Raw genomic sequence first — 144,179 nt, forward strand, 5'->3', positions numbered from 1 at the left:
CTCAGGCCTCCACCACCTGTCAGGGCACGAGGTCTGCATTTTCTTCATTCAATTTGGACAATCCTAATCTGATTGCCCTAATCCTAATCCTTCTTTTGCTCAGTGGTCTTTCCAGACAGCCACGCACTGGGTCCTTTATTGCCTCTGACGTGGATGGTGGCCATGTGGAAAGTGGAAAGGACTTGGCAAATGGGAACCAGTGGTTGGACCAGAAGGAGGAAATCACCCATTTGTACATTAAAAGGCTCCTTTGTATCTTATGCTGGGGTGGCAAAGAGCAGTTTTCTGGTCTGAAGTTGGGCTGGATTGAGATGTTTGTTATTGGTTCATGGAAGACTCTATAAAATGACATGAGGCAACACTCCTGCACCAGAACCCATCCTATGGAATGGATGTAGGGAGTCCTGGCCAGGCTTCAAACCTCTGTGGATGGGAAAAGGCCTGGAAAACTCCTGGTTTTGCAAGCAGGAATTATAATATGCTTGTGTGCAGGTGAACATAACTTGGAAGCTTTTATCTTGTCAGATGCTATCTCTTTTGTTCAGCATGACTTTTCCACACTTGATACCTTGATGGAGCATGAAGGAGAAGGAATCCAGGGCACTGAGAGCTAGCCCTGGTCATGGTGTATTCCTGCAGCTGCTAGTCACAGGCCACAGCAGGTTCGCATCAACACTGCTGCTGATTTTGTGAGCAGTGCCAGCACATAGGGGAAATACTTTGATACGCTAGAAATCCACCTTCTTCCCCAGATGTGCATGTGAACAAAGGCCATTTTCCTTAAACATCCTGCGATTTCCAGCACATTTAAAGTTCCATTTTTTCCATGTTTGAAAACTGAGTGTAAATAATATTCCAATTCTTGGCAACTCACTCTGCACTTAATTGCTAACTTCCATTAAATTGACTGAAACATGTCCCAGGGAACTTTTGCTGGCTAAGATTCATACATGAAAAGCAGAAACTCCTTGTGCAAACTCCCAGTTTAACAGAAAATAGTGGATTTCATACAAATAAGTAGTTTCCCACTGAAAACTTTGAAGAGCACTAAATGCTGTCAATCCTTTCCCCAGATTGGAAGCCTGAGATGAAGGCTGAGAATGTAATCCAGTTCAATAGCATACGTGAGGAATTTAGCCTCTTCTTCTGTTTCTAATTTGTCCCAATGGGATGAAGGTTTCCTTGATTCAACACATTATGGAATACTATTTTTCATCTAGTTGTAGTAAATATTTCCTACTTGGTGACAGTTTCATGTCTGGTTGGCTTTCTGTAGGGTACACAGATCAAACAGTGATGGTTTTGATCTTTGATGAGATTAATGACGCTTCGGATGAGGGCTGTGCAATGAAAATGAGCCCTCCTGGAAGAGTTTTGGGCCTACCTTTGATGTGTGTTCTTTACACCAGTTTTCCTGCCAGCAAAGGCATCTCTTGGCATACTCCCTGTAAACTCAGCAAGAGGGTGGGCACATGAGAAGCAGATTGATTTTTCCCTTTGCACAAATATTTGCAAGATCAGGGTGTGGGGTTTTAGTTCTGCACCTCTTTGCCCATCTCTTTGGCATTGGCACCCTCAATTTAACTAAGTCAGCCCACATTTTTGAGTCAGACAGCTTGGGAAAAACACAGAAATGAAAGCAACCCATATATTGCTGGAAAAATCACGTTCTTAAATGCCAAGAGGTTCTGACTGAAAGGACTGAGAAAGAGGCAAATGCCAGTAATTGGCCCAGATGCAAGCTTATTTATAGCAAGCCTAAGTAGAGTGAAGTCTAGTCCGCTGGGTTCACCTCTCAGGATCAGGCCCTGGTTCTCCTGGGATTTCATTTCTCAGAGAACCACAGGGATGGCAGATGGGAAAGACTTGTTTAGGTCATCCTGTCCTGCCCCGGTAGGAGCAGAGCGGGATTGTCTCTTTGCTTCGTCCTCAAGTGCCTCATCGAGATTTAAACAACTCCAGCAACAAGGCAAGAAAATCCCACTGCCGAAGCGGACGTCTGGTTTCTGAAAGCTCTTGACGTCCATTTGTTAATTTTGCCTGAATTGCATCACAAAAGAGAAAAGTGAAAATACTGAATGTGAGCTCGGGCCACTCAGTCGGTCTGATGGCTTAAAAATAGAGTTACAGCACTTACTATAACGCAGGGATTTCGTGTGGATCAGCTACAGAACAGAGCTGGTTGCGAGTGCTCCATCCCTGGCGGTGTTCAAGGCCAGGTTGGATGAAGCCTTGTGCGGGATGGTTTAGTGTGAGGTGTCCCTGCCCATGGCAGGGGGGTTGGAACTGGATGATCTTGAGGTCCTTTCCAACCCTAACTATTCTATGATTCTATTCTATGATTCTACGATTCTATGAAATGCTTGGGCTTCTTTAAATTTAAACTTAAAGTGAATTTCCAGTGTTTGTAATGCTTTTTTTTGGCACCTACACCCTTGAACTTGCTTACCTGGAAATTGCTGACATGCTTTCAACCTTGACTCCTTCTGGGTTTAAGTTCTGTTTAATCTGCGGTTTCATCTTCAGTTTTCAGGCTGCCTCTGCCATGACCTGCTTTTATTAGCTATGTGGTTATATTATGCACACTTGGCCCTTGCTTGGGTAGGAGAGGTTGCACAGATGCCCATGTAAAATCAAGGATAGGCGTAGGAAAGCCCTACCATAGCAACAGGAATTATTCATTTTCCTTTCTTTGCTAAAGAGTCATGGGAAAACACTAATTCAGCAAGCACAGAATCCTTTGTTTGGAAAAACTTGGGTTTAAAGTGGTTTTACTGAGTGCAAGGTTAGGCTTGGTGGAACACGGCCAGGATTATGGGCCAGGAACCATTGAACCTGTCAGTTTTGAGCCCAGATTCCCCTCAGGAACAGGGGAACAGGGATGCTTCCTGCAGCAAGGTGCCGCAGTTGGTATTGATTTCTGTTTCACTGCTACTGCTGTGGAACTGATAAAATGCCAGTTCTCTTGGGTGTGCACCGTGTCTGGAAAGCTTCCAGTTTGTAGGAAGCTAAAAATTATACATCTACTGACTCAGATGTGATTTGGACAGGAAATTTTTCTTTCCTGTCAACTTGGAAACGGTTTTCCTGCCAATCAGAGTCACAATTGTGCCATTTCATCTGTGATGCTTTCAGTCTAATTCATGCAAATGGAAAAACCTCTGTGGCTTTGGTATCTTTGCTTAGTTTGCAATGTCAATGAAAGTCATAGCCCTGGAGATGAGCTGCTGCATTATCCAGGTGTATTAATAGAATCATAGACTCATAGAATGGTTTGGGTTGGAAAGGACCTTAAGATCATCCAGTTCCAACCCCCCTGCCATGGGCAGGGACACCTCACACTAAACCATCCCACACAAGGCTCTGTTCAACCTGGCCTTGAACACCGCCAGGGATGGAGCATTCACAACTTCCCTGGGCAACCCATTCCAGTGCCTCAGCACCCTTACGGTAAAGACCTTCCTCCTTATATCCAATCTAAATATTTCGTTGTGTTGATGAGCTGTTGGAGCACATTCCCTTCCATGCTGGTGAAAAAGCACTGAGAGGGGAGGTTTAGATTAGATACTAGGAAAAACTTCATAGAATCCCAGACTGGTTTGGGTTGGAAGGGACCTCAAAGATCATCTGTTCCAACCCACTGCCATGGGCAGGGACACCAGCTACTTTTTCAGCATCATTTTCAACAGAATCATAGAATCATAGAATAGTTAGGGTTGGAAAGGACCTTAGGATCATCCAGTTCCAACCCCTTGCCATGGGCAGGGACACCTCACACTAAACCATCCCACCCAAGGCTTCATCCAACCCGGCCTTGAACACCGCCAGGGATGGAGCATTCACAACCTCTCTGGGCAACCCATTCCAGTGCCTCACCACCCTAACAGGAAAGAATTTCCTCCTTATAACAATCTCCTTATAGGAGATAGTTAGCCACTAAACTAAGTCTTTCTTTCCCTGGAAGAAACTGAAGTCTATGGCAGATCGAGCCCTCACTTACTGTAAAGTGTATTATATGGCAGATATGCATAACTCCTTTAAATCTATGCATATAAATCTGTGCGGATAGTCTATGCAAAAATACCTTCCGTCTCTATAGGAAGGTATTTTTAACATCTGAAATCAGCTGCATTATGCATGGGATGTTCCATTCACATACTGACAAGAAGAAAGCTTGAATAATGGGCTGAGATTTAATGCCCAACTGCTGGATGCCTGCAGGAAAGTGAAATGAATTCTGTGCTCTCTATTCTTGGAGCAGCAGTGCCTGGGTTTTATTCTACCAGAAAATGGCAATCTACTGAAAGAGAGAACTTTTGCAGAAACCATAGAACCACAGAATGGTTTGGGTTGGAAAGGACCTTAAGATCATCCAGTTCCAACCCCCTGCCATGGGCAGGGACTCCTCACACTAGACCATGTCGCCCAAACCTATGTCCCTGTGACCAGGGCAGGCACTGGGATCTCAGCATGGTTAAAAGGATGCTGCTGTCCCCTTTCCATGGAGGCCAGGCTGGCTTTGGGACTGCCGTGGTCTGGTGGGATGTTGCCTCCTGAGCATGTCTCCTTCGGTGGAGTATGCTGAGCAAGCATGGTGTAATGGGAATGAAACCTTGCGGAGCATTGCTCAGGTGAATCCCCACTAACCCTTGTGAGCTGCTGTGTAAAACACAGCCAAACCTGCCATGGAAAGGAAAGAGCTAAATCGGTAACGTATGACTTTGTTCTGTGGAGAAGTGTCTGATTTTGCCCTCTTTTTGCAGTCTGAGAACCAACCAAGGAAGGTCTATTGTGGAAAGGTTTAAAGGAGCATCTTTTGGGGAATGCAAACAACAAGAGCACTAGAAGGTGGAAGCACAGGAAAGCAGAGGCTGGGAGGAGTCTTGGAGCTCCTAACACCAGTGCCATGGTGTTAGCCTGGGTTTTGGGCAGGAAGCTGGAAGAACATCTTTAAACAAGGAGGACAAGAAGAGAAACAGAGACCATCAGAGAGCAGGTTTGCTGGTTCACTGCTGTGAGGGATGAGTTACGGTCACTTGTTTGTGAGTAAACCTGAACACCAGTGAAGTCCCTGTCTGTAACACTGCCTTCTGGTCCTGTTAGTGATAGTGCTACAAAACTCTACAGTCTGAGTAATGCTCAGGCCAGAAGGGCAGCAAATGCAACACCAAAGCTTCTGCCCTTGCTGCCTATGTCTGCAACGCTAAATTTGCCAGTGTCACTACCTTGAGCTCAGTGGGAATGACCAAAGCACACCGGTACTGCTGAACACTCCTTACATCCAGAGTGAGGTGGCTGTGTGCAAGTTGCCTGGTGGGAAAAGCCAGCGCTAACTCCTGATTTATCATTTAGGAGAGTGTTCGCTGCCCCTTGTCATTCCAAGGCCAGTGCCTGCAGTTTACCTGCCTAAGAGATGACATTCCAGTGTGATCCCAGGAGTGCTTCCCTGCACAAGTAAGGTTGCTGATGTAGGAATAGTGACTGTTGAGCAAAGAGAGATGTGGAGACCTCAGAGCAGCATTCCAGTATCTGAAGGGGGCCTATAAAGATGCAGGGAGGGACTCTTCATTAGGCACTGTAGAGATAGGACAAGGGGTAACTGGTTCAAACTTAAGCAGGGGAAGTTTAAACTGGATATAAGGAGGAAGTTCTTTACTGTGAGGGTGCTGAGGCACTGGAATGGGTTGCCCAGGGAAGTTGTGAGTGCTCCATCCCTGGCAGTGTTCAAGGCCAGGGTGAACAGAGCCTTGGGTGAGATGGTTTAGTGTGAGGTGTCCCTGCCCATGGCAGGGGGTTGGAACTGGATGATCTCAAGGTCCTTTCCAACCCAAACCATTCTATGATTCTAAAGCAGGATCAGCTCTATTTGGCTGAGCCCTTGTGAGTTTTATGGACATCTGCAGAAGAAAATCCCTTTCTAGTTATTCACTGGTGGTAGAAAACCAGCCATTATTTGCTCCAAGTTTGTAATTAGGGATTATTCTGATTTCTCTGCTGCAAAGCTCACAGGGTGCAGCCAGGACTGAGCCACGGAGAACCAGCTGCCTTTCTTGGCTCGAATTCCCCTCCTAATGAAACCCTGTTGGTGCAGGGCTGGAAGGCAAGACCTTAGGTCTGTGAACTTCTCCAGGGAATGGATGAGTTTTCCTCTGGATTTAACCTCATGGCACGATGCCTTTTGCATCAGTGACTATGGATTGCCTGGGAGAAGGGCTGGTGGGTCCCATGGTGGGGTGGGAGCAGGAACACAGCCCTGATGGGAATAGGGTTGAGGAATTACAGCAGCATCTGCTTCCAGCTCAGGCTGTGAGAGGCTCTCTAATGAGCCTGGTTGCTCTTTGATTGGAAGAGGACCTCAAAGAAGAAGAGAACAGCGTTTCAAACAGTAAGTTACAATGCACCCTGCTCTTCACCCAGCATAGTATAGAAGCAACTGTTTCTACCGAGGGTAGCCTGGTGATGCAGTGTAATTTTCCTCTTGTTCTCCACAGGTTCCTATGGGACCAGCTCATAAAACCTGCCTCTCCTTGTTATTTTTATCCAGGAGCAGCGGACAGCAAAAGTGACAAAAGAATTGATGGGGGAAATGGTCCAGAGCATGAAAAATCCGGTCATAAAAGCCAGAGTGTTTGCAATAAAATATCTATACATAGAGGGAGAGGAGGGAGGGGGAGCAGGGCTGGACACAAAGCAGAGCAATGAGCTGTGAAATGTGACATCTGGACCAGACAATGGAAGTGTAAATCCAGCTCTGCAATAACAGCCCTTGGTCTTATTTCCCTTGAGGGAGGTCATGCCCATACTTGTGGCTAACACGGGACAGCGGTTGGACCCAGAGGGATGACAGGATGCTGTAGAGTGAAGAGATGCGCTTAGAGCCTCCCGGGGTCATGGGCAGTGCTGGTAAACCCCTCTACTGCTGGCTATGAGTGCTACAAAGGGGCTTTTCTCTTTGATGATAAAGAACAGGGGCTGCTGCAGGATTTGGATTTGGGAAGACGGTCTGGGCTGCAGTGTGACCCACGGGATACCAATGCACTGCATCGCAGGGTCATCATCAGTGTTTTAATCCAGTTCTGTTTGGGGACAGGGAAAGGATCAAGAGCCAGGAGCAGAAAGAGACAGAAGAGACACCAACCCAAAGGGAGGTGAAGTGCTTTCCTATATGCATTAAGGAACAAACTGGATGGATTAGAGAACAGTGAGCAACCTCCTGGTGGAGTTTCCTTTGATGCAGGGAAAGAAATGGATGTTGAAAACAAAACTGAGTGAGTGCCAGGACACCTGAGATCTCTTTCTAGACTTGACCCAGTGCCCTCCTTTTCTATCGCAGAGATGGATGAGGGCTCCAATGCATGCCTAGGAAAGCACGTGCTCTCAGGGGGCACAGTGATGCTGTCTTGAGGTATCAAATTAGGAGTGAAAGCTGCCATAACCACACAGCAGTGGACATCAGAGCTGGCACTGGGGAACAAAGGAGGGTGATTCCTGGTATCAGGCACTGGCTCCCTGTCCTGTGCTAGATCAGAGATGCATCCATCCAGTGGGAAGAAGGGAGAGAAGACTAATGAACACCAGCAAGATCCTGAGGTGTATCCAGCTGTAAAAAGCCTGGAGAATGTAAAGCAAGGAAGGAAATTGATGTTTTTCCTTTGGCAGCCCCTTCTGAACTGCAGGATGTTTAACTCCAGCATATGTCTCTGTTACACTTGAGCTCATGGAGTATCCTTGTCTGGCTGATGGGTGATGAGAGCATATGGGGGACAGGAGTAATCTGTGTCATTGCTGTTTGCATTGGGTTCTGCAGGCTGGTGCATGTGGACAAATGGGGTATGGAGTCTGGAGGCAGAAATGCAGCTGAGCATGGACCATGCTACTATGCCTTATGCGGGTGCTTTAGGGCATCCTCTAGCAGGTATTACCCTATAGTATGGATGGGCCATCTCTGACTTAGCTATCTCCTTGTACCCACAGTGATGTCAAGCATCATCTCCAGGCATACAAGACACCCAGAAGGCCTTCCTAGACATCAGCCTCCAGGCCAAAATGAGTGTTATGAGTGATGAGAATGCAATACATATTTGTCTACCACAGAGCCTTGCCACCCCTGTGCAGCAGGGGCACGGTTCTGCTCCCTGCATCTGCTTCAGGGTGAGGTGGTCCATGCCTTGAGCCGCTCTGACTCACACTGGGAAAGCCGCTGACTTAGAGGTGGACATTGATATTTTAGCATTCACATTTATTCAAATCAAATAAAGAAGTGGGAATGTGATATTTTAACCCACCATTTCCCATCTTCCAGTATGCTTCCAGTACGCTGTCTTAATGTTCATTCTCCTCACCTTTGCCCTAGCATCCCCATCTTACCCAGGCCACAGCATCCATGAAGGATGCTGGCAAAAACCTTTGGGAACGCAGAGGATATCAGATTCAATCTTTGTGTTTTCCTCAGGTGATCTGTTCTTCTAATGACTAAACACATAAGCAGCTTCAACAAGTGAAGAGGTGTTTTTGGAGTAACTGTTCAAGTGGCTTCAAGTTGAACTCTTCCCTTTTAGCTTTCCTACCACTTTGGACTGAGCAGCATATAACAAAGTAGTTGATGTTCCACCATAAACCCATGTCCAAAAGACCTTCATGTCTGTTTAAAGAATGAGTTCCATGTTGTGGCCTCGGTAAAGGACTGGGACAACCCTGAAGGCAGTATGGGTTGTCAGCTTTGGTCCAGTCCTGATCATCAAGCCTTTTCCAATGAGGGAGGTTTCTTTTGCATGGGAATTGTCAGGGAAAGCAGTGAGTGACAACCGTTCAAGGCACAGGGTTGAGACAGATGTTTGACACAGGAACGGACATGGACAACATATGCAACTATTGCGATATGACAGTGTCGTGGTTTAACCCCAGCCGGCAACCCAGAAACACACAGCCGCTCGCTCACTCCCCTCCCACTTTCCTCCCCCTGCTCCGGGAGGGATGGGGAGGAGAATCGAAAGAATATACCTCCCACGGGTTGAGATAGGAGCAGTGCAGTAACTAAGGTATAACACAAACCACTGCTGCTACCACCAATAATGATAATGATGAGGGAAATAACAAGGGGAGAGAATACAACTGCTCACCACCCCCCGACCGATACCCAGCCTGACCGAGCAGTGATCTCGCCCTTCTGGGTAACTGCCCCCGGTTCTACATCCTGGTCATGACGTGCTGTGGTTTGGAATACCTCTTTGGCCAGTTTGGGTCAGGTGTCCTGTATCTTCTTCCTCCTGGCTTCCCCTCCTCCCTGGCAGAGCATGAGGCGCACAAAGTCCTTGGTCAGAGTAAACATCACTGAGCAGCAACTGAAAACATCGGTGTTATCAGCGCTGTTCCCAGGCCGAAAGTCAAAACCACAGCACTGCACCAGCTACTAAGGAGAAAAATGACTGCTACTGCTGAACCCAGGACAGACAGGAGGTCAGGCAGAAGAAAACCTTGTCTGACCAAGGCTCTGATAAGCTGCAGATCTACAGGCTGGAGAGATCAGAGGAATCATCCATGCATTTCACAATGTTTTATTACCTAAAACCCTGCAACCGTCATTCACGATAGAGCCTGGCTTGGTCTGTATCTGAGATCATTTAGGAGAAACTGAGAAATAGAATCAAGGAATTCGTGTGGAGCATTGACAGGAGAATGATGTTTTAATCACTGGAGTTTCTAAGTCTCTACCAGTAATTTATGTTTATTTTAGCCTATCTTTATCCAATGAATAAATACCACTGGGAGGAAGGAAGTCTTTAGTAAGGGTTCAATCTCCTTTCCCTGTTGAGCTGAAGAATTCAGAGATGCAATAAATAGGCTTTTGACTCCAGAAAAGGTTTTTCAACAGCACTAAGGCGGGCCAACACTAACATTCTGAACCAAGTAAAGACAGACCTATTAAAATCATCAGTCCAAAACCTTTCGTGCCATGTTTCTGCATCAGAAAGAAGATTTCTAGGTGTCACCTGAAAGCCCAGAGCCTTCCCTAAACATCTTGTTAGTGATACAAAAGTCTGCTCTGAGGGTCTCTTTTGGGGTAGATATTAGTAATTTGTCTACAACTGTCTGGAATGCTTTCTCATTACTTTTTCCCATCAAAAAAAGAGGCTGATTTAATTGAAACTGAAACTTCCCATGGGAACATACCAATTCCAATGAAACCTTAGCTGAGAAAAGTTTCTCAGGTCCCAACTTGAATTTGTGGTCAAAACCAGAGAGGAAGAGAGTTTGTGTGCCATTTTATCTGAGCTTGAGGATATGGAAAGGTGTCCCATAGCACAGAGGTGACACTTGCTCTGGATTTTACAGAGTGGAGCAACTTAACACAATGTGGCAGAAACGTGTTCTTGCAGTGATGGAGAATGATCATATACTGGGCTCTATTAGTTTGACTGGGCAAGGCTCTGAGCAGCCTGCTGTGGCTCAGCCCAGCTCTGGGCAGGGTTGGTGGCCTTCCAGCCCACATAGTATTGCAGTAACATGGGTACATATGGCCTTGATTTTGGTGATTGGAAGTTGGGTACCTGATTTGGATGATGGTGAAGTAGACAGGTCAAATAGGGTTATATTATCCACCCCATTGAACAGAGGGAAAGAGATGACCCTGGACTGGTTCCTACCTTCAAGCTGCCTGCATCCTGCCCTCCATAGTCCTTCCCTTAACTCTTCTCCTGGTCAGATGGTGATGGGTGCCACCTGCAAACACATCTGCCTCACTCATGGTCATTAGCTACATCACACCTGAATTCATTGAGGGTTTCCAGGAAAGAAAGGTGGATGAATTCCCAGTGAACTCTGTCACCTATTTATGTAGCTTGGATCCCTAACTGCTAAATGATGAGTGATCAGGGGTTGTTTGACAGCCTGATCTAAACCTTTGCACATGTTAATGTTAAAACATATTTTTGTTCTGATGCAGAATTCCCCTGGGATCAGGCTGTATTTGCAGGGGGAAAAAGGGAATGGAATTTCTACACTCTGTGAACATGGCTTTCAAACCACTACGGTGTAAAGCAGGTATTTATTACTGCAGTAGGCAATAACAAATGCAATGTCCCAGTGAGGCCAGTCTGGTTTCCCCATCCCTGCCTCCTTCACCCCTGGGTAGGAGGGATGCCAGGCTCCTATCTGACCAGGTAAAGCACATTCCCAGTCTTGTTCTCATAGAGATAATCAACCTAAAGCTCTGGATGGACAAGAATCAGGCTGGGAAGCTGTGTATTTCAACCAACATGGTTCATTCTTTGTGTCCCCCTCTTGCTGGCTGCTGCTTTTCAGGCTAGAATGTGAGAGGCTTGTGCAGAAAAAGCTCAGTTTTCTCATCTAATGCCTTGAAAGGTCTGTTTTGCATCAGGCTTCACTCCTCAAACTGCCTGTTTCCACACAGGAGGTGTTTCCATACACAGCTCACAACACAACCCATGCTTCATCACAGTCCAAGACAGTGCATAGGCAGCACATGAGTTACAGAGCTGATGGCATGCACTCTACCTCCCACCCATCAGTGATTCCACGTAAGCAGAGGTAAGTCGCTATACGCAGGATCTGTCATGTCAACCTGCCAGCACTTCCCATCCAGGAATAAGCTTTGTAAATCCCATTGCTGTTACTGAGCAGCCCTCTGACAGGTTCTGGGAGCCCTGGGAACATACATCAGGGTGATGAAAGTGCTCATGGCTGTGATGTCCCAGAGCTGGGCCCCCAGGAGCTGCCGGAGGGAAGCATCCAAAGAGACAACACATCTTGTTTAGCATCGCTGCAAGGTCAGTGCTGCAGCACATGGGGCAGAGATCAGTTACCAGGGACATGCACCTTTATCAGGGCCCTGTACAAGCTGCTTTTAACTCACTGAGGTGGGGAATATCTGCTAGGGCAACGGACAGGGCAGTTTCTTGGTGGCCTGTGCTGCTCGGCCCTGACCTTGCCCTTGGCATCTTCTATCCTCACTCTGTTCTGACCCCTTATATCCAGCCATATAAATGGTTCCTTGTCCTGAATGTAGTGATGGGTGTTTGCTCTCCTATCTACTTCTCCCATGGCAGGGGGGTTGGAACTGGATGATCTTAAGGTCCTTTCCAACCCAAACCATTCTGGGACTCTATGAGATTAGCAAGATAGACAATAAAGGGTGCTTAAGGATGCACACTTTACCATGGGCCATTGTGCTGGGACACCTGCATGGCTCAAGCACTCCAGCAGGTATTAGCCATTCATTTGGCCAAAAAAAAAAGCCATAAAAGACCACCCAAATCAGCCAAAAGAGACCCCAAAACAATTCAGGGATGCTTCAGAGCTTGACTGCTCAGTTAGTTAAGAGATGAAGCTGGAGATGGGCTGGCACCGCCATCTGGTGCAAGTTTCCAGGAATTAACCGGCTCTGAGCAGCTCCAGCATTGAAAATACTGGGCTGGGATTTATAGGCGGCCAGAGCGATGCAGGTATCGCTGTTCCAAGGAACATGAAAGGCTTAAGGAAAGATCACCTTGATCCACAGCATTTTCCAGCCTGATTCTCCCCTCAGAAATACGTGGAACATCAAACAGCAAGTTGGTGAGTGCAGGGATGGAGAAGAGAAAGAAAAGCATTGAAGGTGGAGCTGGACCCTGTTTTTCATAGGGAGCATCCAAGCCTATGGGGTTCTTAAAATTTAGCAGATGATCTTTTAACTTTTGTATTTAAGATGGAAAGATGAGTTTCACCATGGAAAAAACCAGTTTTGCTTCCTGTTAACAGGGGCAAAAGGCGACAGAAATCCCTATATAAGACCCAATAGCCAAATCTCTGTTTTCTTCAATCTCAGTGCTTTCAATTCCTTCTTGTCTGGCTTAAGGGGAAGGGGGAGGCATCCCCAGCACAGCTCAGCTGGAGCAAGGAGTTTGCTGTGTGTCATGGTACAGAGTTAAAAGCAAATGTCTGGCACGGAACTAACCCAAATGAAGATATTTGATTTGAGTTTTCCGGGAAGAAAAACAAACAAACGCGCACAAAATGGAATTACTGGAGCAAAACCACAGCTTTTTCTCACAGTGAAGCTCAAGTTTGCAAAACCGGCTTGTCCCGCTGAGCAATTGTTCCTGCAGACAATTCCCACAGCCTTTCCCGAGAGGCAGGGGGTCACCAGCTGGCATCTTCTGGGCTGTATGTAGTCAGTCAGTTCAAACCAAGCAGGCACTTATTGGGTGTTACTGAATCGGAGCTAATTTCAATAAATGGAAACCAGCTGAGGCAGTGGGCATCAAAAAGCAAATCCAAAGGATTCCCCAAATCAGGTACTTCCCTTTCTGCCCTCCCTTTCTGAAACCTTACCTATGACCTTGGCCTTGTGATGAGGAAGGAACATCCTCACCTTTCCAGGCAGTGGCACACAGAGGCATCTGACCTCATTATAAAATGAAGACAAAAAGCCTGTCCTGAATCCTCTCTGGGAGAGCAAATCCACTTGTCCAGATTGCTCCAGCAGGGATGCACAAACAGCCAAGTCCCTTGGCGGGTGATCTGGGACCCCAAGGATGGGCACCCATCTGAACATGGAACATTTCCTACCCTCCCCTCAGTTGGCATCCTTTCCAAACAAGAGCTGGAGCAATAGAAACCAGAAATCAGACTTAGGAATGGGACTATCCCTAGCTTGAAGGGCACTAAATAGGACAAGTGTACCCCAAGTTTCTGGGGACATACAGCAAGCGATGCAGTTACCTAAACATCTGGTACTGTTTGAGATGCCTCAGAATACCTGAACGATATGTAGGAAAAGCCATATAGACCCATAGGGGACACACATCCTGCTGCTGTGGCAGTTAGAGGTCGGTGGGAATACCCCATATAGTATTATGGGGTATTAAACTATTATGCATTAAACTTCAACATGTTGACACCACTATAGCCAATGTCCAGCTGCAGTCCTCTTCCGCTCTGTGCCATCTTGGATATGCCACATCCTACTGGACTTGGGCTGAGCCCTGGCTCTGGGAAGGCACAGAGTTGTGCTGGTGGGACTGGAGAAGAAAGCACTGGAGGAGCTCTTCTGTGCCCATGTCACTATAAGGAATGATCTGAAATGCAGAGGTTGAGCTGGCAGCACCAGACTGAGCTAGGTGATCATAAGGTCCTTTCCAACCCAAACCATTCTATGATTCTATGAACTTGTGGCTATTTCCTAGCACTGGCTTTGCCCAGGGTCTGAACATAGAATCATAGAATCACAGAATGGTTTGGGTTGGAAGGGACCTTAAGATCATCCAGTTCCAACCTCCTGCCATGGACAGGGACACCTCACACTAGACCATGTCACCCGGTCACACTAGACCTTTGTCTAACCCGGTCTTGAACACTGCCAGAGATGGAGCATTCGCAACTTCCTTGGGCAACCCATTCCAGTGCTTCACCACCCTCACAGTAAAGAACTTCTTCCTTGTATCCAGTCTAAACTTCCCCTGTTTCAGTTTGAACCCGTTACTCCTTGTCCTGTCACTACAGTCCCTGATGAAGAGGCCATCCCCATCATCCTTATAGGCCCCAAGAACTGGTTGCCAGTAAATAAGGTGTTTCTGTGTCTTAGGTGTACTAGACCCTTAATTTTCTTCCAGCTTCTCTATGTACTTTAGGCCAGCTCTTAAAGAGAAGGAGACAGCTTTTACCCTGAGCCTTCCTCTCATCTCCGTTGTTTGCCTCGATTCCCAGAGTCTACATCCCAAAGGCCAGAGGCAACAGAGCCAACCCCTGCTGTCCCTTTCACAAATCACTCGTGTTTTATTCAGTTGGACTGCAGGGTCTTCAGCTGGCCGTGTGAACAAGTCCCACGAGATCCCAAACATCCTCATCTTCCTTCTGACCAGCTCAGAAACAATCCCTCAGATTTACTTGAAGTTCACAATGGTAGAAGTTGGTGACCTTCTGCATTAAATTGTCTCAGAATAAAACCCTGTTGGCTTGAGCAAACCTGGTCTTGAAGAGGTTCGTGTTGGGCAGCAAAATACCTGTTGAATGCAAGAGGATTTAAACACTTTAAACACTTCCGAAGGCTCTGAGCTGGTCAATATGTGCCTGGAGACAGGACCCTGTGTCTGGTCTCAGTGTATTCATTTTCAAAGGGCAGTCACTAGGGAAAAAGCAGGGAAGGCCTGGAAGATAGCAGGGCACTAAATATATTCCAGCACAAAGCTGACAACAGCTAGAGCCACATGTGATATGCCTCTGGAATCCTGGCAGGGTTGATTTATCTTGGTGTTAGGCCTAATATACTTGAAAGCCCTTTATAAATAACCCAGGACCTTTTGCACTTGCTGTTCTACAGACTTGCTTTGTTTATTTGACTGGTTGAGCTGGGCCTGCCATTTTTAATGAAAATAAACTCCTTGTCAGAGACCTTTTCCTTTGGGGACCTTCAAAAGGACACATGGAGCAATTCTCTACTTCTCCCCTGCTTCCCAGCAGCCCCATTAGTTCTTATCTCTTAAGCTTATGAGAGGCAAAGCGGTTTGGGGAAAGGTTGACTGAGGCCCAGTGGGTTATGTTTCTTCTGGCGTACAGAGCTTGCCTCCAAAGCTGAACAATGCAATGAGGCTTCTTATTTGGGGTTTGTTGTTTTGAGAGGTAGGTACCCAGTGAAGAGCCAAAGTTCACCCCAAAGGACTGAGATGCATCCACAGAAGAGGGTGAGTGACAGACGTGTTGGAACTGAATGATCTTAAGGTCCTTTCCAACCTTATATATATAATATATATATATATATATAATATATATATATAATATATATAATATTCTATGATTATATATATTGTCTTGGTTTAGAGAGGGTGTAGGAAGGCGAGTCCCTTGCTACCTCATCTTCTCCCAGGTATTTCAGGCTGCAAAGAGCCACCATTACCTGAGCTGGGGAGAAAAAGGGAGCAGTGGACAGCTTTGTTCTGTGAAGAGATGGAGAAGTGGATAGCTGACTCCTGTCCACATCTCACCCTGTTGGACAGAGCCTTGGGTGACATAGTCTACTGTGAGGCATCCCTGCCCATGGCAGGGGGTTGGAACTGGATGATCTTGAGGCCCTTTCCAACCCAAACCATTCTGTAACTCTATGATTCTGTGATACCATGCAAAGGGTCCCTCAAGCTTCAAGCTGCAAGGGAAAGCTGCTGATGCTGATATGAGTCTTTACCTCCTTTCTCTGCTTATGGCGCATGTATCGGTGGTGGGTAATGGCTCTTATGGGCCTGATTTGCTAAGGTGAGACAGTACCAGCCATGGCCAAAACGTCTTTTAAAACTGCTGGAGGTCTGGTTTTCCAGTTCTGGACACCACTGGTTTGGTTTGTGAGTGCACCAGGGAAAGACGGTTGGCAGCTTTGCTTTATAAACCTGGGCACCTGCTTGTTTCCAAAGGTTCAGCTGAGCTGCTCTTCTGCACCTAGGACTTAGTTTTAGTGGTGACAAAAGCTGATGTGAAGAAATGTCCACATGATACAGCCTTGGCTGTGCCAGCTCAAGACTTTGGTGCTGTCTCGGAGAGGGGCTGGGTTGTGAAGATGTCAAACACTGGGATGGGTTTTGTGGTCCTCATTGTTGGAGGTTTCCAGGACCAGACTGAGGAAAGCTCTGAACAACCAGGGCTGATTGTTGAAGCTGGCTCTGCTTTGAGTGAAGTTTGGACTAGAAATGTTCTGAGGTCCCTCCTAGCCTGAATCATCCCATCAGTCCGATGACCTCCACACTGGCCACTTCTGGAGTGAAGAGGGAGCTCAGGTCTACCTCAGACAACACTCGGGCTCTTGGCCCGTTGAAGAAGCTGGTGCCACTTTTGAGCTTGTCCTGAGATGGGAGCTTTGAAGGGGAGGGATTTGGGGTTTGAAGAAGGTAACGCTCAGGCTGGGACTGCCTTTCAGACGTTATATGCCACATCTCCACTTTTCACTATGTTTTTGGGCCTTCTACCCTCTGAACTTTGGGTAATTTCCATCTGGGATGAGCGGGTGCATTTTTTTGCTATACAACTTTTTTTTGCTTAGCCCTGGCAGCAGCACTACTCTGTTCCAATAGATCATTTGGATCAGCAGAGGGAGTGCAAGAGCAAGGAAAAAAGAAATGCACGCACAATGTAAAGGGGCGTTTGATCTCCTGAGGTGCTTTATGAGAGATGAACCAGTCCTGGGGAGAAGTGACTCCCGACCACCTTCTGAGTGAGTCCCTCTGCATTTTCACTCACAAAAGGGACATTCTCACCAATCTTTCTTCACCTGGTGGATGTGAGAAAATCTCCTGATTGCTGCAATAACAAATCACAAAGTGTGAACTCTGCAAACTCGGAATCCAGGCTGAAAGATTTTCATGCAAAATCAACAATACTGGCGCACAAAACCAGCAAACACATGTGAAAAACACCTGATCAGCTACTATATGGGTTCAAACTGAAACAGGGGAAGCTCAGGTTAGATATAAGGAAGAAGTTCTTTACTGTGAGGGTGGTGAGGCACTGGCACAGGGTGCCCAAGGAAGCCGTGAATGCTCCATCCCTGGCAGTGTTCAAGGCTACGTTGGACAGAGCCTGGGGTGACATGGTTTAGTGTGAGGTGTCCCTGGCCATGGCAGGGGGGTGGAAATGGATGATGTTAAGATCCTTTCCAACCTTAACGTTCCATGATTCTATGATTCTATTTCACCATTTAAGAGAGAAAAAAGGGACAAAGAGCTCCATGCCAGCCAGCAGCGTGACTCAATGACCCTTAATTTGGCAATGACACACGTTGTCTTTGTTATCCAACAAAATCCAAGGTCCTCAAATTTAGCGAGTTGCACAAGGTTGCATTTAAGTGCTGCTGAGGCCAAGGAGATTTAAGCACAGAATCAGAGCCTCAGCCTGTAAATATTTGTTAACTTAGTCCAAGAACACAGGGAACGCAAATCCTATGGATCCAACGAGTGGCTGGTGCACAAGTCAAGGCACTCGACCCTTTCTGCTTTTAACCAGAAATAGGACTTCAAACAACCATTCAAATATCTGCCCTTTGTTAATCTTTTCATGGTAATTATTAGCCCAGTAAGCCAGCACCTCATATGGCTGCCTATGAACACATTATTATCCATCCCATTTACAATGGAAGAAAGCAGAGAAAAACTCCCAAGAGCATTCAAATTGTGTACTTAAGATAAAGACACCCAAAATCAAAGGTCTTTACTCACATCTATCTGGGACCATATTTTCAATGTCAGCTCCTCAAATAGTGACACATAGAAATGAGTCCAAATGACTTACAGAAGAAAAAGACCTGAGTCAAAGCTCATGAGGTAGCTCATGGGTTTCAGCTCCCATTACCCAGTTTGGTTTAGGTAGCACCTAAACATCCATTGCAAACTGAAAAGGTAGTTGGACATTTTGCTCAGCTCTTGTTCATTTGGAGTGCACGTTGCCTATGGTGTTTGATCCAAGTCTAGGAAAACCACGTTCGGTACGTTACTACTAATAAATACCCATCAGAAGACAGTTCCTAACTCCCTGACCTTTTCACTCCATGAGGAATACTCTACCTAAGATGGTGAGATGTGTGGCTTCAGTAAAAATAATGTGTTCCCAAGGTGGTGTGGGGTTCCTCTTGGAGGATCTTTGGAAGAGCAGTCTCACTTGTGCATCCTTCTAGGCCCCCTGATCTGGAGACAGACTTCTTAACAGCCAGCATCCAGTATCTAGGAGTAAGTGCTTGGGGTGGTCCTGACCAATTTCATCCAGGAAGGGCTTGGTCCAGCAGCTCTGAAGGCAGCATCAAGGAAGTTATTTCAGGAAGAAGCTCCTGTAACTACTTGCTCCTGGCACTCAGCATGGGGCTGAGGGACAGGGATGTAGTGAGTCTGTAGTGAGTCTTTGCCAGTGCTGGGCAATGTTCCCTCTGGTCCTGGGGCACTCCCAGATGAGATGGGACATCTCCCAGCTTGCTGAACTTGTCTTCTTTACCTCCAAGGTAACAATGCCTCCAACACCATATGGTGAGACCTTATGGAGATAAGTTATGCGCTGCCTTGGTTCTCTCACAGCGGAGACACAACAATAATACTTGGTACGCACAGGGTCCTTCCACCATCCCTAGCAAATCTGCTCTCCTCCAGGTTCCAAGAGACCCTTCTACAGACCAGAGCGCAGACATGAGGGAGCATCTACGCCTGCAGACATGAGGGAGTGAGTCAGGCTGCTCCAACAGGGGAGAACTGATTTATTTACCGGTAGAGCAGTGGATGAGTCAAGGATGTACAACACCCCAAGCCTCCAGACCTCACCAACTCTGCATCCATACCCTCACCTACTGCCTCTTCCTACAACTAGCAGTGATGTTTGTGTCCCCAGGTTGCTAGTAGGATCTGAAATGCCTCCACAAGCCTCCAGCTCTGAGTTAGGTGCTCCTGCACACAACCAGGCACCATTATGAAACCGCATCTTGCAGCTCTTCCTTTCCTCCTCTCTCCAGCATGCATCCCGCCTCACCTAAGCCCAAACTGAAGCTTGCATCTTCCTACATCCTCTCTCAGTTTTTAGTTCCCTTGCAAGGAAGTCTGATGCAATGGGAAATGCAGCACAAACCAAAGCACGCCTGTAGAAGGCTGTGAAGAAACTCCCCAGTGAGGTCCACGCTTCCCTTTCAGGGGTGCAGAGCTGACAAACAGTCATGAGAGTCCGTTCAGTTCCTCAGAAGGGGATGAATTCACAACTCATCCACCCCAGCCAGCAGCAGGGCTGGGTTCAGAGCAGCCTGTGTAGGTCTGCAGAGCAGACACTGTTCTCCATCACCCCTGGGGCTGGCGGTCCCCCAAACCAGTGATGGTTTATGGTCTCCCAATAGTGCCAATCGCCAAGCAGGGTTGCAAGACACCAGGGAAAGCTTTGCAAGCACAGCAGGGATGCTCTTGGCAGAGCTTTTACACCACACCCCAGCTTCTTCCCCTTGTTTTCTTTAAAGAAGCAAGATTTACGTGAATCACCCCAGGCAGCTTCAACCCCAGGGATGCTGAGTAGAAGAGCCCTCAAGGACATTATGTTCCCTCCAGATTTGCAGGGGAAAAGCAGCCACTGCCCTTGGGCAGTAGCACTGAGGGGGCCCTCCCTGTGCTTGGCAGGATGCAGGGCAGAGCCTTGCTGAGATCATGGGTGAAAAATGGGCTGAGCTGTGTCTCTCCATCTATGGGAGCCCCTTCACACTGGTGCCTGCCTCTGCCCATCCAACCCTGCCATAAAAGGTCCCAAACCAGCAGCTCTCCCAGGTGGAAATGCTCGGAGGTGGCATTTTGGGTCATCAGGGCCTTACCCTGGGTGGGGACACTGGGGCAGGGGCATGGATGTACAGTGAGCAGGAGACATTGGGATGGGTTGGGATGGGTGGCAAAGTGGACCACAGCTTTGGGCATGATGTGCCACCCAGCTGATGCATCAGTCTGCAGGCGTGGTCTGTCCCCTTGTACTGTGGAGGAAAAGGATGGCAGAAAGACCAGATAACTCTGCATTCTGCTATTGTCCTGCTCCAAGTCTACTTGGCTTCATCCCACTCTTCTTGATGTTCCTGCTCCCTTTCCACTAACGTGTCACACTAGCACTAGGGCTTGCACTGACATCCCCCAGGTCTTGCTTCTTGGGTCTCCATGCAGCCTCATGCATGGCACACTAGCATTAAAAGCCCTTCCCAGTCTCCGTGCTGGGCTGGACTATAGAGGGATGGAAGCCAGGAATCACCTCTCCTGGCTGTCCACAGCAGGACACACATTTCCACAAATCCCAGCTGCAACAGCCTATTTCGTAGGAGACACTGAACAAACCATGAGAGGGATGGTTCTTCACCCAAGCTGTCTGCTCCAAGCAGTGCTTGGTGTAGGGTCCCAGGCCAGTTAGCACTGCATGTCCGTGCTGGCCAATGTGGCTGAACCCCTCCATGGCCAAACAGGGGAGACCTCATGGCATCTCCTTCCACCATCAGCAGTGCAGGAAGGCCAGGACATCCTCTGCTTCCCAACGGGAGTGCACAGAGCAAATGCCCCATTCACTTAGTCCATCAGATGGGGCTGCACACACAGGCATCGTGCTCATTCCCCATCCTGGAGGGATGGCTTTTTGCCACAGGAGATGATAGGACTGGCAAGCCTGGCTGTGTGTGATGGGAGGAAGAGAATTGAAAGGGCAGGATGCTTGGATTCATCCCGCCGGTTTGTCATCTCCCCTCTGGATTTATCACCCACTGCTAATTAGAGGCAGCCAGCTCTGTCTGATGTGGACAGGCCCTGGCTGTGTGCTCGCAGGCAGGGAGGACACAGCTCTCCACATCCAGGGGAAGGGCTCTTGGATGCTGGAGCTCAGCTCGTGTCCTCAGGAGCTCTCAGGCTTAGTGGGGGGAAATGTGGAGGGCAGCAAAAGAAAGGCAAGCACAGACTGAGCCAAGCTTTTCTTCTGGCAGCTGGCACCAGGCATTCACAGGGGGATTATTTCCTTTTCTTTTCCTCCTGAAGTGGCACAAATGGATCCTGGAGGACAGAAGATGATTTAAACCCTCTGGTCCTTCCAATGTGCTCAACCCTGAGGGGCTGTGGATGCTTTCCAACCTTCCTTCTCTGCCTTATATGCCAGGATCCCATCCCTATATACCGGACACTACAGATCCCACCCTGCACCGCAGCTCACGCCGGTGTCATTCCCACCCAGGGCCCCTTTCCCTGGATGAAGGCACAGGAAGCCAGCCACACTGCCCCAGGATCCCCCCCGTTATCATCCTGGGGACACTCAATGACACAGCCGGGGTTGCGGCCGCGTGAGCCGCAGTCTCGGATGCGATACAGGGAGTGGGAAGGACCCGCGGCGCAGTTTGGTTTGGCAGCCCCTGACAGGCAATGAAAGGTCAGGCTGCAGAGGAGCTTGCTTTGTGCTGTTTTATTTCCCTGGCTTTTGTTCAAGGCTGCGTCCTTAAGGACGGGGATTCTCTATGCTGGTGGCTGAGAGCATGGGTGGGCAGCTGGCTCTTTGTGCTGGCGGGGTTTGTAGCATGCAAATGCTTTATGGTAGCACAGGCTGCGAGAGGAAAAAACTGGGGTGGGTGTGAGCTCAGAGCAAGAAGGTGATGGAGCTGAGCACCGGGATATGGCTTTGTACCAGGTCCTTTTCTCTTTTACAGTGGAGTTTAAGGGGTTTCCAGGGGACCCAGTGGGTCAGGGATTCAAACGTGTGTTGTGGATTAAGCTGCACACATGGGATAAAATAAGGGTAGCTCCTTTCCAAATGGAGCCTAAGATAGGGCAGCATGAGGGTCCGTATGGAAACAGGCAGGTAGGGTTTGATGGTGTGGTCTCAGCAGATCATCTGCTTCACCCCTTGATTTCGGTATGGGTTTGATGTTCTAGACACGGTGCCGCTGCTTCCTAAAGTTATCAGAGCTGGGACAGCCTCACACCCAGCCTGATCCCTGCTGTCCTGCAGGGACAAAGACCTCAACGTGCTGCTCTCACACAGAAAGGGGGTTGCAGGATCACCATCACTGTGCATCTCCAGCAGCTCAGAGAGGTGAGTTAAGCTCCTTGGGGTATCCTGCCAGGCTCCATTCAACCACCTCCTCTTCTTGGCCACAGCGCAAGGCCATAGGGAGATGCAGTGAGCCCATGTGGACTTAGAAGCTGCCATTACATCTATCCTCTACCTGAGCTTTAGAATGCAACAAGGAAACTGGTTCTTGAATGTCGAGCAGCTATTTCAGGCTCAACCAAAGCAAGATTGGAGCTTAGTTCCTTGGAAGATGCAAAGGCTTTGATGCATGGGCCAACATCTTCTTCTGGTCACCAGTACCCGTACTAATACAGTTCTAAGCCTCAGGAGCCTGCTGAGCAGCTCAACTGCCTTTGTAGGCCAGACATATCGAGGGGTGATGTCAGGCTAATAATAACAGGCTGATGGCTAATAATAACAGTCTGATCTCAAATCTGATTCATGAAAGCATAAAGAGAAACAATAAATGCCAGTCAATGCGGTTTTATGGAAAAGGGGTCTTGTACCAGCTTGATTTCATTCTTGTAGATCACAAGGTTGGTTCATAAACATAACTGCATATGCAATGTGCTCGTAAAGGGTGAGATTTGTGCAGCGTGGCATTCCAGTGGGGAGAAAAAAGCACCACACATCAGTCGAGCACATGTTGAATGAGCTAAGAGTTGGCTCAGTGACAGATCTCAAGAAGTGGTGATCAATGGGGAATTGCTAGTGACTGGATCTGTTTCTTCAGTGGAAAATCCTAGGCCCAAAGCCATGCAGCCTTCCCCACCAGTGAGCTGGAAATAAAGGCAAAATAGCTCCTGAAGAAGCTGAGAGAGGAGAAAAATGAGGTGGGTGAGGACAGACACAGGGACTGGTCAGTCCTTCTTGGTATGAAGCTGTTTCCTTTCAGACTTCTTCATTCCATTCCATTTAGCCCATCAAGATGGAAGAGGACCCCACTGGTGGGCTTAGTGATGGAAGTGCAATGGGCTGGAGCTCATTTTCGTGGTGTGACATGCATGGTGACAACTGACGGAGCCAGAGACATCTCTCTGCAGGGCTTTGCATTTGGCAAACATGCATCCCATAATAGAAACATTCCCAATAGGAAACAGATGACAGGTTGAGTGAGGGGTGCATGTAGGCAAGTGATTTAACTGCTTTAGATGCAGTCTGAAATCGGGTACAACATATAGTACTTGTGTTCACACTGTAGAGAGAATACTGACTTGTCTATGTGGGGAGCATGCAGTCTGGACATTACATCCTCTGCAGCTATGGATACCTTAACCCTAACAGAAGGAGCTGGAGTTGGTCCATAAGGACCCTGACAAAAGGAGCTGGAGTTGGTCCATAAGGACCCTGACAAAAGGAGCTGGAGTTGGTCCATAAGGACCCTGACGAAAGGAGCTAGAGGACACGGTTGCCCCAAGAGTTATGTGCCCCAAGGGGAGCATCTCTCTGGAGTCTCTTTCAGTGACCCAGTGTTGCACCCTATGAGCTATAAGATTCACTTTTCTTCTCTGGGATCATCATGAGACTACAAGAGAGTTCAGGCTGGAAGGGATCTCAGGAGGTCTCCTGCTCAAAGCACGGTCAGCAGCGGGGATCAGTCCTGTTGCTTATGGCTTTGAGCTGAAACCCTCTTGGGATGGAGACTGCAGATGATAGAAGAAATTGAGGAGCTGCAGCCAGGACTCAGTTTCGCTTCCCGAGCCTGTCATTTGGCTGGGGTAGTTACAGACATAGAATCATGGAACGGTTTGGGTTGGACCTGAAGATCATCCAGTTCCAACCCCCTGCCATGGGCAGGGACACCTCGCACTAAACCGTGTCACCCAAGACCTGTCTAACTCTGCACTACAAAGCTGTGTTGCCTCCTTCAACCTAGCAGATTTGCAACCCCTAGCAAGCCCCAAGCTGTTTGGCCCTGGCACTTGGCAGCACCAGGTGAGTTTTCATGATAACCCTTTATCATGGAAAGACCCCTGCTTTTGAGCCCTGAGCACCCATGCCTTGAACCATGCACTCAAAACGCATCTGCCCACCCATCTCTGTCACCCACAGCAGCCTGAGCGCTGCAAAAACAAGCTGGTGCTGTTTGCTTTAAAGATCAGAGCTCATTTAAATGCATTGCTTCTCCCTGTCTCTACCTGATATCCAGACGAGATGCCCCGGCTGAGGTGAGTCAGTCCCTGGCTGCAGCCGGTTATCTCTGCCAGGCGGAGGCAGCTCTCGCATCCTGCTTCTCCCATCAGGTCTGTAATCATCTCCCACCCCCAGCCCTTGGACCGAGCCCCAGCTTGGCTGTGACACGTCCCTGGAGGCTGCCTGGTTGCTGTGGGAGATGATGCTCTGCTCCGTGAGCCCCAAGGGAGATGTTGCAACAGAAACCAGCACCTGCAGCCAGGGAAGGGCATTTTCCAAGCCAGGGAGCTCCCTGCCTGCCTGCAGCACATAGAGCTCTCCAATGGGATGCAGGAGAAGCCGACGGTTGATTTTCTTCCCTCCTTTTCCTTTTTCTCCTTAAGGATGCGCTGACACAGCTCCAGGTGGCTGCTTGGCATCTTCCCCCTCTGCTGCTGACGCCGGCAGCGAGTGACTCAGCCCATTCCAGGCTCTGTGCGAGCCTCTTCCCCTCCTGCCACTCAAATACTTGTTGTCTCCAACGCTTAAAGCGCATTCCTGCCCAATGAGCAGCTCCTTGCTGTGGTCACGGCACAGAGAGCCCCTGTTCTGAGCCATGGGGATGGTCATGTAAGTCTGGGTGAGGAGTTTCGCCTTCCCCTCCTTGCCCTGCTTGCAGGGAAAGCTCCCAGGACAAAACCCACCCTTGGCAATTGCATTGCTGCACCTTTGCCAAGCGGAGCCTAATTCCCCACTTGACTTTTCAGCTGCGTTTGTTGAAAACATCTTAATTTTCTTCCCAACCCAAGCTCTGCCCTACATTTTCATACCTACAAGCATGGGGGTTTCCAGATACCGCAGTGCGAGCAGGGCAGCACCTCCTCTGCCTCCTGCCCAGACCCATAGGATCCCATAGATGCTGAGACCTTTATCCCTGCAGCCTCCCATCATGGCACATCCTATCCCTGGTGGCCCATATGTCCCTGGTCATGGAGGGAAGCTGTAAGATCCCTTAAAGACAGCACCTCAGGTGGAGATGTTGCAAAAGGGCTGATCCCGAGTAGGAGCGGCGATGAGAGCTGTGCCCAACAAGAGCTGGTGTTGGCTGTGGCAGCCTGCAGCGGTCCAGGAAGGCTTCATCACAGAGCAAATAGGGAGCAAGGTGGCCCTCACAAAGTGCTTTTATCCAGTCCCACGCGCCTGGACCATTGCTGGTCCAGACTTTACTGAAGACCATTGAAGACCCTGCAGCCTCTGCCTCTGGCTCTGCAGAGAGCAGAGAGATGGGTTGTTAATATTGGCAGGGTCAGCTCTGGACCATGGGTCATCTCCCGAGGCTTTGGGTGTCTGCAGCATGGATGTCTCTGCGTGAGCTGAGCATCTGGGGTCCCTCTGTGGTGGTGCCAGGATGAGATTGGTCCCTCCTGAATCTTCAGTTGACTCCTTGCTTGATCCCTGCTGACTGGAAGGGGGAGCCAGGGATGAGACCGCACTGTGGACACCCACTTTGAGTGGATCTCACTGATTTTGGCATTGGCAGGACTGAAGGCACTGCAATGCGTGGCCATGATGGTAGGTACCCACCTCAAATGAGTATTGGCTAAGGCACCGCAGACCATGGCACTCATTCAGAAGACACCCCAGGGTCTTTGAGAGCCCAACTTAGACCTTTCCATAAACTCCAAATCATGGATTTTCACTGTGCTTCTCTTAGGGAGGGCAAGGACTTGCTCATGGAGCAGCCTAACACAGGGATTCAGGATGCACAGGGGTGCACGTTTCTGGTGACGGAGAGCCAGGAGGAATGTGGGCAGGTAGGAGGCAGCGTGTCCGGGCAGGAGAGCGCGCGGGTGTTGCTCCAGTGCTCAGAAGTCCCCCTGGCCTCCTCGCTGAGAGGTGAGGCAGCAATTAGCCTGATTGGAGCCCCACTCGCTCATTGCGCAACCACGGAGGCTGTGCCCCTCGCAGCTGTGTGGTTCAAAGCCTGTGAGCAGATGAGGATCTGCCTTGGAGAGCTCCAGGGCAATCCAAGGGCAGTGCTGGCCATGCTGTCCCACTGCAGCATCCCCCTTTTCCAAGCTGGTATCTCGCTTAAAAGCCTTCCGGAGCCTACAGCAGCACGAGGGGAGTTTCCTCCCCACTTCCCTGCTTATCCCACCCAACCCTTTGCAATTATTCCAGAGCTCACACAGTTAGCATCAGCTTTTCCTGCTAACCAGCCTGTTCATGCAATCTCCTGCTCCTCAGACTCCATGGAGACTCTGGTCTTTGCCTTGGTCATGGAGGGCAATTAAACCCCAAATGGTTTCATGAGCAAAGCATGGGTTTGTGTCCAGTGGTGGAGCACCGAGATGCCCAATAGTAGTGTGCGTGTTACGTCTTCTCCAGGTGGACGCTTGGGTATCCAACCAAGGTTAGGCCATACCACTTAGGTCTTTCCTACAGCTGCTGTTTTCATCGGTCTTGTAGGAATATGGTGGTGGTGTGAGCTCTCATGCTCTGCAGCGTTAGATTTAACTATGTTTGTTGGGACAGAAAGCAGCCCATAGGGAAAAGGGCTTTACGTGATCACTTGGAGCCCTGGGTGCACCCCTACAACCTGCCTTGGCACTGGGGAATTCATCCTCTGGCTTGGGCTCCACTTTATCTAATCTGGCTGCAGCCTATCCATGTAAGTGCAATAGGTCCAACCCTTGCCAACCACCTCCATTGTCTGCCTGGGAGTTCCCTAAAAAGGTGACTGGGATGACAGGATGGGATGACAACCATTGGGATGGGATGACACATTTGGGATGCGGGCTGAGGTCTCCAGCTAAGGGGCAGCAGCAGGACCCCAACACACCCCTGCATGCATCCCTTTACCATCCCTTGGCCAGAGTTTGGCGCTGCCTTTGCCTCCCCATGTGAAATCCCCATTAGTAGCACACAGGGATGTACAAAACAGTGAACGCTGTTTATTTCGCTGCTGGAGTGTAACCACCATCATTTCATTACAACAACAACAAAAAGTGATTACTCAAAGGCATACAGGGCTGGTTTTTACTCCTTTTTTTACACAAGATGTAAGTAAACAGACAAGTTTCTTTCTTAAAAAGGTTATAAAGTGTCAAGATCCTATACCTCATCTGCATATTCAAAGTGATGCCATCCGATACAAAAAGCATTGGGTATAATAACTTAGCTATGGCTCAGACCAGAAGAAACAAAATACACGCCCCCCCCCCCCCCCCCAAAATAAGTCATCTGGGCTTAATCTACACACTACTAGGGTTGCCCATGGAGTTAGAAAGGAAAATATGCAGCTCTTTGTTGCACAGAAAGACACAGCAGGGAAGTGGAGAGTTCATTGGGAGATCATCATTGGAATGCCCCCCCATTCCCAGGAATGTCTGCAGGACCACAGCCAGCCCGTGACCCCCAACACCCTGCACAAAGAAAGCAGCAGCATTTTCCTCCCAGCAGACAGCATCCCACTGAAATCCACCGGCAAACTGCACCTTCCCAGCCCGCTGGAAGCAAAGGAGATGGAAGAGGCTGGAAACTGCATGGAAGTCACGGGTCTCCCTGGGAGTTTTTCCCACTGGGACTAATAGAAACCAAACCAACCCAGGGACAAAATTAAACCAACCCCAACTCTTTCTATTGTAGATAGAGCAAGACTCTGCTTCCTCGGGTAATGTGTTACTCATAAAGGCTCCTCACCCAAAGCTCTCAGCCCAAGCACCGCGGTATCAGCCTCATTGCAAGACTCATTCCATGAACTTACAGATGTGAAGTCTCAATAAGCATCACCAGACCTTGGTTAAACAGAGCTGGGCATTTCCATTGCCTTCCCTTCCCTCTGCTCCCAACACCCGCTCCATCCCACTGGCAAACAGGGAGAACACAAGGGACACATGAGCCATGTAACTGAAATGCACACGGTGCCACTGGTGAGGACACAACTATCAGTTCCTGCTCAGATTTATGCCATGATTCAGCCCTGATTCCTAAATGAGCCTACAAGCTCTTGGCTTGATGGATCGGGCATCTCTGCTTTGCCACCCCTTGGGTCTCTGGATCTCCATCTGCCACCAGTCTGAAGCCCTGTCCCTGTGAACTATGGGAAGATGGACGCTTTCCATGGAGAGATTAAGGAAGGCAGGTATCTGTAACACCCAGTTCGTGCCTTTGCTTCTGCAGAAAAGGGCAGGATAAGGTGGCTGGTTTGCAGGCAAACCCATGGAGTGTCTCCAATGACATGAGCCAGGACCTAATGGAGACAACTGGAGCCATAACAGAATTGACAAGTAAGTCAGATTTTTAAGGATCTCCTTTCAGTATCTTCGCATCTGAAGTGAAACAGGGATCAGAGTACAAGGAGACCCCAAAACCAGCCCAAAACCATGAGCCATCGGCCACTTAGGCCTTGCTCTGGTGCTGTGTGTCTGCTGAGCTCCAACTTTACCTCTTCCCCAACTATGCCATGATTTTAGTGACAGAACTTGGCTCTTTGAGGTTTCTAACTCAAAACCTGGCTGGGAAACCCATCGTCAATGTTTCTGTATCCATCTCTAGGCTGAAACACCTAGGAGCTAATACCTGGTAGGTGACAGCAAAGTTCCAGGACACGGGGGAGATGCCCATTAAAAGAGAAAAAAGTACAATTACACCATCATTATTTTCTCTTTTTTTGCAGTGACTCATAAGGGGATGAAGATGTTGCTCTGCCAGCCAGGGGTGGTCAGGATTTGGCCACATGGATTGCACCAGGTCCAGAACTGGAAGCTCCCTGTTTTTAAGGTGGTTGGGTTGATGCTACATAAAGCGAAGAGCACTGCAAAGCCTCCTCTCCCCTCTGTGTTCCCTCCAAACAAGCCCACCAAGCTGAGATTTCAGAGTACAATCAGAGCTCAGCACTGAGCACTTCCACCATCAAACCCTGCATGGAGGAGGTGAAGAGTCCCCATGGCCAAAGGAGGCTGAATTCAAGCTCCTCTGTCCCTATCCTGACCCCAACTCAAAAGCATCATGTCTGAAGCCCTGGACCATTCGCCATGTGATGGATCCATAAGCATGCGTGAAGAAAACATTTGTTCTCCTCTTAGCAGGGCAGAAACATTTCCAAGACTGCAAAGCAACTGTTCCCAAAGCTTTATCCTCACTCTTTGCAAGTCATGGCACAGCCTGTTGTGACCAGGAAGCACACGGGACTGTGAAGTCTCCCAGATAACAGGGACTGGGGCTGTTCCAACCTCATTGCCAAGCCACCTCCTATTGTCCCGGGGACAAAGCAGTACCTATTGTAGCAGCAGGAGGACACACCAAGGCAGGAAGGGGTAGTGACCACCTAACAACTGCTGTAATACAGGATCGGGCTTTTATCAGCACAATCTCTCACCCTTCCCAACCAATGCAGACTGTTCAACCATTTCCATCTTTCCCATGGGACACAGGACTCAACAGTCTACTATGGGGCAGGAGAAGCTCAAAGGACCAAGGGGTGTCCCACAGTATGGAGGCTTGGACAGGCCAAGGTGTGCGGAATGCCAACCCTGGAGCCATGCATTATGGTCCCACCTCGCTCAGCACCATAGCCCGTCCATCAGATGGCCATTCCTGCTGTAGAGTGGGACTCACTCCCATTTGGAGAAGAGGAGTCACACTGGGAACGGCTCCAAGCTCCTCCTCTGCCTACGTGTGGTGGCATAAAGCCATCCCCTACCCTTCTGCAGGTATTGTAGGTGTCTGACCAGCCTTCCTCACCCTTCATCCCAATAGATGAACCCTCTGAAGCCAACATCTCTGGGTAACCTATGTTTTGCAAGGCACACAAACCTTTGGAGATACCCAACACAGGGCACTGAAGGCACCTCAAGTTGGGCAGCCTAAAACCACAAGACACTGGGTATCTAGCCCTCCTTGTCCCCAAGACTGCAATGCTCTGCAGCTGAGGGGTGAGCAGCAGAGAGCCCAAGGGACACCCAGAGCATCCACTGGGCCACAGTTGACAGTGGATGGTACCCAGTTGTGACCCAGTGCCATGGATCTCAGATGGGAGAAAGAAAGGCCAGAGGACGTGCGGAACACAGCTTATTTTCTTCAGGTTTTTTTACCTTTAATTAGCAAATTTCTTCTTATCCTCATCAAAAGAAAACCCACCCCTGCCCCTATGTGCCCATTGCTCCAGCTGCTGCAAGCGTTCAAAGGCAGAGAGTGGAAGAGATGTCTAATGTCTGGGCTAAGGGGCAGCTCTGAGTCCACCCCACCAGGGCACGTGCTGGGGGGGGTTTGGGGTGCCATATGCAGTGTTGGAGCTGTGGGAAAGGCAGGAGCCAAGTTTGGTGATGTGCTCTTGCCAGGAGCACCCAAAATCCCCCAGGGAAGCTGCAGCACAGCCCCTTGGCCAGCAAACATGGTAGAGGACATGGATGTGCTCCAAGAGGCACATCCCCATGGGTATTGCAGGCAGAACTGGGGCTTGCACCATGGATGAGTGGTGGGGACATGGCAGATGAGAACCCACCACTCTGTGCATTGAATCTGGAAGCTGTAAGAGCACCCAGACTTTGGGGGGCATCAGCGCTGAGCCTGCACCCTGGCAAAGTGGGTGCCTTACAGCCCTGCCATGGTCGCCTTATGCAGCAAGCCCCATGTGCAGCATCCTGGATGGCAGCAAGCCCCATGTGCAGCATCCTGGATGGCATCAAGGTAATGGGGAGATGGTGAAGTGCTAAAGGATCCAGGAGAAAGGGAATGGTGCAAGGGGAGGACTTAGCTTATCCCTTTCCATGGCCACAAGGCCAGCACAAAGCTGAGCCCCCTTCACCTCTCCCTGCTACCATCTTCCCCCTGAGGCCACTGTGCCATCCCCACCTCTGTCCCTGCTGCTGCAGCCCTTATTTATAGGGAAGAGGTGGGAAAAGGGTTTTGATGGGGGTGTTCCAGCCCTCCTGCTCCCCATCCCTTCTCAGCTAGCACCATCCTGCCTGCATCACCCCAAACCAAGCACCCTTCTCCCATCCCTCTAAGTGCAACGGGAAGGGAAAGGGAGGAGGAGGAGGAGGAGGAAGGCAATGAAGAACCATCACGAGCTCACTGCTAATGCCAAGAAACAAAGGGCAGCGCTGCCTTCCCTCCTTGAGCTATAGCTGGAGAGAGCGGCCCTTTACAGGGGTCCAAGATGATGGTGCTGTGGGTGCTGGCACATGTTGGTGGTGCTCCATGTACCCCACTACCCCAGCCCTGGCATGGGGCAGCGTGTGGGGATGCGCAGGGCTGGGCGAGGAGGTGAAGGGGTTGGGATGTGTGTGAGCGCCCGGGTGTCTGTGTGCACGGGTTTTGGCAAGAGGTCATTGAGGTTACATGATGCAGCATTTGTTCTTGTGGTTATGAGGGTCCTTAAATCGGAGTCTCTGCTTTGGTCGGTATTTTTCCAAGTACGTCAGCTGCTTGCTGTTGATGGCTCCTCTGCGCTTCCTGCAGGGACAGAGGGGTCAGCACAGTCAGTGGAGTGGCAGGAGATCCCCCCATCCCAAACCCACCCTGCTGGGGGCTGAACCCCCCTGTTTGGAGCGTGAATGGATTTTGGAACCTGTGGCTATGTGCATCCTCCAGGGATGGAGACAGGGACTGACCCCATCTTCCTCATCTACCCTCTGAGTCTCAGGATACAGAGAATTGTGAAGGACAACTAGGGTAGCTGCCAGAAGCAGGATGCAAAGCCCCTCAGGGATGCTCCCAGCCTCTTGATGCAAAGGTGCTTGATGGCAGCACCTCCCTTTTCCTTTTCCAGGTTACATCAGCAGGTAAGCTGCAAAGCTGCCCGGTGGAAAAAGACCTGGGGGTGCTGATTGATGGAGCTGAACATGAGCAGCTTGTGCCCAGACAGCCAAGAAGGCAAGGAGCATCCTGGCTTGTATCAGCACCTGTGAGGCAGCAGGGCCAGGGCAGTGGCTGTGGCTCTGCACTGGGCACTGGTGAGGCTCCACCTCAAATCCTGGGTTCACCTCTGGGCCCCTCACTACAAGAGAGACATTGAGGTTGGACTTGATAATCTTAAAGGTCTTTTCCAACCCAGTTGATTCTATGACTCTATGAAAAGCAATGCAGCACCCTGCAAAGCCCCTTGGACACTCCAGATCTCTCCATTGCCCTGGAGAGGGGTTGCTTTCTCCCCTGACACCGAAACACCACTCTGACTTACTGTCGGATGAACTGGATGGCATCTTCATACTTCATCCCGCTCTCAATCAAGGCCAGTGCGACGAGGACGGGAGCGCTGAAAGGCAATGGCAGCGGTGGTCAATCCCCAGCCATGCAGCCCAGCGGGTGACATCCCATCCTGGCACAGGGGGACATGCCATGGGCTGTAATAGTGGTGCTATGGGCAGTGGTGGCTTTCAGTTCATCGTTCTTGCCATTCAGCTGCAAGTGATGGCCCAAGGAGCATTCTGGGATAACAGGGCAGTTGTTTGCTCCTTGCCTAGTGAGCAGGAGGACTTTGGAGGCAAATCTACCGGAAATATGGATGCAAATATACATGCAAAACCTGACTTATAGCAGGGGGAGTAACACAATGCAGCAGCTCTCAAAGAGCATCAGTTCCCCGTTGGAGCGGGAGGCATTTTGCAAGTATTTCCATGATGAACTCTTAGCAAAAGGAAAACAGCGATGACAAACAAGGAACAAAGGAACAAAGAGCAACGGCAGGGCAGCACCAAGCCACCCTGGTCTACCCCAGTGCCCAGGAGCTGGCCATAGGCAGTGCAAGGAGAAGCACAGGCAGCAGACCCTGCCATCAACACTTATTCCCACTAAAGTTTTAATGCATGCAAAACCCCTGTTCCAAGGGGGACTAGGGAAGGGAAGGAGGAGTGGACACGGCTTTCCCTCTCCTCCTTTCACAGGGAGGGTGCAATAAGGGGTGCTGGGCTCTGACTTACCGCCCCAGGCCGGCCACGCAGTGCACGGCCACGCAGCAGCCGGGGTCTTCGCAGAACTTGGTCTTCAACAAGTTGAGCCAATCTTCCACTATCTTGCTGGGAGGAGGCGCTCCATCATCAAACGGCCAATCCTGCAGGGAGCGGGGCGAAGTCAGGGAACAGAGAAATGCTCCTAAGGCCATGGATGAAAACGCAGGGATTGCTTTTCACTCATGGCGATGCTGTTCGATGCCTTTCAAGTCTAGGTCTGGGGTCCTCCCGTTTCCTATGGACAGGTTCAGCCTCCAGGAGTGCCTACGGGATCTGTGACATGGTCCCCATGTCCTCCTATGTAGACCAGGGTAGCCATTGGCTGCCTCCTTCCCATTCACTGACCACACTGAGCTTTGGGAGCCACTGAGGGACTTTGTAGGAGTTTGGGTGACATGGTTTAATGGGAGGCATCCCTGCCCATAGCAGGGGGTTGGAACTGGGCGATTTTAAGGTCCTTTCCAATCCAAACCATTCTATGATTCTATGAATATTTGAGCAAAGGTGGTTTGGAGATGGCTGAAATCTCAGGGTCTGATGCTGTGCTGAAACTCAGCATCTGCAACAAATGGAAGGGACAATGAACAAACAAGTCCTGAAAGGATGCTCTGGGGATCCCCCAACACAGCCCTATAGAGAAATGAAGGGAGACTCCTCCAAATAGGGCCATTTAAACAACATCCTTCAGGAAAGGCTCTTAAGGGACAAGAACAAAGCCGATCTTCTTTGGAGCTTCATCCTCAAGCGGTATGAACTCAACATCTACAATAATGTGGGTAAAACGGGTGTTGCATTAAGCACCCCCAGCCTTGGGCTCCGCTATGAGGGAAAAGGGTTCCCCTCCTTGCAGTGACTGTTGCAGCATTTTGGGAAAAGAATGGTCTCACCCCATGGGCACTGGCAGCCAGTCGAGGCTGCAAGGCTCTCCCAGAATGTGGATTTCTCTCCCCAGATGGATCTGGAAGGAGGAGCATGGCCACTGGTTATGCAGCAGTGGGAAAGAGGGACACAGGCAGGGCAGCATCACTTGGAGTGTATGCAGTATGGTGGTGAGCCCCAGTGGGAGGGAAGCACAGGCCATAATCCTTGTGCTTGAGCAATGAGTCACTAAGCTGCAGTCATCGTGGGGGTCAGATGGCAAAAGAAGCTGCTTTACTGAAGTGTTTGAACAGGTAATGTGATTGCACTTGGGCTGCGCTAGGAAAGGAGCACACTGGGCTTCAGGGTATTCTAACGTTGAGCCAGCCCACCCTGCACAGCCTGTGGCCTGTCCTGCAAGAACATCTCCTCCCCACAGTGCCCAGAAAGTACTGCTTCAGCCATGAGTTCAGGTCACGGGGTTCACAGCAGGGATGACACTGGTACCACACACTATCAGCTCACAGAGTGGCTCGGGTTGGAAAGGACCTTAAAGCTCATCCAGCTCCAACCCCTGCCATGGGCAGGGACACCTTCCACTGGAGCAGCTTGCTCCAAGCCCCTGTGTCCAACCTGGCCTTGAACACTGCCAGGGATGGGGCAGGTACGGCTCCTCCGGGCACCCCGTGCCAGCACCTCAGCACTCATAACAAATTTCTTCCTTATATCCAATCTAAACCTACCCTCTCAGTACAAATTCATTGCCCCTTGTCCTGTCCCTACAGGCCCTGCCAAAAACTCTTTCTCCATCCTTCCTGTAAGCCCTCTTTCTATACCGAAAGGCTGCAATGGGATCTCTCCTTAACCTTCTTGTCTCCAGGCTGAACAGCCCCAACTCTCTCAGCCTTTCCTCATAGCAGAGGTGATCCAGCTCTCTGATCATTTCCGTCTTCTGGATCTGCTACAACAGGTCCATGACATTCCCGTGCTGAGGACCCCAGAGCTGGACACAGTACTTCAGGTGGAATAGTACATGGGGAGAATCACCTCCCTTGACCTGCTGGTCACGCTCCTTTCAGTGCTGCTCTGGATACAGTTGGCTCTCTGGGCTGCAAGCGCACACTGCTGGCTCACATCCCATTTTTCATGCATCAGGACCCCCAGATCCTTCTCTGCAGGGCTGCTCTTAATATATTTATCACCCGGTCTCCACTGATACTGGGAACTGCCCTGGCCCAGCTATAGAACCTTACACTTGGCCTTACTGAATTTCATGAGGTTCACATGGAGGTTCCCTCTTCCAGCGTGTCCAGGTCCCTTTGGATTGCATCCCTTCCCTCTAGAGTATCGACCACACCACTCAGCTTGGTGTCATCTGCAAACTTGCTGAGGGTGCACTCAATCCAACTGTCTGTGTTACTGATGAGGATATTAAGCACTACTGGTATATCCATCCTGCACCATAAACCCTTCTACAGTGAAACCCGTACAATATTAGTCCTCCTACAGACCTTCTGCCCCATCTCTGACCTGCTGCAAGAGTTGCCAAGCAGATGTTCATGGCATGGATCACCTGCATCTGGCACAACTTGGTAACTGCCATCAGCTCTAGAGATTGCTTGGGATCCCTGTGGCACACAGAGGAGCCAAAAGCAGAGGAGGTGTCCAAAACACCCATGGAGCATACCCACGATGGGACCGCTGTATGTGTGGGCACCGTGGCTGTGGATGCTGGACTGAGGCACACTACACCAGACTCAGACCTCAACTAACTTGTGTCTCTTCCCCAAAGAAAGGGGTAGGATATATAGATATAGGCTATATATTTGATATAGGTATACATAGAGATATCTATCTATCTGCATAGGTACATCTGTCCATAGATATATAGGATATAGCTATCTCTCTATATAACTCATATAGTTTCTATATATAGAAAGTTATAGAAATACATAAAGAAGCTATATAGTTTCCATAGTGTCTTATACAGTTTCTGTATCTAGGATATTGATATCTCCCTATCAAAAAAATACCCTAGATATAGATCTCTCTATATATAGATATTTAGAGAAGTATGTATAGCCTAGATAGAGAAACGGAGACTGAAGGACTCCAGGATAAAAGGCAGAATTTGGTGTGTAAGTGAGCAGATATGATATCCTACATACAGATTCCATATGTAGGATACAGCTATCTTTCTCTGTAAGATGTACCCTACAGAGACATAGCATTTATATCTGAAGAGTTATACATCTGAACGAACACTATCTAGAGACATAGGATCTATCTACATCCAACAGGATCTAGGGTGTAGCTAGCTATCTCTGTAGGACATACATTATACAGAGAGAGCTATAGAGAGAGGGCCTACGCACAGAGGACCACCCCAGGAGACATGAGGCACTTCCAAACCCTTTCCTAAATGAGCAAAGCCTCCCTTTCCAGCTGGAGCTGAGCTCCTTGGCAGGGCAATCACGCCTGACATCATCTCCAATTACTTATCAGCCGGGATGCAGCCCAGGCAGCTGCCTGCTCTGCCTCTTTGCCTTTCCCTGCTTGCTGCCTGCTGCCTTTCATCCCCCTGAGCTGCACTGGCTGCTGGAAGAGCAAAAAGCCCACACACCCCACCCTGGGTAAGGCAACACTGTGGGTAACAGGAACCATGAGCAGCTTCCATGTGGGATCAGGCACTCTCACCCCCTGGATGCTTTAGAGCCCGAGCGACAGGCAGGGGAGGCAGCTGCCGACTCAACCACATGAGTCACAGTTTCGGTGTGTAGGCAGCGCTTGCTCTTTCTATAGCACCAGCCCCATCTCAGAGCTCATCTGCATTGCCCTGAGGATGAATTTGGGCTTCAAACCCTCCTCCTGGGCAAGCGCGATGCTGCTTTGGTCTATGTGACATGCAGGGTGTTGGCAGACAGGAGGGATGGGGGTATTTAAAAGCAACCCACCCTGCACCTATCCTGCTGCCCACTTACCATGACGGTGATGCCATCCTTCTCCAGGGGGGTCTTGTCATAGGTCACTTCGCACACTCGCACAACCGTGGTGGCACCGTATTTCTTCAGGTCCTTGGGAGGGAAGGAGAAAGAGGGGTCTAAAAACCCTGCCAGTTGCACCCCACTTAACCCAAACACATCCAAAACCCTGCTATCACCACGGGACCACCGCAGTCCCTAATACAACAGCACCGTGCCCCATCTCTGGACACTAAGCAACACCCCCCGTGGCCCATCCACCCTGGGAAACACAAGGGAACATGAAACCTCAGGGCACCAAATCCATGTAAGATCTTCACTCAATACCTTCACAGCTCCTTGGAGTCATGAGTGCCAACAGGGCCATCTGTTTGTAAGCCCTGACAGCCACACCACCAAGGCCTTTACACTGCATGCAAAGAAACATCCCTGATATGGGCTCAAGTCCCCCAAAAGAGAAATCATTTGTGCCCAGGGAGGTGGCAACTCCTGCTGCAGAATGCATAGAGGTGGGTGGGGGGGGTCATAGTGCATCCCACCAACTACACTCAGCATCTTGCACACTGCTCAGGGGCTCCTTCTCATCCTCGCTGCCATATCCCATCATCATTCCAACGCGCTGCAGGCTGGGGTGTGGGATTTGGGCTGCTTCCAGCCTGGCTTGTCACCCGCTGCGAGGATTGCCCCTGGATTACGTGCCGGCACACCGGCACATGTGAGATCATCCCCTTCAGTGATCCATCTCCTTCATTCCCCACATGCACTTGCCAGACAAAGCCCCACATGCTTGGCAGCTCTGCCTAAAATCCAACAGGCTGGAGGGAAGTGAATTTCCCCCTGCTCCCACTGGTGGTGTCCCCATTGCCTTGTGCACAGTGTGCAGGGCAATGTGGGGGCTGTCCCCAAACTGCAACCACCTTCCTGCGGCTCTCTGAGCCGGTGGTGCTCACATGTGGGGGTTTGGGTGTGCATTGAAGGGGTTTCCTTGAACTCAAGAGGATGCCACTGGTGCCAGCACAATGGACCTCAAAGTGGTTTAGGTCTAAGGCAAAAATCCTTCACCAGCCACATGTGCAGCCTCAGGTCCTCCTGGGAAGACACAGCATTCCAAAACGACTCCTCAGGAGCAGAAGCTGCTTGTGCTGGCTTGACTGAGCCTGCAGGACATGGTGTTTCCTCTAGGCATTGATAAGATGAGCAAGTTGAAGCCTTTTACCTTGGATCATGGATATGCATCCACTATTCCCCCCCCAACTCCCTGCTGCAGCCAGTGCTTCCAGGCAGGGCACCATCACTGGCTCATGCAGCATTGAGCCCTCCAGCTCCTTCTAAACCACCGAAAACACTCTGGGCATTGAAAGACGTTGAGATATTTGGGATGAGAAGTCCTTATATTGAGGTGTCAGGAGATGCAGGGGAGGTTGTGTGCCTCCTTATGCATCATAGCAAAGCACCTTGATGCGATGTGGCGGAGCTGGCAGCGGATGCAGCAGGAATGGGGAAACTACTTCACCTCTACCACATCCAAACACTCCACTTGGGGTCCTCCAGAAGATCCTTCCACCAGTGGCGATTGGACTCACCAGCCTGGGATGCTACCAGAGTCCATGGTACCAAAGCGGATGTGCTACTGCCTCATACTACACAGTGCTGGTCCCTGTTGCATCTCAATATTGGCTTTTAGCCCCAAAATACACAGCAGGGCCCCAGTCCCCCACTTCCATCCTCTTCTCCTTACCTCCAAGAAGGTGTTGAGCGTGGCATTGGTGGGGTTGTGTGTGATGAGGAACCTCATGTTTTTGTAGCAGACCTCCACCGGCGCAGGGCGGTTCATCCGAGCCATGCTGGGACAGGAGGAGGGTGAGGTGATGCTGATGGCAGTGGGGGCAAAAAAACCAAGAGAAAGTGTGGCGTGGAGGGTGGGGGGGGAAACAAAAAAGCCCCAATGACCCCTCTGCGCTTCAAAAATAACCCCAAAACAGGATCGAGAACTCAATATACAGACGTTGTGCAAATAATCCCAGCTCTTGGGAGCGCGCCGGCTTCCTCAACAACACCGCAAGCTCCCCGGGGTGGGAAGGGGGGAAAAGCCAGACGGGCAAAAAATAATATTAATGATAATAATAATAATAATTAAAAAAAAAAAAGCCCAAAACCAAACCAAAACCAAGAATCCCTTTGCTGTAGTGTCGGCGTCCTTGGTGCGTGTGCGACGGCGAGCGGCTGCCGCGCGCTCCCGGGCGCTCTAGAAAGGCCTCTGCATATGGGGGGTGTTGGAGGTGGCGGGAGGGTGACCCCCGTCACGTTACCCCATCGGGGTATGTGGAGTACTTGGGGGCGGCACGGGGGGCCGGGAGCCTACGGGGCGGCGTCGGCGGCGTCCGGCAGCGGCGCCTCGCTGGGGCGATCCATGCACAGGAGCCTTGAATGGTTGAGTCGGAGGGTCGGGATGCTGGGGGAGACGAGAGGAGGTGGCCGGGCACTGCTTTATGGGGCGAGCTGGTGGGGGCTGCGGGGCTCAGAGCTGCTCCTCAGCACCTCCATAAATCCCAGCGGACAGCGAGGCTGTAAGGGAAGGAAAGGGAAACGTGATGGTGAGGGTGTTCTTCTTCCCAGGCTTGCTCCGAGAATCCCATCATTGGTATGCAAAGGGATACGGTGACCCCAAATGTACCAGCACCCGCATCCCAGATGAGCATCCCTGAGAATCCTCATCTTTGCTGAAGTCTATAAAGTGAGATGGTATTCAAAGTTGAAATACCCTCTGAAAGCTGAAGTGGCAGTGGAAAGCCAGGGGGAGAACACACATTTCCCCTGGCAAAAGGGAAAAGCACATGGCTTACTCTCATGCCACCCAACATCAGCACCCAATGGTGTATTTAGGCACCTGAACCATGTGAGTTGACCCCCCTGGCACCCATCCTGTCCCCCAGACCTCACCTTTGCATTCCTAAAACGCACAGCGAGTGTTCCTGCCCCAAATGCAGCGCTAATCGGCCACATGCTCCCGGTGCTGCTCGAGCGACTAATGTCCACCAAATGCACCTCTAATGCTCTTAGGCAAACTAAGCTGCCTGCAAATGAGCTTTCCTGGGGAGGGGGGGAGCAGAGGAGGGGGAGGCGGGTGAGCAGTTTTGCCAGCGCTGGTGTTGGATGTGTCTCCCTGCTTGCTCATCCGCATCCCCATCACCGCCGGCACATCTCTCCCTATGAAGTACCGCATCCTCACATCCTGGGGCATCTTTGCTTCCAATTCTTCCCAATGGGAAGAATTAAATAATTCTTCCCAATGGGAAGAATTAAATAAGAAAGTCAATTCTCACTGTGGGAATGGCACAAGCCAAGAGAGGATGGGCCCAGAGGGGGGATAAGCGTGCTGCAGCTCTGCTCATTGCCAAGGGAAACCCAGTGCTTCCCTGGGTCGTTACATACCAGACTCTTGTTTTGAAGCTGGTCCTTTCCCTGGGTCAGCAGCTGCTTAATGCCATGTGGACAGAGCCTCAAAATAGACCATAAGCACATAAGTAACCCGAGCCAGGCCAGCATGAACCCCTTTCGCCTCTCCTCCTGATGCCCCGGCACCCAGAAACATTCCCCTCTGGGCTGTTTAACCTTGATGCAATGAGACAAGGTGGCAGCAGGGAGGTGTGCTGAGTACCAACCAGCTCATCACACTGCCTGGGTGCTGTTGCTGGGCTGCTCCATGCCTGAGCATCATTTACAACCTGCTTGAGATTCATATACAACCTGCTCGAGCATCATTTACAACCTGCCTGAGCATCATTTACAACCTGCTCGACAGCTCCTGCTTCACAAGTGGAATGAAAACATCAAATAGCAAAAGATGAAATAGCAAAGGGGAATACAGCCAGGGGAGGTGGCAGGGGGAAGCAGGGCTGCTCTCCTCAATGTGTCTAGTGTGGATGTTTAAATCATGGACTTTCCTCCAGGCAGGGCACTAATTATCTACTATTGGCAGCATGTGTGAGCCCTGGTGATGCTCCAGTGCACAGAGCATCTCTGTGCCCATGGTTTTACAGCTGGACTTTTGGACAGGAGCTTAGAGGGGGCTGGAGCTGGGAAAGGGCCAAAACTGAAGGGGATTTCAGCACTGAGCTCACCCCACCTCCTTTGCAGACCCTTGCATGTCCCTGCCCCACTTAGTTGCACTGAACCCCCTTGTCAATCACATCCCATCACTCCTGACTGGCTTAGTGGGTAACACTATCCCAGAGCCCTGCAAGGATGCTCTGCAAAGTTCAGACTCTGCTGGGGTGCAGAGGATGGATGGGACATCCCAGGGGTGGTTTTCCAGTCCCTACTGAGAAAATCAGATTTTGGCAGCTGATAGAGACTGGAAGCGTGGCTGAGGGATGGGAGCAAGGTGGGAGCTGTCTCACACAGGATTTTAGGCCTCATTCAGAATGCTGAACCCCCTGGAGCAGCTCACCCTCCCCACTTGGACCACAGAAGCCAGGATCTTTGCTCAAAGCTTGCAATGCTCCTGTAAGACGGGATGGAAAACCTGTTCTCCCGGAACTCGCTGTGCTTTTCCACTGACATTCCCACCCATCACCACTTTCCTTGCAGGCTCTGCTTCCCCCTGAGATAAACTCACCACGGCTGGGTAAAAAAATGTCATTTCTTGAGGGCAATTTGGGGCTGGTTTTGGCTGTGTGGCTCCTATAGGTCCAGCCACTGAGCTGTGGGTCAGCACAGCCACAAAAGGAGCCAACAACCTGGTGAGTGAATGATTCCCAAGAAAAACCTGCTGGCAACCCCCTCAGCAAGCTGCTTCCTTCCTTAGTCATTCACTTTAAGTAAAAAGGAGGTCAAAACCCTCCAAAGGGATGGGAGGGCTGAGCTCTTGGCTCTTTCAGCTTCCGCTGTGTTCAACAACATCTTGCCTTCTGCCCCTTCGGCCTCGATGCACTAGTATGAGAGGTGCTTGTAGCGCACAAGGAAAAGCAGCAAAACCCACCTTTTCCCCCTCCAACCAACCTCAAACCTGCCAGCATCACACACCAGGAGCGGTGGTTGGCTCCCCATCATCATCCACCACACAGTTCCTGCTCCATTGGCACTCTGCATCCCATGTAACGTTTTATTGCTTGGATGTGCTCACTGCCAGTAACGGAGGCTCAGTGGGAACCGCCTGCGTACGAGAACAGGGAGTGCTCCTTTCCCACATGGTCTCTTCTCCAGTGGATGCGTTTCAAGTATTCTGGTAACGCACATCCCGGCAATGCAGCCCCAAACCCATAAATCCCTAATGGATATTCAACCACAAATCATCCCCAGTGTCACCATATTAACCATGGCAGAACAATGGGAAAAGGCCTATTTCTGCTAATATTAATAACCTGCCATGACGAAGGATAGCAAGTGATGGGGATCCCCTCACCACAATGCACCCATCACTGCCGCTCCAACATGAGCAAGCTCAACTCCAAGCTTCAGCAGCAATGCTTGCCTTTGAATCTCCCCAAGTATGAATAAGACACAGAGGGCTTCTTCCTTGCAAAGCCCCCAAAAGACACACACACCATGTGAGCCACAGTGATGCTTTCTGCCGTGATTGTGGAAATACCTGGTTCTTCCACAAGAAGTTCTGCAGCCAACAGCCCAGCGAGGATCCAGGGTGAATGCACTCTGGTGCTGCAAGAATGCTATGAAGGGGATGGGGACCAAGCTATTAGAACCCTGCTTACACCCCAATAAAGTGGAGGGGCTCATGGGACTCTCCTAAGTATTCCTTTGCAGCGTGTCTGCACCATTACACGTACATTGGCTTTGTCAAGCAACAGAGCCTACAACAACAGGGATGAGGCTGCTCTTCCTCCCAGCACCTTGATGGCAAAATAAATCATGGAATCATAGAATGGTTTGGGTTGGAAGGGTCCTTAAAGCTCATCCAATTCTAACCCCCTGCCACAGGCAGGGACACCTTCCATTAGACCAGGTTGCTTAAAGGCCAGGTCTTCACTGCAGTCAATGAAAGGGGTTGGCTGGAGGTGGGCAGATCTGATGGCTACTGCTGCAGGTCCCTGGGCTAGCGGGATGCAGCTGGTGAAGTCAGGTTTTCCTATACACAGCAACAAAGGAAAAGGAAGCTCTGCAGAGCCAAAGCTCCACGTGGGCTTCAGCAGCAGGATTCGGAACAAAGGCTCTTACCCAGACAATATGTACCTGACCCCTATATAAATATAGCTATCTCCCGAGTGAGCACATCTCACGTTCAAAGTTCACCTTCAGAATAGTCTAACAGAACACCCATCTGTGTTACGTGTACTCGACCTCTCTCCTGCCTTCAGCTGACATAGCAAGACACCGACCAGCCCTTTCCCCCTTATGGCTGATAAAGTTCTGCTCTGCCTGCTCTCAATCCCATCTCTGCATCAGGCATTTCTATTACCCTGAATCATAGAAGCATAGAATGGTTTGGGTTGGAAAGGATCATCCAGTTCCAACCCCCTGCCATGGGCAGGGACACCCTCCACTGGACCAGGTTGCTCCAAGCCCCATCCAACCTGGCCTTGAACACTGCCAGGGATGGGGCAGCCACAGCTTCTCTGGGCACCCTCACAGTAAAGAACCTCGTCCTTATCTCCAATCTAAACTTCCCCTGTTCCAGTTTTAACCCATCACCCCTTGTCCTATGACTACAGTCCCTGATGAAGAGTCCCTCTGCGGCATCCTTGTAGCCCCCTTCAGACACTGGAAGCTGCTCTGAGGTCCCCACGCAGCCTTCTCTCCTCCAGGCTGAACAGCCCCAACTTTCTCACCCGATCTCCATACAGGAGGTGCTCCAGCCCCTGATCATCCTCGTGGCCTCCTCTGGACTTGCTCCAGCAGCTCCATGTCCTTCTTACGTTGAGAACACCAGAACTGCACCCAGTGCTGCAAGTGGGGGCTCACAAGAGCAGAGGAGAGGAGGAGAGGGGTAGAAAACAGACCAGAACAGAAGTTTCTGAGTAGTCCCATGTATCAGTTCTGCACATACCTACTACCACTGCCAAGTATGACCACAATGAGCAGGTCTAAGAGGCTTGGTTGCACATAAGGGGGCCCACCAGCACCACTACCACTGTTACCATCACCACCACTGCCAAGGAGGACTGGTCCCAGCACACAGAGCCATCCCCAGCCGGAGCCCGGCCACAGACAAGCCCATGTGCTGGGATTTCCTCTGGCCGCATCCGCACGGAAGGAAACGGGAGAGATCCGGGAGGAGAGTGCCGGAAACACAACACCCCGCAGGAGCCGGCATCTGGGGGCAGAGGCTTAAGCAGCCACCGGCACATCCTGCTCCAGGTGCAGAGCTGGAAAGAGCAGAATGGGATGTGCTGGAAAAGCCGGCTGGGAACCATGGGGGAGGCAGCAGAGTGGAGCAGCACCAAGGACCATCTGCCAGGGAAGTGCTGTGGGGCTTTTCCTCTAGAGGTTATTGTCTTGGTTGTTTCTTCTGCTGCAGGGGATGTTTTCTGAGCAAAGCAAGGATTACAATTGCAGAGGTGCAGAGGGAGAGCGATGGGGACCTATTGGCAGCCCAACAAAAGGCACCTGCAAGATAAACTAGGTCATGCATCTTCCTCCACATCCCTTTTGGCACACGGTAAATGCTGGCTTACATGTGAATGTGCAGAAAAGAGCTGCACTGCCCCTGATTTTACAGCTCCAGTCAGATTTAGGGAGTTTGACGGCATTTAGGGAGCGGGGAAAGATGCTGGGATGATGTTGGTGTGGAGATTTGCCAGAAGGAAGCACTTAGAAGACTGGTAAAGAGGAAGGAATGGGCAGGGTGAGCCAGCAAGACAGTTTGATAAAGAAAAAACAGTCTTCCCAGCACTGTGCAAGCTGGGAATGCACCAGGGGCCCTGGTAACATGAGTGACCCCTTTTTAGCTCTTATTTGCAGCTTTTTTCTTTGAAGAAGCCGGGGCACTGCGCGAAAGTACCCAAAACGAACCTTTTGGAGTTGTTTTCCCCCTCACCTGCTTTGGTTGCAGTCCATGACCACAATGGGACATTGACCCTGTACTGATGCAAAGATGCCTGTGACAGTCACTGGTCCTGGGGCTGCCTCTCCTGTCCACTGCTCATGGGCAATGTGCTAGAGGAAATGCAAGATGCTCCAGGCACACCTTGAACAGACCTTTAGCTGCAATTTCAGGTTTTCCACACACATGCAACCTCCAAGCAGCTGGAATTCGAGGTCTAAAAAATGCAAAAAGGAGCATAATCTGTTATTTTCCTAAGGAGCATCCCTGGAGCTGCATTTCTGCCTTGGTTTTGAAGCATGAGGTTATAGAAATCATAGAAGCAAGCAGGTTGGAAAAGATCTTTGAGATCATCCAGTCCAACCATTTCCCAGCACTGCCACGGCCACCACTAACCCATGGCACTGAGGCCTCATCTACATGGTGTGTGAATACTTGCAGGGACGGTGACTCCAGCACTGCCCTGGGCAGCCTGTTCCAATGCCTGAGCACCCTCTGGGGAAGGAATTGTTCCTAATATCCAATCTAAACCTCTTGAGGCCGTTTCCTCTTGTTCCATCCCTAGTCAGCCACCATAAAAAGCTCATAAAACCCCCACAAAGGTACCAATTGTTCAGCACAGGGGGAAAAGGACCCCCCCAGCCAAACCCAGTCCCCCACCCATCCTTCCCACCCCATGGGCAGCGCCATTCGCAGTGAGATCCTGGTTATATGATCCGGGATATCCCCTCTGCTGCCTTCCCCCAGCAGCCACAGGGTGCAGACGTCAGAGGCTTTTCCTGGCTTGGGTTTGCAGGGAAAGAGGGGGGTCAGGAAGAAAGAAGGAGGTGGAAGAGAGGCCAAATCCATAGGGAAAAGTAATAGGAGGCTTCGGGCTGGCTGCATCCCAGATCTGCAGAGGGAGTGCCCCAGACGGGCTTTATAGGGGGGGTGAAAGGCTCGGGTGTTTGGGGACAACTGGTCCCCACGCTCCGGTGCCTAATGCACAGGGATGTCAAGCACCCCAAATACTGGGGGCCAGCTCCCTGCATCCTTCAGGGATTTCTTTTTGGCCAGAGGAATCAGGGAATAAAGCAGCAATTCTGCATCTGATGGGGTATTTCCAGGCTTCCTGCCTTGTCCAAGAGCATTCTTGGAAAGACAAAACTCCCAAAGCAGCTTTTCCTTGCCCCAAAACACACATAAGGAGGGCAAGCTGACCGCAGTGGTCCCCTCCTGATGACTGCCACTGCTATGTGGCTCTTCCATCTCAAATCTCTGTTATGGCTGAACATCTCATCTTTTCTTGTGGTTTCTTGCAGCATTTAATGAATTTACTGAATTTAAATTGACTTTAATGAATTTAGTAAATTTAATACTTGTGGCAAGTGCCTGAATGGCAAAATGTGGTGTGAGGGAGCAATTCCTTTCAGAAGAAGCACCAGGAGCATGGGCAGAGCAAGATCTATTTGGAAATCTATTTCCCCATTTAATGGCTACATCACCACGAGATGTCCCTACACCGCCTGGTCCTACCTCCTCATCAAGCCAACAGCAGCGCTGACCAAAGGGCACTGCAGCCCCTTCTGTGTCATTGATGTCTTGCTCAATTCCCAACACCAACTGGCTGCGGTGGCTTTGACGGATGTTTGTTGACAAAGAAAGGGGCTCCAGGGGACTCAGTCTACCCAAAGGGCAGATTTTGACCTGCCGATAGCATTGAAATAGTGCTCCATGGCATGATGGGGATGGCGACAGGATGGGGCAGAGATGCTGCATGCAGGTAATAAGTGCTCTCGAGGGCTACTAACAACAGAGAGACAACAGGGGAAACACAGTGGGTGTCAGCCAGGATAACCAAAAGCCATGGAGCAAGCACAGGGAGATGGGTATCCCTTGTCCTTCATGGGATGCTGCAGGGTCTGACAGTGCCCAGGCATTCTGCAGAACCCCGGAATGCTCATCCCACTGAATCCAGGTCCTCCAGAGAAGGTTTTCCTTGCAAACCCCTTCCACACACCTCCTTATCTCCAGCAAAGATCCATGGCACAGCTCTCTGGTTGTATTGGGACCACTGCTCTGCAAAGCAACGCATCAGCAAGGCTTTAGGGACAAACGTGGGTACCTCCGAGCTGACAGTTTTGGATGCAGGACTACAGGCATGGCCTGATGCTGTGCCCTCTCCTACCCCACTGCACTGGACAAACTGGTCCCCAGCAACGGGGACAAACTGGTCCGAGCTGCTGCTGCTCTTGCGCAAACCAAGGGGCACTGAGCTGGCAGCACCGAGGTGTCCCCTGCCTGCGGGTTTACAGAGCAAATAAAGGTGGTTTTCCTTCAAATAAAGGATCAAAGGGATGAAATGCCACGTTGAGTGGTGCGGTTGATAAGCTGGAAGGGATTGCGTCTGGAGGGACTTTGATTGGCTTGATGAGTGGGGCCATGTGAACACCATGAAGTCCAACAAGGCCAAGTGCAAGGTCCTGCAGGTGGAACAGGGCAATCCCCAGTATTTTGAATGCACTGAGAGCAACCCTGCACAGGAGTTCAGGATGCAGGTAGATGATAAATGGGATATGACTTGGCTATGTGCAATTGAGCCCAGAAAACCAACCGCATCCTGGGCTGCATCAAAAGGAGCGTGAGCAGCACCTTGAGGGAGGGGATTCCCTCCCTCTGCTCTGGTGAGACCCCACCTGCAGTCCTGGGTCCAGCTCTGGGGTTGCCATCACAAGACAGACCCATGGACCCGTTGGAGTGGGTCCAGAGAAGACCACAAAGATGCTCTGAGGGCTGGAGCAGCTCTGCTATGACGAAAGGATGAGAGAGCTGGGGATGTTCAGACTGGAGAAGGCTCTGGGAACATCACATCCTTTCAATATACAAATGGAGCTTATAAGACAAAAGACTTCTTGCTAGGGACAGGACAAAAAGGAATGGTTTTAAACTGAAAGAGGATAGGTTTAGTTGAACATATGGAGGGAATTTGTTATGAGGAGAGTGCTGAGGCGCTGGCACAGGTTGCCCAGAGAAGCTGTGGCTGCCCATCAGGTCAGGTTGGATGGGGTTTGGAGCAACCTGTTCTAGTGGAAGGTGTCCCTGCCCATGGCAGGGATTTGGACTGGATGAACTTTAAAGGTCCCTTCCAATCCAATCCATTCTATGATTCTATGACTCCCCGATGGCTAGGGTGGCACTGTGGCCCTTTCCTAGCAGTATCCACATTGTCTTACACCCAGCTTGCCTCTTCACCAGGTGGTGTCCAACCTGGATTCAAGATTAACCAAGGGATTTAAACACCACGCTGGAAAAGGACTCTCTGAGCATTACAAAAATGGACTGAAAATGCCTTAACACCAGACTCCTACAATGCTGCAGCCTGGGAAGTGGTCCCAGACTGCAAAAATAGGCTCCCCCATTACAATTAAGCCGGTTTCCTTCTGGGTTGCAAACTAGAAGCAGAAAGCAGGCTACTGGCACTCCGGATGAGCACGTTTTAAATCACAGCCTCAGCTGCCACGCAGTGATGCTCTGGATGCCAAGGCTGCTCCCGGATGCTGTTTGAGGCAGAACCACCTAAAAGAGGATTGATGGAAAACTGCAGAGATGCCAGTGCCTCTTTTCACTTAAATGAACTGCTTTTGATACCCAGGATGAACAGTCATCGAATCCTATTGCTGTCATTCACAAGAAGGATTTCGGGCAGCGGCTTTATAAATGCCAGCAAATGCCTTGGCATTTTTTCAGCCTGGAGAAGAAAAGCTGCGTGGAGACCTCATAGCAGCCTTCCGGTAACTGAACAGGGCTACAAGGATGTTGGAGAGGGACTCTTTATCATTATCAAGGATCTTCATCAAGGATGCTGGAGAGGTACTGCAGCAATAGGACAAGGTGTGATGGGTTCAAACTGAAACAGGGGAAGTTCAGGTTAGATGCAAGGAAGAAGTTCTTTACTGTGAGGGTGGTGAGGCATTGGAATGGGTTGCCAGGGAAGCTGTGAATGCTCCATCCCTGGCAGTGTTCAAGGCCAGGTTGGACAGAGCCTTGGGTGACATGGTTTAGTGTGAGGTGTCCCTGCCCATGGCAGGGGGTTGAACTGGATGGTCTTAAGGTCCTTTCCAACCCAAACGATTCCATGATTCTATGATTCTAATGTCCCCCGCCAAAGAGCAGCAACAAAACTGGTATGATTCTGTTATTCTATGAAACACTGAAAGGTTTGCAAGAAAGCACCTGACTGCTCCAGAAATGCCCACAAACGCTTACTCATGAGCATTTTGACTTCGTTTCATCGGGATATTTGCATAGAGCTGGTGCTACCTTTAGGGAAATGCAAATTCCCTGCAGCAAGGGAAGCGTTTGAAGGCGCTGGCTGCTCAGACACGCTGGGCTTTTATCACCTGAAAATGAAATAAAGACTGAGATCTGAAGCCTCCCCACCCTGCTAAGCAGGAAAACTTCCTCAGCATCTACAGCCGGATCCAGCAGGGACAGGACAGGCAGGATGCGGTGTTTCATCCATGCTCTGCACATCCTCCCCAGCCCCAGGGGTAAGCTTTAATGGCCTGGAGACACGCAAGCTGCTCCGGCTCTGCTTGGTTTCCCTGCTGCAGGATGGTCTCAGAAGCGTTTTGACACCCTGGTGTGGGTGGCATTTCCTGGCCACCCTTGCTGTGCTGGAGCAGGCTCTCATCAAGCTGAAAGCAAACAGCTTTCCCATGGTAAATTAAGCTGCAACCCCAAATTTAGCACTGCTGATGAAGCCAACAGCCAGCTACTGATGATAGTAAATGGTTCTGGAGATGCACATCTCTCAGTGGGGGAAAGGCAGAAGAGGTGAATGAAAAAGCAACTCCAATAACAAGGAAAAAGCCAAAGCTGCTGTGCAAGGAAAAGGCTCCTCACACAAGACACAAGAGAGGCAAACCCAGCGAGTCTCATTCCAATGCAGTGATACTCCAAGCATCTCAACTGCGATGGAGTTGCTGTCGTGGGCTTCAAAAAGCTACACCATGGGGCACCACAGTCAGGGGTTAGAGTGCTGGGCAGCATCCTGTCCCAGGTGCACCCGGGGAGGATTTTTCTCCTTTTTCCTGCTGCTTCCTAAAGAAACAGGCTGCAGCAAACAGAAAACACAACACTGAGGAAGATCTACAGACACATGGCAGGAGCGCAAAATACCCGGCACCGGTGTGGGTTGTTGGGGTCGGTCTCTTGTCCCAGGTACAGGACAAAAGGAAATGGCCTCAAGCTGCGCCAAGGGAGGTTCAGATTGGAGATTAGGAAACAATTTGTTCACTGAGAGGGTGCTCAGGCATTGGAACAGGCTGCCCAGGGCAGAGATGGAGTCACCACGCATGGAAGTATCCAGATACCATGTAGATGAGGACCTCAGTGACATGGGTTAGTGGCAGCCTTCGCAGTACTGGGGTAACATTTGGACTTGATGAACTTAAAGGTCTTTTCCAACCCAGTTACTTCTACGATTTAGGGCTCTATCATTTTCCCTGTGGTATGGAGAACCAACAAAATATGCACATTCCTGTTGATATACCTGGCCCCACGCTGAAATCTGTGCTATTTTAACTATCTTAGCAGAAAAACAAGACTACTGCTCAGCCTGGAGAAGACTTCGTGAGACTTTATTGCAGCCTTTCAGTACTTAAAAGGGGCCTATGAGAAAGATGGGGAGAGACTTTTTAGCAGGGCCTGTAGTGATAGGACGAGGGGTGATGGTTTTAAACTAAAAAGGTTTCCAGATCTACAGTAAGTGTCATTCATCAGATGGAGTACATCCTCTCCACTGTCATTAGCATGCCCTGGCCAGGCATTTACAGATCTGGGACCTGTTGAAGAGGGTCCAGAGGAAGGCCACAGAAATTATCAGAGGGATGGAGCAACTCTCCTATGAGCAAGGCTGAGAGAGATGGAGTTGCTCAGCCTGGAGAAGGCCACCTTATTGTGGCCTTTCAGTACTTAAAAGGGGCCTATGAGAAAGATGGGGAGAGACTTTTTAGCAGGGCCGGTAGTGATAGGACAAGGGGTGATGGTTTTAAACTAAAACAGGGGGGATTTGGGCTGGATGTGAGGAAGAAATTCCTTACAATGAGAGTGGTGAAACACTGGCACAGGTTGCCCAGAGAGGTGGTGGATGCCCCATTCTTGGAGACATTCAAGGTCAGGCTGGATGTGGCTCTTGGCATCCTGATCTAATTGAAGATGTCCCTGCTCATTGCATGTGGATTGGGCAAAATGAACTTCGGGGGTCCCTTCCAACCCAGCCCATTCCACGATTCTGTGTTTCTGCAGTGCCCTGTAGGTGCTGTGCATCAAGTACTCAGCAGCCAGCACAAAGGATGCTTTGCTATTTCAGAAATAATTTGAATTTGGCACCACGCATGACAACCAACAGCAAAACCTGCCCAGGGATGGGCTGTCCCATTGCTGTCCAGCCCAAGGGAGCACAGACAGGGCATGGGGCTCATCCACTACAGTGCAAAGTCAAGCACAAGGCATGAGGGCATTGAGATGCCAAAAGCCACCTTGGTGAAGGCACCCAGGAGCTGATCTCACTTTGGGAGAATTCTTACCAAGAAAAGAAGCAAAAAAAAGATCATTTCCAGCTTGATTCATTCCCAGTGTGTCTCCCTGGGAACAGAAGCAGTACTGGCATGGCCCTATGGGCAGCGCAGGGACTGGGACAGACAGCCAAGGGCTGCTAAATGAATGCTGTAATTAAACACCAAGGAATGGTGAGAAATTCCACTGCGTGTTCCCAGGTGGGAATTTCCCTGGCATTTGCTTCTATCAGCTTAATGATAGAACACTTCCCACCCCATTTCCAGATCTACAGTAAGTGTCATTCATCAGATGGAGTACATCCTCTCCACAGTCACTAGCATGCCCTGGCCAGGCATTTACTAGAAGCACAATAGAAAGACTTCCCTTCAGCTCTACTCATGTGCTGCATTTGCTCCACCCAATGGTGGCACCTGAAGGACTTTGGGGACCTTGCCAAGAGGTTTCTGTGAAGGACTGGAGACATTGACTGACCTTTCCCATGAAGCTGGACTCACATCTTCCCTGGCTGAGCCTCTGCAAGCCTGCAGGACTGCAGTGATCTGCATTGTGATGGATGTGCAGAGGAGGCCACGAGGATGATCAGGGGCTGGAGCACCTCCTGTATGGAGATAGGCTGGGAAAGTTGGGGCTGTTCAGCCTGGAGAAGAGAAGGCTGCGTGGGGACCTCAGAGCAGCTTCCAGTGTCTGAAGGGGGCTACAAGGATGCTGCAGAGGGACTCTTCATCAGGGACTATAGTGATAGGACAAGGGGTGATGGGTTCAAACTGAAACAGGGGAAGTTCAGGTTAGATATAAAGAAGTTCTTTACTGTGAGGGTGCTGAGGCACTGCAATGGGTTGCCCAAAGATGTGGCGAATGCTCCATTCCTGGCAGTGTTCAAGGCCAGGTTGGACAGAGCCTTGGGTGACATGGTCTAGTGTGAGGTGTCCCTACAAGGGGGTTTGGAACTGAATGGTCTTTAAGGTCCTTTCCAACCTATACCATAGAATCATCCTATGATTCTATGACATACCAGTGAAGCCTTCACCTAACTCAACCACAGAGGGGCACTAGCTGCAGGTCTGCACCCAAGGGATTGGCACGAGTCTTGCACAGGGGTAGGAATAGGAGATTTTGGTAACTGCCAAGGATTAACGCTGGATTAACTTCACCAGCACAACCGCAGGCAGGAGCTGGGCAGGAGCATCATCACGGGCACTGCTGCCTCCAAAGCTGGTGACAGCATCACCAACTCACCAGCATCCCCCCTTGTCTTGCACCCACAGCCCCAAAAGGATGAGGACGATTTCCAGCAGCTGGGACCATGGATGCATCCCTTGATGCCAGGGCACTGATAAAACCCCAGTCCCTGGCCCATCCACTTCAGTAAAGCAACAGCAGCTCAATGAGACTTTAGCACATGCCAATTTTAGCAGCTTGGGGGAGGAACTGCTGCCCTGCTGCATGTGTGACACCTCTTCTGTGTTTGTATCTCTAGCAGAGCTGCAGGCATATATATTCCAATTTGCTTAATGCCTGAAGACAGTTGTGGGGAACATAGAGCCATTTATAAAGTAATAGAGAAAATAAATCAGTGTTATAAAGGGAAACAGAGAGCAAGAAGCCTTATTTTGGAACAGCATCTGCAAAAAACCCCGCAGGACTAAGATGTGCTGATAAAAACTGCACCCACACATGGGAAATCCCTGTTCTAACCCCACTCCAAAGTGTGCCATGAAATAGCAAAGCCAGGCCATAGGCTGCCCCACTGCCTGCACTTGCCCATCACTCACTGCCAGCCTGGGCTTGTTATTATGGGGGGAAAGGAGTAAGATTATGTGGCTTTCCTGAGCAAAAGCACTTTGCACATTTGCCGTCATTTAGATGGGCTTCAAATGTGCTACTTTCTTCAACCTTCATTTTTAGAAGTGATTTATCACTCTCCTACAGTTTAGCAATGAGCAGTAAAGGGATGGAGGATGCTCAAGAGCAGCTTGGGGATCCATAGCAAGATACATTCATGTCGAATTAACCCAGCTTGTTAAAACACAAGATTCTGAGTCAAACTTTCAGTCCCCAAATCACGCCTTTTCCAATGAGTTCATTTTCAGGAAGCTGCCCCATACGCTCGCCTCGAATACTGTTTGTCTCTGGCCCGTGTCCATTAAACCAGATAATTGGGGAGTTTATAAGTTCATAACTTGAACTGAAGTCAGAAAGTTTCGCCTTTCAGTTTCCAGAGCTGATTCACGGCCAGCCTGGCCCGAAACGTGGGCTTGCTTCGAGTTCACTGACATCTCAGAGTTCATCTGCAGTTTAAAGCAATGCTCTGCTCCTGCTTCAAGTCTGCATTCTCATCCCAGTCAATGCTGATGTGTACTAGCATGGTATCTGCGCAGTATCTGCACTCCCTAATGCCTGCGTGGACCCATTGTTGACCTTGCTTGAGAGAAATACCCCTGAATTTGCTTTGCTAGAAATCCAGATGGATGTCATGGAATGATTTTGGACCTGGAGCTGGATATTGTGGGGCTGCCCTGTGCCTGAGTGATCATCACAGAATCATACAATAGTTAGGGTTGGAAAGGACCTTAAAATCATCCAGTTCCAACCACCCATGCCACACTAGACCACGTCACCCAAGGCTCTGTCCAATGTGGCCTTGAACACTGCCAGGGATGGAGCATTCACAGCTTCCCTGGGCAACCCATTCCAGTGCCTCAGCACCCTCACAGTAAAGAACTACTCCTTATATCCAGTCGCCTAGTATCCTTGATCCTAAGTGCAGGTGGCAGAGCTGGAGCACACCACCTTGGACTTTTATGTCTGAAGTGGACACCTAACTATGATCCTACGATATGAGCTTCCCCAAACTGAGCTTTTTCCCTTCTCTGCTATACCAGTACAAGAACTCAAGCTTCCTTATTTCACTGAACCCGGCTGTATTTCTGGCCTGCAAAGTCAACAAGAGGAGCAGCCAGCTTCTTGGCTCCCTTGGAAACTTTGGAGTCCAAGAAAAATCAGACGAAACGGTCGAATACGCTCAAGCTTGTTCGTCAACAGTCTGATTTCTGAGGGACCTGACCCCGCGCTCAGGCCGAGCGATGCTGCACCGACAGCAATATTTTTGGGTCCTGTGTGAAATACTCCTGCAACGGCCCCGCTGCCAAGTCTTGCAAAAGTTCCCAGGCTGAGGGGTTGCTGTTGGATGTAGGGATGGAGCATCCATCCACCGCAGGGTTCATGGGAGTTGCTGCAACATCTTAGGTCACCAGGGAAGGGTCAGGAGTGGGGAGGAAGATGCACCATGTTAAATACAACTCAATAACAGCACCAAAATACATATAGACAAGTGCCTAATATCTCACATCAACTGTCACAGAAGGGTTAGAGGGTGGAAAGAACCACCTCAACCTCCCCAGTCAATGAACATCATCATGGGCATCCCGCCATTGATGGCTTGGCACCTTCACAGAAGCATCACCATCGGCATCCCACCATTGATGGCTTGGCACCTTCACGGAAGCATCACCATGGGCATCCCACCATTGATGGCTTGGCACCTTCACGGAAGCATCACCATGGGCATCCCACCATTGATGCCCTGGCACCTGCATGGACATCCAGTAGATGAATCGCCACACTCTCTCGTCCCTGACATGCCTTGATGGACAGACATGATTCCTGGTCCTGGCTACTGGGATTGTGCTCCTCTCAGGAAACTTAGCATCTAAAGTATATGTCTAGCATTAAAGGATATAATTTCCTTTGTCTTTGCCCTGCCCAGGGTCACTGAAGGACACAGACCCATATATAGGTCATCCCAGCCCATTCTGGAGACACAGATCTGCCTTCCCAGATGCCCCTTCTCAGCTCCAAGCAGCACCAAACTCTTCCATTGGGGTCCTTCATGCAACAGAAAAAGTAGCTTTTAACCCCAAGAAAAGGCCATTGCCCTGAATGCTTCAAGAAACCTTGTCCACAAAGCCCATCTGAGGCATGGCACACTGTCACAGCCCGGGGACAAGGCATCTGGCCGAGCCCACGCAGTGGAAAGTTCAAGTGGCTGCTGTTTATTTGGCTTTGAGGGGAGCAGTCGCCCAGCCTGAACATGGGCCAAGCACCTTCCCATTGCAGGAAACACTGTGGGAGTCTTTAAATAACCCCCAGTGGTCAGGGTTTTGGTTTACAGCTTCTCTGGGTGGAAACTCAACCCCTACCCACGTCTGCTTCAGCTCCTTCCTGGTTATAAATGGCAACTGCTCACCCCCCTGCCTCCTGGGTCTTCAAGTTTATACCCACCAGACCCATGTGCCTTGTGCAAGATGAATTCTATGTCCTACAGTCAAAGCTTCACCTTGCTCTCATGCAAATTAGCAGCTCCCTGGGGCTCTCCTCACCCTCCCCATCCTGCCATTAACATCACAGAATCATAGAATAGGTTTGGGTTGGAAAGGACCTTAAGATCACCCAGTTCCAACCCCCTGCCATGGGCAGGGACACCTCACACTAAACCATGTCACCCAAGGCTCTGTCCAACCTGGCCTTGAACACTGATGGATGGAGCATTCACAGCTTCCCTGGGCAACCCATTCCAGTGCCTCAGCACCCTCACAGTAAAGAACTTCTTCTTTAGATGTAACCTGAACTTCCCCTGTTTCAGTCTGAACCCATCACCCCTTGCCCTATCACTACAGTCCCTGATGAAGAGCCCCTCTCCAACATCCACACACAACATCTCATCATACTTCAACATCGACCTGCATCCTTTCAGCACCACCATAAGGTGCTCTTCACCTCCCTGTCACAGGGCTGGTGCGTTGCCAGTTCATACGCTTAAACTCAAGAATAAAGAATGAAATCCTTCCCCTGGGGCAAGCAGAAAATGCCAAGATCAGGCTTTCTCATGTATTTCCCTGGAGGACTGGAAGCCAGAATCCATGCCAAGAACCTGGACTGAATGGGTCACCCAGCAAATCCCACTTTACTGATGGAAAGTTCCCAAACGCTGTTTGCTGGGAAGCCTGGGTACTTTGGGATTTTGGCAATGCAGCCTTGCCAGCACTCTGGGGGATAGAAATGAGGTTGTTTTTACCTATAGCTGTCATTAACAGATTAACTTAAAATGACGGCTGCTAAGAGGAAGCTCCAAAAACAAGCAAAATAAGCTTTTTACAGTCAGAAAACAAGACCCTGCCCTGACCTCCTCTTGGGCAGATTCACTGGCACACAGCAAAACAGGGGTTTATTTTAAACTCTGCTTGTAAAAAGTAAAGAAAAAGCTGCTGCCTTGACAGTTAAGTCAGGTAAGGACACAGGGCAGCTATTCTGCCTTAGAAATAAGCCTGCTCTTGTATACACGTGTGTTAAAATAAGCTTGAAATGTAGTAAAAAAAGCTCATGAAATGTGCAAAAAACAAACAGGGCTAAGCCATGCTTCCTTTGATGCTTCAGACCTGCACAGGGGGTGCTAACTTGGACCCCAAACCCCTTTAGAAACCAATGCAATGCTCACACAATTCCATTTTCAATGCTTGCAGACTTCTTGTCCCTTGAAGGAGAGTCTAAAAATGCAAAAAGGAACATAATCCCGTATTTTTCCCAAGGACCATCCCTGCAGCTGGCACTTCTGTCTTGGTTTTGAAGCATGAGGTTATAGGAATCATGGAATCACAGAATCAGCCAGGCTGGAAAAGACCTTTAAGATCATCAAGTCCAACCGTTCCCGAGCACTGCCAAGGCCACCACTAAACCACGTCACTGAGGGCCTCACCTACATGGTTTGTGAACGCTTCCAGGGATGGTGATTCCACCAGTTCCATGGGAAGAAAGAGGAAGGAGAGGTTAGGGTGGGAATGGCAACCCATGTGCAGTGAGAGCGCTTCCCATGCTGCCTGCCTTCTCCGCACCATTGATATGGGTCATTTATCTACTTGTCTCTGTCCTCTGCGCCCCAGGAGAGGAGCCAAGCACAAGGGCTGTAAAAATAAATCAGTCTTGGCTATGGAAGGGCAGGTGCAAGGGGAGAAGCTATTTTTAACCCCTATTCCACAAAAGGGGAATGCCGGAACTCCTCCGAGAGGGACTTGCCTGGGTTTAGATGTATTTGGAGGCAGTGGAGGGGACTGGCTGGTGGCTAATCCTGGTGCTAGAAGCTCAGGGCCAGGGCAGAGACACCAAAGCATTCCTGCATCTGCTGGGGAAGCAGAGAGGCAGACAGTGGCTGTCTCCTCCCTGCATGGCTGCGGGGGATACAGGTGGCACAGACGTGATGCTTGCGGCTCTCCATGACCCAGGAAAGCTGTTGAGATGTCTGAGCAAAGTCCTGGGGATGGATCTTCCCACTTATCTGTTGGGTTTCCATCCTGAGGCAAGCAAAAGCCAGGTAAACCATAAGGAGAGGAGGTGGGGATGTAACATATGATAAATCATGACTCCAAGGGGACCCATTGCTGCCACCAGATAGAGAAGGTGTGCATGACTTTCTTCCATGGCAGCTAGACCCAGACAAGCACCCTGCAGGCTTTGCACTTTGTTCCCTCTCTAATTAGCAGAGAGAAAGGGCAGCTTCCATGTGTGTGGAGCAAACCAACTTCTGCAGGTATCTCCCCATCCATTATGTTGACTCTGACACAAGCATGGGGCAGTCGCCTCCCTATATTAAGAGGTATGGTAGGATAACTCCTGCATACATCAATTGCACTGGAAACAGGTAATTTCAATCTGTTTCTGCTGAGACTGTTTTCATGCTTTAGGACCCTTCCAACCACCCATGGCACCACAGTGTTAAGCAAAGTCCTTGGCATGGAGATGGCGAGCAACAACCTTAAAGAGCTTTGGCAGCATCCTACCAGCTGAAGGAGACAAGCACAAGGAGCACATCCCAGTAATGGAGGTGGCAGAGCACTGCATGGGTAGCTTCACCTAAAGCTTGACTATGTGGTTTGGGGGGAAAATGCAAGTCCAATACATTTGAATAAAAGCTAGAATATCAGTTTGCACTGAGGGCTGCTCAAAGCCTTGTGCCACTTGCTGGGGACTCTTTGTTCCATCACAGACCAACCACCCAAGAGTCAAAGAGCTGGTCCATCACCCCCTGGAGGGATTCAGGAAGGACCAGCTTCCCTGATGGAGGAGGCAAAAGGAAACTTCAAGGCATTTGCCTACTGTAAGTGGAATATACCAAGTGCTGAGGAGTCAGGGAAGCTGCAAGATGAGCTTCCAACAGCTACCACTGGCTGGTGTCTCTGTGTCCATCCTGGCATCCACAGTAGCAGCTTTCCCTACTGCAGACAGGGGATGGTTCAAACCTCTCATAAGCAGGCTCTGCAGCAACCCAAGAGTTGGTTGCTGCAACATCAAGTCTGAGAGATGAGGAGCACATGAAGGATTTAGCAGGACCTGACATCTAAAGGGTGGCTAAGGTAACTCTGTCAAAGGCTGGCATTCAAGACTCCTCCATCCAAGGAGCCAAACAGCCCCAGGCAGGCTGCCCCAGGGGGACTTCTGGGTATACCACATAAATCTTCGACCTCATTAAAGCTCCAAAGACCACGGCATTCAGCTGCTGACCTTCTCCAGAGCAGAAAATGACAAAACACTTCCTGTTATTTATAGCAGCTGGAGAGCCTGATGGGAAAACCCCACTTGTGAAACATGGGCCGCTTGCCACGGTTGCTCTGCAATGGTCAAGCTGCTCCGAACTCCTGCCCATGGACTGCTCCATCGCCGAGGCCACTTCACCCCAGCTGAGAAGCTGCACAAGAGGAACATGTGCATGGATCGTAGAATCATGGTATGGGCTGGGTTGGAAGGGACCTCCGAAGTTCATCTTGTTCAATCCACATGCAATGAGCAGGGACATCTTCAATTAGATCAGATTGCCAAGAACCACATCCAGCCTGACCTTGAATGTCTCCAAGAATGGGGCATCCACCACCTCTCTGGGCAACCTGTGCCAGTGTTTCACCACTCTCATTGTAAGGAATTTCTTCCTCATATCCAGCCCAAATCCCCCCTGTTTTAGTTTAAAACTATCACCCCTCGTCCTATCACTACCGGCCCTGCTAAAAAGTCCCTCCCCGTCTTTCTCATAGGCCCCTTTTAAGTACTGAAAGGCCACAATAAGGTGGCCTTCTCCAGGCTGAGCAACTCCATCTCTCTCAGCCTTGCTCATAGGAGAGTTGCTCCATCCCTCTGATCATTTCCGTGGCCTTCCTCTGGACCCTCTTCAACAGGTCCCTATTCTTCCTGTCCTGAGCACTCCAGAGCTGGATGCAGTACTCCCTCAGGTCATGTTTGCACAGCACAACTTGAGTTAGGCAAGTTGAGCATTCCAGGAGAGGGGACTTCAGCTGTTTGGCTCACCTCTATGAGTACCTCTCCTAAACGTGACTCCAAGGTTGACCTTACCTTGGAGGTGATTATCAGCTCTCTAGGAAAACTGAGGCACAAACCCTTTGCCCACCTCCACTGGGTGCTATCCACCTCCTCAAAGCATGGTGGGACACACGCTGGCAGGTGTGTTTGCTGGCAGATGGATTTCCACCACCCTGGCATTCACCAAGGGTGCTTTCCAGCATGCTCAGTCATGCCAGTGAGGAAACCTTGCAGCCCAAGGCAAGCTCTTCCTGCAATGGGATGGGCTTCACTGCAGGCTTGTTGGGCAAGAGCCTCCCAGCATCGGTGATGCTCAAGATGAGCGTTTGCTGTCGTGCTGTCAAGGAGCATTCCCAAAGCTTCTGTCTTGGATTAGAGCCAGTGAGGGCTTTCTGCTCGTGTCCAGGTCAAGGGAAGCAAGCAGCTCATCATGAGCTGCTGGTGCTTTCCAGCCGTGGTAGGAGAAGCTGGTTCTGGAGCTTACCACAACAGCAGCTCTTCTCTATACTGACAGGACAAAGGGTGATGGGTTCACACTGAAACAGGGGAAGTTCAGGTTGGATATAAGGAAGAAGTTCTTTACTGTGAGGGTGGTGAGGCACTGCAATGGGTTGCCCAGGGAAGTTGTGAATGCCCCATCCCCGGCAGCGTTCAAGGCCAGGTTGGACAGAGCCTTGGGTGACATGGTCTAGCGTGAGGTGTCCCTGCCCATGGCAGGGAGGGTGGACCTGGATGATCTTAAGGTCCTTTCCAGCCTAACCTATTCTATGATTCTGTGAAGTGCTGTGATGGAACCCATGGCCGTGCACCAACCACTGCCCTGCTACAGCCTAAAACAAGTCACTGGGCTGTGCGAACAGTAGGGCAACAGTGTCACAGAATCATTAGGGTTGGAAGGGAGCTCTGCAGATCATCTGCTTAATGAGCCTGGACCTCTGAAGGTCATCAAGTCCAACCGACCTGCGCAGGTAGGGCCACCCAGAGCAGGTTACATAGGTATGTGCCGAGGAGGGTTGCGAATGTCTCCAGAGAGGGAGACTCCACAATCTCCCTGGCAGCCTGTTCCAGTGCTCTGCCACCTTCAGTGTAATAAGTTCTTCCTCATTTTGAGGTGAAACTTGTGTTTTAGTTTACAGCCACTGCTCCTCGTCCTGTCACTGGGCACCACAATGCACCCAGCAAGTGCTGCATTGGCCTATGTCTCCAATGCCAACACAGCCATCAGCAGCTGCTGAGATTTAGGGTCATTCTGGGAGCAACACAGTCACACTCCTGTACTTCACCTTCATCATAAAGCTGTTGCTCCTGCCAGGGCAATAATGCTTATCCATGACAGGATTCAATTTGGGTTGGATGGAACCTTTAAATATAATCTAGTTCCAACCCTCAGGCCATGAGCAGGGACATGAAACTACATCAACAGAGCCCATTTCAGCTCTTTCTCAAGCAGCTACCTGGTGCCTGACTTCTTGGAGGGCTCCTCCTGTCCTTTGCCACAGCTCCACTGTCAACTTACCCCACACTCATGTAGTCACTGTGGGGACTGAGACCCCCGCACAGCTCATCCTCAGCAACAAACCCCCAAAGCAGAGCCATGGCCAAGACCTGAGGGGCATCTCCAAAGAGCCCAGCCAGATCTTCTCCCATGGAGATCTCAGTCCTTGTGATGGACAAGCCCCTTCTAAACAGCCCCAAGCAGTTTGCCTGCAACTCCAGTTAATAACACTGTATTTTGTCAACAAAGTTAGGTCAGCAGCAGTTTACAGGCTTCACACTGGTTAACCTTTTTCCACCAGACAAGCCCAGGGATATTTTGACTCCCTGCCCTCGAGAAGTTTATTTGTGTAGGACCCATCCACTTACCAGCTTCCGGCATGGAAAGATGCACAAGGACAGTAACTGCTTTCTAATAGCTGGGGAAAGGCTTCACGGTTGTGGCTCCTCGGCACTGAAGCTAGAAAAGCAAAGCACCTGCCAAAGCTGCCTGAGAGAGTCCAAGAGGCTTGTAGTTAGCTTGGGAGAGAAATGAGGGTGAGTGCAACAGTGCAGCCATCACCCCTAAATAAAACAAGATCTTCTGCAGAGAACCCGGTATTATTCTTGCTGAAGGCAAACGCATGGACTGGGGTTATGGAGCTCCAAAAGAAGACCCAACAGAGAGGGCACACCACAGAAAGCCATCCCCACTTCCAGCCTTTTCCACATCCCACCACCCAGGAAGAGATAACCCAATACGAAACCAATCCAAGCATCCCCAGTGCCCTCCACAGCACAGAACCACATCTCACCATCTGATGCTCCCAGCATGTTAAAGCATCAGCAGACACAAAGAGGAAGATCAATGAAATGGGCTACCTTAGCCTTTGCCTGACAAGGATTTGATGCCTTCCAGAAGACAATCTCCCACATGTGGGATGCATCTTCCACCGCAGGACCACGGGATGCTGCAGCTCACAGATGCTTCCGCTCCAGGTAGCCCAGAAACTTTCCCAGTGATTTGAGAGGTTTGGCCAAAAGGGATTTGCCTGAGGCTCCCTGGGCTCTCCTGGCAAATGATTTACAGATGCTGCCTCTGGCTGGTGCGCTCTCCACCCAGACAGAACAAGCATCTGGCAGGCCCATTATTTAAGAGGCATTAGTGCCTCGCGTGGAGGGTGTGTTCTGGAGAGCCTGGAGATTTATTGTCCAGATATAAAGCTCTGTCTGAGCTCTGTCCCGCGAGCACAGTAAGGGAAAAGCAAAGAGTTTCTTCATACAAGAGCCTGCTTATCACAACTGCAATTATTTGCACACAGGAGGGCAAAGGCACCCCAGGGTGACACGGGGAGGTGACACGGGGCTGGCTCCAGAGAGCGCTGCCAATGAGAAGGAATGGCCAACCCGGAAAGGGGAAGAGAAAGCTTGTGCCTTTTAACAGCAGTTGGGATATTTTCCCCGGCACATTCCTCTCCTTCCAGTAATCTTGTGGGAGCCTGGAAAGACGGGTTGTGAAACACAATTCCTCCTCCTTGGACAAAGCGGCCCTGGATGGGGGCAGGACCAATGTCCACCACATTGCAAACGCCAAGACACCCATAATTAAACTGGGTGGTGAGGAGAAAGCCTTTTCCACCATATACCTCCACCCTGGGCTGGCTGGTCCCTGCAGCAGGGTGGACACAGGCAGAGCTTCTCAGACTGGAGCAAAAGGTACGGTATGCTCAGTGTGATGCAATATTTACCTCTTCTTGGGGTTTGGATTGAGGTCATGCATTGACATCACTTTGGGCTGTATTTGCTCATGGACAGAACGTTAAATTCCCCCAGGCTTCAGAGTAAATCCCGGTTCAGAGCACTACAGGATCATGGAATCATGGTTGGAAGGCCCCCCTGGTGAGGTGAAACTTGTGTTTTAGTTTACGGCTGTTGCTCCTCATCCCATCACTGTGCACAGCTGAAAAGTCTGACACCCTCCTCTTGGCACCCACCTTGGAGATACTGATCTACATTGATGAGATCCCCTCTCAGCCTGCTCTCCTCCAGACTAAACAGGCCCACCTCCCGCAGTCCTTCCTCATAAAAGGGATGCTTCAGACCCTTGAGCATCCTTCTGCCCTCCGCTGGATCCTCTCCAATAGCTCCTTGTCTTTCTTGTACTAAGGAGCCCAGAACGGACACAGTGCTCCAGATGTGTCCTCACCATTAGGACCACCTCCCTCGACCTGCTGCCACCCTCCTCCTAGTGCACCCCACAACAGCCTTGTAGAGTATCATCTACCAATACTCCCAGGTCCTTCTCAACTGAAGAACTCTCTAGTAGGTCAGCCCCAGTTTGTGCTGGTACTTGGGGTTCCTCCTCCATACACTTGCCTTGTTGAACCTCATTAGGTGTCTCTCTGCCCAATTCTCCAGCCTATCAAGGTCCAGGAAGGCCACCAGCTGGAAGAAAAGCCCAGTGGGATGCACTGCTTCCTGGGTGGCTCCTCCAGGCCAAGCAGGACCTTGTCAGGAGTACCTGACATCTCCATCCATCCCACAATGGGCAGGACATCAGGTTGCATCTCACTAGCAGCTCATGTAGACACTGGTTACAGCCACGTGCCGGGCTGCTGGTGGTGCACATCCATGCCCTCACCCACCTCTGGTTCCAATTAAAGCCACCAATCATTTTGGCATGAAAACCCTGCACCAAGCACGTCCTACATTGGGCTCACTAACACTGGCCAGATGTGGTGCTCCTGCAGGTGCCACGGTGGCCACAAGCATGCAGGTGGCTTTGCAGGGGGGAACTATGACAAAACCCACTAAGTTGTGGGTCATTTCCATCAAACCAAGTCTTTTGGGCTGAGGAAAACTGAACTGAGCCGGTTCTGGATGCTTTACTGGGCTTGGGTGAGGCCCTGGGGCTGTAATGGTTTTATTTAGGGCGTGCAATAACCTTTGGCTCCTATTGTATTTGCATTTGCCAGAAAGACAGTTGGTCTGGCTGGATTAAAGCCGGTCATAATTACATGCCAATGCCTCCTCTGTAGCGAGGAGGGGCAAAAGGGAGAAAGAAAACCACATGTGCATCCCCACACACAGCACTTGGTGTGGGGACAGCCCCTCGCCCTCCCAGGAATCCGGCTTTAGCACTTTGGGAAGTTACTGACAGCACAGTGCAAAAAGGAGGAGAGATGTGGAAATCGCTCCTGGTGTCAAAATGTGTTTCATAAGCAACCAGCCATATCCCCTGAAGGACTCCCTCTGCTTTGACCAGCCACCAACCCAACAAGAGCCTTCCCCGCTTCCCCAAAGGAACGTGCACAATTCAAACCAGATGCTCCAAAACGCCTGGTTGAAGACATTCCCTTTCATCTGATAATTGCTGCTTCCGAGGAAGGAGATCTTAAGGTCCTCAAACCCTCTTGAAGGATCGAGTCACCTATTTTTGTCCCTTTGGGGCTTGAGAGCATCACCAATTTGGGCATCTGAGCCATGTTGCTGCTCCTCATCCCCTCTGTCTAGCAGTTAATAGCTGGCCTTAGCCTCCTTGCCAGCAGCGGCATCCCTGAGGCTGGTTTACCATCAGCCCCATGCAATCCCACTGCAAGGGGTGCCACGACGCCACTGAGATGGGCTCCTCTATTGCTGGCTGGGCATGGTGTAGGAAAGAGAGTTTGGAGGGGCAGAAAAATAAGGTCCAAAAGGCAAAACTAAGATGTTATTTTCAGTAATAGCAGTGGTGATGCCTCCATCTGAAACCGCAGCAGAAGGAAATCCCCCTCCTCATACCCATAGCTGCTATGGGTATGCTCCCCCAAAGCATTCTGACTTACGCAAGCCTGAATTTAATTGAGGCCCATTTGCACTGAGGATTTCCTCTTGTCCTCTTCAGTCGCTGCATTTCTAGCTTTGACAAATAAACAGCCAAGTCCTCAAACCTCAGGCTCTTTATTGCTTGTGGTTCCTTCCCCTTCATTTCTAAGAAATGAATAACAGGAGCAGAAGGTTGCAAAACACACACACTGGCCACCCCTGGCTTTAAATACAGCAGGAAATCAAATAAATGGGGAGAGAGGAATGAGGAAGATCGACTACAAGGAGAAAATGCCCAGCTGCACCCACCATAAGTGCTGGAAGCCGTGGATGCTGATTTAGGCAGCGAGAAAACACAATGCAAAGAGCAAAACCAACAATATCACCGATGCAATGAACTCCTGTGCTGGGGTTGCGGCTGCAAAAGAGCCCACAGGCTGCTTGGAAAACACTAAAGATGAGAAGTTAATGCCCAATGTGATGTATTAAACAACCACAGCCTGGAGAAGAGGAGCTCAGGGTCAAAAATCACTAAACATGGCAAGATGTGATGGGATCTGCTGATTCCCTCCCAGTTATCTGCTGCTGATCCTCAGCACCGCATTAGCATCGCTCTCCCCGACAGCAGAGACAAGCGTTAGTGTGTTATAGCAGCCAAGCAGCTTCACTGGAAACCATGACAGATGAGAATAATCCTGCTAATAACCGCAGGGCCCAGCTCCTCCTCAATGATGCCAATTTACGTGTGGTTTAATAAGGGCATGGCATGACGGAAGGACACTGCAGGGGAATATCAAATCCTGCCTCAAATGGACATGCGCTGATGCAGTTGAGATTGGGCAGGGTGAAAAAAACATGAACAAAAATAGGTTCTTAACTAAAGGAAAACTTGGAGGAAATAAGGAGCGGGTGAATGATGGCACCCAGAGTATATTTTTGGCACTATCCCTGGAGACATTCAATGCCAGGTTGGATGTTGTTCTGGGCAACGTGATCTAGATGAAGATGTACCTACTTATTGCAAGCGTGTTGGACTAGATGAGCTTTGAAGGCCCCTTCCAACCCAAACTATTCCATGGTTCTATTCTACCTCCATCAAAGGTATCAGCTGAGCTCTGCCTGCCAAGGAGAAGGTAGGGGTCCAAACTGGGATGCGCAAACCAGCACCAAGACTCAAGCCCCCTTGGTAGGGTTTTAATCAAAAGATATTGCATCCTGGATGGTCCGACACAGCCAAACGGGGGTCAGTGGTAAAATACACATGTGTATGTTTTACTCTGATGAACTTAAGTGCTGTAAATCCACTTCAGCCTTTGAGCAAAGGGCCTGGCACAGCTACGCACAGGAAACTCCTGCTTCAGAAGTCCAGGGCTGAGATTAGCACTAGATTAGCAGGGCTGGAGTGTGAGCGGTTACACTGCTACCCAAGGGTGTCAAATGAAAGGAGAGGGAAGGGTGTTACTGAAGGCTGCACTAGGGATAAAACACCTCATCCTCTGCTATGCTAACATGGCTTTTGCATTGCAAATGCTAACAAAATTAGATGATGGCTTCGAATCCGAGAACCTGTGTCAGCAGGAAGGATGGTCAGCCTGTCCCTTCTGCAGGTTGGGACCATGTCTGGTGAGGATGTCAGAGGGAGTAGCATGGATTTTCCTCTGTCAATGGGAGGACAAGCTGCAAAGGGAGTCAATGGGTCTGTCTCCACTGCAGGGATTGGGAAGCCTAGATGCCCTTACACCCATTCTCAATCAGGAGCACTGGGGTTATTATGTTGGCAAACCTAGGGCACTTGGTATAGCCTGCCAGAGAATAAACACCAGAGCAGGGAAAAAAGCCATCGGAGCTAAAAGCCAGTACACAAAGAACAAGGCCAAATGGGTACAAGTCATCCACAAATAAATTTAAGCTGGAAATGAGAGCAGTTTGTATCCGTGTGAGCAGCAAGGCTCTAGCAGCGGCTTTCCCGGAGGACTTGCCAGGGTCAAACGGCTCATTAGCTTTAAGAAGGAAGCTGGCAGGGGGGTTGCATTGCAGCTGCCTGTAACAGGAAGAGGGGGGGACCAGCCTTTAGACCAGCCAGAAATCAGTGGTGGCCTTGGGGTTTCATCATGATGTGAGTCTTTTGCCACAGCTTCCATCCCGCCTGTGCTGGTGGGGTACAGAGGGATGCAAACAGCGTCTAGGAGAAAGGGAAGCTGCACAGGGAGGGGAAATAGAGAGGCACAGCTCCGTTTTTCCAGCTGACAGGAGCTTAAACACTGGCTGGGATTTGGGCTCAGGGCCCTCCATGAAATTCCACTTGGCTCATCTTAAGACAGCAGCTCTACTCCCCGAGCACCCTATGAGCATTTCAATAATAGCAGGAGGAATCAGACCTACTCGTCAAGCGTGTTGCTATTTGTGCAAGCACTGTGTACCGGAGGGAAGCTTGACGAACAAGTCCCCCTTTTTATAGCGCCCTGTATGCTGGCAGCTAGCCTGCAAATTAGGAGGAATTCAGAGAGAAGCAACAACAACAACAACAAAAAAGAAGCCTAAGGGGCTGGAGGGATTAATTTTGGAGGGGGAAAGAAAAATAGAGAGAGAGAACTAAGTGTGTGGTCCGGTGCGTGTGACTTGGGGCTGGGGCTGCACCCACTGCTGTCCCATCCACAGCAAACCTATGCAGGTTTCCCCACCTGCCCTTTTGATGTGTTGTCTCCCACCTCAGGAGACAGCTCCATCACGTCCATGCAAAAAAGAGGCATTAAAATAGATAGAAATAGTATTTTAAATGATAGAAAGTTAATTAAGAAGCTGCCAGAGCAAAGGAGAGCCCATGAACAAAATCAGCTCGAGCTGGGAGCAGCAATGAAGAGTGAATGGGGTGGAAACCCTCTCTGCAATGAGGTTTCTAGGGTGGTTTTACCCCAAACTGGCTCAGTTCATCCCCAGCCTCTCTGAACGTGCAAGCTCCCTGCATGGATGCGGCCCTGCTATCAGCATCCCCATCACTGGGGCACGGAGAAGGGTAGGAATGACCTGGATCATGGGTTTAATCACCAGCCTTCAGCCTGGCTGCGCTTGCACTGGTGGCAGGGCCCCAGAGAGGGGACTCTGGCAGGAGCCCAGCACTGTTCCTACTGGGAAAAGCTTGGCTGTCCCTATCTCGGGGTACCCAGCCTCATGGGGATATCCCTGTGACCAGCAGGTTGCACCCCATGGGATGCATCCCCCCATCACCCTGGGGAGCACCAGCGCAGGGACTTCCAGAGCCTTTCAGGGTAGGGAATTAGGCATGCCATAAATTATCCTGCTTGTTTTCCAAACCCCCTCTTTTTCTGCCAGCCACACAACCAAGCAAGAAGCTGTAATTTGCCACTGACGGGGTGTAGGAAAGGAGGGGACGCAGTGGCTGGGAGAAGCTTTCCCTTAAATGCCCCTTTAACGCCACCTTAAGAAATAATGAGCCGGGGGCAGCGGAGGTTACTGCTCTGGTATGAGAATTTTCATGAGCATGAGAAGGCAAAAAAAAGAGACCACATTGCTCCAAAGTGGCTTTTTTTTTCCCTTTAAAGAAAGCTTCAGGGGCTCTGGGAGAGCAAAGCTCGCTGCAGTTTGTTTTCTGTTGTGCCCACGTTACCAAGCAGAGCCTGCAGAGGAATGCACAGCGAGGGGCACCCGGACGGGTAGCGCCCCTGGGTAAGCACTAATAGCCAGGTATGATGGGATGGTGAGGGGCACCAAGCCCAGCGCTCAATAAGCCAGCTTCCCAGTTTAATGCAAGGTTTGCTTCCAGTAGCACTCCACTGCACAGAACTACAGACTGCTTTGGGTTGGAAAGGACCTTAAGATCATCCAGTTCCAACCCCTGCCATGTGCAGGGACACCTCACACTAAACCATGTCACCAAGGCTCTGTCCAACCTGGCATTGGAGCATTGGATGGAGCATTCACAGCTTCTCTGGGCAACCCATTCCAGTGCCTCACCACCTCACAGTAAAGAACTTCTTCCTTATATCCAACCTGAACTTCCCCTGTTTCAGTTTTAACCCATTACCCCTTGTCCTATCACTCCAGTCCCTGATGAAGAGTCCCTCTCCAGCATCCTTGTAGCCCCCTTCAGACACTGGAAGCTGCTCTGAGGTCTCCACGCAGCTTCTCTTCTCCAGGCTGAACAGCCCCAATGTTCTCAGCCTGTGTCCATAGAGGAGGTGCTCCAGCCCCTGCCCACCCTCTGACCATTGTGTTGCACACTGAGCTAGTAAATAAAGATACTATCACATTAAATATAAATCACAATCAATAATACACAAATCACATTGAAACAGTGATTCCAGAGGTTGGGATAATCAAGGCAATTCCGCCAGGGAGCAGCGCGGTAGCTGGCAGCTCCCAAAGCCTTCTCCAGAGAAGTTCAAACCCTCAAATACTTGGAATTGCTCTTTGAGGGAATTTATTTTAAAGCCGCTTTAACGGCAGCTGGGAATTACCAGGGAGGCACTTTGCGATTTCCCAGCTGCTGACCCCGTTCACATGAAGGGGGCCCTGGGTGACCGCCCAGCTCGGGAATACGAGCTGGAGCCAGCAACTGCCTAGAGCTGCACCCGCGTTTCCCCTTGCCCCATGTAGTGGGAGCAACACGGAGGAGCTATTGAGAACGGCAGAAACAAGAGAAAATCGAATCATAGCATCAATGAGGTTGGAAAAGACCTTTAGGATCATTGAATCCAACCTTTATCCCAGCACTGCCAAGGCCACCACTAGCCCATGGCACTGAGGGTCTCGTCTACACGGTTTGTGAACTCTCCAGAGACAGTGACTGCAGCCCTGCCCTGGGCAGCCTGTTACAACGCCTGAGCACCCTCTGGGGCAGGAATTGTTCCTCAGCTCCATCTGAACCTGCCCTGGTGCAGCTTGAGGCCGGTTCCTCTTGTCCCATCCCTTGTTCCTTGGGAGCAGAGCCCAGCCCCTCCTGGCTCCGTCCTCCTGTCAGGCACTTGTAGGGAGCAATCAGGTCCCCCTGAGCCTTCACTTCTCCAGCCTAAACCCCCAGGTCCCTCAGCTGTTCCCCATCACACTTGTGCTCCAGGCCCTGCATCAGCTCCATTGCCCTTCTCTGGCCCCACTCCAGCACCTCAATATCTCTCTTGTAGTGAGGGGCCCAGAACTGATCTCCAACATCCAGCCATAAGGGCATAAGCCTGCTTAGCTGGGATGTGGTAGGGTTATTTTTGAAGACCCTTTTCCCCTGAAGGCTGAAAACTGCACCCAACTGCATTGCTTCCCACCTAGAGCTAAAGTAGAGCTGAGAGCTCCAAAACACCAAGCCAATGTCCCATCTTGCTGGTGGCACATTGCTTTTTAAGCATTTTGTTCTAAAAAGAAAGGTTATTGAGCAAAATCACTGATGACAAGCTAAGTATCAACAGGACTGCAAATGACAGGTCCTGCTTGAAGACCAGGAGATGCCACCAGCTCAGCTGTAGCTGTTCCTCTTGCAAAACCTTTGTGCCCCCCTGTCCACCCCATTGTACTGAGAGGGTTATGGAGTCCTTCTCTGCTCTAAACCTACATGGGGACATCTTGGTCACTCCAGCTGACTCAAACCCTGGAGATGAGATGGTAGACCTGGAAGAGATGGGATGGGTCTGGGGGTGGGTAGAGGCAGCCCCATGCCCAACTGCTACCAGATGCCAACCCACCTGCACCATGCAGTCAAGTCACCTGGAGTAAAGAGGGCCCCCAAAGCCACAAGCAAGTGTTGGGATGATAGGCATCAACCTCCCCTCATCACCCACAGCCCTGCGCTGGCTTTCTTCTCCTTGTTACGCTTGAAAGACACTTGTGGAAAAACACAGCAGAAAGGGTTTGAGTGGCAGGCTGGAGAAGGAAAACAACTTGGCAAGGAGCGGGCTGAAGGACACAGGCGCTCCCGTTTCAGCGCAGAACTCCCAAGGGTGCTGCTCACAGGGTTTATTGACCAACTCAACAAGCTGGCCTTGCAAACCATGGCAGGGAGGGACACAGCTTTTGGTCAAGGTTTCAACGGTGGCACTTTATTAACTCTATAATCAACCGGTGACATAACCAACAGGGACTCAACGCACACAGTCAGCAAGACCCTGCAATCACTGCATGTGCACTGTCACGCCAACGTCACCCCCAAAAAAGCCATCAAGTGGTCTCTGCAATGCAAAGGGGAACAAAAAATAAAGGGAAAAACTAAAAGTCGAAGTCCAGGCAGGTACAATCTGCTTAAAATAACAAAGGGGTGCGCCCTTGACTCAGTCAGTGCAGCAGACACAGAGGACTGAGTTGCCTGGCTCAGTATTAGAAGGAGAAATAATCATTGCCATAATAAACCAAGAACAATTAGACGCAGCCAGGTCAGGTTCATTAAGGGTGAAAGGCAACAGTTTGACTCCAAACCCAGCCTGAAAGGTTGCATCGATAGGATCTTCCCCAGCACAAGTCTGTGCGGGAACTCGTCATTCCCCCCCCCCCCCATTCCTTTTCCTTGCAACACGCCACATCGCCCCCAGCTCTCACGTTAAATATCTTATTAACTGCAGTGACGCAAGAGAGGAAATCTCTGAGAAGTATCAGAGAGGGAACACATTCAGCATCGATACGGCTGCAGAGATCTGCATGCGAAATGCATTCACCCCATTCTTTCCCACCCCCCTTTCCTCTGATCACTCGATGCCATGGGAAACTGAAGCTGACATCCAAACAGAGAGAGACTCCCAGTAAAAATATTAAGATGAAGAAAGAAAAGAGCCATAAAAACTTGCCTTCCAGGAAACCATTTGGATGCAGACCCTGCGCAGCTGCAGCCACCCTCCGCGTTGTGTTCAACCCCCTCCTGCTTTCCGGCTTGGAAATCGAGGCAGGGTGGGGAAGAAAAGGGGATAAAACCCCAGAGGATAAAGAGGAGAAGCGATATTGCAGCTGATGAGCCCGAGAGGCTGTTGGCAAAGTGGTCCAGCAATCATCAGAAATTCAGACGGTCACGTGAGGAGCCTGTCTGCAGCTCCCGCTCAGGCTCAGCACTTCCCGAACTGCACACGCAGCAGTTCTCCCGCCCCACTCCCACCCGTTTTCCAGCCCCGTGTTCCATCTAAACCCCTCCATCAGGCTTTAAGCACCGCAAGGTGACTGAGGGCTTCCTGCCAAAGATACTCCGGCCACAAAGGTGGATTCGTGCCATACAAGCGCAGATAAAGCATCGCTTACGCTGCAAAGCCACCCTTCCCTTTTAGGCTTTCCACCTATACCCTAGCAGGCAGTGGGGCTCCCAGGATGTGCACAGTGGCCATCACCTCACCACGGGGCTGATGGGGGTCTCACTGATGTGGAGGAGCACCCAGAGAACACGCTGTACCTGCTCCCGGGACCAGCCTGTCCCTGGGCAACCCTAGGCATGCCCAAAACTGGCCCCCAAGCTGCACTGGTTGCATCAGAGCAGGCAGGTGAGCCCAGACATCTCCAGGGCGAGGTGGCAGCTGCCTTTTTTCTTTATTTATTTAATTTTAGGGACTTATTTGCTTTAGTTTTCACTTGGGATGTTGCTCGCACCCAAAAGATGCTCATTCCTCTCCCATCCTTCACTGCCCTATGGTGCAGCAGCTCCCAGGGTCCCACCGGGAACAAGCAAAGGTCCCTCTGCAAATGCTGCTCTATACAACCTCACCATCCCACTCCCTAAAATCTTTTGGACAATGAAAATGGATGGTTTTTCTCTGCTTGCAGCCATTCTTGCATCCTCATTCGCATGAGGAATTAAGAGACTCAAAGGCTTCATGCTGCCTCGTCTTCACTGCCCGGCCGGAGATGCATTGCATTGCAGTAAAGTCAGGCAGATACAGTGGGACTAAAAAAAGAGCGTGTTTTTCTTTTTTTAAAGCCGGATTGCCTTTCACGGCATCTATATTTATAGGTAGAGCTGTTGAAATCTTAAGGGCTCCTTGCCACAGGAATCCGGTCACGTCTCGTGTTCACAAAGTGGCGTAACTGGGCAAAAAATGAGCATTTAACGGAGCAATGGGCGCTGTGTCCCTCCTTTAGTTTTGGGTACAGTCGGAGGGCAAAAAGAGAAGATGCAAAATGTACAGGGGAGATGTGCGTGTCCCCACCATGTGCCATGATCTGTAGGTTCCAGGTTTGGAGCACAGTGAACATGGGATTTCACACCCACCCCTGGACTGGCACTTTCCTTCTCAGTCAATGATCAAACAAGAAACCCCAAAGCCCCCTTTTTGGGGTGTTTATTTTTGCTTTCTGTTGGTCTATCAGTGGCACACTCAAACCTTCCCCTGCATTTTGTTTAATGGTTCAAAAACCCCAATGAGGCTCAGCTCCGGAGCAGTCAAACTTGCTCTCCCCGTCCGAAGCCACTTTGCAACGCCATCCACCAACACGCCGCAGCACACGATGCCCAGAAACCACACAGCCTCAGCCCAAAAGCTTGCAGTTTCCTTACACAACAGCATGCTACGCTGCTAAAAACCCCTCTTTTATTGTAATTTGTGCTATAAAAACCCGTTGTGCCGCATCTGACGATGTGCTACCACCCGGCTGAGTGCATCTGGATGCTCAACTCTCTATTTCCTTATGGCAACCTATGCCCATTCCAGTCAAAACCCCAAACTGTAATTAAAGTTATTGATAGGAGCCAATGTTTACGGTTTGCTATTTTAATATCAAGTGCTGCTGGATTTCAAGCCACTGATTTCCATCGCTTGCAGGGGGTGATTAAGCTGGAAACGTGCCTAAACGCCGGGGGGAGGTTTGACGTTTCTACAGGCACTTCTGCCATCAAATCCAAGAGGCTGATCCCAGTGGATGCTTCTCGTCAGGGACCACCTTGACTGGAAGCCAGTGATTTTTGAGCACACATAGAAATAAAACTAAACCAGTCGTAATGAAAGCTTTCAGCAGTGCCAATGGGACGAAGGTTGGTAGCACTCCAGTGACACGACTATTTTCAGCCTCGTGAAAGTTTAAGTATTGCTTTCCCAAAGGAATGGATTTCAGGTTGGAGCTTTTACTAGGTTAAAAGTCTCTTCCTTCACTTGCCCACGTGTCAGATTTGGCAGCCCCTACTAGCATCTGATGTCCCCCACAGAGGCTATGATGGTAACTGTGCTGCAACACAGCAACAGCCGGCGCCTGGGTGGTTAACTCTGAAGCCTAGTGACAACACACTATGAAGTTCCTGGATGTATGTAAGTATTGGTGGGTGTCCAAAGCTCCCAGCTTTAAATACACCTGCAGCATTTTCAGTATACACTACTAGCAATGATATGACCAAACAATCAGCAACCATTATAACCATGGAATTCAAATCCAGCTCACAACAGGCTAGGGAGACGCATGAGATTTAGCATACAAACAAGTCACCAGCCCCATTTATCCACACTACTCTTTTTCCACTGCTTCCAATAAATACACAACTTCATTAAGGCCTAATTTACTTGCTGATCCTCCTTTAGCAAGGAGGATGTATGTATATAAAACCAACTCAGCAGCCTCAGCCACTGCATTTACATTTCACCTCCTTTGAGCAGAAGGATGAAGCCGTAACCGAATTAACTGGAAATTGGCAGCAGCACAAACTTGCCAGATTCCAGCTAATTGCCCGGATTAGTAATTCCAGTCGCATGCAAAATCCACTTTACCTACGGCAGAGGAAGGCAGCGCACGAGGTGTCCTCCTGCTATGTGACCCGCCTGCTTTCACAACGGGGCCCACCAGCCTCCGAAAACCCCTTAAACCTCATTAGCACAACGGAAACACGCTCAAATATGGCACAGGAGAGGCGGTCACTGCTGCAACTGCAGCGAGAGCAGCCCCATGCGTTTAACGCCGTTTCCCTGCAGAGGTGGGAAACGTCCATTGGGATGGCGCGACCGGACAGCAGGGAATATTCTGCGCTTCCCCCCTCCACCCCGGGCCCCTTGAAACGCTGAGAGCGTTGTGAGGCCGCCCGGAGAATGGAAGTGCCCATGATGCGCACCCTGCAGCACACCCAGCACGCATCGCAATGGGACACAGGGCTCCGAGGGTGCTCCGGTGCTGCCCTATAACGAGGGGGGCGAACGCAGCATCGCACGTGGTCTTGCCACCGGGGCTACCGCAGCATCGTGCATGGTGTCTCCCCCCCCCCCCCCCGCCCCGCTGCACCGCGCAGTGCCCTGCTTGAGCCTCGCAAGGCTCTACCTGGTGTCCCCCCTCCGACTGGGACCGGGGTTACCGCACCCCGCGCACGGGGGACACCGCATCGCGCACCCGAGCGCGGCCTCCCCCCGCACGCCGCGATCGCCCCGCTCCCGGCCTCCCCGGCGGAGGGAGAAAGGAAGGAAGGAAGGGAGGAAGGAAGGAAAGGAGGGATCGCCTCGCACCCGGGCGGCCCCACGCTTCGCTCCGCGCATGGCTCCCTCCCGCCCGCATTGTTGCGCGGGCGGCCTCACACGCCGCCTCCTCGCCGCCCGTCCCCCGCACTGACCTGCTCGCCGGCTCCGGCCGTGCCGCCCCGTTCTGCGCTGTCCCGTTCCCGTTCCGAGCCGAGCCGTGCCGTCCCGTCCCGTTCGGTTCCGTTCCGTTCCGTTCCGTTCCGCGCCCCGCACATGCAGCTACTGCAGCCCCGCGCGCGCCCCCTGCCCGCCCCGGCTCCGCCCCCTCGATCCGGCCGCGGCGTCACGTGGTACGGAGGAGCCAATAGGGAGGGGAGGGAAGAGACGGCAGGGCCGGTGAAGGGGCGGGGCTAAAGGAGTGAGGGGCGTGGAGAGAGGGGCGGGGCTGAGGGGTGGGCGGGGCTAGAGACGGGTCTTGCCCATATTTGGGGTTGGGCGGGGCCAGGTGAGGGGGCGCAGGGAGGCGGGGGCGTGAGGTGAGTGTGCGGGAGGGGAGGAAAGGGAGGAGAGGGAGGAGAGGGAAAGGGAGGAGGAGGAAAGGGAGGAGGAGGACGAAGAGGAAGAACAGGAGGAGGAGAAGATGATGATGATGATGACGATGATGATGATGATGATGACGATGACGATGATGACGATGACGATGACGACGATGACGATGACGACGATGACGATGACGATGATGACGATGATGACGATGGAAAAGATGAAGAGGATGATGAAGAAGAAGTTGAAGAGGAAGAAGAAGGTGATGATGAAGAACAAGAAGATGAAGAAAGAAAGAGGGGAAGGAGAAGAGGAAGAGGAGAGGGAAGAAGAAGAATAAGAGAAGGAGGAAATGGGAGGAGGAAGAAGAAAAGCAGGATGGAGGAGAAGAAGAGGAGGACGAAGAAGATGATGATGAACAAGAAGATGATGAAGAAGGAGAAGATGATGATGATGCCCATGGCAAGGGGGTTGGAACTAGATGATCTTAGGGTCCTTTCCAACCCTAACTATTCTATGATTCTATGACTCTCTGATGCAGAAGAACAAGAAGATGATGAAGAAGATGATGATGACGAGGAGTAAGATGAAGAAGATGAAGAGGAAGGTGAGGAAGGAGGCCCAGAGGCTGGGGCAGAGCAGGCTGCACAAACCTTGGTGCAGTGGAAACCCCCTTCCCCATGCTGGCCAGGCTGGGTGCAGGGAGGAGCTGCTCATTCCTGTGGCTCTATAAAGGATGTATTCAACATCTCACTATGAGCAGTGGTGGGCGCTGCGGTGTCACCCATGGGGTCACTGTCCTGGGGTCTGTTGTGATTCAAGAGCTGCTGTTGCTCAGCCTGTCTGGCCAAGCTCCTTGCCCCAGGTTATCAACCTTTGCTGCTATAAATCCCTCTGTAGAGCTGTGGCATAAAGAACGACCGTAAATCCAAAGGAATAGGAACACAGCACCTGCCTCTTTTCATTTATGTCTGATTTATTGAGGACTCTTTTAGCAGGAGTCACTGTGGAGTCAGCCAACAGCTTTGCAGCCATTAAAGCAATAGTCGGATAGGGCTTTTGGGGTGACAAAACACATAGAGGGATGAGGTGATTCCTCAGGAGTCACACACGGATATGTAGGTATGAAAGGGCAGCAGCTGAATATCAGATGTGTGTTTGAAGGATGTTTTTTGCTGTGCTCTTAAAGGCACTAAAATGGTGCTGTCTAAACCAGAACCATCTGAGAGTGCTTTGTGCTTCTGAGAACACTGTTATAAAAGGGCCAGGAGGCCTCCTCTTTGGTTAAGGGTCACCTGGCATGACCTGCAGCAAGTCCTCCATCGGAACATGAGAAAGGCTGATTTGGCACAGTGAGTGTTTCCAACAGGGGGAAAAAAAAAGAAGAGAAGGGAAAAAAGGAAGGAAAAGGTTCAGAATTTCTTCATTCATCATAAAAACCCCTAAATCAGTAAAGGAAACAAGTCAAGTTTAGGTTTCTTAACGTGATGGATCTTGTGCAACTCCAGTGTATATGTGTAAATAAATACAACGGACCTTTGGCTAAAACTGCTGCATCTGTTGGCCAATTTAAAGGATATTGGAGACATTCCATTTCTGCAAGTTTGAAAGCAGGCAGCTGGATGCAAGGGATTTCCATCAGCACGCCTCCCTCCTTCCCCTTCGCCTCTCGAGGCAAGCTCGAGTTAGACATCAGCAAATTCACACCTTGCAATAGACGCCTGCTGAAGACAGAAAGCAAACTGTTACTTCCCTTGCTATTGACATTTAGGTTTTGCTATTTGCCTCCCTGCTCCTTCTTTCTGAGTGAGAAAATTATCTGTTCTTCACATCAATGTCTCTAATGCAATACTCGGAGCGTGACTTTCGGTGCTGCTAGAATTAGGCTGGCAAAGCTTAGCAAAAGCTCTGGAGGGCAGAAGTCCTCCTGCTATTGCTGGGGATGGTAGGACCCACTGAGAAACCCGCCTGCAAACGCTTTCTTTAAAAGCAAAACCCACTGAAAATTGAAACAAGCAAACATCATAAAATCCAGCACAAAGGAAAAACAACTTTGCAGCTGCTCTGGTTGGTTGGGTATTTTTGGTCAAACCCTTTCTTGTTAAAAGAGCGTGACCCCTTTCCTTTCCGTGGGGATTCCCAGGCATTATGGGGAACTGCATTTGGGATCTGTTTGTTTGTTCTGTATCCTTTACTGTTTGCGGATATGATAGACCCGCCTTTGGGTTGCAGCAAATGCCAGTGATCTGTTTCTGCTTAGCTGAGAACCTGAGAGCGGTGCTTGGCAAGCTGTTCTTTGCTTACCATTTCAAATGTCACATAGAGCACAGTCTCAGCTTGACAGCTCTGGCATGAGAAGAAGGGGCAACAGCATGAGCCTCCACCACATCGCCTCAGAAGGGCTGTCAAACCCAGCTTGATCCCTCTTGCATGGGTGAAGATGGAGGTTTGCTGTGCCTGAGAGAGGAGCTTCTCAGCCTGGGGTATAAATTCATACCAGTTTTGTTGCTGCTCTTTGGTAGGGGAAATTAGAATCATAGAATCATAGAATCACAGAATGGTTTGGGTTGGAAAGGACCTTAAGATCATCCAGTTCCAGCCCCCCTGCCATGGGCAGGGACACCTCACACTAAACCATCCCACCCAAGGCTCTGTCCAACCTGTCCTTGAACACCGCCAGGGATGGAGCATTCACAACGTCCCTGGGCAACCCATTCCAGTGCCTCAGCACCCTTACAGTAAATAACTTCTTCCTTATATTGAATCTAAACTAACCCTGTTTAAGTTTTAACCCATTACGCCTTGTCCTATCACTACAGTCCCTAATGGAGAGTCCATCCCCAGCATCCTTATAGGTCCGTTGTGTCCATTGTAAGTTGTAGGAGAAGATGGAAGCATTAAAAATTGATATGAGGAACACCTTCAGGTCTCCTGGCAAGCCTGAATCCATCTTCAGTGAAGCCCTGCCTCACTTTTCAAGGGGGTTGGAACTGGATGATCTTAAAGTGCTTTCCAACCCAAACCATTCTATGATTTTAGAGAATCAGGACAGAAATGTTTCCACAATCAGGTCACTGCTATAAGAGGATCAAACAGGCATCACGCTAGCTGTAATTTCCTGCGTTTGAATGGATATTCAGCACAAATATCGACAATCTCCTCTGCGTGTTACCATCCTTGAGCATGTTTTTGAGCATAATGCGCTTGAAAAGCAACGTGGAAGGATTGAAACCTGTGCGTGGATGCTAATCCCAGAGGGCTGAGTTTCCCTTAGTGATAGTGGAAAGCCTGGCCATGTTTTAACGTGTGTTTGTCAAAGCGCTTGTGTTACAGCTAGGATACTTTCCTGGATCAAGCCCACACAGCCTTCGTGTTTGCAGAAATGATGGAAATGCAGTCCATACACCTGCTTTGTTTGAGTTTGTGTCATCGTTTTTTCCATGCTCCTCCCCTACCCCTTCTGTCATTTCCATTTCAGTCAAAAGCAGCTTTTCTTTTGAAGCCAGGACACCGTTAACACTGAATTGATGGAAAAAACTGCTCTCCTTTTTGCCACCTGCAGACATCACTTCTCACTGCTGCTGTGTTAGAGAGGGAGCAAGAGGAAAGTGGTGATGCTAGGGTGGAAAGTTTAGAGGAGGAATCACTCCTCCAGGGTAGGAAGCGAAACATGAGTTCTTGATATTGTCAGTGTTAACTGTCCAGTACTGATGCCTCCTTCCCATCCACTATTTAAGCTGAACAGACCTTGTCAGCCACTGGAGCTTGTGTCTTGTAATTCACCTTTGGCGAAGCACTTACCTCATCATGTTCCTCTGGGATTTCAGCATCTGGATGAGGTTTCCAGTCACCAGTCCTGACACAGACATCACATTCCCTGCGCATGACAGGGGTTTGCAGCTAGGTGATCTTAAAGTCCTTTCCAACCCTAACTATTTTATGATTCTATTATTCACCTGCACTACAAGTGGCCTGGGTTTCTCCAGCTCGTAGAGGTCCCAGAAGCTGCTGTGAACTGACTTTTCCTTTTCATTGATACCTTTTCTTTCTGGGAGAGAGAAGAAAAACCAAAACCAAAACGCCCAAACAAACCCTATGCAATAGTTAATTCAGATCTTATTTATTCTGTTTCCTTAAGTTAGCTTTTTCTCCAGGAGAGGCTCAAAGTGGAGCACTTCCCTCTTCAGGAAGAGTCATTTAATAGCTGGACCAGCACTTGGAATTCACTCGAAGGCACTGACTAATTCAGCCTGAGTGAAACTGAAGTTCACTCATACGTGGTAACGCCTTTCTTTTTCCCACACTCATCAAAACCTTGTTTGCCTACTTCACAGATTCCCCAGGTATTAATAGCCAACAAAGACTTCAGAACAGAAAGAGCTGGGCCCAGAGACTGAAAGGTTGCATTTGCATGTAAGAGAGATGGGGGAGGCTCTAAAGGGATCACAAGTGCTGCAGATAGCCTGGCTCCTTGCCCTCCTACACAGCTGAAGCTCAGTCCTGCTTTCTCAAGCACATGGCATAGTCCAGGGCTTTCATCTGGGCTGAGAACGTGGTTAAATCCTTGCAGGCACCGCAACATGGAATGGTGTTTTAACCACATCAGGGAAGGCAGGATAGGTCTCCTAGGGTAGGGCTTCTTCAGTGCGGTCCCTGCACTACTGGTGGTCCATAGCGTGCCTGAAGGTGGTCTGCAAACTGATTGCAATTAGGAAAATAAAACCATACGCATTGCATTCCCACGCCTGCAAGCCAGCAATCAGAAAGGAGATGAAGTAAGAGTAACAGATAATCATGCTGAGTTTTAGGTCCCGGTGGCAGTACTTTCAGTGATGCTATGGCCCTCAAGTTCTGTTTTTTTCTATTAAATAAGGTGAATTGCCCATTTGGTTGAAGGAGGTTGGTGGGGGACCAGGCTGGTTATCCCACTGGCACTGGAAACCTGGGCTGGTACATGCTGCAGGAGCCCTGCTTGCAGCCAGAAGTCATCTGGAGCCAATCCCACATACCTATTCAAAGAGCCTTCGTTTTCCTCATTAGAGGACATACTTGCATAATCTTCTTTGTCTGATAAGGAGCACTGCCTACTTTCTATCTCACACCCAGGCCTCCAGACTTAGCCAGGCCTAAGGAAAGGACTACTCTGTGTAACCAGCTGTACTTGGGAGTGTAGACACATCCTAAGGACATGATACTATCAGGGTTTAGGGGTAATGATGTGCTTCAGGCATCCAGCTAAGGTGGGCACTGTGACTTCCAGGCTGGTGTGGAGACAGCAATGGGAAAAGGGTGAGAAAAAAGGAGCTCAGAAATCTCTCTGTACATCAGAAAAGATTCCCCTCGGTCCCATAAGAAAGCAACAGTACTTTTGCCGTTTATCCTGCGAAGGATGTTTGAAAGGTGCTGCTGAAAATCAACTGAGGAAAGGAAGCTTGCCCATGTCCATCCTAACCTTGGTAATGAAGTGTCTGCATTACCAGCTGAGCCTCAAATAATTTGACTTGGCACTATTCAAAGCCACAGAGTCCAGAAGCTGTACATGGGGTAGATCTCTGGCCCCAGCCCTGATTCGTTCTCCTACAAGATTTTTAGGATCTCATGCAGCATGCATTCATCCCTGTGTGGATGCTCTTAGTATAGACATAAGCATCTTACTGGGGTTTAGCTTAGACCACTTTAGTGAAACCTAGAAAACCAAGCACCTGGAGCAGGATCTGGCCTTTCCAAGGGAGTTTGGTTGCATTCAGTGATGGATGTGAAGGAAACTCATGATTCTTGGGATGGAGGAGACAGGGGATCAGTAAATCGGTTTGCAATTGTGAGTAAGGGAGTAACAGGACATTTATTTCCTTGGAGAAGTTCTTCTGGTGCTCCACCACATTTCTGCACTGTTCTAGGGGACAATAGCAACTGGTCTTTAAGCTTAAACTGGAGACATTCTTACTTTTAAGTCCTTACAGGCCCTGTTTTAACACTGCTGGTGGCAGCAGGGTGAGCAAGCCTTTATTCCATGGAAAGTGGAGGCAGGCAGAAGTTAAGTGGCTTTCCAAAGGCCATGTAGGAAATTGGTAGGGCAGGAAGCTGGCCATTAGGACATCCTTTCTGCAGAATATAACAAGAGATGGACCAAGAGGTGCAGAGGAAGAACAGGACTTGCCCAAGGTTGCTGCATCACCCCATCTCCTGAAAGCACTTGCCCTGGCAGCAGAGATTATCACATACTTCCCGTATCTCCACTGTAAGAGATGAATGGGAAGGGGGGTGTGGGGGAAACAAGCCGGTTGCTATTAATTCAGTTGAGCTTGACTGGACATGCACAAGCAATCCAGAGAAGGAAATAGTTCTGGTTCTGTCTGGTTCAGCAGAAAACTCCTCCCACTGAAGCTTTCCGGCAGGAAATCGAGTTACAAACATTACATGATCCGAGCAGATTCTCATACACTGATCCTGCCCTGGGGACAGGACACTTTGGGGAGCTGCTTATTGAGGATGTAGTTTTTAGATGCCTTAACCCTTTCTGGAGTGTCACTTTGAGGGCATCACAGCTCCTTGTGCCGGGCAGGCTGCAGAGATCACAAGGAAATGGATTTACAACTGTTGGGGTCATTCGTCATCAATGAAGAGGTCCTGAAAGCTTGTCTTTATGTGGAGGAAAGGAGGGGAGGGATGGGGAGTCTTTATTCTACTTGCTTTTCCTACTGAAGAAAACTGAGATCTGTCGACAATGTTTCCTGGAACACCCTAAAGATGACCAAAAAACGTGTGGTTTCTGGCACCAGCCTGACCATGCAAGTGAAACCTCTCAATGGAGAAAGGAACTGAATTGTACTTGGACTGTTTCGGACCCATTGTTTTTTCTTAACAGAAATGCCTGAAAAACAATAGGAGAGAAGCTGCCATTGTGAAAACTCAGACACCTACTGCTTCAGCTAAGGGTTAAGACTAGTTGTAATCTTCACGTTCAAGTGATATAATGAACCTTAAGGAAATAAATCCTGACGCTTGCTAATAGCCCTGAGATTTAAAACACAAAAGCATAGAGAGGGCCGGAGCTTTTCTTACAGAATAGAAAGCAAAAAGGACCCCAGCTCCTATTTTAGTCTTTATCCAATTACCAGTGATATAAACAAAAGTCTGACACTGAGGCAGGAGGAAAGGTGGGAGCTCCCTGCAGTGATAGCAAGGAGTTTTTCATGTGATGGCTGATTAATGGGTGCTTGCATCCCTCAGCACAGTGCTGGAGGGTGGGAAGGTAGGGATGGCCCCTGCTCGCAGTGCTTCCTGCTTGCATGCAGCCTGCCATGTCTCAGGTTTCCTTTGTGTTCCTCTAAGAAGCAGAGCATCTCCTGATGAAGGTCACAGCTTTGATCCCCACAGCTCGCTTGGGTGTTTATGGATGGCCATTATTAGTAACACAGGCTTGTGCATGCAACTGCTCCGTGCCTGCCCTTGTCTGACTGCAAGGGAGCAGGGGCAGTGTAACAAAAGGAAGTATAAATAGAGCCTTTTTAAAAGGCTGTTAAATAGAAATAGACTTTTAGGGAGGAGAGGGAAAGAATGAGGCGTGTTGCTATAGGAACTGCCAATAGTTTATTTAAGAAGGGCAAAGAAACAAACACCACCAAAAGGTGAAGTCAAGAGGAGCTGAGGATTGCTGACGGGATCTGTCAAGTCACGGGCATGGAGGGACCAGGTGAGAGCAGTGAGTTTCTACTAGAGCTGTGCTGAGAAAAGTCATCCTGGTTTACCTCTTGTGAGGTGGTCTGGAGTATGTTACTGCAAGGATCAGAGGGCTGCAGCAGCTCTGCTCTGGAGCCAGGCTGAGATGGGCTGGTTCAGCCTGGAAAAGAGATGGCTTCTTAAGGGGAGACCTTAGAGCAGCTCCAGTGCCTAAAGGGGCTGCAGGAAACCTGGAGAGGGGCTTTGGACAAGGGCCTGTAGGGACAGGCCAAGGGGAATGGCTTTAACCTGCCCGAGGGGAGACTGAGATGAGCTCTTAGGCAGAAGCTCTTCCCTGTGAGGGTGCTGAGGCGCTGGCACAGGGTGCCCAGAGAAGCCGTGGCTGCCCCATCCCTGGCAGTGCTCAAGGCCAGGTAGGACACAGGGGCTTGGAGCAACCTGCTCTAGTGGAAGGTGTCCCTGCCCGTGGCAGGGGTTAGAATTGGATGAGCTTAAGATCCCTTCCAACACAAACCCGTCTGGGGTCCTATGTAATGTGTGTTTCCAGTTACAGAAACTGTGTTTCCATGATTCTTGTGTGTAGAAGGTGGAGAAACGCATAAGAATGAACATCAGATTGGTGAAACCATCAGGAGCAAAGGGTTACATTACCTCTGTTCAACCTGAACCCCCTTACTGCAAAGCCCAACTCATGTGTTCGGTCATCTTGATCTTAGAAGGACAGTGAAGGACATTCCCTCATGCTGACATTGGAAGAATACTTTTTAATCATAATTTCTGTAGGTTCAGAACCAAATTGAGCCCTGACATAGGTACATCTGAGAACTGGGCACTACTGTGATCCTGAACCTGCTCCTCCATCTGGATCAATTGTTACTGAAGACTATACTTCTCCAAGTCACTCTTGCTTTGACTCCAAAGTCAGGTTGTTGCAGCAAAAGCAGAAGCATTCAGGCTTCCTCCTTTTTTGCCAAGCTCCCACTCCTTAAAATAAAATGAAAGTAAACTTGGATCATAGGATCATGCACATTTGGGGCTGGAAATTATCATCTGCGCCAAAATAAGTGGCAAAGCCATGCAGCTTGCAAGGCAATTCTGCAGGGCTCCTGGAAATGACCAAGAGATCAATTGGTCAAACAGATCAGGGCTCGTGTCCTCTTTGTGTGTGTTGTAAGTCCAGCGTGAGGAGCAGGGCGGTGAAATCCAGCTGAGAGTGACCTGACCTTGTGGAGGGCTAAGAGCAGAGATGTCTGATGCGGTAGGTCAGACTGGTGTTAGTGGTTGGACATAGCGCTGCACTGCCCTGGCCCCTGGGAGCAAGGTCTGCAGAGCATGCCCATGTCTGGTCAGCTACATCTGTGAAGCTCTATTATTGACCTTTCCATACCATAGTGCTGTGGAATCTCAGTCCACTTCACTCTCTGTATCTGCTTTTCCCACCTGTAGAGGCAAGGACCGTGTTTGCATCACTGTGCCCTGTCTCGGAGCTGTGTGTCTGTAAACCATCTGGGAGTGGGAATATCTTCCTGTTTGCTGGTACAGCACTAATCAAAGTGGGAACCTGATCAAGAGAAGGCTTTGAAGGGCTCCCACAATGCCAGCTATTAAAAATTGGACCTGAATGTCCTTTTCTGTGTGACTCTTTATTGTTCCTTCACCCCCAAACGAAAGGTCTCACCAGGTCTGGAGCAAATACCCAAGAGTGGAAATGCTGGCAGCTCTTTAGACAAGGGTGCTGTCTGCCTTCCCTTACCCCATCTGGTATCTTGAATTCTCCTCAAATGTGTTTGCTCAGATTATGCATTTTGTAAATAAAATGGCTGATCTTCATGATTTGCATTTATTCTTCCTGTGTCCAGGGGGCTGCATCCTACCTGAAGACCACGTGCTAAATACAACAAAAAGATGCTTTTTGCCCCAAAATGCTCTTAACACAAGAGCAGAGACAGCATCGAGAAAAGTGGGTGTGCTGGTACCCAGAAACACCACAGTGGGGCTGTTCTATTCTTGACCTTAGAAGCTCAAAGACCAGAAGCAGTTCAAAAGTCCCTGAGGTTGGGTGTCTTTTGCTGTCTTGTTTTTAATCTTCTAGTTTCTAAATCAGTGTTAAGGATTTCTCAGTTCCTGACTGATCATCTTGAAAACCTCAGGGCTGGTACAACTGGAAGAGTTCAAAGGGCAGAGAAGCCACAAAGAGAGAGCAAGCTGCCCTGGGAGGAGAGCTAAGAATTACCAAAAGTGATAGTTTCTTCTAGAAACTGCACCAAAGACTTCATAAGGGAAAGGGAAACAACTGCAAAAGCCTCCTGCCTTGTGTGGTGGAGAGCGGGTGCTGTGGGCTTTCTTATCCCATTTGAGTTTATGATACAAGGTAAAGCAATACCATGCATATACACAGCAGAGCAGGATTTCTATCCAAAGGCTTCTTCCTCTCACTAAAACAGAGGCAGTTCCTTTTAAAACTCAAGATGAAAGAAAGTTGGGGCTGTTCATCCTGGGGAAAAAGTGTGTAGAGACCTCAGAGCAGCTTCCAGTGTCTGAAGGGGGCTACAAGGATGCTGGAGAGGGACTCTTCATCAGGGACTGTAGTGATAGGACAAGGGGTAACGGGTTTGAACTGAAACAGGGGAAGTTCAGGTTACAGATAAGGAAGAAGTTCTTTACTGTGAGAGTGGTGAGGTGCTGGGATGGGTTATCCAAAGAAGTGGTGAATGCCCCATCCCTGGCAGTGTTCAAAGCCAGGTTGGACAGAGCCTTGGTGACATGGTCTAGTGTGAGGCATCCTTGCCCATAACAGGGGTTGGAACTGGATGATCTTAAGGTGCTTTCCAACCCAAACCATTCTGTGATTCTATGAAAGCCTTATTCCTCTTTAAAGCGACCCAAAAGATTGTCTCAGTTTCCTTCTCCAACATCTCTCTGCTCAGTGAATGCATTGCAGCAGCAGTACCACAGCTCCTTCACACTACTGATCTCCTGGACCAAATTCGATGCACAGCTTGAAAGGCTGGTTCCTCTGTGAGACCATTAGCACAGACATGTTTGCCATGGGATGGAAATGATTTCATCCAGAAAGGGCCCTGGGTTGCTTCATTCAGGCCAATTTTTGTACAAAACCAAACCTACGGGTGGCATATTTATTTTTAGGTTTTGAGCTAAATTCTCTTCATTTTCTCCCCTCCAAGAGCAAGAGGCGACTCAGAACCCGGCTGCTCCACTTTCTACATTCCCCTGACCCCATGGAGAGTTATCCCATATGCCCACCCATGCATGAGAAATTCAGGGTGAGCATTTTCGGAAGGTTTCACACAGCCTTTGATGTCTCCTAGCCTGGGAAATCGGTCCTTCTCCTGCTTCCCAGCTTGGAAGGTCTCGCTGTGGTATCTGCAAGAGATAACGCTCCCTTTCGCTGCACTCCAGGCCAGTCTCGCTGTCCCCCTCTCTGCTGCAGGGCTGCAGAAGGGCTATTCCCCTCCATATACATATAAAGAAAGGCCCTTCGGAGAGGGGCTGGCCCGCCTGCAGAGCTGGCCAGTCCACTCTGCATCTTTCCTTTCTGCTCACATAGACTGAGTTATGCCAGGCTCTGACCTAAGTGAAACTGCTGACAGTCACAGGGATTTGACTAATCTCCTTAGGTCGCTGTGAAATTTGTGATTCCTTTTAGGGAATAGAATTTTTTTGTGATTTGATTTGATTTTTCCCCCCCCTTTCCCTTTGGGCTAACTTGCAATGTAAAAATAAACTGAAGCCCACGGTGGGAGATTGATTTCCTCCTGAACTCAGGAAGGGCAGTCAGTCGACACAAGAGCCTCCTGGCCCATCCCAGGAGGATGCTGCTCCTGGATTCATTCCTGGAGACAGCTGCTGTCCGACCTTGCTGTAAGACTTCCTTCCCCATTGCTCTCCTCCCGGCCCTGCTGTAGCCCCATGGGGTCTGAGTGCAGCCCATGGGCACAGCCCAAGACATTTCCTTCCCTCCTAGCTCTGCCTCTGAGCAAGACTTCTGGGGGTGGGGAGCTGAGATGATAAAGTCCTAATGTCTACTCATATTTGACCTATCTCCTATTGAAGGGAGAAACCACATCTGCTCAGCTATCCAGCTTCCAGGGGCTTTTGCCCTCATCCTCATGGCTCAGAGAGCCTCTTTCCAGCCTGGTCCTGTAGCCTCTTCCCAGGGTACTTGTGTTCTTTCTGTGCAGCAAACCCCATTCCTGGGGTTCACCCTATCATTACTGCTGCCAGCATGCTCCTGCTCTTTCCAGAACACGGGAGCATTTGTACCATGGCCATGATACATTGCCTGGTTGACCAGCATTGTCATAGAATGGTTTGGGTTGGAAAGGACCTTAAGATCATCCAGTTCCAACCCCCTGCCATGGACAGGGACACCTCACACCAGACCATGTCACCCAAGGCTCTGTCCAGCCTGGCCTTGGACAACTGCCAGTGATGGAGCATTCACCACTTCTCTGGGTTTTTCCTAATCCAAACAGCATTTAAGGGCAGATTCATTACTCCTTATAATCTCCCCAAACACCCTGAAAAGAGTTGCTGTGTGACACTGGGCACCTCAAACACTACAAAACCACTAGACCCACCTTCCATGTGAAGGTTCATCCATGGGTCTTTGAGGCAAAGAAACCCCTGCAAACCCCATAGTTCCTATGTTTGCGGCACAATGCTAGTGTTAGTCAAACAGTTAAGAACTGGTTGCTCACACAAATGCCAGAGCCTGGCTCGTTTTTGCTGTGCTCCAGGGGTTCCTGTTTCTAGACATTCCCATGAATTAAGCTGAGCAAGCTGGCAGGGGAGGAACGGCCTCTGAATGTTGGCATGAAAAGCCCCACCACAAATTCAGCTGTCATTGTCCTTCCGCTTTGAAAGTTTTAAGCCCTTCAATTAGGGAGAGATGACAATATCCAGAGTAGGATTCCTTTGCTCTTTGTTTGGCATGTACAATTGAGACGTCTGACTTCAGATGAGCGAGTCACCGTCGGCTCCCTTTATCACCGATGCGGAGAAATAGGAAGAACCAGAGTGTGATTCAATCTACAATAGTAACCGAGAGGGGTCAAATGAATCACAGACTGCAAAAGAAGCTGAAGCTGTGTGGCCAGACATAAGATGCTACATTTTAGATATCTAAATTTAAGTGAGATGAATGCCACTCCTATGACTCAAGCAGTCGATCGCACAATGCAGTGACAATATGACCATGCTGAGTAATGCGCCTCTGATTTCGTGACTTACCTTCACCCCTGCCTCTTCTTCTTGCCTGTGTAGAGGTGAAGCACTGTGCTGTTGATACATTTCCTCAGTGGCAGGACTATGCATGGTAGCATCTAGCTGGCCACTGAACATGTGCTTTTCTTCTAGGGGAGCTATCGCATGGTGTTACCTTGTGCTTCCAGGTTGTGTTTTCTCTCCTCCAAGTCAAGACATCTTTGAGTTGATAGAAGTGCTAATGGGTAAAACCACAGTCTGAAGAGCTCAGGACTGCAATGCTGAGAGGTCAAGAACAGGCTATGGGCTGATTCTGGCTATGGAAGAGAGCCTTGGGTAAGGGCAAGGTGGGGAATGCAGTAGGAATGAATGTATGAATCTCTGTAATCCCAGAGGTGAAAATCACCTAGCACAAGATAACATGAGAAAACCCTAGAATCATGGAAAACGTGGCTGAATGGTGGCCTTGGAGGCACCATGTGATGAGCCCCAACACAAAAGGTCGTATCTGTGTTTCTAATGCCAAGCAGTGAAAGAAGGAGGTGAGACTCTGCTGCTCATTTCCTGATGCCTTGGATCTCTGTCCAGTGGTTCACATGGCTTATTGTGCAATGAGCAGCATTGCCTCCCTGTGAGCAGCGATGCGGGGGATTTTATTCTCACAGTGCATTGCTAGAAGTCCTTTTAAAGTTTTCCCTAGAATTCCCTGGCTAGGTTATCCCTAGAAATCACCAGCTGGGAAGCAGGATTAATAAGCAGTTGGGTCCTCCTTCTTTGAACCTCAAGGGCATGTCATTGACGCCACACTGCTCTAGGACCTTGCTTCCCCAGTGGGAATCTGTTTCTCATTCCTTGTGATATGTGGCAATCCTCTGCATTTGAGATCCAAAATAGATGTGCCAGACTGTGCCAGGGAAATGTGCCTTGGGCATGACAGATTGGAGGGAGCTGGCAGGGACAGGATGGCTCTTGGGCGAATCTCTGCCTCTGTCGCTCCTTCTGACAGGGAGACAAGGACATGACTTCTGTGCTTCTCTCTTTGAGCTGAGGACATGGAGAAGCTGTGCACGTGCCTCTGGGGATGCAGCTCCAGCTGTGCTGTTAACATCAGTGTGCAGAACAGGCACACAGCAGTGGTTGCTATAGAGGAGAGGACAACAGAACCTGGCTGGGTGGTGGTAGTGGTAGGTAGCACTGTCCAGGAAGGGAAGATGGCTTTACAACGGGTACTAATCCTGACCGATGGGCCCAAGTTCAGTGAGAAGCATCTGGTGGGATGTAGATCCCTTGGTGCTGAGCAGTAGGCAGTAGGCAGAATTGGAAGCAGCTTCTGTAGTCACTGAGTCCTCTGCTGGCTAATGCCAGCACTGTTTGTGGGTCCTTGAGGTGCACCTGAACTTCTTTGCCCATGGTTTGGTTCAGCTCCTGCCTGGAAGTGCAGGCATTTACCTTAAGTGCTTAGTGCTGAGAGACAGGACCTGCTGGTCTGCAGGCTGCTATACCTCCTGTTTTGAGGTCCTTACAAAAACACAAAAGGCTTCCTTCTTCCACAAAGCCTGAGACCTTGAATACTTTAAATCATACCAGCTATTAGTGCAGCAATAATTAAATAATGATGGATGCTCCAGAGGGATGAGCTCAGTAGCTCCACGACCTTGCTGCTAGAAATTGCCCCCTCCTTTCTGCTCATAACCCTGGTGTTGCTCCAATTAACATTTGAGTAAATCCTTATAATCCCAAAGAGGTTTCCATGCCAGTGTGGTGGAGGCTTATGGGAAAGAGCAGTGCCTTAAACTGAGCACTGGCTGGAATGGGAAAAACTCCTTTTCACTTCTGCATTCTGAAATACTGAATGCTTGGTCTAAACATATGTTAGGTGGTGGGTTAGTCAATGGTGATGCATGATTGCCCAGGTTGCCCAGGGAGGTTGTGAGTGCTCCATCCCTGGCGGTGTTCAAGGACAGGTTGGATGAAGCCTTGTGTGGGATGGTTTAGTGTGAGCTGTCCCTGCCCATGGCAGGGGGGTTGGAACTAGATGATCTTGAGGTCCTTTCCAACCCTAACTATTCTATGATTCTATGATTCTATGATTGTTATCCTGAAATACATATGGGATGCGATGAACGCTATTGATTCCTACATGCCATACCTGCTTACATGGGCACACTTTGCTTCGTCAGTGGCTGCTGAAGGTACGTAGCAGTGAAGATATTTGGATCCTGGAGGAATGGGTTAACCTCATCCGAAGTGCCAATGGTTTGTGGTAATTCATACTATCTGTTTGACTTCAGTCACCAAAAATGTACTCTGCTCTCAGGGTATAGATGTTGAGTACATCAAGAAGTCAAGCCCTTTTATCATGGTAAGCAGCAAAAGGACGAAGGCTCTCTGTAGATTTGGGCTCCATGCCCAAGTGCTTTACTGTGGGTTAGGTAGCATGTCATTTAAAGACATCAAGATCCTTGTCCAAATGTTCTTGTCTCACCAGTAAAATTTGAGTGCTACTGCTGGGATTGCTTTGCTGCCTAAGGGAGAGCAGGATCTGGCCCATAGGGAAGGCTGAGATAGCCCTCTCCACCTGAAGGTGTCAGCCCAGGCAGGGTGAAGCTGGCAGGAGAATGGCCTTGACGGAGGCAGTGAGTTGCACGCAGAGATTTGGAGCAGTTCGAGACCGTGTTCTTGTGTGTTTGTGTCTCCCCTCAGTTCCCACGCCTCTGCACTTCCTTGTTTAGCCCAGGCCCGGAAGCAAAACTGCTGAAATGCAAGGAGGAAAGTTATTCTCATGGTGTTTCCAGCCCAAACAGAACCAGGAGGGAGAGAGGAAATCTCATGAGAAAGCTTGACAGATTTCCAGCCCAGTCCCATTCAGGGCCGTGGAACTTCTGGTGTTTCATCTGAGCCTCTGGGTCCAGGGTTCTCACCACGTTTGTGTGCACCTGGAAGTCCCTCGGCACCAGAGCAGCAGCAATACTGGTGTCCAGGACCTTCCTGCAGTGCCATAGATCTCGGCTTTGTTCTGCTTCAGCCCGGATTCACTGAGGAGTGGTGCATTTGCTGCTTGTTCCCACCATAGATGAGATGAGTGGGTGACTTCTGCAAGGCAGAGATGTTTCTGGTGGAGGTGAAGCTCCTCCTTTCTTCACACTCAGACAGGGTATTGGGGAGACAACCACGGACTTTGAGCTGGAAAGCAAGCTCAAAATCCACTGCTGTGCACCGGAACAGCCTATAGCATCAGACTGCTAGGTATCTTCTCTCATTAGATAGCTCCACATTTCCCCCTTTGTGATGTGTGGTCCATCAGGGAAAGAAGTTAGATGTGGGAACTGCCCTGGAGCAGCTCTTTTGAGTTCAGAATCCTAGAAGTTGGCACCAATGCAGCCTCTCCTATCTTGCTGATGCTCCATCGATTGTGCAACCTATATGGAGCCTCCCAACTGTGTGAGAGTGGAGGGTGTCAAGAGATAAGAGGGATGCTGCACCCAGGCGCTGTCAAACATGAAGCTAGGATGAGGTAAGAGCGAGAAGCACCTGATGGTGCCTGGTGATGCCAGGATGGTCAACTCTGGCCATTGCTATCTCACCTAATGCAACCCTCATATCAATTTTCTCTTAGGCCCTCTGGATGCTTGGTCCCGTCTTTCTTGATTCCCTTCCCAGCAGCAATCTGTGCTGCTTAATTGCAAACTACATTAAACCAAAAAGTGTTTCCTCGTGTATTTGGCTTTAAATTTATCACCCCTTGCTGCCACTGAATGATGGTGGCAATTAGGAGCTTGCTGCATCCCCAGTTCTTACTTTGCAGCTGATGCAGCAGTGATTAATCCCAGGGCAAACACAGCAGAGGTGAACGCAGCAGCACTGGGACCAGAGATAATCTTGGGATAATTTATAATTGCAAAGCCACGCTCGGAGCAGGAGAAGCCTCTGGGAGTTGCTTTGCTTTTCATTTCAAAGGGGAGGCTGACTGACAGAGCTGGCGTTGGCTGGTTTATTTGTCCTGTTGTTTGCATTGGACCACTTCCATTTTCTGGCACTGAGAGACTGTCTTTGGGATGAATTTTGTCTTATTTTAGGAGAGCTGAGCAGCCTGAACCAGGTCTCAGCTGAGCAGTGGGAGAAATGCAAGCTCTGACTCCTCCTTGTTGTAACTGTGAGCAACTTGCACCAAAGCAGTAGAGAAGAATAAAGCACCTCAAGGGGGCTGGGATTCAGGCTTGCTATCTTACAGATCCCTAAGGAAGCTGCAGGAGTGATGCTCTGCCTTTTCTTTGGCTGTGTAAAGACCCGAGGGAGATGGCTTTTAACGTAGGTGCTTCAGTCAAATGTGCTTGAAATTCCCCCGAGGCCACCTTAGCACAGGTGTCAGTAGCATCACTAGGTATAATGCAGCTTGCGCTCATAAACCCTGGGGGCTGCTGCTGGAGGAACACGGTGGTGCCCTTAGCTCATCCTTTGCTGCATTTTCTCCTTGCTCCTCAGCCCAGTCTTTGTGGGGTTGTTTGCCCTCTCAGGAGGACAAGGATATGTATGGGCTTGGTCTGAAAGTGCTGTAGAAATCATGGGTTCCCATTCTCCAACGAGATGAACACAGACTGTTTCAAATGTGGTTAGAGCACCATAACCAATTCCCACTGCTTCCCTCCTTGCAAGGACCAATGGAATTTCTTTGGGTTAGAAAGGACCTTTCTGTCAGTCCTCATCCAACTTTCATTAACCACCTCGAGAACTGCTTCTCGTACATCACACCTCTGTTTGGTTGCTAACTACTGGGAATGGGTGATCCTGAAAGAGCAGACAGTGTCAATCGTAATCCACTTAGGTCCAGCCTCATTTCTTACTCTTCTTTAACGTTTTCATTGTTGGTGAGGATGTGTTTCCGACAGAAACATAGCAAGGAACAAACAAGGAGGTTGCTTGCTGTCAGCAATCACAGCCGAGACCCCCAGGCCTGCCCAGGCAGTGGTACCCACACTGGCTGTGGACTGACCGGCAGTCCTGAGTGTGAGAGCAGGATGGGGCTCATGTGTTTTCCCTTTGAGACTTGGAAGACCTTAATCATCTCTGAATCCATTTCGCAGGTGCTCCCTGGAAGAGATAAGCATCACTGGCTATTTTTTAACCCACAGATGGAGATGTTATTATGAGCTAGAGCCAAAGCTAAGCAAGCCTGTAGTGAAGCTGGTGATGTGTTAATTGTGTGCTTAAAGTTAAATGTTATCTTAAGGTCTGAAGGACTGTGGTTAGGAATGGCAACCTAATGGTCACTGGAGACAGTGGGAATGTTTAGCAGGTATGTTTTGGAGAGCTTTTTTTTAACCTAGTGACCTGTAACAGAGCTTTTTCATCCTGAGGATCAGGGATGGTGAGAAAGAATCACATTAAGATAGGGTATACAGTATCCATATAGTACAATGGGGTTAACGCAACAGGGAAAGTGTGGTAGGAAACATCTAGAACAAGCAAAAGACAGGCAATAAAATGACCATTTTATAAACGCATGATAGGTACCAAGGAGATTGGTAGCAGTCACTTATGACTGCTTAAGGGACTAGTTAAGAAGGAACTTTCAGATCAATCAAAATCTTTTTGCAAGAGTGTTTCTGGAAAGGGGAGATGCAGTAGATGCCATGTGCCTTGGCTCCAGCGAGGCTTTCATCACTGATCTACCAAAACAGCTAAAGCACATAACTCACATGCTTGTTAATGTGGCTACCAAGATGGGAAGGCATGGATATGAAGGCTAGATGGTAGGCACGGATCTGAAAGTTAGATGAACAAATACAGAGGAGGATTATTCCATGGACATGCAGAGTCAGGAAAGACTGAGAAAGGCACTGGAGGATGCAACTGGGATGAAAGGTGGCCTCAACTTGGTGGAAGAGCAGCCTTCCAAAAGTAGGGTGAGATTGGTTGGGAGACGCGTGGGGTGGAATAAGGCAGGAACATCCAGCTACACAAATACAGAATGGGGAACAACCGGTTTGGGCAATGGGTTCCCAGGGAATGTGAGTCAGGAAATCCACCCTGTTCTGGAGGGAGAAAAGAGCACATGGGGAGGTGTAAACAGGCATACAGCCTAGTCTGAAACTCAAAGTTTATTACTCAGACAGGGGGCAATGTGTTTCTGGATCTAAGTCTAGAACAGTGTGATAGAAAGACCTAGGAAATCTGAACTAGGAGAAAAGGTTTAAAGATTGGAGGTTTTCAGCTTAAAGAGAAGAAGCATACTGGGTCATCACAATGGTTTTCATGATGTAAAAGGTTGCTGTAAACCAAAAAGAAATGTCAATACTGTCTGCTGAATCTCTATTAAAAATGCATGTTGAATTCTCCTGAGTTTAAATATGGCTCAGTTAATAGAAAAGGACATTCTTCTGGGAACTGAAATCGTATACACTTAATTAATGATAATGAACACTGCAGGATATGGAAGACCCTGGGCAAAGATTTTGACTACAAGGTGTTCCAGCAACACTTAACTCATTGTGGGCATCTGTGATTTGATCAAGTGGTTGCCAAACCACTTTATCTCTCCACCAGGGGTGGAGGAAAGTACCAATTATATAGACTACAATAACTTCTATTCCTGCCTATGTTCAAGATTATAGTCAGCTGAAATCTACTGGGAACTTTGATGTTTTACTGAATCTAGCTGTTTAATGGCTATTAAAACAGAGCTATGCTATTCATTCTGAAATAGCATGTCCAGTAAATGAACTTGTATTTTACTTTAGGTCTTAAACTCAGTCTTCTATGAATCAATTCGCAGTTCTGAATGGCTTGAGCAATACTGGTTGGGTTGTTTTTTTGCCTGTCTGTGCCCCTGCAGATGTGGATAGATAAATCAGGGTGTGGAGTGTCTGTCCCTGTTGAACAAGTGGAATGGGTGAGGACAGGGAGCAGCCATACTGGGTACTGGTGAGTAGTGCTTCTCTTTAGATACTTACAAGCGTATGGTCTTCACCAAGGATGCAATCAAAGCCACCCAGTGCTGCAAGTGCAAAGCCTTGTACTATGCCATAAAGGAATATTCTTGGCTGCTGTAAGGCTGTTGTTCCTAATGAAATGAAGATGAATATGCAATACTGCACCATGAACCTGCTGCCCAAATCCTGCTCAGGTGGTGTCAGCAGAGGAGACCCCCGTGATGCTCAGTCTCAAGAGCTCTTTGCGATTCTAGGATGTGTCATGGGGATATCCAACACCTTCTGATCAAAGTCAAGCATCCTGAACCTGTTATCCCAAGCCTTTCATAGCCTCACTGTGCAGATGGCATCTCAGGGCTAGGAGTGGTGGTGATGGCAGCAGATTTTTCAGGTGCTTGGGCTGCTGTTGCCAGCCCTTGAGATGCTGAGAACGCACAAGATGACAGATGTGTAAATAGGAATGCGACAAATGAATGGTGTTTAGAAATCAGTGGAAATCACTTTTAAGACAACTAAGTATTGGCTTTATGCATTGTGAGATGTTGGGAAGTGTGTCCCCAGTTGCCAAAGCCATAAGCATTGATGTGCTTAATGCTAGAAGTGTGCAGAAAAGCAGTGTATTTCCTAGGTGCTTTTCTCTCCCTCTGCTGCTGGAGCCTGAGATGAAACAGCAAAAGGGAAGGCTCCAGCCCCTCCTGCATCTCACAGGGCCCAGCAGAACAGCATTACTGTGCTCTGGCTTTCGTTTGCCGGTGGCGGTGGAGAGGAGTTGACAGAGCCTTGGCTTCATCTGCCTCCTCCTCCTCCTCCCATTCTTCATCCCCAGGAGCTGGGACTTCCTGTGGTTTGGCAGGAGCTCTATAAACACTCTCCCCAAAGTGCCTTCCCCCGCCTGCCACCGCCACACACCCTTGGAAAAAGAGGAAACACCGCAGCCGGGAATGTGGAAGGGGATTTCCATGGGATTGAATGAGGTCGGCCTCCTTCACCCATCTGTGGGGCTGGGAGGAATGCCGGGATTCCTCCTGATGGCCCCAGGAAAGATCCTGCCCTACTTGGTGTAGGACTGGGACAGCACCCAAACGGCACCAGGGGTGGCTCCTAACATGGGGTTGCTCAACTGGCTCTATCCCAGATTTGCAGCCTGATGGCCATCATCCAAAGGTTTTTCCTCCCCTCCTTTTCCAAGGGAGGAGGAGGGCAAAAGGAGGAGAGGTCGTGTGAAGATGGCCTTCAGCCAGGGGAGCATGGGGTGGAGGAACCTCTATGTTATCTCTGGCTGCAGTCCCCACTGAGGGTCCATTCCCTGCCCATGGATGCATGGCACAGGACATATAAATCCACACGGCTGTATGGTTTTCCAGCTGAATTAGAGGTGCATCCCAATGGAGACCCTTCTCTGAACCCTTCAGCCCCACCAAAGTGTGCCCAGGCATGAGCATGGGTCATGGACCATACACAGAGTTAACGTCTGCATCTTGAAGCATCTCATGAGCCCTGGCTTTGCACGGTTATAGTAGATATAATAAATAGATATAGTAAAATACCTATTCGCATCCCAACAAGCCATGGGGTGTGGATACTGTTCTCCAATCCCACTTTTTCCAGATAGAGGTATCATATCCTGGGCTGTGGGCATTTCTTCTCGCACCGAGAGCATCCTCAGGTGCCTGGATGATGTGACCTCCTGAGGTCCCCCCACTTTGAATTATACCAGTCCTCGGGTATGGAGGGGAATGGGCTGTACATGACTTTCCCATGTGGGGACCAGGAGAGGGGGACAGATAGTAAATGCAGTGCATGGGTGACATCTAATGTCTTATTGGGGTAACACAGGCTGGTTTTTCCAGTATTAATCCTACTAATTGTAAGGGCTTTGGAGTGAGCGGGAGGATCAGGTCTATCTGGGTTTCAGGAGACATCTTCTTTCCTGGGGATAAAAAATGGATCTTTTCCTTCCAAGTAGCAAGAAATATATCACAGCATTTCACTCCCAGCTTCGTGCTTCACACGAGAAGTGACTTCAGAGGCTTTATGCGAAATTTTCATCTATAAATGACTTTGCACTTGGAAAGCTTGGAAAGGGTTGTATTTTGGAAGCATTTTTTAAGTATTCTAAAGGAAATTTCAAGGTTAAAGACATTTTGCTTGGTTAGATTTACTTTTCTAATACCAATATTAATGGCTGACTTGTTTGCCTTGCTTTGTGGGAGGGTATGTGAGTGAATGCATATATATATTTGTATAATATATATATATATTGAACCTAAGAAACTCCTGCAAGACACAAAAGAGATGTGGAAGAGGCCTCCCTCACACTGTTTCTCCCCGGGACTGTGGGAACAGCTCCTTGTCTTTACCGCTACTGCCTTGGAAGACATCCAGGACAAGGACTATTCCCATCTCCCTGCTTCATTAGGTCTTGACAAATAGACACTGATCAGCAAGACTAGTTCCCTAATTGGGGAATGCAATTAAATTGGAGCTGTTGTTCTCAGCCTGCACTTGGCTGTTTCGCTTTCAAACCTGAAGAAAGCCTTTTATCTACCAAGCTCTGGTGGTGTCACGCTGCTGAAGGATGCTGCCTCCTGCATATTGTCCTGGCTTTAGCTGGGATAGAGTTAATTCTCTTCCTATTAGCTGGTATAGTGCTGTGGTTTGGATTTATGAATGGCCTTGCAGAGGATGGAGCTCTGCAGACTGCAAACAGCAGCATGTTCCTGAATCCCACCGTAATTCCTGGTTGAACTTGAGCCTCTTCTGATGTGAAAACTGAGGATGACAGAGGAGCTCTTATTCTCCCATGCAGATAAATGCATTGGGCACATTATAGCTTGGATCTTGTATTTTATAACACCTCTCTGCTTGCAAAAAGCCTGTTTTCCGTAGAATCATAGAATAGTTAGGATTGGAAAGGACCTCAAGATCATCTAGTTCCAACCCCCCATACCCATGGGCAGGGACACCTCACACTAAACCATCTCACCCAAGTCTTCATCCAACCTGGCCTTGAACACTGCCAGGGATGGAGCACTCACAACCGCCCTGGGCAAACCATTCCAGTGCCTCACCACCCTAACAGGAAAGAATTTCCTCCTTATATCCAATCTAAACTTCCCCTGTTAAAGTTTTAACCCGTTACCCCTTGTCCTGTCACTACAATCCCTGACAAAGAGTCCCTCCCCAGCATCCCTATAGGCCCCCTTCAGGTACTGGAAGGCTGCTCTGAGGTCTCCACGCAGCCTTCTCTTCTCCAGGCTGAACAGCCCCATCTTTCTCAGCCATCATTAGTCCCTTCTCCATGGATGAATTTGGCAATGCCCGTACCCCTGATCCTTCTCTAAACCATTCCTGGTTTTTAGCCAGAAGGCACATGGCACATCCCAGCACTTCCTAGGCTAGAAGAAGTCGTAAATGCTCCATCCCTGGCAGTGTTCAAGGCCAGGCTGGACAGAGGCTTGGGTGACATGGTCTAGTGTGAGGTGTCCCTGCCCATGGCAGGGGGTTTGAACTGGGTGACCTTAAGGTCCTTTCCAACCCAAACCATCCTGTGATTCTATGATTGTAAATCCTTCCTTCTCTTTCTCTCCCTCCAAAACTAGGTGATCTCCCCAATCCTGCTTGTACCAGCTTGGACCAGTGATGACCCTGACCCCAGTTCCCTGCTTCCAAGGCAGGTACTGCACCAGAAGCACCTTGATGTCCCTACTCCTGTTGGCATAACCACATTAGATTTGCAGCAAAATCAAAGGGTGCATGGAGATAACCCAGAATAATGGAATAGCTTTATTTTTCTGCTTTTCCCATCATACCAGGCTGGAGCCTTCACTTTCCCAGAGGCTGTTGGAGAACTACATTAATTTGTTAGTGATTCAGAAACTGCTGCAGCATCTTGGGGAGCCACTTACAGCTCCATCAGTCGCTCATTGAGGCAGTGCCCCAGGAAAACAAGCCCCATCAGGATCAAGCTAACCCTGACTGTTCCTCTCCTGCATAATGACAGCAATTAGTGTTTGCTGGCACTTTGCAAGCATTAGTTAATTATCCCTTGGAGCTTCGTCTGCGAGGAGCCTTGCTATTTTTAGTGTGCTTTACACACAGGGAAACTGAGGCACCAGATTTAAAGGTTGTTGTACAAGGGCTGGAGATGGAGACATAGTCCAGCGCTGTGATTGCGGTCCTGAACATACCCACTGCTTCTCCCTGTCCCCTGCGTCCACTGGAGCGCATTTGACTTGCGCCATTAAATCACATATTCCCTAGTGCTAGTTTGGATTGGAACAGCATATTTTTTTTTATAATTGGGCATTTGACTGAACCCATCAAACAAACCATTTAAGTTTTCTTTTTTTTTTTTTTTTTTTGCCTACAAACTGGCCATTTTTGGCAAATGAAAATCAAGGATATTTTTGGCTTTCCTGTTGCTGCTCCCTTATTCCGTCTTTCCAAGGCAAAACTGATGAAACCAAGAAAAGGGTACCATTAAAAGTGACCAAATGCGCGCGCACACACACACACACACACACACAAAGGGGGCTAAAAATGCTTCATGTGCAGAAGGTCGCTGGGATGCAACCCGCTGTTCCCTGTATATCAGCTATAAAACTGCCAAATTCTTCCTTGATGTCTTTTGAGCAGCTCCAATGTTTTGCAAGGCAACTTTATTTCAAGCCAATCATTTATTGCTCTTTATCTGGGTTTGTTCCCTGGGGTTTTTCTGTCCCATAAAGTCTCTTATTTACTGGAGAAGGCAGATGTCCATTAGATTTATCCAGGTAAGCGAAATACATACATATATATCTACTTTGTAGAGATGCACAACACTGATTTTGTGAACTGTTGTGTTATTTTACTGGTAGTTTTGCTATATATGAGTTTTTTTCTTGATACACTCAGTTCTTAGGACACTCTAATACGTTATATTCTCAAGCTTCATGGTCAAAAAGTGAATTCTAGCTGGGAAACTCGAGCTGGAGATAGAGCAGAAACCCAAGAGTAAGACATCAAGGTTGCCACTGTTATTATTACTTTAAACACCAAATACTCCTGTGGGTTTTCAAGCAAGACATGTAAATTTTAAGGCCAGATTCAGGATTTTTCGGTGTGTGGAGCTGTGCCTCTGAGTGGTAATCACCACGGTGGGAGCAGTCAGCACAGGGTTTAGTTTCCCTCAGTTCACGTCTTGTTCAGCCCATAGGCTGATACAACATTGTTGAGCATTCATAAAACATATATATCCTCAGGTTAATGGAGTCAGCTGAAGACTTGCCACTGACCTGTACTTGTTTACCAAACAAGCCTTAAATATAAATAAAATAAAGCTCAATAAAAATCCTTATTTCCAAGAGTATAAAAGATTTTCTATAAAATCAGGTTTTCAGGTGGTTCCCGGGTTATGGTATTTTGCTTAAATTATGATACATGTGATTTCCCCCCCTCCCCCGGAAAATACACTTAGGATTCAGTGTATCTGAATATCTGCATATTAATATCTGGCTCTGCCTATCTGCTCTCTCCTTTCTGTGGTCTTCATACCTCTGGTGCATAAGTATCTGCCATGATCCTTGAATCAAACATCTTCCTCCTTGAGAAGAATGAAGGCCAAGCAGGGAGCCAATTGTTCTGTTTCCTTTGCAAAAGACCCATCTCTTTTCAGTGAGCTGCAGAAATCCCTCAGACCTGAATGTCTTTGTGGTACATCCCCAGATTGTGATCTCAGTCCTGAATCCTCTGATTCAGCCTCATGGAGGGTTGTGAGGGTCCTCTGAAAACATCCCATCTCTTCTGCTCCTTCCTCACTGAAGTTTCTGGCTGGAACTGGGGTTATTTTCCTGGTGCTTTGGTATCTCCCATCCAGAGCTGGGCTGGGAAGAGGTCACAGCTCATGGATGTGATGGGAGAGCTCCCATCTGCCTGCATCCTCAGCCCTCAGTCAACACCACCACCTCACCTGTCTGCAGTACCTGCAGTCCTTCCTGGACACTGGTCCCTCTGTGTCTTGCCAAGTTTCCAGCACTTGCTGCAGAGCAGAAGTAAGATATCTTTGCTCTCCTTGACCCTTCTTATCCAGCCATTAGCTGAAGCTCTTATGCCAACTCTCCTTGTCACACATTGTGTAACAGTGTTCACCTACCACCTTCCCCACATTCACCTCTCTGACGCCTGCCCTTTACTCATTGCTGATGCCAGCTGTGAGCAGCATGGACCTGATGGGTTCAATCACCATTTATCTGCTGAGCAGGATAAGTTCCAGGTGCATGGGCCGGGCCAGGAGGGTTAGAAGGAGCTGTTGTCATGATGCTATTCTATGGACAAACACGTGGGAAGAACTGTCTTCTGAATCTCTTCCTCCTCCCAGGGCTGAGCAAAAGGGCTGATATGGGAAAAATACAACTTTTCTGCCTTAAACAGTTCCTTTTTTGTGGGTGAACAAAGGCTATGAATACCCAGGCTGTCACTATTTATGTAGGCAAATATGAGTTTCAATAAGGAATTTAGCCATGTGAGGGCCTGTGCACAGGTTAAGTGGTGTCACATCTTTTGCACTGTGATGGCATTTACCTCTGCCCACCAACACTTAGGAAGGCCTCAGGCCAGACTGATCTCCCCAAGGACAAAGATGCCACTAAAGAAGCTGTGCTGGAGGGAGTAATGAGTCAATATAATGCAGTTATCTGATTATCAGTTTTCTTTTAGCTCATTTCCTTGCAGCCTATTAAGTAGAGAGAGGTTAAATTGCTATTTGAAATGTTATTTTGCAGTGTTATCCTGCAATTCAGTATTTTTCTTTCCTCCTTCACTGTCATAATTACATCCCTATTCTGATTGCTTCATGTTTATAGATTATTTTAATCATGTTGACTTGATAGTTTATGGGTTTGATCTCTTTGCTCTTCTTTTTGGAGAACAAGAACTACAGTAACCGCTTTTCTTGCTGCAACAGGAGCTTGTCCATATCCCTTTTCAGATGGAATGGCCTTTATTGCTTTTAGTTATTTTTCTCACACCTATTTGGGGGCAGAGATAATCTGCAGGCACAATCTGTCCAATTCTTCCTCCAATACTTGCTGAGTTTTGTCAGTGAGTTTCTCACCAGCCACTGAATGTAAATCAGAATCCCCAGGGCATTTTATTTATTATCTCCAAGAAATAAGAAACAGCCCCTTGCTATGGAAATCCAGTATCTTGTTATAGATAAGGACACATCTCAAAGGAATGATTTCCTTATTTATATTAGGTGGAAAATGAGACTAACAGAAGAAGAAAAAAGAGAGCCAACAACAGTTCCTTTCTGCAGTCTTTCTATTGCAACCTGCACAGGTGCGGTCTGGCTTTTTCTGCACTTGTGAATCAAAATCATGGGATGGTTTGGGTTGGAAAGGACCTTAAGATCATCCAGTTCCAACCCCCTGCCATGGGCAGGGACACCTTCCACTAGACCATGCTGCCCAAGGCTCTCTCCAGCCTGGCCTTGAACACTGCCAGGGATGGAGCATTTACCACTACTTTGGGCAACAGGAGGTAGAATTGAGATACCAAAGTAGTGGCGTGCATAGGGTGGCAAGTGTGTGTAGGACAGACAGAGCTTTGGCTACAAACTGAGGATGCCAGTGCCTGTTTATGGATTGCCATAGTGAATCTGCAACCTGCTTTTTGTCTCCACATCCATTTCAGAGGTGTAGTGATGGGTGTTTTCAGGTTTTGCCTGTGTAGCAGTCAAACGTGGGCTGTATTTGCATGTAGGTGAATCGCGGTCCCGGGTTATTCCTGGAGCAGGTTCAGGGATTCAGCATTTCCAACAGAGATGCCTTGGAAGGGGGACAAACTTCCACAGGCAGGGCCTGGATCCGTGCCCAGGAACGGGGCCGGGTGGACGTCAGCAGATTTGGTTCAGGGAGGAAGGTCGTGTGAAACTGCATCTTGGATCTGCCCACCCTTGTGCTTGCGGCTGAACCCAAAGACCCGGAGCCAAGGGCAGAGTTTCACCCGCACAGTGCCCAGGATTTATAACCTCTGCTGGGAGCCTGCCCCTGCAGGAAGACCTGGTCCATCGGCTGTGTGTGTGGAGCACCCTTTGATGTTTAAACTGAAACAGGGGAAGTTCAAGTTGGATATAAGGAAGAAGTTCTTTACTGTGAGGGTGATGAGGCACTGACACAGATTGCCCAAAGAAGTGGTGAATGCCCCATCCCTGGCAGTGTTCAAGGCCAGCCTGGCCAGAGCCTTGGGTGACGTGGTTTAGTGTGAAGTGTCCCTGCCCATGGCAGTGGGTTGGAACTGGATGATCTTAAGGTCTTTTCCAGCACAAAGCATTCTGTGACTGTGTGATGTGTACCTTTCTGGTGCATAGGAGCTCTCAGGCTGGTCCTGCACATCCATCAGTAAGATCTCTGCCCCTCTAATTTCACCACACCATGTCTATGGATGAGTGCCTGCTGCACTGACTCCTGTTTTCACCTGTATCCCAGAGCCTGTTTCCTCGGCCAGCAGGTTTCACTGCTAACCCAGCAGCTCCTTTGCCTCCTTTACCAGGTGTTGCTGGTTATGGCTCAGAGCACTTAAGGGATGGAGAAATAGTCAGCACCTGCAAGATGGATTTGGTCAGTAGCTAGCAGGGGATGTTTGTTGAGGGATGCTCTGTGGTTGCAAGGCTTATTGGACATGTTGAAGATGAGTGACACAGGAAGTGTGCTGGCATCCACCATCACTGGGTGAGTTTTAGATACTCAGCAATGTCAAACCTTTCTCTGAGATGAAGGTGAGAAGCTGAAAATAAGCATCTCTTTCACCATGATAGTTATTTTTGTGTTTTATAAATTTGTTCCTCCCAGTTTATTGCCCGGTATAAAGGGGGTGTGCTCTTTTTTCTTCTTTAATTAGCCAAATTAATTTTATTTGCCAATTAAACCTTTGCAATGAAAACATAAACTACCTTTGATACACATTTCCACCCCCAGTAGTTGACCTATGATCTGATTAAAAAGTATACAAAGCTTTAATCAACATGAAAGGGAAAATCATATGATTTTTCTTTACATAACTTGCGGAGGAATTTCTCCTTCATGCATTTACCTACTGCTCTAGTCAGGTCTGTTCAAGCAATGTATAACACAGTATGAAGGAGGCATCCACTATTGTAATTTTTGCTGTGTAAGGGAAGAAGTTTGCCATGTTTTTTGGAGATGAACAAGGAGAGGCATCCAAATCAGCCCACAAAAGATGAAGTTGATCCGGCTCTATAGCACAGGCATCTCTATCTCTCCCCAGGTCATTTTGCTTACCATTGCAGAGAACAGAGCGTGGGCAAGCATGAACTGGAAGGATGGAGATATCTAGCTATGGAAGCTGGACCTCAGACCCTGGCGATGCAGGCTGTCTTTCCAGCACTGTGGAGCACTGGGGAGTCAGCCTCAGGGGGGTTAATGGGTGACTGCTGCCACTATGTGTTGCTCTTCTTGGAGCAGGGGATTTAACTGGTTAAGGCTATCATGCTGAGCAGTAAGGGCTATTGTGCCTCTTAAAGCTTCCCACTTCTCTCCTCAGCCTGGGCTTCTTCTATATGAAAGGCATTACCCATATGCATGTTTTGTGAACACCGTGGTTTCTGATGTGGTACCACATTTCCACTGAGTCTGTATGGCTCACGAATATTGCAGAGGATGGATTGTAGTAATAGCATGATGATAAGATGCTTTATCCAGAATTCCTCAGTGTGCCCTAGTAGATGGTCAGGTTTAGGGTTTCTCTGCCATACTATACCCCTGCTTTCCTGGTCCTGGAAGGTGGCTTCAAAGCTGACTTTGAAACAGAAGAACGGAACTACAGAGCCTACTTGCTTCAGTGTTGCAGCAATGATTTGCCACCCGTGAAACTACAGTGTTCAGAGGTGATCTCCGCACCTTTGGCACTGGCCAGCTTTAATCTGCTGAATCGTGACATTTCCACTTGACTTTATAAGGTCCTGGTAAATTCTTCATTGGAAGATGTGGAGACCAGAGAGAGAAGAAAGGGAGATTTAGATTTGCTGGAGAGGTGCTTTGTTTGCAACCTGAAAGCTCAGATCTCTGGGCTGTGTCCCCTCTTTGAGTCATTTTGATGTAAGACTTAGCTGCTTTTGTTCTTTCTTTCCTTGGCAATGCAGTGCATGCCATAAGCTTCAGGGCCATGAAACATGCACAGGCACTCAGAGGAACTGCTATCCATGAATCCTGGAGCTCCATCCCTGCCCCTTTGGGCTCTCAACATTCCCTTTCCTTGCCACATTTTCCCTCTGCAGATGATGGAGATAATAATAATTTTCTGATAATTTTTCACCATTTTCATCATTTATCATTAAAGTGGATTTTGGCATCACTTCAGCCATGGAATCGATGTTTTGTTTTTTTTTTCAGCTATAAGACAATTATTTTTATAGGAAGGGGTTAATTCACACGTTTGCACATGATAAAGATTTCTTGTCACCAGGAACTGCCTTGTCCTGGGACAGAGAATTTCAGCAATATTGTGGCTTTGATTTCAAGCTGTTTTTTCTCATGCCCATGAGCCAGCACTCCCTCAAGTTCACCTTAACCAGCATAACACATAGATGGGTCTGGAGATGACCTGGTTTTTAGGTCACCAATACCGTTTGATGCTGACTCTGAAAACCATGTGTTCACTTTCTGGGATAAAAGGAGATCTGTGCTGACTTCTTCCCTGCTGTGCTATGAGGCCACACTTAGTATCCTGAGCTGCCCTTTGAAGCAAGGAAATAAGAGCGATTACTTCAGCCATATGCTGGAGACTTACTCACCCTTCTGGATCCCAGAGGTAGTTTGCAAGCCCTTCTTTGTGGGGGTCTTGACTGCACATCACTGTCTTGCTCTGCAGTTATTTCTGCCATGTCAGAGCTCTGAATGCTGTTACAGGATCAGAAAGGACACATGATAGTATTTTAAGCATATTTTTGGTGGTGGAAAATATAGCAGAGGATTTGTCTTAATTTTAAATGAAGAAACATTGATTCTTTTGGTAAGAATTTTGGTCAATTCTGGAGGCAAGGTTGAAGGAGGAAATGGTGTACTGACTGGCAGCCCAGTTTATTGCCCAAAGAAGTGGTGAATGCTCCATCCCTGGCAGTGTTTAAGGCCAGGTTGGACAGAGCCTTGGGTGACATGGTCTAGTGTGAGGTGTCCCTATCCATGGCAGGGGGTTGGAACTGGATGATCTTAAGGTCCTTTCCAACCCAAACCATTCTATGATTCTTTCTCTGCTGAAATAACTAATTAATTTCTACTTTTTTCTCTGCAAGAATCAGATCGGCCTCATCTGTGTGATCAAACAAGAGGCACAGAAAGCAACCCGTCCAGTGAAGAAAGATGGAGAACCGGCGCACTTACTACACAGAGTGTACCATCATTATATGCCCGCTCATTGGCATCAATAACCTGGCATGAAGTAGTACCACCAACAGTGGATGAAGTGATTTGTCAGCTCCTAGAGTTTGAAGACAATCTCACCCCTTCTGTTATTTCAGCTGTGTAAAAACTCCCAGGAGCTCTAACAATTGAGAGGCTCTATCTGATCTATCCAGCTCCCCGCGTGTACCAACCCATGTCTCGGATATTAACAGAAGGCTTCCTACTGCTTGAGAGAGAAGATATAGGAGGTACACACCATGGGCCACCCTATGGTTTTACCTGTGGGATCATGGATAAGACATGAGCAAGTGGGATGGAAAACCTACCTCAGCTCTGGAGAAATGGGTGCGTGAATTGAAGAGGAGAACAAAGGTCAGGGATGATCATCCCATGAAAGCTGCGGCTTCAGTCTCTGAGCAGATTCCCAGATGGAGTGAAAGAGCTGATTTTACTCCAGGTCCTGTGATAAAGAAGAATAATCCCTGTCTACCAGATGTAAGTGACCAATATTGTGATGACTATTAGAGGGGCCTTGCCTCCAGCTAGGTGGAGGTAGGGGACAATCAGATTTACTGGACTGTGTGGATCAGATGTCCTGGCACATCAGTCCCATAAAAGTATAAGGCTTTAGTAGATACCGATGCGCAGTGTACCCTGATACCATCAAGCTGTCAAGGGATGGAACCCATTTCTATTTCTGGAGTGACAGGAGGATCCCAAAAGTTGACTGTACAGAAATCAGCCTGGCTGGGAGGAAGTGGCAAAAGCACCCCATTGTGACTGGTCCAGAGGCTCCATGCATCCTCGGCATAGACTACCTCAGGAGAGGGTACTTCAGAGACCCAAAAGGGTACCAATGGGCTTTTGGTATTGCTGCTTTGGAGACAGAGGACATTGAGCAGTTGTCCACCTTGCCTGGTCTCTCAGAGGATCCTTCTGTTGTGGGGCTGCTGAGGGTCAAAGAACAACAAGTGCCAATCATGACCACAACATTGCACCTGTGGCAATATTGCACCAACCGAGACTACCTGATTCCCATCCATAAGCTGATCCGTAGACTGAAGAGTCAAGGAGTGATCAGCAGGACCCACTCACCCTTTAGTAGCCTCATATGGCCAGTGTGAAAGTCTAACGGACAGTGGAGACTTAACAGTAGACTATTGTGGCTACTATAATAGTAGACTATTTAGATTGGATATAAGGAAGAAATTCTTAACTGTAAGGGTGGTGAGGCATTGGAATGGGTTGCCCAGGGATGTTGTGAATGCTCCATCCCTGGCAGTGTTCAAGGCCAGGTTGGACAGATCCTTGGGTGACATAGTTTAGTGTGAGGTGTCCCTGCCCATGGCAGGGGGTTGGAACTGGATGATGTTAAGGTCCTTTCCAACCCAAACCATTCTGTGATTCTATGTGGCCTGAATGAAGACACACCACCCTTGAGTGCTGCCGTACTGGGCATGCTAGAACTTCAGTATGAGCTGGAGTCAAAGGCAGCCAAGTGGTATGCCACGATTGATATTGCCGATGCATTTTTCTCAACTCTTTTGGCAGCAGACTGCAGGCCACAGTTCGCATTTACTTAGAGGGGTGTCCAGTGCAGTTGGAACTGACTGCCACAGGGGTGGAAACAGCCCTACCATCTGCCATGGACTAATCCAGGCTGCACTGGAATGGGGGCAATCTCCAGAACACCTGCAATACATTGATATTATTGTAATTTCTTAGTGTACTTAAGGATTTATTTAGCTATGGAAGGTTGCTCTGATCTCAAAATCCTTTGCAGAGACTCTGCTTGCCCAAACACAACTCTCCTGCTACAGGGCAAGGACACCTCACACTAGATCATGTCACCCAAGGCTCTGTCCAACTTAGCTTTGAACACTGCCAAGGATGGAGCATTCACCACTTCTTTGGGCAACCCATTCCAGTGCCTCAGCACCCTCGCAGGGAAGAACTTCTTCCTTATATTCAACCTGAACTTCCCCTGTTTCAGTTTGAACCCATCACCCCTTGTTCTATTGCTACAGTGCTGATGAAGAGGAGGAAGTCATGATGGCACCATAGCGTGTGTGACCCAGACATGGGTGCACAGGTGTATGCAGCATTTGGGGCATGTCCAGTTGAGCATGTCCAGTTTGGGAGGGACCAGCTCTTTGTGAAGGTGATGCTAGTCTCCAGAAATACTCATCAGGGTGAATTTTCCTGGCTGAGATCTGTCTTCATGCTAATGCCACTTCGTCTGGCAGGAAATGAGTGATGCAGAGTTGCCAAAAAGTGTTTGACATCCAGAAACTGGCACAAAAAGCAGAAGCTGGCACAAACAGCAGCACTACTTCACTGTTTTATGCTCAAGGGACAATGAATAAGACAATCATTGTAGAAAGAGCTCCCAATCATTATGCATGAGGTGTCAAGTGTGACACAGCTTAATCACCCTGCTCTTGACAGGTACCATGTGATGGTATTGTCACAGAGAAAAGATAATTGTGACTCTAGCAAGAAATTGTGTTCAATAGTTCTTGTAACATTCAGGAGTTTTCCAAATGTGGCTTTAGGCAGCTGTAGCAGACACAAGGAGCTTGAGGCCAGACATGTGCTAAGTCAGGTACAAATGCAGCATTGATGATAGGAAATAGGAAGCAAATGACCATGAAGAGGAGGTAAGCAATGCTTATTCATTTATTTATTATTTTAAATGCTAATTTAAAATGATCTAGTATCATAGAATAGTTAGGGTTGGTAAGGACCTTAAGATCATCCAGTTCCAAAACCTCTGCCATGGGCAGGGACACCTCACACTAAACCATGTCACCAAAGGCTCTGTCCAACCTGACCTTGAACACTGACAGGGATGGAGCATTCACAGCTTCCCTGGGCAAGCCATTCCAGTGCCTCACCAACCTTATAGCAAAGAGCTTTTCCCTTATATCCAATCTAAACTTCCCCTGTTAAAGTTTTAACTCATTACCCCTTGTCCTATCACTACAGTCCCTGACAAAGAGACCTTCCCCAGCATCCCTATAGGCCCCCTTCAGATACTGGAAGGCTGCTCTGAGGTCTACAAGCAGCCTTCTCTTCTCCAGGCTGAACAGCCCCAACTTCCTCAGCCTGTCTTCATACGGGAGGTGCTCCAGTCCCCTGATCATCCTTGTGGCCTCCTCTGAACTTGTTCCATCAGTTCCATGTCCTTTTTATGTTGAGGACACAATACTCCAAGTGAGGTCTAGAAGCCTTCCTCCTACACCTCTTTCCTTCTTACCAAAGGGCAGGGGCTATGAAGGATGTGAAAGATTCCTTTGAAACTTATATTTGGCACTCAAATTGCTTTAGGCAGTCTAAGCAACAGTGAATCCATGAATGGGGATTCCACCTCACTTTGAAGATGACAAAAGATAGAAACTGTCTGAGGTGCTGCTACAGCTAAGGAGTATCTTTGTCCTCCAAAACTGTAATAAAATCTGATATCATAGTTTCCTGTAAATCTAGTTCAGTGATGCAAGTCCATCTTTAAAACAAGAAATAATATACTTATTCAATCTTATCAAGTGATCAAGATAGTTAATATTTTATGCCATATCTAAGGGTGTGGAGTTCTCTGAATAGGGATATTGGTGCCTTATTGATTCTCTGATAAGTGAGAGATAGCACATTGCTTTGTGGTGTCTAAAGGATACCAAGATGCGTGTCCATGTGAGCTCTATAGTGTGATTTGATACGTAATGTCACAGAAAGAAATGTCATTTGATAACATGCACCAGTTAAGCAAACTCTATTTATTCACTGAAGTAGTGAGGCTCATTGCTAACTGTCAGTCCTGCCAGCTTGGCAGAAGTTTCTAGGTTTATGAGTGTCATTGTCTGTTCCGTATATTCAGACGTTCAGGATGAGATCCATGCTAACAAACATCAGTGTCATTACCATCCCTTCAATCCTTTGTAGGCTAGCAGCTTGCCACTACAATGACCTCTTGGGGTACCTTAGGGTCAACTCCTTGTGCTTTTGCTCCAGAAGCACAGATCCTCTATCCCCCTCTGTGTTAGCATATAGCTATATGAAGTTTACAAGGCATGACTAAGGGATCCCGTATCAGTCCTGTGAAGGGCAGTGGTGCTTGTCTCCATCACTCAATTATGCAGCTACATTATTCAGAACATGCAGCACTCTTCAGTATGCGGCGTTAGAGCCCTGCTTAATCATGTCAGGAAGATTCATTCTTGGAGGGTTATACAAACTCTTTAAATTAGAAATCACATCCACTTTTCATGCCTGAGGATTCATAATAAGAACAAGGAGAGCTCCCAGGCACAAATAAAGGCATGAGTGAATTTCTCATCATGAAATTAGCACTGAGGTTATTATTGACTAGCTTTTGTTTTTCTTCATCATTAATGTTGTTCTGCTTCTCTGGATGGCTTATTTGCAAGGAGCGCAGTTAGCATCCTATGCAGCAAACGTGCAAGAAGCAATATAAATGTAAAATGAGTTAAGTGAGATGCTGTTATTTAATGTGGACTTGCAAGATTAAAATGTCAGGTAAGAATTTTGCTCAGAGAAAAACTGTAACTGACCCAAAAGGATGGATTTGTTTACCAGCTATGTTATACTTCATATCATTTTCTGTGACACTGGGTATGATTCCTCTTTGAAAGCATTTTATGTTGTGTTTTTGCTAGTGCAAATGACAGTGCAAAGGTAGGACTCATTTGCCGAACAGATGCCCAGATACCTGATGGCATCCAAAAATCTTTTTGGGCCAGGTAGAAAGAGCACAGATCTTAGGAATGTGTGACATCTTCCTGGATCCATAGCTCAAAGGCATCTGCATTAGATTAAAACATTCTGCAGACACTGTTCATGGGGACGTTTGATTTTATGGGCTTCTAGCGCCATTTGGCATAGCCCATGGTACCCAGATTGTTTGCATGGGGTTGGTAGAGAGAACAGAGGTCATACAGGAGAGCTGTGTTATAGTTGAAGCCAGATAGGATTGCCTAGGGTGTCTAAAATGGCACTAAAACCTTCTGTCTAAGCAACTGAGTGCTGCCCCTGGTCTCCAGGGATTTTAATGGAAGCTCAGACGCTAGCACACATGTACATACCAACACCTACATGTGGATATCCTAAATCTGAGTGCTACCTGTGATGCTCAATGACTGGGAAGGCTCTAGGTTTTCTTTTATTCTAGACTGGTTTTAATAGAGCCTGATCTAAAACCATACACAATCAAGGGTCTGCTCGTGTGACTGGTTCAGCACACATGTGGGTTCAACGCCAACCACCTCTATATAGTTTACGTGAAGGCTGATATATAAATGGTCTGACATGGATTGAGGAGTACGTGAGGTCCAAGTGCCTGTAAATGCAACGCAGCCAGATGAAGCACGGGTAAAATGCAGTCTGTAGGAAGGCACCTAAGCTTGGCTTTCCGTATTCATGATTATCTACTTTGAGCCGGGGCTGTAGTCTGCCTAACCACCTTCAATGTAGACTTGGCCAAGCCGTGTTCATGATCAAGACCTGCTCTTCATCTTGCAGTTTACGTAGACTTCTCTGGGTCTTTGTATCAGGGCTGTAAACAGCATTAAACATCTCCTAGTTCCATACTGGGTAAACCTGCAGCAGAACTGGAATTTGTAAGCAAATAGGTAAAACTTCCAGGTTTTAGCTACCCATTAGCTTAAATATTAGGTGATAATGGCAGCTGAAACGTATCGCCATTAAGGAAGGCCTCATCAATCATTTGTGTTGCCAGTGCTAAGCACATACGCTGTCTGTCCATACCTGGGACAGATTGGTGTTGCACAGTTTGGCCACCATTCACTGTAATCTAATAAGAAAGAGGAAAGCATATTTATTTCAGTTAGCAATGAGATATACATTGGAGGAACCTTCCTCTTTCACCCCTAAGACACTTGAGTGTTTTTCCCCACTTACTTGCAAATAGCAGCTTAATTAAGAACCACAGCTGAAAATAACCATCTTCTTCTCTCCTTAAGGTCTCTCTTAGTTCCTTCTCTGTGGTACCAGAGATATATGAAGACCTATCTCCTTACAACAGCCTGCTGGGTCAGCATTGACTTTGTTTTATAGAAGCAGATCTGAAGGACATAGAGAGATCAAGCAGCTTACTCAGAGCCACAGAGAGAATGGGAGGTGGCACAGAGACCCAAACCTGATCCTTAGAGGGCTGGCATTATGTGTTGAATCAGAAGAGGGATTTTTCCTTCCTTTATAATTTGCCAAGTGATGGTAAGAAGCTTCTCTGCATGGACAATTGGGAATTCCTGGAGGTGGCAGTGGAAGGAACAGAGATTTCCCTTGTTTCTTTATGATTTAAAGGAAAATCTGTGTAAGTGGTTCAAGCTACATAGTGTTCTGCTGAGCTGTTCCATTGCTGTCTTAGTGCTGTCCTACCCACTTAGATACGTACATCAGGATCAGAATTTCACTGGTCATGGAGCATGCAATAGCCAGAAATGCACCCCTGGCCATGGTAGGGAGGTGGAACCGGATGATCTTGGTCCTTTCCAACCCAAACCATTCTATGATAGCAGTGTGGTTGTCTAGCCCCGTGCATAGCTGAAAACATCCACACAGCTGTTTCTCTGATGTACTGGTGCTTTGTCCACCCCTGAGCTACTTGTTGTGCCCTGTGGGTGAAAGAACTTCAAACCCTGGCACAGAGCACTTTGTCCTTTCCTGTTTATGGTGGGTGTCTAAGTCGCATGGGTATTCCTCACCTCCTTCTGGAAGAGTCTCAGCTGGAAGGAGACTCCAAACCTTGGTTGCACACTGTCATTCCAGGGTAGAAACCCTCCTGCTCCTACCCGCAGCATACCAGGCACTCCGTATGACAGTGAGTTGAAAAATGAGGATATTTCACATGTATCTGGAGAGCTGGAATTGCTCCAGGGATAGGCCAGGGATGCAACACAACAGCCATTTCTGGACTGTGTGTGGAAGTCCAGCAGCCACAGGCTGTTCTAACAATGCCTGTGCACAGCTATTGTCTGCAAGGGCACACACCATCAAATCTCCTGTTCTATGAGCAGCTCCCTGGGTTCATGCCACATGTTTGAAAGTCACTTTCCCAGAGCAGGTTAACAGATATGAAAAGCCAAATGCCCTTTTGCTTGCGGAACAGGAGGAAGAGTGTAACAGCTTCCTCCCTCCTATTTGAGGGCAAGAACAGATGTGGACATAGTATATAATTCCATGGGAATGCAGCTGTAATTTTGCATCAACTTGTTCTGCCAGCTACTAGAGAGGAGAAAGGATCCTTTTGGCTTGTTTCAGCAGAAACCTGGCCTCTGTTTTCATCTGTTTTCTTGGTAGCAAGATCCCTTACCACTTCAGTGTGTGCAATTAAAGATGAAAAGAGCATCTAGCATTTTTTGGCTGGGTGGATGGATGCAGAAGAGCTGTGGTAAAGCAGGATGTTCTTGGAGCTGGAGTTTTTCTTGGACGTTAGCCCAGGATTTGTTGGAACAGGAGCCAGTTTTACTGAACGGTTCATGAACTCTTGAGGACTAGGTCCAGATTTTCTCTGTCAGAGCTCCACACAACTCTGCTGGGGCAGACAGCAGCACAGCTGTAATCGTTCCAGGAGGAATTTTGGCCATGCAGAATTCAGCGTTGCTGTATTTGGCCATTGTTTCTGCAGGTGAGCTGGGATATCAGCACACTGGGGAAAGGGGCTGCAGGGCTGGGTTGTAACTGGGAACTGGGTGCTTTACAATGGGACTCTTTTGAGTGGTAATAATACACTCAACATAGAGAACTTGTAAGGTCTGTGGCTTTCATCTCCTGTGTTTTCACAACCATTTACTGCCATTCTTTCATCCCTTTCCCGATTCCCCTCATTCGTTATGCCCAGTGCTCATCCACAGTGATAAGGACTTGTGTCCTCCACAGCAGACCAATTGCTTTCACGCTGTGTTGGGCTCTGCGCTGTGGAGGATGCAAAGTCACCTGGTACCTTGTTTGAAGACACTGTAAGGCAGGGAGAGCTGAACCTATCTCATCTATGTTGCTCACTGAGGAAGGGTTTTAGGTTAAAAACTGCCTATAGCAAACTGGGAGGAGATTGACTGGTTTATTGCAAAATAGGCTGGGATTTAACTGATATTTATGCATCTGAGGAAGATCAGGGACTAGGGCTCTGGAGATGGCTGGGAAGCCAAGTTATATGATGGTAGAGACATATCCAGTGAGACCTGAGTCCAAAGGTCTCTGCATGGCACTCTTGACTGTCATAAGGCTGCTCCAGGGCTGACTTGAAAAGCCAAACCAAATCTCTTGTCTCCTCTCTGGCTGAAAGCACTTCACTTTCGTCGAGGATCCTCTCCCATGTGGTGCTCTCACCACATTTCCAGTTCTAGTTCCAATCCTCAGTGTACAGCTACGCTGTTTGTCACCCTTCAGGATTAACCTGAAAGCCAATGTGCATTGCACAAAGACACTCAAGCCATTTGGCTGGGGAAGAAGCTGGGACTATTCCAGTCATCCTACTGCAAGCTGGTGTCCCATCACCAATGCAGAATCACAGAATGGTTTGGTTTGGAAAGGACCTGAAGATCATCCGGTTCCAACCCCCCGGCCATGGGCAGAGGCACCTTCCACTAGAGCAGGTTGCTCCAGGCCCTGTCCAGCCTGGCCTTGAACACTGCCAGGGATGGGGCAGCCAGAGCCCCTCTGGGCACCCTGTGCCAGCGCCTCAGCACCCTCACAGGGAAGCATTTTTGCCTTACATGTAACCTAAATCTCCCCTGTTTCAGTTTGAACCCATCATCCCTTGTTCTATCACTACAGTCCCTGATGAAGAGTCCCTCTCCAGCATCCTTGTAGCTCCCTTCAGACACTGGAAGCTGCTCTGAGCTCTCCTCTCAGCTTCTCTTCTCCAGGCTGAACAGCCCCAACTTTCTCAGCCTGTCTTCATATTGTCATGGATATGCCCCCGATGGCCACGGACAGAGGAATTTCCATGCAGGGTCAGCTAATAGTCTTTGAAAGTACCCCATACCACACACCTTGGGATGCTACAGGTAGTCCTGCCATCATGGGATAATCTGCCAGCAAGGAGGTGTTCCTCGCGACCTCTATCAGTTGAACATTGCCACATGCCCTGAAGCATGATCGTTTCTCAGCACTGACAAAGCTCTAGAGACACTGCTTTAAATCATAAATAACAGAAGTCTGGATTTTCTTGTTTCTCATGTAGAATGGGTTTCCAGAAAGGCCTGAGGCACTCTGGTACATTGGCACATCTGTAGCATGTTCAATTACAGGTAGATCAGTAATGGATATAGTTGTACAAGCATTGTGAGGTTTGGACATCACAGCCAAAAGTCTTGTACCAATCAGACTCATGTTACCACTTCTCTGGATATATTTATTCTTGGAATTCTAAGGTATTTTTCCCCCCATGCTCAGTTAATTACCAAATGGAGGAAATTAAGTTACACCATTCCGGGGAATAGCCACCTCACTGCTTGATTTCCATCATATGTAATATACTTTATATTTAGGCAAATGCTGAAGTTCTTTGCCAAATTATAGCTTTTCTGAGTAGAGAAAGTGCAGTTTTCTGCACTTTTGCTATAATATGCTTCCTTGCTGGTAATACTGCTTTGACAGATGTGCTTTTCTGCTCTCACTGATTTGATTGATTTTACATTCAAGTTCTAACTGTGTTGGAAGAAATTACTCATTCTGGTCATAATTTTGATAAACTTATCAAGGAATTTTCTTCCAGTAGAGTTACATTTTTAGGCAACTCCAGATGATCAATTGTCCCGAGTTGCCTGGACCTCCACCTTACTGGAGGGCAGTGGAATTTAGATAGCAATTTATGCTCTGTGTGTACGTAGTTGCTGTGGAGCTGCCAGTAAATATTAATCCTGCTGTCTCAGCCTTCGTTTCCTTCTTGGGTATAAAGAGGTTTTTCTTAAGCACATTATACCTTTCCCATGTGAACTCTGTGTTAATCATGTAAGACATTATATTCTGAACACATGACTCAATGCCTTGCTAGGCTTGTGTCTAAATGAAAGAACCATTTATCAAAACCCACCCCATGCCTTTGGGAGAGATAGCTTTTTCATTTAAATTAGGATTATCCTATTGTTTGACAGATCCCATTAAGACCATCTACTGAACCCAATCAGAGACCTTCATAACAATAAGAAATAGTTATAATAAGGTAAGTTTCTGTTTTCCTGACTCAGGCAAGGGAATGTAATTATGTGAACATCAAAACTTATTTTAGGAGTGTTGTCTAATAACGTGGCCTATTTTGCTTTACAGGCTCAGTTGATTCCATTCTCCTGTGGCTCAACATTTCAACGTAGATGTTGGTAAATGAATTTAAAACAAAACTGGGTTTTTTTCAGTAGTTTTTCCCAGCTATTTATTGCACTTTCTGCCTGATGCCAGCAGTCTTTCCCTGGCTGCAATCTAGTGGCAGGATCTATGATGTCCTCTCCATGACACTGACTGCTCCAGCACTGAACGTTAGAGTAACTCATCCCATGACTCTCCATCTCTGCTTTGCATATATCACTCTTCCTGCAATATATTCCTACACTTGTTTTTCTGAAGAGATTTAATCTTACCATGTGCTCATTTTCATCCTGTATTGGGTGGTGTCATTCTTTCTTGCTCTATCAACTCATCTATCTGCATTAGATGACTTGTCAAGGTCATCTTCTTTCAGCATATTTGCCTCCGTGACTTTATTTTCACATTGATGTCCATGTCTGTGTTTGTGCAGCATCTAGGGTAGTACCCTGGCTTTAGTCTCTCCTCTCTGCTTGTGTGGAACAAGCACCAGGTGATGACTCTGTTAGCTAGCAATTATACTCCATGTAGGATAGCAAACTTTCCTTGCTTGACCTTTTTAATGTAAGTTGGATATACACTTCCGGCGTTACCAGTTATCAGTTTAGTTGGTCCTTTATCAGAGTGAGGAGATATTTTCATTGGCTGTTTAGTCAAGTTAGCCTTTCCAAAAGCTTAAAGTAAATAAAATAAACAAAATATGGTATAGTGCTGAAGGAGAATGCTTTTTAATAAAATACTTCAATTCTACCCTTTGCTGCCAGTGGTATCTTGCTTGGCATTTTTACCATAGCTCCATAGAGAACAGAGGTATGAATCATGCAAGGAAATTGTGCATGTAAATTACATATTGCAATGTATAAATTTTTGCCTATCTGTTTTCAGGTGGGGAAAGTAGTTTAGTGTCTGAAACAAGCCATGGGTTCAGTAGCATGTAAAACAGCAGTGTCAATCCAGAGCACTAAGGGAAGAAAAGATGACTCAGTTGGCTGCATTACTATGAGTGTCCTAGCACCCGATTGCAAGGAGTTAGGTAGAGGAAACCCTTTGTTATCCCTTCAGGGGCAAATCCACTAAGACCAACCCCCCTCCTCTTACCTCTGATACTTTTTAATGGGAGGAAATGGCTCTATTCCTGATACTTGAGCAGTTCATGCCCTTGGTGCTGGTTTTCTATTTCAGCCCTAAGAAGGCTTTTGTCCTGCAGCTCAGCAAGGTCATTAATCAACAAATCACCACTATGAAATACATCCAGTCAGGTCTGAAATGGAGACTAAACCCCTCCTTGGCAAGTAATAACTCTTAGAATCATAGAATCACAGAATGGTTTGGGTTGGAAAGGACCTTAAGATCATCCAGTTCCAACCCCCTGCCATGGGCAGGGACATCTCACACCAGACCATGTTACCCAAGGCTCTGTCCAACCTGGCCTTGAACACTGCCAGGGATGGAGCATTCACAACTTCTCTGGGCAACCGATTCCAGTGCCTCACCACCCTTACAGTAAAGAACTTCTTCCTTATAACCAATCTAAACTTCCCCTGTTCAAGTTTTAACCCGTTACCCCTTGTCCTATCACCACAGTCCCTAATGAACAATCCTTCCCCAGCATCCTTATAGGCCCCCTTCAGATACTTTTGAAGTAGATACATTGCAGCTAGGTGCTTCCCAGGCACAGGGGCTGGGTGAAGGGACAGCAGCACTGCCCTTTGCTACTCTAAGTGATTGTAGTCACTAACCTTGAAGTTGCTTAGGGACAGGAGCATGTTGGGGAGTCAGCTGGGAGCTCCAAAGTGTGAGCTTATAGGCTGCAACACAGTGGCTGTTATACTGACAGTATGTCCATATCCTGCTCCCCACCACCACATCCAGAGCTGCTGTGAATTGAGGGAAAAGGGCAAGATGGGCAAAACGAGGAGAGAAACGTCTTTATTGCTCTAAGAGCCAACATGGGCATGGGAAAATGCTCCATCAATGCTTCAGCTAGGGTCAAGCTGCGGAACTATTTCATTACTTCTTCTGCACAGTATTTGCTTCACAGTTTTGTTTTCTTTTTCCCAGAGCAGGCACTTGGGAAGTGTTAATTCTGTTCTCCACTAATACCCTGTAGCTGCTTGCTGCTTCTGCTCCTTTGCTTCCCGTCATACATAGAAGGGAACTTATCACTTGTCCCTGCTCATGTCAGGGGGTTTGGAACTAGATGATCCTGAGATCCTTTCCAAACCTAACCATTCTATGATTTCAGGGGGGCTTTGCAGTCCCTGATACAGTTTGAAAGGTTTCTTAGCTGAGCAGGAGAGGGCAGCAAAACATAAGGTACTGCTAGAATGAGGGCTATCCCGTTGCAGAGCTTGCAGTTCATTTAACAGATTCAGGAAAGGTACACTGGTGTGGAGTGGGATTTGGGGGTGTCCAGTGATGTTAATGGGGGTGTTCATAAAGAATGGACTAAGTGTCGGGGGTGGGAAGATTGCTACAGCTTATACTCCGAACACTCCTGCAGAGAGAGGTGATGTGCACCAGGATGAAGAGGGCATCTCCTTGCTCCTTGGATTATAGACAGAGATGTAGAAGCCTTGATGCCCTGCAGAGAATGGTGTGTAAGAGCCAACAGCTTCAGAAAACAGCAATATTCTCATTGAGAAATGTGAATACGGGGCCTTGGAGAAGGAGGTGCCTCTGTTTCTTGCCTCATGGTGTGAAGCCAAATGCTTCCAACCCACTGATAAAGGGGAGATAAGGGTGAAAGTCTCAACAAAAGAAGACCAAGATCTTGGCAACAGTGGGAGCAAACGCAGTCCATATAGCAGTTGGTGTGGAACAAATAAGGAGTGTTGAGGAATGCAGTTACTGTGGCAACCTGGTAATAATAGATAACAGCAGTACAGAGGTGGAAATAAAAGTGAGAACAGAACAAGGAATGCATCTAGAACTACCAATATGTTAGTCAAAATCTGGAGTAATGAAAACCTTGTCAGAGTGTTAAAACTGAAGCTGTGCTGATTGTGTTTTATTTGGCAGAAGGGTGGCCAGAGACAACTGCTCCTGAATAAAACAGCGGAGTTTTCATGCAGGGTCTGTATGAAGAGTTAAGTGGGAAGAAATGGTTGTAAATCTGAAAGCACAGAAGGGACCAAAGGGGTACCAGAGCATGCTGAAATCACACCCCAGGGCATTAGAAAGCACCATTTGGGCTATGTAGAATAGGAGGGGGGTTTATTGGATGACATGGTCTAGTGTGAGGCGTCCCTGCCCATGTCAAGGGGTTAGAACTGGATGATCTTTAGGTCCTTTCCAACCGAAACCATTCTATGATTCCCAGGGCTGTGCTCACATGGGATACAGCATGGGATGCAGTGTTATACACAGACCTGGCTTTGAGCTTAGTAAGTCATTAGACTTCCAGGTGGAGACTTAGGCTGCCTCTCCTGACTTAATGCCAATGGCAAACCTTCAGCAAAGGTCCTATTCCCAATATGCCGACTGTACAGATCTTCTCTAATTACTGGGATGTGTTTGGTCCAAAAGCTAAGATAATGCTCTGGGGGTAAGACTGGTGGAGATACACTGCCACCATCCACTAACGCCAAGAGGAAGCTGTTCAGAACCAAGCTGCTTAATTCTCTGGAGATATACTTAGGTTGCCTGCACACCCTCACAAGGATTAATGTGAAAATTAACCTGATTGCTGCCATGGTTTTACATCACATTGAACTAGGAGTCAAAAGCTGCCATCTGTGGACACTGTAGAGAAATAGTACCTTAGCAAGGATGCCAGATTTCAATGCAAGGGCAAGGTTGAACAATGAGGCCCTATACAGCAGCAGGAAAAAGGGCAGCCATGGCCAGACAGTGGGCAAATTAATTGTCCTGGCAGATGAATGTGATTAGACACTGTCATAGGATCACAGAATCAAAGAATAGTTAGGGTTGGAAAGGACCTCAAGATCATCTAGTTCCAACCCCCCTGCCATGCGCAGGGACACCTCACAATAACCATCCCACACAAGGCTTCATCCAGCCTGGCCTTGAACACCGCCAGGGATGGAGCACTCACAACCTCCCTGGGCAACCCATTCCAGTGCCTCAGCACCCTCACAGGGAAGAATTTCCTCCTTAGATCCAATCTAAACTTCCCCTGTTTAAGTTTGAACCCGTTACCCCTTGTCCTGTCAGTACAGTCCCTGACGAAGAGTCCCTCCCCAGCATCCCTATAGGCCCCCTTCAGGTACTGGAAGGCTGCTCTGAGGTCTCCACGCAGCCTTCTCTTCTCCAGGCTGAACAGCCCCAACTTCCTCAGCCTGTCTTCATACAGGAGGTGCTCCAGTCCCCTGATCATCCTCGTGGCCTCCTCTGGACTTGTTCCAGCAGTTCCATGTCCTTTTTATGTTGAGGACACCAGAACTGCACACAATGCTCCAGGTGAGGTCTCACAAGAGCAGAGTAGAGGGGCAGGATCACCTCCTTTGACCTGCTGGTCATGCTCCTTTTGATGCAGCCCAGGATACGGTTGGCTTTCTGGGCTGCGAGCGCACACTGAAGCCGGCTCATGTTCATTTTCTCATCGACCAGCACCCCCAAGTCCTTCTCTGCAGGGCCGCTCTGAATCTCTTCTTTGCCCAGTCTGTAGCTGTGCCTGGGATTGCTCCGACCCAGGTGTAGGACCTTGCACTTGTCGTGGTTGAACTTCATAAGGTTGGCATCAGCCCACCTCACAAGCGTGTCAAGGTCCCTCTGGATGGCATCCCTTCCCTCCAGCGTATCAACCGGACCACACAGCTTGGTGTCATCGGCAAACTTGCTGAGGGCGCACTCAATCCCACTGTCCATGTCAGCAATGAAGATGTTAAACAAGACTGGTCCCAACACCGATCCCTGAGGGACACCACTCGTTACCGGTCTCCAGCCGGACATCGAGCCATTGACCACAACTCTTTGTGTGCGGCCATCCAGCCAGTTCTTTATCCACCGAGTGGTCCACCCATCAAATTGATATCTCTCCAATTTAGAGAGAAGGATGTTGTGTGGGACAGTGTCAAACACTTTGCACAAGTCCAGGTAGATGACATCAATTGCTTTACCCTTGTCCATCAGTTCTGTAGCCCCATCATAGAAGGCCACCAAATTGCTGTCAGTGCAGCACAGTAGTTCTGACGGTAAAGAAACATTCCTTTCTGTAGGAAAAGCTGCTGTTTTGAGAATTGCTTTTGGGGCTAAATTAAACTTTAGTGAAATAGAAAGAAAACCCTTCAGTGATTGTACAAACATTATGTTGTGAAGTGATCAATAATATTCAGAGAAAATATGAGATATACTCATTTTCTTTCATCTCAGCATATTTTCAGACGGCCAAAGGAACTGTTACCAGAATAGGCAAATACATGAACACAGAATTGAAAGATTGTAATACGAAATTAAGGTGAAATAAAACAGAGTTAGAAAGTCAAAACAAAACCTCTCTGCTTTACTAAACCGAAACATTTCAACATGAGACTGAAATGAGAAAGTTAAAACGATCCCTGTTGTTCCAATTTTCCTGTCAGATATTTCACCAAAATCAACTTGTTTTAGCATATTCCCCAAATGTTTACAGGCAGAAAATCATTGTGTGACAAACGTTCCCAACTTACTATAAAGGCAGCACACCTGAAGAGTGGCATCTTTGTGGCCAACAGAGCTGGACACCTTTGTGAAGGGAATCATAGCAGCTTTCCCAGCTCAGCTGCCCTTGATTTGTGGCCTGCCTCTTGGGATCAAGGACCTTTGTGAACATCTTTGCCATCACTTAGCAGCAAAGACAATGAGACACCGATCGTGTTCTCTGATTTATTCAGCTTGATGGAGTCTTGCCTTGTCTCACCCCATAGCAGACTTCCACAGCAGCCTCTGAAGGGGGCTACAAGGATGCTGAAGAGGGACTCTTCATCAGGGACGGTAGCGATAGGACAAGTGATAATGGGTTAAAACTTAAACATAGGAGATTTAGATTGGATATAAGGAAGGAATTCTTCCCTATGAGGGTGGTGAGGCTCTGGCACAGGGTGCCCAGAGAAGCTGTGGCTGCCCCATCTCTGGCAGTGTTCAAGGCCAGCTTGGACACAGGGGCTTGTAGTAATCTGCTCTAGTGGAAGGTGTCCCTGACCATGGGAGGGGGTTGGTCCTTTCCAACCCAAACCATTCTAAGAAGTTTCCAACATATAAAGGCTTCTCTTTTTTTTTTTTTGTAAAGCAGGGAGTTTCTGCTGTGGCTGATATCGTTTTCCTGCCATACCCATTTGAAATTCACCTCACATATTCTTCTGCAGCATTTGCAAGCAGGGAGGGAAGGACTGTGATTTCAGCAGCAGTAATATGTAAGTGCTATCATTATTAATAACAATCTATATTTCAGTACTGCTTGGAGGCCTCAAATAAGATTAGTGGCTCATTATGTTAAGCTATATGTAAATACACAGGCACAGAGTGTTTTGTAAAGCATCCCTTATTTAGATGAACAAGACGAAAGGGGGGAGAAGAAGATGAATGTTTATGACTTTGAATTTATAGAAGGGGAAAATTAGGTTTGATTCTGAAAAAACTGGCCAAAAAATACAACTAAATTTTGGCTTTTTCAGGCCAAGCCTACCAAGTTTTCTTAAGAGAGTTTGGTGTTTTAAAGAAGGTTTCAAGAATATTACCTTAGGATAGAGTTACTCCTCCCCATAACCTTACAACTGAAGGCAAATAGAAAGGAAACTATTTGCAGAGATGTGTTATTCATATGAACTTCCTACTGGAATGATTAGATGTCTCAAGAGACAGTTTCTGGGATACAGTTTCCCCTGGATATCCCTAAGGTGGAATCACGGAAGTCTGATTACTTTTATAGAATAGCAAAAGAAAATTGGTAATAGAGCAAACAAAGGACCAATGTTCATTGTCTTTTTAATTTTCCCCTTGATTTTAACCCTGGCACAAAATTATCCCGAATAACTTGTGTGCTTTCTTCTCCAACTACAGCAACATGAGTCCCAGACAGCCTGATCTGTTTGAAGCTTTTGTGAGGAGCAGTCCCATCAGTCTCATTCCTGCAAGACCAGCCTGCAGCATGGTCAGAGTCTGCATGTTTTGTGTGTGCAGCACAAAATACTGCAAGAAAGCATCCAGAAACCAAAACCAAAGCAAAATTCACATTCCCACTTGTTCGACTCATGCTGTGACCCTGCATGCATTGAGAGGTTCAATTCACGCATTGATTTTCTGTAGCAAGATTTGTGTCCATGGATGTCCAGGAACCTCTATATTAAACCTTTTATTGCATTCCTGTCTCTTATCCCCTTTCTGTCTTTGCACATGGTACTTGAAGCTACCTAAAATAAAACTCTTTGGAGGCAGGGGAATTTCACACACAGGTATGTCTCTTTAGTATGCAACTTCTACAAGTAGTTGTACTATTTTGGTTCCTTTGCTCTAGGAAACGTGAGTTCTCTGTTCCTATTGAAATCAGCTAAGCTAAAGCTGCTGTGGCCCCAGAGGACATTGATAGTTTTCCCTGATGGGAACTATGTCACACAAAGAACAAAAGCTGTTCTCTGTGTGACATAAGGACTTGATCTGGAAAGGAGGAGTGAGTGTTCTGAAAAGAGAAGGTAAGATAAATCTTTATTAAGAGCCAGTTCACTCTGTGACAAGGATAAATCAGCCCCTGTTGCTCCAAAAAGCCTTTAGATGAACAAGTGAAATGTTCAGGGATGGAGAATAGGAGAAACTCAGTGATTGTATTTAGTGACATTCATCCCTCTGCAGCTTTCACTCCACTTTGGGGGAAATACTGTTCCAGCACCTCTGCAAGGAGGAAGAGGTAGGCAGCAGCTACTTTATAGCTGTTTTATGCATACATATTTAGAACGTATCTTGACCAAAATACCAACATCACCACCAGCTGAGTCCCATCTACCCTGTTGCTCTCCCAGCAGCAAAAAATGCAAACTGAAATGGCCAATTTTTCACTATTTTTCTGTTCTGTCACATATATCTCAGGTTTAAATCTCAAGAGAGATGATGGAGATGAGTGTGCAGACATTGGCTGCTGGAAATTGGGTTTGCACATGTTGAGGCAGCCTTGCGTAGATCCACTTTCCCTTTAGCAGGCTGCAGACCTGCATCAAGCTCAGGGAACACCCTTTAGCTGTAATTACTTGACTTACCAAGTCCTAATAGGTGTCTTGACAGCCAGACCTCTTCCTTTCCAGTGTTTGCAAATGTGGCAGAGCCAATAAACACAACCCCTCTGTAGTCTTCCGTAAGGGCAGCTCTTTATTAGTTTTCTCAGTGTTTTAGACTCATTTCTATGCCATTTATAGCATTAAAGACTACTCAAGGCTTCTTAGCAAGAGTCAGAACAGATCAGGGGCTGGAGCTCAGCTGTTCTACTGTGGGAGAAGAGAAGGAAGAGGAACATTGCATAATAGGATGGAAATTTGTAATGGAAAGCTCTGGAGAGCTGGGCCTGCTGCCCCACCACAACAACTGAGATCTATTCAGGGGAGCTACCCTCTCTCAGTGGTAGTAGATACCCTGTTTTCCACAGCAAAAGAGGCAGCAGAGCTGTGGCAATGTCACAGGTGGTGTGTAGGGATGTGCACCTTTGTTTTCCTGTGCTGAATGGGGAGAAAAGCAGGGGTTGAAAGGCAGAGGAGCACAAAGTTGCCAACACCTATTACTCCTCCTTCCTTCTGTAAGCTCTCAAAAGCCATGATTTTAGTGTGTGCCCAGAAAATTAAACCAAATCGTTCCCATTTTCCAAAATCACGGTTTAAATATTCACAACTTTTGGGCTGTCAGCGGGTGATGAATGCATATAGGAAAAGGAATCAAACTATAGGAGGTTGCGTTGCTCATCCTGGACCCATGATGAAGGCAAATGTTACTGAACCAAAAGGCAGGGTGCAGGTAAGTCAGTCGGCTTCCTTTTATTATTGCAAAAGCAAGAAAAACTCTATCTAAAAAGCCCAGTAAAATCCAGCTTCCAGTTCTGATGCTTTTTCTGTTATAAATGAATGCCGATATTTTGTTTTCTGCTGGGCTTAGGGGATCAGTGTAGAAAGCGAAGTTAATTTAACTAACTGGGACAAAATAACAAGTTTATTCCTTAACAAACAAAACAAGATATTCAAGCTTATGGCTAGTAGCAATGGTTCAAGAGGGCTTGAATCCTGGTATAATCTCTGGAGAGAGAATTTTTCTGAAGAAACAAAAAATAGCAACAGGCAAGAATTTCCTCTCTACAGAGAAACAACACTCCATCAGTTTTAGCAGATAAAATGTTTTCTTAACTCCTATGGCATTTCACAATTGATGAACGTTTCCAAAATAGAGATAGTTAAAATATTATCTCTTTCCCACAAGTCTCTTTGGCTTATTTTCTGGCATTGTTACAGTTGTGACCCAGGCACTTTACATTTATAATCACCACCATCTCTGCTGACATGACCAATTAATGTGGCTGCCATGTCTAATTGCAGTAATGGATATCTCGCACCCTCACATTGTGCTTTGACGTAGTTTGCTATCAATTTGAACCAGGGATCCAAAAAAAGACAAGTATTGTTGCGTCAGTCAATGTTTTTATTCAGCTGAAAAACAGGAATAAATGATCTCAGAATATCTTATCTCTGTTTGCTAATTAAAACCATAGGAATGATACAGGATGCTTTTCTACCAGATCGCTTCTTCAAAGATATTTGTGACTATTAAGGACCAGGTGATGGTTCTACACATGGAGAGATGATCAGAAAAGAGTTGACCAGAAACTTGCCCTTTTTTTCCCCTTCATTTGTCCTCAAGGAAATGGGCACAAACCCATGGTTTTTCCCCAGTATTTCTCTAAAGTAATAACTCCAGAATCATTGTACAGAGAAAAGTTATGAAGAGTATTTTGGTGTTAAAATCCACTGATGCCTGGAGAAACAGGTTTCCTCTAAGAAACTGTTTTCATCTATATCAGACACAGAGCTTTTCCCAAATCCATGGCAACTGCAGTCACCAAAAGCAGGACTCTTCAGCAACAGACTGTGTAAAAAACCCTCTAGCACCAGGACTTCAATTCCCAGCAAGAGCTGTTGTGTCTCACCCACTTTCCTTCATATTTTATACATCAGATTAGTTCAAATTCTTTTGGAAATGTTGAACATGTGGGGAAAAAAAAAGTCGTAGAAATGCCAAAATGAAAAATGAATCTTCCATATCTAAATGGCAGATCCTTTTTTTTTCTCAGCTAGAAGAAAGAGAAGTTTGGCAGGGACCCCAGATGCCAGTCTGAGTGTTGAGGTGGTAATGAGAAAAAACATGTAGGCCAATGATGTGCTACCTGGAGATCATCTGGGAGTCCAGGGAAAATATGGTTATTTATTAGTAAAAAACTAGAAAAACAGGGAAAAATAAAGCATTCAGGCAACTGAATGCCATGGAAGCATTTAATCTCACAGTCCTGGTGATGGTGCATGTATTTCAGTAGTATAGGTTTCCACCGCACCACTTTGCAAATTCATCTCTACGCTTTCCAGAAGGGATGCTGGATCTTTATTGAGTGTGGGCTGTTTTTTCTCGGTGCTGAAGGAAAGACAGCCAGGTCAAGAGGTAAAAGCATGTCTGGCTTTGTGGGAAAAGCAGACATCCAGGGGAGACAAGCTTTTGTGCTGTAAAGCTGTTACGCAGTTTATGGTGTAGCAAGCTCATGTCTGCTGTCATTACTCATGGAGGAAGTCCTTAATGTGTAAGCCCTGTTTCTTCACACACATTTTAACTTATCATACTGTCATACTGACCACCAGCAGTATTTTTGCTGCTGCTTTCAGTGTCTGGTCCTCACCTGAACCCCACTGGCTAGAGCAGTCTGTTACTGGAGACACTGCTTTGCTTCTTCAATCTCCCCTTTTCCATGCTGAACACAGCCTCTACAAGTCTGAGCTACCCATCAGACTTGATGATCCCCTCCAGCTTGAGATATTCTATGATTCTATGATTTAAGGTGCCTTCCCTTTTCTGGTATGCAGTGTGCTTTCTTAATGTCTGCGAAGACCATCTGTTGAGCTTGCAACTATGAAGCTACCAAGAAGAAAGACTTAACAACTGAAGCTACATTCCCTTTCCTTCCTATGCTCTATTCCTTCCTGAGTGGCTCTTAGGCTTGTCTTCAAGCAGACTCTTAGGCTTGTCTTCAAGCAGGTTCTTAGGCTTGTCTTCAAGCAGGTGGGGTCAGGATTCTGTGGTAACAACTCACAACTATCTAAACATGGTAATGCTGGAGAAGAATAATGATGGGAGCTTCTGACATAAGAGAACAAGCTGAGAGAGCTGGGACTGTTCAGCATGCAGAAGAGAAGGCTCAGGGGGACCTTATCTGTATGTATAAATACTTGATGTGGGGAGGTAAAGAAGACAAAGTTAGATACTTCTCAGTGGTTAGGACAAGACACAACAGGCAGAAAGGGAAATACAGGAAAATAAGGTTTGTTTGGTTTGGTTTTGTTTGTTGTTTGCTTGCTTTATTGTGGGGATGGTCATACAGTGGAACAGGTTACCAAGAGAGGTTGTGTGTTTCCCTCCTTGGAGATATTCAAAACTCAGCTCAGCAAACTGCTCTATCTAGCCCTATTTTGACCAAAGGGTTGGAGCAGGTTGTTTCCTTGATAAGCTCAATAATTCTCTGATCTTCCCATGAATACATCCCAATTATTTTGAAGCAGAGACCCTTTACACCTGAAGATTAAAGCAGGTAGACGAAAAGAGGGACAATGTTAAAACTAAGGTTTCATCTAATACTCTTTAATTTCAAAAAGCTTTATTTTCTCTCTTATTCTTGCTTAGTCAGACATTAAATAGGTTAAGACCATAGCAATAGAACAATACACTTGATAATCCCTTGTGTACAGTGAATACAAAGTACTTCATCTTCAGAGATAAATGACCTGAGGGCTTTTCCCTCTGTAAATCCATGGCAGCTTCACTCTTTGAGCCTCAGCAGCACTCTTCTCCTGGAGTCACAGCTAAATCAATACCACTGTGTATAAGCACAGGCACTGCCTAACAGGCCAGACTTTATTTTGGAAGAGACCTGGAAAGGTTTTGGAGTCTTTTCACAAATATCATCTATGATTTTTTGTCAAATCCCAGTAAGACTCTGTCCAAAACCAAACAAGCAGATAAACAAAATATCCCATAGCTGGGTGGTATCATTCCTTCCTTGTCTTCAAGCCAGTGTATAGAATCATAGAATGGGTTGGGTTGGAAAGGACCTTAAGGTCATCCAGTTCCAACCCCACTGCCATGGGCAGGGACATCTCACACTAGACCAGGTCACTCAAGGCTCTGTCCAACCTGGCCTTGAACACTAAGTGTCTATGCATATTCTTATACAAGTGTCCAAAAAGCTAATAATTCTCTTTATTTGGAGGTGGTTGTATTCTAGTGAGTGATTTAATTTAAGAATAGGTAAAATTTAAGACCTGGAGGTGAGTTTACTGGTTCTATAGGTGTTGTTAATCATCCTTTCATTCATCATCAGAGTATTATGGCACCAACAGATTTGTATGCAGTCTGCTCCTCTTCCTTTGCCTTCTTTTGATAACCTGAATTAATTTGTCTGTGATGACAGTATTTTTCCCAGATAAATTTGAAGAGTGAGTCTCTTTCCATCACTGTTGGTAAATGTACTGCCATTGCTGGACATGAATTGCATCATACAACTACTCCCAAGGAATTCCAGAGTCAATAACCATCCATCATCCTGGCAAAGTCTCAGCCCTTACATCTCTGTTAACCACAGCTGTTGCATCTCTCTGCAGGAGAAAAATGGGCTTACTGAGGATGTCTGATATGTTTTTCTAAGGACTTTAAAGATGATGGTGAGAATCTAAAAGCAGAACCAGTGTTTGTGATAGCAGGATTGAGCAGAAAACATTGATAGTTGCTCTCATCAGATTTTTTCAGTGGGAAGATGGGATGCTATCCATCCAAATGGGCAGAGATTCTGCTAGGACTTTAGTATTTGTATTGAGCACAGCTCCTGGAAGCTGCTTCATTGGGTGATGAATATGTCACTGACAATGCAATCTCTCTGTCCTACAGGATCTACTGTGGGTAGACACTGAGACTGAGAGTCTAGAGTGCAACTAAGAGTCCTGTTCCAAATTTGCAGAGTTGAGGATCCACCATGGTTTCAAGCTGCTCAAGCAAGAAACCTGTGGTCTGACTTGGGATTATTTTCTGCCTGCTCATAAAGATGATCTAGTTATCATGGGAAGTGATGAACTGGTGAAATGAAGGACTGATGGTGTCTTTGCACAGAGCAGAGAACAATGAGGAGTAAAACAACTTTTGTGTCCTTCCACTGAGATCCACTGCTTCCCATAGGACTGGTATGATAGAGGCACTCATCCAGCAAGCACATTAGTTTGTTGGATCTTCTGTTATTAAACATATGGGTCACGTCAATAGTACCTTGGGTCCTATCTTACAGCAGCAAAGTTCCTAAAATAAGCATAGTCACCAAAGCAGACGTTGCAGTATTGTGTGCAGTTCTGGTGTCCTCAACATAAAAAGGACATGGAACTGCTGGAACAAGTCCAGAGGAGGACACGAGGATGATCAGGGGCTGGAGCACCTCCCATATGAAGACAGGCTGAGAAAGTTGGAGCTGTTCAGCCTGGAGAAGAGAAGTTGCGTGGAGACCTCAGAGCAGCCTTCCAGTACCTGAAGGGGGCCTATAGGGATGCTGGGGAGGGACTCTTCGTCAGGGACTGTAGTGACAGGACAAGGGGTGATGGGTTAAAATTTGAACAGGGGAAATTTAGGTTGGATGTAAGGAAGAAGTTCTTTCCTGTGAGGGTAGTGAGGCACTGGGATAGGTTGCCCAGGGAGGTTGTGAGTGCTCCATCCCTGGCAGTGCTCAATGCCAGGTTGGACGAAGCCTTGGGTGACATGGTTTAGTGTGAGGTGTCCCTGTCCGTGGCAGGGGGTTGGAACTGGATGATGTTAAGGTCCTTTCCAACCCAAACCATTCAGTGATTCTATGATTCTATCAGAGAAGAACCATTTTCTGTATAACCTTTCCTTATACTCATCTTTAATTACCCTGTGCTTGCAATACCCTAGGGTAGGATGCCAAGAGCTCTGAGTTTGGCCTGTACAGATGCTCTTGAGGTAGACAAGTGGCCAATTACAGTGAAGCCAATATGTGGGGTTTGTGCTGTATTTGACAGGCATCTCAACCCCACCCTCTTCCAAGAGGGACTTCATCTCCAACATTGCCTCTCCAACATGCATCTAAAAATGCCCCCAAACCACAAATTAATTTGAAAGTTCACAGTCTCTGGAGCAGTGGCAATGAACAGTCAGAAAATTGAAATCTTGCTCATCTCATATTCATCTAGTATCTAGTCTTTGAAGAGTTTGACATACAGCATGGTGTGTTCAATGTTGTATTAAATGTTAACCATGCCTAACACAAACGTCAGCCAATGGCAGGAACCTTTTCTTAAGAAATTATTCCCCACTTTAAATTCCAACAGAAATGGAAAGATTCGGAGCTGAGAGAGACATTTCCTTTTATGAAAATGCTGTTACTGGCAGCCCTTAAAGGTGGGATCAAGGGATTTAATAAATGTAATTTACTTTTTATTACTGCTCAGAACCGGAGCTACTTTGGAGTGAAATGGGTATGAGCTGTGGGAAAGTGCTACTATAAATCTCTCCCCATCAAACAAATCTACCCAGAGAGGTATTTTAGAGCAGTGTTTTGAAATGGGAAGGGTAAATCTAGGCTGTGGTTTGCAGGGACCGTGTGTGCCTGTGCCCCTTTGCTTTTGTAATCAATCGCATGTGATTCTATGTCTTAGAAACAGTTTTCCAGCCAAATTGTCTGGGACCCGTTCTCTCTGGTATCTTCCTAAAGGAATTTGATTAATTAATACATTTACTGAGTGTTGCTCCTAAGGTGCAATTAGTCTTTGTTGTGCAGAGGGAAGATAGGCCCTGTTCCAAGTCATTCCTTCAAAGCAGCATCTGTAAATTTTCACCGTGTTAGCTAAGGGCTGCGATTCTTGTGCAGTAAAGATTAGCTTTCTACTTGTTCCTTCGCTACTAAAAGGTAATTTTTGCTATTTGTAAAGCATCAGATCATCCAGAAAATCACAGTTACTAAACCGAACACTCCAGGAAGAGATGTCTCAAAGGAAATGTAGGTTAGACAAAATGAGTGACAGGGTATTTTCCTGCAGTGGGGCAGGATACACCTTGGAAGAGCCTGCTGTCTGACAGGTGGCAATGAGTCTCTGAGAACCAAGGAATACCACACAGCAGAGGAAATACTGAATTTGTAAGGAGAGGAGGTGGGGGAAATGCTGAGGGAAACACTCCTGCAGCTGGAATTGCTGATTTGTGTCATCTGCAGCATCCTGAGAAGGCTCTGGTGTGCTTTGGTTTGATTTCTTTTCCATTCAGCAAACTGCTCTTGATCCTGTTTTACTTAGAATCATAGAATCTAATCATAGAATCATATAATCATAGAATCTAAACTATACAATGGCTTAGGTTAGAAAAGACCTTAAAGTTCATCCAGTTCCAAACCCCTGCCATAGGCAGGGACACCTTTCACTAGACCAGGTTGCTCAAAGCCCAGTGCCCTGTGAGTAGCATGATGGATGGATGGATGGCTCCCTGTCAGTATCTCACAGGACCTCTGGAGTCTCCCACTCCAGTGCTGATGATTAGACACTGTGGCAGCCACAAAACCAGGTTTTCATCCTCCTCTGGGGAAAAAAGAAACACTGAGGTTTCATTATGATTGCAACTGATGCACATTTTGGGAAACTTGTGTCTCCCATGGCATTGCATTGGGCCTTCTCACATCTTCACTTAACAGAGGCCAGTAGTTGTCTACTAAAGCATTGGGTCCGGCAGTTGGTCCAGCCATGTAATAGAAAGCTAGTGCAGAAACGGGGAAAGATTATTCAGTCTACTTCCACTTCCAAACATTTCCAAACATCTTCTCAGAAATTTAATACTTTTAGTGCTAAAAATCTAGCGAATGATGACATTCTTCAGGAAGGAAGCAGGAGAAATCAAGGACATTTCAATTGCCTGAGGTCCTTGTCATAGCCTGGAGTACCTGGACTGTAAATCACTTATGATCCTAGGAAGTGAAGAGTGATTCCATTTCCCTGTGGTATCCTGAAGATCATACCTTGAGTAAATATATCTGAGCAAGAAGAGAAAGGGAAATAATTCCTTAAATGTCAACAGCAGTTTTACACCAGTTTGTAAGGATGTTTTAGGAAATCCCTCCGTAGCTTTCTTTGCTTGAAGTGGGACTTCTCCCTTTGTCTATCCAGGAAGCAGATCCTAAGTCATCTCTCCCTGAGATGCTGAAATGAAGCACTGGTCTCTTGACAGTGAGATGATGCAGAGTGGGAAAAGTCTGACAGAAGAATGAACTGGAGGGATAATGCGTTTGTCCCTTTCTGCACTACAGCTTGACTATATCTTGCTGATTTCTGCATCTTTCCTTAAAGGAAAAATATACACCTGCCCATAAAAATCTTGTTAAAAGCCTCCAGACTGTCACAGATACCATATAATGGATTTTATTTTAAGCAAAAGCTTCTGAGGATTTGTTTATTTGTAAAGCTCAAACTGTGTGATGTGTTAGTGCTCTGAATGTCAGATCCACCAGAAGAATAAACAGATGCAAAGGCTCAGGGTGTGGAGAAAGGTGGATGCTTTGTATGGTTTTATAATCTCATTCAGGTTGCTGCTTAATGATTTATCACCACTCTTCTTAGAAACTTTGATTTCTCAAGGGGCTCAAGCAGTGGATATTTTTCTTTCATCCCATCATAATAAGCTCCAGTAGTTAATTGTCCTCTGTTAAACTAAGCTTCTCATTTCTATTTCAAACTTTGAAGACTTTCAGATTGAAATTAACATCTAGATCTTTGTGTGACTAAGAAAAGTCCTCCAGCAGAAAGCTTTCGGCAGGGCAAAGAGCTGGAGGTCATCATAAAATCTCTTCTTCCTAAAGAAAACTGAATCTAAGTCTCATCACTAGCCTTGCCTTAAGTGCCTACTAATGGCAATAGGGAGTGCAAAAGTATGGCAATAGGGAGTGCAAATGTATTGCAATAGGTATTGCAGCTGCAAACTGGGAGTTAGCTGGGCTATGATGGAAAATGAATGGGTCAATGCCAATTTAACCAAGATGAGAACGTGGTCTTTGTGCTTAGGGTCACCAACACAGACAAGCAGCTTGGGGAGGAAGTTTCCCCCTTTGCTCATTTGGAAAATGAGCAAGTTTCTTGTTTTGAGAAGTTTTACTTGTATAGGCACATAATCTAACAGCTGGCTCCAGATTTGTCTCTCTTTGTTATGGCATAAAAATAGGGCATGCATGCAAAGATGTTTAACAGTGTGCCTTAGGAAATGGGAATCCTTCCCTGTTTAAAATGAGCTGCAGAGAGAACTTTGTACTGAACAAAGCAACTAATAAGCAATGAAATCTTTCTTGCCCTAAACGCTTCTACAATTCTACAGTTGAGCAATTGGGGAGCTCATAGGTTGTCAGAAAGAATATTCAGCAGTTTTACTGTCTTTATGCCTCATCCCTAATATATTCATTGCTGCCTTTCAGATATCAACGTGTTCTGATTACCCTTGGAGGCAGTGTACCATGTACGAGGAGGGGATGACTGGCACCACCTCAGTGCTAAGCTGCCTGGCTGTGTAGCAATCAGCTTGTGGAAGCTGAATCCAATGAATGACTTCCTTCAGATGGCACAGAATCAAGCAGGAATGTAATTGAACAAGAGTAATAATGTACTTATTGATCCCTTCAAGGTCTCCAATTTCCTTCAAGGTGAAGGAAGTAAATGAGCCTCGAGGAGCAATAATGCACCTACAGTATTGAAATAATTGAGCTCCCAGGTCTCAAATGTTTGCTTCCTGCTAGCTCTGGAAATCTACTCATCTCTTTGCCATGGAGTAACAGCACGAGAGAAAAGCTAACCTGCATATAATCAAAGACTAGCACTTAAGGGTATATAAGTTTATGGTCTAAGCACTTGATGAGGGATGGGAGATGGGCACAGTGAATTGTGAGCAAGAAGATCACGAGGTCAGAGAGTTACAGTTGGGTGAAAAATCAGGGGCTACAGCATCCAGGCTGCAAAAGCCATGTACAAAGTCAGCAGCTGATGTGAAGTGATTGCACTGTGATATAAAAATGGATCCCAGGCACTTAATTTGTTTCCTGGCTGCTTCTAGTTACATAGTTTGCCAATATAGCAGTCACTGTACATCGTGACTTTTGGCTCTTATTTAGCACTTTTGGTCAAACGGTGCTTGGGTATTTGATGAACAGTGACGGAAGGCAGCCATCCTCCTTTACATACAGCTGCGATTACAGGAAAAGCACCTTTGCTTCTCAATTGTGTGTTTATGACTTCTCAAATTGTTGCTCATAGATTTGATTTCATACCACAGATGGTGATGATAAATGGAGGATTTCCTAAAGACCAGAGAATGAACAAGATGAAGTAGAAATGGCACTGGCTTACTGACCCTTGGCCTTTAAAAAGCTGTTGTAAAACAGAATCATCTTGCACATCACCATTGTTTGTGTGTCTAATCCCTGACACTGGAAACTTTACTGTATTAGGGACCATCTTTTTCTCTTGGTTTTCTTCAGTGTCTAGACTCTTGTTTGTACTTGGGACAAGGAGTTGCTCATAAGAAAGGTAATTTCTTACTGTCTGTTTCTGTCCAAGGTGATACCTTTAAAACTGCATGAATTTCTTCCATGTAAGCCTCAAACAGAGAGATATTCTCCAGATATCCCAGAGATATTCTCTGGTTTGATAGCAGCAGGGAAGCTGCAGTACTATTCTGTCTGTTTCTTCCTTGATCCTGTGATTGACCAAGTCTTAAACATAGGCAGGGATGTCACACAGCTATTCCAAAGTGGTTGTTCAGCTACTGAGGCAAGGTTGCTGGGTCAGCGATAACCCATCATCTACATTCAGTACACCCATCACCCAGCAAGGTTCTATGTGATGTGTTGTCATCTCTCCTACCCATATAAATCGTGAGATTTATCCACTCCCACACTAGAGTCTTCTGCTTTAGGAGACTAACTTGAGGCCGTAGCATTTTGAAGTGGTAAAAGTAAGTGCTTTCTTAGTGGTAAAGGTGCTTTCTTAGTTAAAACAAGAACTCTTCAGGAAACTGAAGTTTCCCCAACAGTGATTAGTTTCTAATTTTTTTTGTTTGTTGGTTTTTGTTGTTTTTTTTTCCCCTCTTCCCTGATATTGACATTTCAATTTATGCTAATTTATACCACTTGAAAAGCCCAAATAAATCACTCGGGCGGAACTGAAGAGAGGGTGAGTGTAAGGAAATTAAAATGATAAAGTTAATGTCTGTGCTATGATAGCACTTGAGACACAAAGCGTTTGCAATCACTGTAGCATGCATCTAGTCTGTATGATACTTAATTAGTTTTTCAACAAGTGCTATGAATTCCTTTGAAAATCTGTGGACCTTTGTTTACTGCCAACCAGGCTCCTCATGTCCACACAATAAATAATCATGGAGCTGGGGCCATCTGGAAACCTGAAAACAGGAAATTTTTCAAGTGTTGATAAAAAAGGGTTTTAAAAAAACCCCAAACCAACGAGCAAAACCAAAACAAAAAACTCCAAGAAGGTATCAAAACTTCCTCCCTTTTTCCAAGTTATTCCAGTAGAAAGAACTGTGGGAAGTATCTTCAGGTAGCTGGTTTGATCCATAGACTTTTCCTTTCTACGTCATCAGTAAAGGTTTGCATTAATGGGCAGAATGCCTGAAGGAAGTGGTTTCCAGCTTGTTGCCCATGAAGCCCCAGTAAATACTCCGACATTGGATCTGAACTAGAAATAACCATGAGTAATCAATCTGAAAGCATTCACAGTCCCTGGAACCAAAACTCTTAAGAACTAGCTTGAGATGTCAATGAGACACAAAGGACAGAGATACAATGCTGTTCAAGTCTAGGCTGGCAGATGCTCACCCAATGTTCCAGAATGTGGTAATCCAACTGTTAGAGAAGACTGGGCTGAATATTGCCAACATTTCCTTGCTATCAATGCTAATTCAGACACTGAAACGGGTTCACCATAAAAGTTGTAGGGTTTCCATCCGTGGAGATATCAAAAGCCAATTATAGGGCAAGCCCATGAGCAATCAGATTTAATCTCAAAACTCTTTTTTTGGGGGAAAAAGCATTTCTTGACGTCCCTTCTGGCTTCAATTTTGTTATGCTTGGAATTAGATGATCTTAAAGTCCTTTCCAACCCTAACTATTCTATGCTCCTATGCTTCTGGCAACTGCGTGCACACTTCTTAAAGTATGCACTGCAGAAGGTGCAGGGAAGGACAGCAAGGACAACAAAAGATATTGCTTCATAGAAGAAAGCTTTTGTAGGTCAACCATGAGCTATTCTTGTCCCAAAGCTGTTGAGAAATCATTCCTAAACAGAAACCTCGCACACCATAATGAACAATACTTGTATACCATGTAGTTGTTTATATCTAGTGTGCTTGTACGGATACCTGGGGACAAAAGGATATATCAAACATACGGATCATCAGGAGATACACTTCACACCAGAAGATGTACATAGCTGTGAAAGATGATGGAGTTGCCCTTTCCTGAGGCACTAAGTTGTTATTTAATCAGTCAAGTGCCGGAGATAAACATGCAGAGAGTCTTTTACCTCTCCAAACGCTTGCTTTAATTAAGAGACTGTTACCTTAATAGGAAACAGATAAACCAAAGCTGGAGAGGAAAGTTAAATGTGTGCAAATGGCAAGGAGAGCCCGGCTGTAAGGACAGTGGTCTACAAGGATGTACTGAGGATGGGGTACCCCAATGCCTTGGAGAAGCGGGATGTTAGACCGCTGCAGAAGGAGCCTGAGCTTTTAATCATGAAGAGTCAAAATGAAATCATCCCACTGGCCAACCTGGAACTGTACAGCAAGACTTCTTTTGCAATGGATTTAAACTGAAACAGAGGAAGTTCAGGTTAGATATAAGGAAGAAATTCTTTACTGTGAGGGTGATGAGGTGCTGGAACAGGTTGCCCAAAGTAAATACTCCATCCCTGGCAGTGTTCAAGGGCAGGTTGGACAGAGCCTTGGGTGACATGGTTGAGTGTGAGGCTTCCTTGCCCAAGGCAGGGGGTTGTAACTGGATGATCTTAAGGTCATTTCCAACCCAAACCTTTCTATGATTCTATTTCTAGGAAAGAACATGATTATCAGCCCTAAATATATATATGGTAGGACTCTTGATAGGGAATGCAGGCACAGCTGTCCCAGAGAGAAAGTAACTAGATGGAGCTATCCCTCTCCAGGACTATGCTCCTGTGATAGGGCATAAGTGCATCCTGAATCTGTCAGTTCAATTGTTTGGTCTTTCTGGACACTCAGGACAGCAAAGAAGTGTGCATCAGTGATCGGATGATATCTCTCCCTGTGGTTGCAGATGGAGGAGGGCGACTGGGGCAGAGTGATAGTGAATAGTCCCCACTCATTGTGCATCTTGGAAGATAAACCTGTCTCCTGCAAGACAACTTGTTCCTGCTCACCAGACCCAATCCAGCTTAAGAAGTTGCTCCATAATTAAACTCAGGGCTAGGAAGCCTTTGCTTTGGGCTCTGATCTTGCAGCTACTGCATCTGTCTCATGAATGTGTTTGAAATCAGCATTGCTGGGCTTACTTTTGGCCCATCTTCAAGCAGGACTAGCAAGTCCTGTTCAGATAGGCAGCACTACCACTGTGCTCTCTTGTTCGAGCTTCCTTTGTTGAAGAGGACATTACTGATGGCATTGGATGAACAGGGGAATGCACACTGCTTTCTGCCTTAGGAAGACTGAAGCATCTGCTGGGTGAACCAGTCGGTAGAGATGGCTGCTGACACCTTCCAGGACAACACAGTCCATCAGAAAGTGCCACCTTCAGGAGTGCCAAGCATTGGGATGCACACTGCTTGGCAAACCCAGTTCATTTTAGAGCGTGTTCAGCTCTACAGCTTTGATACAGAGATAGGAAAAGGAGCTGGGCTGAGCTCACCCTGGTGTCCTTCTCTTCCTGTGAGAAAAACAAGAAATGCCAGAGGATAAAGAGCAAGGGAGAAATCACAAAGCTCCATGTAACAAAGCAGGATTTCACCCATCTTGTTGTGCTGCCTCTGTTAGATGAGCCAGGAAGACACATCTCAATGGATCTTGCAGCTTTTTTCTTTGGATCACAGCTTCATGATTTTCCCTTTTGAAGCCTGGCATTGCTTCCCATCTGCTTGCTTACTCATGGAGGGAAAATGTATTCATCACTTGTCTCTGAATTCATGTCTGTTGACTTGATTTCATGTCTTCAAAGCTCCCCTTTGTGTCCTGTAGAGCTTTAGACTCTCTTATTAATATACACTTTGCTTCTCTTTCAGAAAATTGATTTAAAGTTAAATGCTGGTCAGAAATGAGAGAATCATAGAGTCACAGAATTGTTAAGTCATAGAATCAAAGGATGGTTTGTGTTGGAAAGGACCTTAAGATCATCTAATTCCAACACCCTGCCATGGGCAGGGACACCTCACACTGGACCATGTCACCCAAAGCTCTGTCCAGCCTGGTCTTGAACACTGCCAGGGATGGAGCATTTATCACTTCTCTGAGCAACCTGTTCCAGGGCCTGAGCACCCTCACAGTAAAGAACTTCCTTATATCTAACCTGAACTTCCCCTGTTTCAGTTTAAAACCATCACCCCTCATCCCATTGCTATAATCCCTGCTGAATATACTATGTCTAATTTATTAGAGAAACATAAACCATCTAACCTCCTGAAATTCCTAGTAATGCGCATCCCAGTGCTGCAGAAATGAGTGTGAGTCATCCCACTGAACTGTAGTTAAACTGCTCTCTGCATAGTGCTCGGCAGATGCATATGTCTGAATGCTGGCAAAGAAGCCAACAAAACACAGAGCAGGCTGATGAAGGAAGTGCCACTGGGCTTGTTTTACTGTAAACTGCTCCTGCTTCCTGGCTTGAAAATCACTTGGCTGGATAGAAGACTCCTTCCTGACCCACCAGGCTTCGTGACGACTTCTCTTTTATGAGAGATAACTTCTCTATATTTTATGACAGATAATTTCTCTCATAAAAATCACAGCAGTGGTGAAAAGGCCATATTCATGCATAGGAGAAAGCCAGAGCAGGACAGCATCAACCAGTGCAGAAGAAACCTTTGCCTTGATGAAGAGATCAAGAGTGAGGATTTTTGTCAACAAAGTCAGTGTTTCCATTCCCTTGGTATTCTTCTTGTAGTGCCCTCAGGCACTAAAGTTCTGTAGCAAAGGCTTGAACACTGGACTGACCTTGTCAGAGTCATAAACCCTTTTCCAAGCAGGATTTCTTTTTGCATTGGAATTCCACGCTTTAAATCTCTAACTAATTCGTATAAGCAACTGTTCTTGATGAAGAAGTTATACTTTGCAAATCCCAGAGCCTTCTGCATGAAGAAGTCAGTAATTTAGTTCCAAACACTACAGTGAAGCAAGGGCAGGGTACTAAAATTTATGTTCCCTCCTGGGCTCAAAGCCCTGCAGAAGCCATGAGCTCAGTCTGGCTGGAGTTCATCTGGAAAATTAAAATTTCAATGAAAGTATATGCAGAAAGCCAAAACCCCCAGATTTTGTTTCTATGTGGAAAACACTGATATCTTGCTTTAGGAACTAGCCAAATCCAAAGCCTGTAAGTTGCAAACAGCCCTTATTCTAAGTTGTTTTCATTTGCTAATACAGCTCAAAGTGTGTGGAAGACAAACACTGGGTATCTGTCTGGAGGAGCTGTTGATCAGGGCATGGGCAGTCACACCCAGAGCTACAGCAGAAGCAAGGCTGGGGTACAGGAGCCAGGGTGAGGACATGGCAATGTGATGGTATGCATCAGTCTGAAGAGCAGGGCAGGAGCCAGCATCATGGGTCCATGGAGGGTCAGGACAAGGAGTTGAAAGTGGTAAGAGCAGGAGCTAGGAATGGGATTGAACAACCCAGAAGAAGAAATAGTAATTGGGGCCACCAAAGAGCCAAAGTCTAGCAGCGAAGAAAGTTGAATAAGTAAGAGGTAAATGCAAGGATAATGCTTGGATGTAGACAAGGAAAGGGCAAATGGCTTAAAAGTATGACTCAGGACCGAAGTGTTTTGAGCTTTAGTCTTATGCTGCCAGTGATTTTTAAGGAATCATTGCCTTGATCTTCTATTGCCGATAGCACAGAGCTACACACTTTGCTTGTGTGGGTACGACTCATGGACAGAAAACTATCCCAGGATGAGAAGTGGGCAGATAGTGAGCTGGTGGGACAGGTAAGTTCAGTCTGGGTGCTGTGCATGGAGAATAACACACATACCCTAGTTACAAACATTCTGTAGCCATAGTGTCACTGTATATATAGTGAGACTGCCACTCAGAAACGTAACCTTGCAGTATGTCCATATGCAATATGGTTGGAAACCATAGAAATACCCAGGTAGCTGGCACAGTTTGGAGTCATGTCATCAATAGTCATCACTGGAAGGAGCCAAAACTTCAGTGCTTAAGGCTGCCATTCCTGCTGGTTTCTCTTGACTTCAGTGGTGCAGTCTAAGTCTATGGAGGAAGAAGAAGGTGTGTTTTGGGGTGCTCTGGTCTTAATTTTCTCTGTGAAATACCACTGGGCTATAATAGTCACCCAAAAACAAATTCAGCTGGCTCTAGAGTTTAGTTTAATGGGTAAATAAGGCTCAAAATCCATGTTTTGGTCTGGAGGACACTTACGAAGTTGGAGTGGCTATGAATAAACACTCACTTGAAATGCACTAGTTCAGCCATTTGGAAACAGTCCCTGGCCTGTGCTGCTCCTCAAATGATATTTAGACATTGTCTAGGAAAGAGCTGCTTGAAAGGGGTCAGAATTGCTTCAAGTTAAGATGGAAGTGGTCCAGCCAGCTCCAAATCAGTGTCCACACCTGTGTCCTTACCTTTCCAGTGTAGACAACTCTGTATGACTATAGAGCTGGACGCAGAATAAGGACCGTCTGTAGTTGGAGCTTGCCAGGAAGCTTTTAAACATGCTGTCAAGCTTGTGACAACCTCTGCACCCTCTGTGGCTGCTATTTGATCTGCATGTCATGTACTGTCTTTCCTCTCTCTTGTTCTGTTCAACACATATTCTGAGTGTGTGTGATCCTGCCACAGCCAGAAGATACGTGTCAGGGTCTCACCTCTCACTCCCTGCTGCAGGGAAAGCAGCAGCGAGCCCTGAAATGTGAGGCAGATTAAAAAGAACTATTGTTTGTGCACATAAAAGTGTGTCTTTCAGAGCCTTGTGACTTGCCAGAGCTGCTCTGCTGAGGCAGCTCTTGAGTTGAGATAGAAAAGGCACAAATAATGGCTCAGATAACCACACAATTCATCATCATCCTATTAATGAGTGTGTCTGCTTGCTCCCCATTCCTTTTCAACACACACACACTTACTGGGCTTCAGGATCTCAAAGACCTATTAAAGAGCCATTTTTAGGGGAAAAATAGAGCCATGCCTTGGCAATGCTGCATGAAAAGGAGCATTTGCTGCTGTGGTGATGTTTGCCGTAGAATCATAGAATCATAGAATAGTTAGGGTTGGAAAGGACCTCGAGATCATCTAGTTCCAACCCCCCTGCCATGGACAGGGACACCTCACACTAAGCCATCCCACACAAGGCTTCATCCAACCTGGCCTTGAACACCGTCAGGGATGGAGCACTCACAACCTCCCTGGGCAACCGATTCCAGTGCCTCACCACCCTAACAGGGAAGAATTTCCTCCTTATATCCAATCTAAACTTCCCGTTTCCGTTTTAACCCGTTACCCCTTGTCCTGTCACTACAGTCCCTGACGAAGAGTCCCTCCCCAGCATCATAGCAAACAATTTCTTATGAGCCTGTAGAAATATGCTGCGATGCCAAGATGGTAATGACAAAATTACTGTGCTCAAATGGGTAGCTGGGTGTGTGTTACACCTCCC

General features: G+C 47.9%; 1 protein-coding gene and 1 long non-coding RNA gene across 8 annotated transcripts; one reads left to right on the plus strand and one right to left on the minus strand.

Annotated features, from left to right (window-relative positions):
* Positions 1-30,696: 30,696 nt before the first annotated feature.
* Positions 30,697-76,224, minus strand: PTP4A3 (protein tyrosine phosphatase 4A3). 7 transcript variants are annotated; one of them, XM_065669035.1, is made up of 7 exons: positions 62,691-63,101; positions 62,199-62,319; positions 39,156-39,982; positions 37,418-37,510; positions 33,549-33,679; positions 32,810-32,884; positions 30,697-32,082 (listed from the first exon to the last, which is right to left on the minus strand). In XM_065669035.1, the coding sequence occupies exons 3-7, from the start codon at positions 39,258-39,260 to the stop codon at positions 31,965-31,967; spliced, it is 522 nt and encodes a 173-aa protein (XP_065525107.1). In that variant the 5' UTR covers positions 39,261-39,982; positions 62,199-62,319; positions 62,691-63,101; the 3' UTR covers positions 30,697-31,964. The 7 variants fall into 7 exon arrangements, with proteins under 7 accessions (XP_065525107.1, XP_065525105.1, XP_065525112.1 ...); XM_065669033.1 differs by lacking the exons at positions 62,199-62,319; positions 62,691-63,101 and adding an exon at positions 76,105-76,224; XM_065669040.1 differs by lacking the exons at positions 62,199-62,319; positions 62,691-63,101 and adding an exon at positions 75,278-75,297.
* Positions 76,225-104,939: 28,715 nt separating this feature from the next.
* Positions 104,940-106,646, plus strand: LOC136009455 (uncharacterized). The gene is made up of 2 exons (XR_010610574.1): positions 104,940-105,041; positions 105,598-106,646. It is a non-coding gene; the product is annotated as an uncharacterized LOC136009455 (long non-coding RNA).
* Positions 106,647-144,179: the final 37,533 nt, after the last annotated feature.

The sequence above is a fragment of the Lathamus discolor genome, chromosome 2, assembly GCF_037157495.1.
Source record: "Lathamus discolor isolate bLatDis1 chromosome 2, bLatDis1.hap1, whole genome shotgun sequence".
Lineage (NCBI taxonomy): Eukaryota > Metazoa > Chordata > Aves > Psittaciformes > Psittacidae > Lathamus > Lathamus discolor.

What these genes read in the sequence shown, in the direction of transcription:
- PTP4A3 (XM_065669033.1), bottom strand. Translation starts at nt 39,260, where the DNA reads ATGGCTCGGATGAACCGCCCTGCGCCGGTGGAGGTCTGCTACAAAAAC. An exon ending in TGCGTGGCCGGCCTGGGGCG is followed by an intron (nt 32,885 to 33,548) that starts GTAAGTCAGAGC and finishes ATTGCCTTTCAG; the next exon opens with CGCTCCCGTCCTCGTCGCAC. An exon ending in GCCATCCAGTTCATCCGACA is followed by an intron (nt 32,083 to 32,809) that starts GTAAGTCAGAGT and finishes CTGTCCCTGCAG; the next exon opens with GAAGCGCAGAGGAGCCATCA.